The following is a 144179-nucleotide window of genomic DNA, read 5'->3' as shown; positions in this document are numbered from 1 at the left end:
GAGTCGAGAAGAAAGTGGAAGGACCATCAGAGCTTTATCCGAAAAAACCGACACCCGAGACGTGTGTGCTTCTCCGCAAAGTCTTATTGTACGAAACGGAAATTCAGTCAATTTCGAGCCTTTGAGGAAAAAGTAGCGAGGGGTTGTGAGGCTTTGCATCCGGTGGATCACAGCTGAATATTCAGCTTTTTGACAGGAAGACCATGAATGTGTCTGTGTACAACGTTCTGAAGCTTTACATTAAAAAAACATCTAAAGGAGCTGAAGTAGGGTAAGGTGGTGGTGGGGTAATTATGACCAGGGGAACACAGGGTTGTAATCTGTAAATCTATTCTTACCCTAAGTAAGAACTGGTACATTGGATTGATTTTATTGAGATCATACATTATAAATGAGGCATGGAGGAGCTTACAGCCTTGAGATGGTGGTGCTCACGTGCTTCATTAATTTTTACTTCATTAACTCTCTCCTTCAGACTCTTCATTGGAGAATTCATTGCTGGTCATGAATCCGGGCTACAGGCAAATGGACAAGCCCGGGATGACTTTCAGTGGAGTGGATACAGTGAGTAAGGCTGTCAAAACAAATCAGTAACACATGAAACATACATAATCTCAGATCAGTCTGTGGAACTTGTGTCTTTACATGTAAAAAACATGTTCATAGGGGATGTAACATTTTATTGCACACACAATAAGATGAAGTGCTGTATCAGTAACAGTCATTAGCTGCAGAAAACAGAAAGCAAAAAAACCCTAAAAAACATGGAAACAAAAACTTCTTTCTGGAGTGTTTCTTTATATCGAGGATGTAAAATTCTGTTATCGACAAAGGCATTAACCCTCAGGGATTTTCACACAATTATCCACGTCACTGTCACCGTTTTCTCAGAATGCATCAGTGACTGGTTAAAATCCAGCCTGATAATTACAGACCCTCATCCTCAGATAGCTGCTGTATTTTCACTGCAGTGTGTTTACTTACTCCCGTGGCTGCATGGTGCTTTTTGTTTCACAGTGAGGAATTCAAAATTTCCCTTGGGCCCTTTAGAATGGACCATTTGTTTAATATTATAGCCTTAAACCCAACAATATCAATCAGTCATGAAAGCACCTATGCATGCTGCTATGCCCTGCGTCACCATTAACTCCAGACAAGTGACGCTGGATTGCAAGGCGAGCGGAAGGAGGGTGTCGGGAGGTAAAGAGGGATAAATGGATGGTGTTGGTTTGCTTTTTTGCCCCCACCCTCTAAACCACCCTACCCTACCTAACTTTTTTTTTTTTTTTAAAGTGATTGACCATTTCTGTACACTTTGTGTGTGTTGTAATGGGGAAAAAATGAAGACTACATGCAGAACTCCTGAGAAAAGTTGGAGTACACCTTACTTTTTATTTGATGTTTGATGTGAGAAACTGTGAACTAGAGTTGGACAAGTTGTGGTAAACTTTGTTTGAGGTTTAAAAACAGAACTAATAATCTGGTTGGAATAATATGTGATTTAATACAATCCTAAAATGTTTTCCCTCCGTAAAATAATCCAGACTCCCTAGAGAGTATATCAGTCTTCTTTCTACGCGACACCTCCAAAACAAGACCGTTTGTGCACTGACGTTTAAGAATAGCAAACAATATATGCTTATAAGTGTGCAAATTAAGCTCTCAGTAGAGAAGTATATAAAAAGGCCTTCTTGTGCGAAGGTCTGCACATCATTCTGCACCGCAAGTGTCAATCATCCTGAAATGCAGCCCTATCCCTAACCCTAAACAAAAAAAGTGTTTTTAATAACATTATAGCTCCCAGTTTCAAAAGAAACTGATATTTTAACCATAATAAAATTTGCGGTTTTCCAAATATTGCATTTTTATGTGGTTGAGTGCATCACAGATTCTTGCTTGGAAGCAGTGAAGTTGTTCATGCCTTGGACTTGTTGTCAAACTCTTCCCTCGCTGAGCATGAGAACAACTCACATCAGTGAGCGGGCGCTAAGTGCTTCTCCTTTGAGGCAGTCTAAACTTCTTAACATTTCAAATCTGTCACGACAGCTGTCCCGGAGAACATTTGTGAGATCTGTTTCACCACACATGTTGAAATGATGATTCCCTCATTACATTTGCCATCAAATAATATCTCCAAAGCTAACAGTTGACAAAATCCAGTAAAAACATGCAGGGCGAGCTCTTAAAGGAAGAATTAATGGGAGCCAAAGAAAAACAGCTCTTAGACAATTAGCACCAGAGACCACTCTGTAATCTTAAGATTATTTTCACCACTTAAAAGCAGTACACATGGTTTGCATTGTGGCAGTGCAGAATGAACAACACTTGAGTGGATTTGATTTGGTCTCCCTAATCTGCATTTCCTTTAACATGCCTTTCTTCTGTTCCAAAATGTCAGCGTTGATCAACTCCAGCTGGAACAAGTCAGTGTCTGTCATCCCAGTTGCAAAATCTTTGAGATTTTTCCCAAGAGGACAGAATGAAGTGTTTTGGTTTGTAGCTGACGCTATGCAGATTCAACACTCAGTCAGTTGGTTTTGTTTATTCCTCGAGACGGAGACTCATTCCCAAATTTTTATTTAAATCAAAACTCCACAGTCTCCTACAGTCTGGCACAGGGATACCACAAATATCCTCATATATAGAGATGTCTTGTTGATGACCCAAAAACTGTTCTATTCTCTCTGTATGAAATTGTGAGTTAGAATAGAGTGAAATTAATCTACAATTCATTTTTCTGGAGAACAGCCCCCAAGGCGCTCCCAAGGACCCTCGGGGGTACCCAGACCTGACTTTCAGAACCAATACATTGGATCTGGTTAACAGAAACATCCCAAAGCTATGTTCATTTAAATAACACAATGTATTTTGCGGATAAAAAAAACCTGTAATTGCAAAATCAGAAATTTAACCCTGGGGGTGGTTGCTTAACCAAACATGCTTTGGCTGGTTAGGCTTAGTCACAGAGGAAATGTCTGGCACGCAGATTGAATTTGTTCTCTCTAAAGTCAAAGGCAGGAAAACAATTAAGTGTCTGCCGCACATTTCACAGTGTACCACTTGACACAGTTTTTCACATCACTGGGGCAATTGTCTGCAGAGAGCGCCGAGACAAAGCCATTACTTTCAATGTCTCAAAAAGATGGCATTGTTATTTTCTGATTTTGAAACATTTCAATTAAGCCACTGATGGATATAATAAACATAATGGCGTGAGACTTGAACTGTTTTCTCTTGTCCAGTCGTGTCCGGTTTTTAGAAGTTACTGCTATTAAACCTGAGGTACATCAGAGGGAGCTTTGGTCTCAGAGGTGGGTTTTGTGTGTGTGCGCGCGCGTGTGTGTGTGTCCCCTTCCCCTCCTCAAACCTCGTCTTTCATTCAACGTCTAGTCCTTTCAAAACAAGGTGAAGTTCAGCAAAGTTTCTCTGCAGAGATGATCAAACAGTCACATCACTAATGGCGATGGGTGACAGGGCCAGTGAATACAGATCAGCTTTAATTGTGGTGGGTCTTACTGCCACTGTCTGTCAATCTGAGCCTTTGAATTGGTGAAAATTTGCTCTGTTCATTCTGTTAAATGATGTATCCAATTAAATGCTTTAGAATTCATGATCTTCAGTCAAGGTTAAATGAAAGCAGTTACTCCTGTCAGTAAGGTGATTAAAAGCTGCCTACATCAGGCACATTTTGTGCAAAAATTTAAATTTGGGACTAAAGCATGAATCTTTATTCATTATGTGCAGTCCTGCTCTATAAATGTCCAGCACGGTCGCTCTTAATCACCTTGTTCATTTTAAATCTCACTTTAGTCCTTTTTTTTTTTCTATTAAAAGGCATCCTGGTATTCAAATCACAGTGTTTTACATATTCTGATTAAACTGAACTTTCTCAACAGCAAACACGCGTTTCAAAAAAGACCTTTCTGTTGTTTAGCCCGAACATTTGTGCTTGTTATGGCAAAAAAAGAGAGAGAAGGCTTTAACCTTTCAAAACAGTTTTTAATAGCCGGCCAGATTAACAATGCAGTAAAACATTTGTCCTATTACCTTTTTTAACTATGATTAAATGGATACTAGAAGTCCTGCTTGGCAAAACAAAGAAAAAGGATTTTTTGACAATTGACATTAAAATGAACAAGTGCACAAGAGCAAGGAAATTAATTTTCTTTCTGCAAGATGAATGTTGTACCAGGTTATTAATGAGCATATAATGTGCTTGTGCAAGTAAGTTTTCTGTGCCTTCGTGATAAATGCGATGATGAAGGTGAAGAGCATGTTGACTAATGAGTATTGTCCAGGGATCTGATCTCGGTGCCCTCTTGGGGGGATAGAAGCCACTGTCTGAATTTCACACATCACATGATGTTAATACCCCCAAGGTCCAGCAGTCAAGCTGCTTGTTAGAGAACTGGCTCTGTCGTTGCTACAGCCACCTAGGCTCGGGTTAGGGTGCAGGTCTTGAGATGCAATTAAAAGTCAGGTACTAACTGCTTCTTTTAGTAGTGTATTTGATTTGAAATAACATAAACTTAAACTGCGCCCGTGGCAACTAACGAGCAACATAACATTTGAACTGAAGTTTTGTGCAATGTTTGACTCATTCATCCAGTATTCAGGGTAATAAGTCAGTAAGTACTCACATATGTATTCGCAGACGTCCGAATAAACACGCAAATTAAAGAGACTTTAAAAAGAAATGCACATGACTCATTTAAATATAACAAAAAGATCTGAAACTTTTTCTGTTTTTTTGTTTGTTTTACATGTTGTGTCCGTAATGCACGTGCAATCTCAGTTCACATAAATCAAGAATTATTATAGGGTATCCTCATCTGTGCATAGCTGGTTTATGCATGAAAGAACCACAAGATGCTAAAATTGAAAGCCCCCAGAAAGATGTCAAGTTGGCAAAGAGTGGTTCAACTTTCTGTAAAAGTTACAAGCGAGAAAGAATGCCGCAGGGGCGGCAGATAAACTTTAAAGGGGAGCAAAATAAAACCTTCAGTGTATGCACTGAGTCCTATAGATGCATAATGGGACGTGGGCCTGAGGGCCAAGATGCACATTTGAATGGCTGCCAAATACATAAACCAGGCTCACTCAGGGGCTCGTGTTGAATAAAGAAGGCTGTGGATTACATCAAATCTCTTCTCAAACCTCTACTCCTGCACGCCACTCCCAGTGTAGAGACCATTTAAACTCTAGAAGGGGCCAAACATCAGCAGTTGGTCTCCTTTAAACAAGCCTGACTAAAGTAGAAAAATAAATAAAGCCTCCGGCGCTCTACTTTAATGTATTCAATTAACTGGGGTCCCTCTAGAGAGCTCCAGCGCACACTTGGATAAAGAGAGAGCATATCGCCTGGAGATGAATACGCTGAATGCACTCATTCTGAAGACCATGATTGGAAATCTTCCTCAACAGGTTCTTACTTAATTAAACTTCCCTTCATATGACTTTCTGTCGCTTTCGAGGGAAAATTGGGAGAGGCATATTCAAAGCCATGCAGGGAAACTTTGTTCACTATTGCATGTTGTTTACAGGGCAATTCGGGGGACTTGTAGAGCCCTGTGATAACCTCCACCATCTCTGTGGAAAGTCAACTCAGCCTGAAAGAACAGAGAAGTATATAAAATCTCCAGTTCAATCATAGACAATTATGTGGTGAAATGAAAGAAATTCAGCAGCCGTCAAGTCTGAGTGGGAGGGATAATTATCTGGCAGTCATTACTGCTCCCATTATAGCATTTACCGACATTCATATACTGTATGAACATACTGCACTTGTTGGAAACATGTAAGTTGAAAATAATCACACCAGCCTTTCCTTCAGACTATATGAAACCCTGGTGAGAAATAGGCTATAACATGTTCATCATGTCCTTGAGTGAATGATGTATGTTAGTGTGAAATTTATCTAATTATCTCAAATATGTCTCGTGAGAATCCATTCAGCATCCCTTTGTACCTTATTTTCCCTCTGCAGCCCCATTGTGCAGCAAAGCCCCAACAGTGTTCTCTATCTATTAAACTCAATCTCTCATCACATCGCCTACATCCACCATTTGCCGCACTTTTTCCATAACAAATCAACTTAATCAAGCTCATTAAGTGCCATTATTAGCTATTTATTGTTATCTCTCTCAATGTAGCGCTGACAGGTCCACCCCGCCCACGCGTGTCCCCCCTGATACCGGGACCTTTGCTTGTCACAGCGGCTCTGCACTCAGTTCTAATTGGCCTCAATTGTGTTGTTCTTGCAAGAAAAGAGGAAAAAAAAGAAGAGATGCGACATCAGTCGAATCCAAAAGTTTCACATTTATATAAGTATCTCTTCACTGCAACCTATTCTTCAATAAAAGAAAAAAAATCCTGTCAGGATTTGGGGAAATAAAAGCATTAAATTTGAAAGATATTTTCATTAAAGAGCTGCGTATTTGGGGCAAGGCTGTGTAAAATAGGCATGGAGAAGGTGCCCCAGATTTCTTTTGTGTTTAAGTGTGGTGTTAAACACTGTGGGTGCTCCTTAATGCAGCATGGCGAATGTATTTCCACAGCTGTCAGAGTGATGGACAGAGGGGCGAGTCTCTCCACTGCAACGGCATGCTCCTACCTGCACACAATAAACCTGCAGGATGGCAGAAAAAGAGAGAGAGAGAGAGGGGGGAGAGGGGATATACGTGTGTTATACTGTGGAGGAGGTGGAGGTTGCGGGGAAGTTCGTCCCATCGCAGGAGTTATTAAGTTTGTCTCTCGGACACACTTGGTTTCACCAGGGTGCTCGTCCCTCATTCATAATAGATGCTAATCTGTTCAGGGCTGACTGATGACAGAGCTTCCTGCCCTTCATAGAATTAGTCCCCAGCTTTATCAAAGGACCCAAACTGCCTGCTAATTAGACTCATTTCCTCCAGCATGAATTATTTATTTCCATTGTAACTGATCAGAGGCGATTGTGACGCATCACGCAGCCACCAGTTTTCACACAGATGCGCATGCCACCACAAGTTCTCAAACTCGCGGCGCAGTGTATGGGGTTTAATGTCAGGAGGGATTGGCTCAGCTGCTTTCTCGGTAAATAATGGGGGATTTTCAGAGGAGTTTAAACGACACAATACAAAGGAATGCCTTATTTACATCGACAAATAATGCACATCAGTGTTTCAGTATAAACTTCAGGAAAAAGTCTATCTTAGGAGAATACTTACATAGACACCAGTGTTGCTACAAAGTATACATTTTATACTGTACTTTAACACATTTTTGAGGTACTTGTAGTTGACTCATTTCTTTAAATTTAAGTTATAACTTCCCTCCAACATGCGTAGAAATTAAAGATACAAAATGCAATTCCAAATAAATGCATAATAATAAATGAAAATGTATTTCTATTGATTAAATGAAAACTTTAAGGATCCCCTGGGGGAAATTTAAAACATATACAGCAGCATCTAAAGTTGCCTTTACTCTTATAAATGTTACTGTTCATACATTCTTTCATTACATCTTTGGGTGATTCACTTTCTGAATTGTTTGTAATAAAAGTAAAAGATCTATGCACTTCTTACACCTTACATCTTCAAATGCCCCTTTAATGCTATTTCAGTATAAGTGATGAGGACCAAGTGCAGTCTGTGGAAAATTCTACCAAATGATAATAAATGTAACCAAATTAAATGGGTATATTCTGAAGAGCTGTGCCCTTAATTTAAGTTTAATTCTTATATTTAGTCTTTATGTGTCTCGGCAAGAAACCACTGTCCAGGGAGACAGAAATATGGACACAGATGGAAAATTACATGCTTCTAATCTTCATGTGGACTATGCGAAGACATCAGTCTGTATTTTAAATGAGAAACACAACACAATCTGCAAATGCACATTTTCTATAGCTACTCTATGTTTCTCCACAGTGAAGGCTTATAGATATATTCCATAAGTTCTATTCTCCTCATCAAAACATTCGCTCCCTAATTACATCTACTTAAGCAATTTTGCGAAGGGGAGGGGGGAGTGTTGTGCTTAATTGCATTACTATCTGGAAGGCAGAAATATGCAGAGCGAAAAAAACATATAGCAACGTGAGGGAGCTGCTAATTAGTCAGATATTTGTTATGCATTACCAAATAGCACATTACACCCCACACAGATAGAAGGCTAAAGAGAGTGAGGCTTCTGTTCTTCAGACTGTAATCAAAGAAAGACAGATGTACAGATAAACACTAGAGGGAAAGTTTGAGATGATTGTTCATCTGCTCGCTCTGTGCACGGAGCCGAATTCTTCTCGAGACGAAAAATCTCCAACCACAATACCTACTGATAAGGTTAATAAAAACAGTCCAGTATTACAATAGCACGGAAAGTGTAACAGCTGAAATATTCATGATGGAGCATTGTACTGCATTTGAAAAGCTTATATTTACAAATCAGCCCAATACAATGTGCTGCAGAAGGCTGCCATTTTCTCTCCCAGCGAGGGTCAATGCGCAATAAGGCTCAGTTTTATCTCACAATTTCAAAGTTTATTCAGACTTTGAAGCAGTCTTTAAAAAAATCCCTCTACAATAACACTTAAAATGCCCTTTTGGTTGCCATTTTCACACGAACAATAGGAAATTATGTCGAGGCAAGGGAGAAAAAAAATCGTTTTTCTAATGAACACCACCTTTAGTGATTGCAAATAATTGCGTTAAGTGGCTTATTTGCCTTAGGTCGGGGCTCCTGTATAACTAATATAAGGATCTGAACCCTCACCCTCACTGATGAGGTCTATTCACAGCTCGGCTGCCCTGTGCCCCCTCCCAGCTCCTTATGCTCCAACATGATGAGGGGTGTGATGTCAAAGTTTCAAATCAATGATTTTATAAAGCGATACTGTTATGTAGCTGTGAGCAACAGCTGTTTCTGTCCTCGGCATGGAGGGGGACAGTGGGAGTTAAAAGACACACCAGAAACCGCAACATATGGAGAGAATACTAAACTTACAGCGGCATAGACTTTAAATCGCTGATAGTGTTTGAAAAACGCGTGTGATACCTTAAAAGTAAGTATTTGAATACTTCAGTTTCACTTCATTAGATTTATCAGGTGGATGCAGCAGGCTTCTTTTAAGGTAACTTCTGTATGATAAATGCCTTTAATGCTTTTACATTTTCCTTACTTAAAGGTTAGATAAATCCTCAAATAACTTTCCCAATGCTGCAGTTTTACTTGTAACTCACCTCTTAAAGATACAGAGACATTTCACATCAAAGTAAACGCATTGTGGTAAAAAACACATGTGTAAAAGCTTATTTCCACCTGTGAACATTTTTTTGCGATGCCGTAAGTCAAAATTAGCATTATCATCTCAAATTTAAACTGAATAACTCAAAATTTTAATTTACTTTACGTTCAAATTTTGAGATTTTCAGTAGTAGAAACAAGCTAACATAGTAATGTATCTTTACAGGAATGAGCAGGTTACTCAAAACATTCACAAAACCTTCTAAATGTACATTTTTGTCCCTATGGTTTTCTTTCCTCTGAACTGCACCTGCCAACTGTGTATCTGGGCCGAAGGAAGTGTGCATCTAACCGTGAGATAGGATGTAAACACTTGTGGCATCCCTTTTGGCTACACGCTCCCTTTAGCATTCAGGTGTAATTTGGTACGCACAAAATACAACTTTCTCTTTTTCGGCGGAAGTTTTGGAAAGACAATGACAAAAATGTTATTTATCTCTTGTTACAGCGGTTGAAATGGATGATAATAATAATACTAACAATGATAATAATACTAATAACAATATAATCTGATAGATGGTTATCTGCCACGCAGGTGTATTGTATTACATAAAAGTGAAAAGCTTTGATATGAAAACTTTCTAGGGTCTGTCTTCTAGCTTTATTATGTTCCAGATGAGGCAGACATCACAATATTTCCAACTATTACACCAAAGCGTAGCAGACAGTTAAATAGGGCTATACACCAAAGGGAACACATTTAGACTAACACATGTACCTTAGATTTTGGTGTGAACTGTTGCTTTAAATATACATGTATATCCAACATGTTAAATGTTTTCATATAATAACCTTTAGTGAATTTGTTCTCACAATGGCAGTGTTAACCCCTCGTCTGCATTCTTGTGGGATTAAACTCATATATTTTCCACTCCGGCCTTTTGCCCAACTTGAAAATAGTTTTAAAAATTCGTAATAAAGAGGGGTGGATATTGTACCTCACAGAGAGACTATTACAACATAACCTTAAATTTTACATTTTTCTTCTACTATCATCTTATCTGAGCAATTTAAACCCGATCTTCAAGCAGTTCTTGGAAATAAATATGTTATTTACAGACATGCAAGGCTAAACAACAAAACGTAATGTGTTTTGTTTCAGCACTGACCCTTCCTGTTTGTCTGGGCCAGGTTACGGTTTACCTTTTAGGATAAAAAAAATGCCTTCATGGATTATTAGCAGTGTCTTGGCTGACAGTGGAAAGCAAAAATATAGAAATGACTGCACACATTGTCCTCCATTTGAAAAGAGATACCCAGGGAAATCATGAAGAGAACAAAAAAACCCAAAATAATTCAGGATGCCGCTATAATTACGTTAGGGTATCCAGAACTCTCTCATGGAATATATCAGTGGCCACCATGTCTGAGGTCTGACCCACAGTAGCTGCAGAAATCTCAAGCAAACAAGGGACAAGAAATGTTCCTCCCATCATGGACGGCTAAAACAATTCCTTCATAAGAAAAGAAAACCCTGCAGAAACTGACCACCTCGACAGGGACGACACAGAAGGCTTCCAGTCAACTAGTAAAAAGTAATCTATACTATTTATGATTTATAAACAAATACAGTGTAAAGTATCTGGCATTCTTTTGTGCTTAAATGTACTCTGTAAGTATGGCTTTGTTTTCACAGGCACAGAAAGTTTGACTTTCACCAAAACAGCACACAAAGAAAGACACAATTTAGCACTTTTAAAAATAAAAGTCATAATTATCAGAATTGGGGGGGGGGGGGGGGGGGGGTGTTTCCTGCACAACCATTTCTAGGGTTTTACAGAGAATGGTCCAGACACTTAAATAACCACTTGTTACGACCAAGATATGGAGAAGAGAATCTCTTAATGCAAAAAACCTGTTGAATCTTGAAGCAGATGGTCTACAGCAGCAGGAGACCACAGCAGGTGCCTCTCGAACTTAGGCTATGATTTGCATGAGCATCAAAAATAAATAAGACTAGAAGAAATGGTCGAGAATCAGGATAAAGTGCCGTGTCACAAAGCTCAGATCATCTCAAACTGGTTTTTTGAACATGACAGTGAGTTGACTGTACTTAAATGGCCTCCACAGTCACCAGAAATCAATACAATAGAGAACCTGTGGGATGTGCTGGAATCGGAGAGTCACATCATGCAAATTTGTGATGCTATCAAGTCAATATGGATGAAACTCTGAGGAATTTGATGAATTACGGCAGTTCTGAAGGAAAAAAAAGAGGTCCAACCCTAGTAGTAGCAGCAAGGTGTACGTCCACAAATATTTTTGGTTTTCTGCGTGTGGAGTGAAACTGTGGAGCAGATTTTATATAGTTGTTAAAACATGATAAGATGATAATAATTTGTATTTTATGTAGTGTAATACATACATATACATACATATGTAGTGCATGTGTTATGTATTATTAGAAATTTGCCCTATGTTGTTATTAAGGTTTATATAAGGAAGGAGGCCGGATAAATAATAACTGATAACTGATGGAGAAGGGTGTGACATGACACATTAAATAAGCGTGCACTTCAACCTATTCTTTTTAATATGTCAACTGAATGAGAATAAGTGGAGCGATACTGGAGTGCTTTATTTTGTATAGCATGACTTTCTGTATGTTGAAATACAATAAAAAAAATTAAGTAATTTAATATAATATTTAAATCAGTTAAAAGATGATCCACCCACAGTAGATCACTACAAATCCTGTGTGTGGGTGGGGGGTTCGCCTTAAAAGGCTTAAAATCCTGTATGCCTTCCCCCCCTGTTTGTTCATTATATTTAGTCTTGATTAATTTTTGTAGAAATGGAGAACAAAGTGCTTCCTGTAAGTAATTACATACAGCATATACATTTATGCATTTCTCTTGCTGCTCTCTGTGTGTATAAAATAAAATACTTTTAAAACTAAGGATCAAACAAGCAGAAGGTCATTACACTGAAAGCAAATAATACATTTTTAAACAGTGTTTCATTAGGCATGACATATCCATGATGAAAGATTAACCTTAGTGTTGAATAAACTTTATTGGTCTTTTTCAATATTCTGTTAGATTGGCCAAACCAAAACCTGCTGGAATATTTAATGGGAGCTTAAATATAAAGCACTATTAAGTTCTGCTGATCTTTACATTTATAGTGTAGCTGGATTATCCAAGATCTAAATAACACATTTTGGCCTCTGTGGTGCGATACTGGGCTCATCATGACTGGAATATATAAGAGAATATTTGCTTTCTTATACACACATGAGTGATTTTCAGCTTGACACAATTAAATTTCACATATTCCAGTGCTTTTGAATCCAATCTAGTGAGCAAACCTTTAAGCAATTATGTTTTTATTTTGGATTTAACTGATCTTAAATGGTTACAGAGCTTTGCAACCCATCAAATAACGCTTTAAAGGAATTCCTCGCAATGAAGGTTTTTATGATTATGTATTAGTTAATTGACACAAACTTACCATGATTAGACAACAAAGTAAGCTGTCTAAGTTGATTAATATAATGAATAGTGAAGGGTTTAGGAAGGAGGAAAGTTTTGCAGTTCATGCACAGTTCATATAGCCTCTGTAGGAGCCAACACTTAGCCTATTAGGTCTAACGCTTAAGCAGCACGCAATTAAATGTCTCCACGCAAAATGAGCACTCAGGCCATGTTTAATGGGCAGAGAGCTAATAAAGGTTGGACCGAGTGACAGGAGAGGTGACTCACCTTACAGTAGAAGCATAAATGTGTTGCAAAGACAAAGAGGAGGGCTGGTGGTCACCTGTATGGACTCAATCATCAACATCCTGCACGGAGCCATAGTGAAGAGGATAAAAATAAACAGCTTACATACTGAAAGCTGTAGAAAATACATGCACACAAGCTGCTCTGCTGTTATGAATGTCATATTTGCTTTACCTGTAGCTATTTCCTCGGTAATAATATAGGCAAAGAGACAACATGACACATGACACGTGAAGCTTTGAGTCGATGCCTCGCTTTTAATGGAGAAAGATGAAAATATCAATACCAGCTCATTTACAAATACATTTTCTTGCCCAGTTACTTATAGCTAATTGATTTTAACAGCTGCACAGGAGACGGAGCAAGAAATCAATTAAAGGGCCAAGTTAAGTGACTGCATGACAGCTCGTATTGAAGACAATTCAGCAAAGTGTAATCTGGAAAGACAATAATCCAGAGAGAACCGACAGGAGGAGTGAATATTACCTGCCCACCGCCACAACAGCAATACCAAGCTGTCTGGCGAGAAAACATGAGATGAGGTGGAATAAATTTTTCTGGTAAATGTTATTACAAACAATATGCCTGGGTGAAAAGGAAAGAGGGAAGAGCAATCTGCGCAGACTGACCATCCTGCGAACCGTTTATCAGCTTGAAATGCTATTTCATGCATTAATACTCCACGGACCGCATTCCCCCCAACACTTTCTGTACAAAAGCCTCCGATTTATGATTACCAGTCGACTAAGCAATAGGCTGCGGCCCCCGCCGATACACCACTTCCTTTTACTTCCCTCGCCGTGAGCTCGTCTCAGGGCCCCTGCAGGTTCAGAGACAAGGCTGTCAGGATAATGTGATCAAGGTGGATGCAGGCTGAGAGAAGCTAAATTGTGGCTGGGGGGGATGACATTCTTTGATTTTTAACCATTACAGAGTTTTCATAGAGCTGCAGTCAATTTATTTTATTTATTCTAATGAAGAGCATTAGGAGTGCCATAGTGTGCTGCACTGCACATTGATCGCCTCGTTAATCACACTTTGCAGACACTCGCAAATCAAGTTCTAACAGCAAGCACTGAATCAAGTGCAATGAAGCATAAGCTCCTTCACAATTTATGATCTTTCAAATTGCATCTTTTCAACCATTAAATTGCAAGATACCATAAATTTTTATCCCCTCTTCTTCAGTCCTGCTATCGATTCTGTCGTGTGAAAAATAGAAGAGTAGTAAATTCAGGCAGTTAGACAAAATTTAAGCCTTGTCTTCAGAAAGGAAACTGAATGGCACGAGGAAGGCTGTTAATTTGCCATTGAGAACAAATATCAGGAGTGATAAAAATTTAAAAGTCCAACAGGGGCTTCAGAGACGTGGCTCAGATGGGCTTCAGTCCTCTGCAACCTTGAGCTCTTTTACTTCACTACCTCTCAAATGCCAGTGCACCTTCAGGGTCTTTTACCGACCATTTTTTAAGATTAGGTACCTGATGTGGTGCAGAATTAGAATTAAAGCCTCACCATGAAAATGACCGGATCTCCTCTTTTTCTGTGGCAGACACTCACAGATCCTGAAGCTTTTAAAGAAAATGCAAGAAAGAGGATACGAGGATGGGCATTTTGTAAATGCTACAATATCGCATCCAGTACAGATAGTTGACTTTCTTTTCTCTTTCCTGCAGGAAGCAGTGAGGTTTGAATATATTTACAAAAAAAAAAATCCCCCCCCACAACTCTGAAATTCTGTACTTAAGAGTAGCCATTACATTTAACCTGCAAAAATCCCAAATGGTTCTTACCTGCCCCATACTGTTCTCAGAAAATGGCATAATTGTTCTCAGATTGCATTTCACTCACACCAAGCTGTAAGGAACACTTATCAAACAATACAGTCAAATTAGTTCTCTGTGATTGAGCATGTTGAGGATCTATCCAGTACATTATATTTCTAGGAAAAGAAACAGAAGTACTGTGAAAGAGTCTCAATTACTGTGATAAAGTAAAGGAGAGGCAAGAAAACCAGCCAGCGGCTTTCAAAAGTGAAGGGTTAACCTCGTCACATCTGTACAGGGACCAACTCTCAAGTTATGATTAGAACGAGTGCCTGCTGTTACATGTGGCATGAAAATAACAATGCCTGCATCACGAGGCTGTGTCTCGGAAAAGTTGTAAGTTAGATACGCGTGAACGTCTTATTTCTTTTCAAGTCTAAATCATGTTAAAGCGGAAAGGCAGCTTAATTATGGAAGTATGTAAATATCTTAATGCGGATGAGTGCTTCCACTAAAGATGACATGACATTTCTGTGACTCTTTAGTGGAAAAGAAAGTCTTCACTAACCTCCGTGCAGAGGAGAAAGCGGGGGCAGCGTTAATCACAAAGCACTGTAACAGACAACTGCTCTGAAAAGGTGACCAGTGAGACTGCAGCAGCATGGCAGACAGGCGTGGAAGATGATACTGCTCCAGTCGCTTCCACGGGAGGTGCTGCCCGACTCAGACAGCACACAAAATCCTGAGCAAAGTAGAGCTGGTCAGGCAGAGAGTGTTTTTGACACAGACACTCCCCAAGGGAAGGCAAATCAGCAGAGGAAATAGCACGTAAGGAAAACAAACCATAAGAAAAGGCATAAAAGCTCACAAACATTGGATTGATCAGACAATTACAACCCATCTGGCTTGTTAAACTCAATCTGCTATCGCACACAGGCTCGCAGTTTAGCTTTTTCCATTTGGACTGTTCCCAGATCTGCCGGCAAGTGAAATGTGAAGACATATGTCTGGTGATATTCTATACATGTATTTTTCTTCGTGCAAACAATTCCCCAAATCAAAAGTGACTTGGGCTTATTATGAGAGTGGAAGCAACAAAGACTGTACTTTATGTAGGCCGGAGATTTTCAGTGAGAAAGTGCTTTTTTTTTTTTTTTTTTTTTACAAATCTAGTCTTAGAGTGTTAAGCATTCTTTACACTTTTCAGTATGGAAATTTAAATGTGTGACAAACAAAACATAGTCAGAGTAGTTACTGAAGTCACCAGTAAACCAAACCCACCACAGAAAGGAAGATCTGTCACTACAGAGTCCAGACAGTTCTCCTGATGTCTGTTCACAATACATAAATCAATCAAAAGAAATTAAAAGTTTAGTCATATTTAAACAAAGTGGTAAAGAATGGGACTAAAAAATGAAGCCAACTTTGAAGCATCACAGGCCCAAAAGTGAATCAATCCCCATAGACTCCAACCTAGACCTTAAATAATCCTTTCTGATACAGCCTAGCACAAAAAAAGATTTTTACTGGGCACAGGTAAGGCAGAAGTTATCTGCTAAGCTTCTGCTCAGCTACTCTGAATTGCTAAACTGGACCATTTCACCTGCGTTGGTCAATTCTGAAGCATTATTAATGCAATTATCTAACAAATATTAGATCTAGCTTGGTTGTACAAACAAAAGTCACCACCAAAAAGGCTATTCTCTAGTTGTGGTCAAGTAAATCCTTATGTTTTATGTGCACGCTACTCCGTTTTTAGCAAGTATCTATGTCTGTGTAATGCACTGATACCATTTATGGATGCACCTTGCTAACTGTGACACGTGACTATATCCTTCTTTTGTTCACAATAGTTTTAAGAACATTTGCCAAAAGCTACAGAGCCCAGCCATCATCTCAAAAGTAAGGATGTACATTTGTTTTAAAGATCGACGGCTTAATTCTTACCAATTTTTCTCAATTTGATAAGGATGATAAAAATCTTTATTATTTCCAGACTCATTCTTCAGCCTACAAACACCCACATTTCAAATGTAAACCCGGCAAGTATGGCATGCTACGCATTTGAGCTAAAGTGTGACAAAACAAACGCCGCCATTGAGATCTAATTTGGAAACCCGTGACTAAGGGATCGCCTGACGTGCAGTGCTGCTCTGCAGTCACAGCTCAACTGTACAATATACCACATTACACATTCCTCTTGTGATGACTCGAATAGATTGCTGGACCAAAACACTATCTGACTCTATAGGCAAGCACACATCAACAAGCACACAATAGTGCACTCAAAAAGACACTTTCACCAGCCCAACAATGGGAGATGCTATGGGGTATGACAACTTCTTGTGAACAACAAAATGCTGCCTGACAAGCTTTCAAGGGATGGTTGAGCTCTGGCAGATTACAGAGATCTTTATCTTTTCATAAAATGGAGTGCAGCATTTAAGTGCCAATGACTGAGAAGACAATCTGAATTGTAAAGTGTGCCACAGCCATTACATGGAGATGTAGGGCCAGTAATGGTGAGCGTAATAGTGTGATGACAGTTTCACTGCACAGTGACATTCTCCAGGGCATTGTCATCATCCCTGACAGGTAATATGGTCCCACTGGGAATTGCGTATGCCTTACAGTTGGATTTTCTTCTTTCGTAAACACCCATCTTTACTTACAGCTTCATCAAACCCCAGAACTCGCACTGACTTTTCAATATAGCTGCGGGTCTGAGTGAGGTAATTAGATGTTAATGTGAAATAATGGAATCATAGCGGGCTGTTACATAGGGAGAAATGCAGACCTGGGCCATGATCTCGGAGTGAAAAGCACAATTGCTTAAAAATCAAAACATGCTGTCAGCGGCTCACCTAAGCAGCAGAAAATGCCCTGACTTTGGAATACATTACAATGGTAATTGCTCCGACAAAATTACCTTGTCTAAGATGAGCTCGACCAGACATCTGAGACATGCATGTCGATTGGCTCAATTTCATGATCATTGGGAGGCTGAAATCAAGGCCTTTATGTGCAAGAAATTCAACGAGGAAATTGACATAAACATCTCATCTGAGACATTAGGCTGAATGGGAGAGAGCGCTTCATTTTCACGAGGCATTGTCACAAATCTATTTAAGGTGAAGCTGTATTCTCCTGGTGTAAAGTGTCAACTTCATATAGAGATGCTGTGCATCCCTTATTAACTTGATATTCCTGTTTATATATCAGACACGTTGCTCCCTGTCGAGCTGAAACCACCCTTTTTTTGTATACATATAGAACGCCTTTAGTGCAACGTTTACTTTGCACAGCTGGATGTCAGCTTTCTCTTTTCACAGCTGCATTAGAAACCAAAACCTGTGCTTTTGTCTTTTTAAGAGTAACAACAAAGGAAGCTGAACAACAGAGATGACTTAATAAACAAAAACACAGCGTCATTCATGGACTTCACCTTTGATTGTTGGTTGTGTCTCCTTCCGTCTGGGCTTTTCCTCACACGTATCAGGACAGGGAGCGTTAAAATGTTCCCTGTGTCTGTGATCTGATGAGGATCACCTTCATCCATTTGAAAGGTGATTTCCGAGCAAAATTGTTTCTCCGAACACATGCTGCTTGAGACGAGAGCACATTTTTCCAGCATGTTAACAAACATGTAATTTCCATAAACACGTCCAGTAATTGACAGCTTGATTTGGGCTCTGCCAGGAAAGCTGACAGACACTTCTTGGCTGCTTTAATGCAGACAGCACAGGCTTAAGGCCTCACCAGGCTGTAATGAGCTTCTCAGGGCTTTGTCTGGATTAGACCCCCAAACACAAACAAAATGTCACCCAAATCCCATCCAAGATTCTTCATCTTGTTAGATTATGTCACGTGCTGCAATTTGAAATTAGCTTCAATTAATAAAAAAAAGTAAAAAAAATGATTATAAAAATAAGATTTTAACATGAAAAGTTAAGCCATAAGCAGGTTTCTGTAGATATCAGTGAGCTAAAGATGTTTTTCAGGTAGGAAGATTATGCAGGTAAGAGTTTATCTATAACAAAAACATATCATAGCAGGTAAGCATAAAAGATATACATGCTTATGTTAGGTTAGTGTGGTTTATAAGTCATCAAATCATGTAATTTTGATATGAAGATATAAAAAATATTGTCAAAAACAAATATAAAGTGTGCCAATATGTTACCACTTGAGTTACGGCTTACTTTAGGGAACAACAGAAGGCAGATTAGGGATTTTTAATCTAATTTTTAAATATTTTTATGCACGCAATGTTGCACAACACACCTCTTCTCACGCTTTTTGGTTATTTGGTGGAGTCAACATTAAACCCTGTAGGATCTCCAGACTGCTTGAACATCAGCAGCACATTCAGGTCTATTCTCCTCATAAAAAGCTGTGGTTCAAGAGCAGCACAGAGATGATGGTGAGCACAAGAGGAAAAATGGAGTCTGATAAATCTGTATTGAACAGTGTGTGAAGGATGTTAATACATATTAATGGTGACAGGAATATTTGCAAGTGAATACACTGGTAAAGGGGATTAAACATAACTCTCCATAGAAGGGGAGGTATCATCACTCCCATTCTGGCGTGGGACTCGGCCGTATCAGATTCCTCCCCATGCACATTGCCAGCAAACACTAAGCCCTTATCTCTCCACTGGGCCTCTCCGGAGAGTTTACAATTTCTCGCTTCGTTGGAGCCTGAGCTGAGCTTGTTACTGGCACAAAGGCTGAGAGGTGGCCTGGTTGAGAGCACAAAGCCGCCCCCACCTCTGGACAGACACATTTCCCTCAGATAACGGACGACTTGTTGGACAGCGGCACTACACTGTCCCTATACATTAGTATGACAGCCACACATCCTCCGCACACAGGGACTCACAACAAAGTTAAAGTTAAATAAATAACTAAATAAATGTCACTGAAAGCTCCTTATTAATGAGACGTGTCAGAGGTGGTAGAGGGACATGAACTCAGCAGATGTGGTCTCGGTCCCAGGGAGACACTTTACCTTCCCGCCATGGGCGCTATTCTCCGAGGGCATGAGCATCACAGACAACGTCCCATTTGCTACTCCGCTGATTACATTAGGTCCCGAGGGGATTGTTGAGCAGAACACAGGCTTGAAATTTAGGGCAAATGTGCCTTTTAACCACATCAAAATCCATGTTCAGTCATTTTTAGGCAAATGAATCTATTTCTACTCTTCTGGGTAATGTCCATATACATTTTCAGTCCTTTTCCAACCCTGGAAAAACCACATGCACTGCTACAAATGTCAAAAGATTTCTTTTTGGAAAAAACCCCCCAAACAAAAACAAAAAACAAGGTAATGACATCCTGGGTCGATCCTTTTGACAGTTTAAATACTGCACCAATAATACAAAGTTACCAAAAATAAACTAAACAAGATGTCGTAAAGAAAATTTGCTCAGCTAATCAAATTTAAAGAAGAAAAAACATATTAACTTGTGAGAAAAAAAACCTTTACAGTAGAACACAAAACAAAAACACATGAAAATAAATAAGTGCTGTTTTCTTGAAATATGTCATCTCTCTTTGAGAACAAGCCTCAGTGACACATGAAAAAAAAGGGAGAAATGGTGAATTATTCATGTGTAACTAAACCAGAAAATATTGCCATCGTCTGAGCATAAAAGTACACTCCAGTTTGCAGCTGATTAATAACCTGGAGATTCAAAGACAAAAAATATTCTGCACATAATCAGCCGATGAGGTAACCCAAATCTCCTCTTACTGATGACATCTCAAGTTCAAATGTTGATACTGTAATTTCACCATTTTTGTTTACAGATACTGATTACGCTGTTACATGCAAACAGAAAACCCCCGAGGTCGAGCGACAGTAAATGGAAGTGTTTACCCTCAACGGGATGCACAGAGACCCTCGAATCCAGTGTGGGTTATAAGACAACGCTAAATGTGTAGATAAGGCTCGGTGTAGCGCATTGCTAAATAAAGAACTGCATGCGGCCTTGCTTCACAGCTGAAGGGACGATGACAGCAGAAAAACTGCCAGTTATTTCACTGTATTCTGCAACACAAGAAAGTGCCAACACGGTTTCAGTAGATTTTACGTTGACAAGTAATATTGGATTGCTGCTTGTCTTACAGTAGGTCTCCCAGTCATGGCAATTTCAGCAGACATGTTGCTGAGACAGCTCCGGCATTGTTTTCTGGGACACAGTGAAATTCTATTTTCAGTTTTACTTGGTGCAGTAATTATCTGCATTGTTGGTGAGAATAAAGAAAATAAAGTGCATGAATATGTGCCGGTCAATTGGATTCTGTCAGTTCAAGCAGAATTGGGTACACAAGCGAGCAGCTTGCCAGCTTGTAATAACGATGGTGTTTGCGTGGAACAATTTCCCCTCTAAAACAGCTCATCAACAGTAGAGAGAGTCTGTCACCCAGGGTACGGAGTGACAAGTCTTCTGCATCTCCGTCTGTTATTAACATGTCTCTTACGACAAGCTCAATTATCTGACACTGCCCGCAATTTCCATTCCTTTTTCTGGCACAATGTAAAGTTCCTCTCCTTCATTTTCGAAGCTGGTCGTTTTGGATCCGGCAAATACTGATATAAGACATGTGTGGGAGGAGGAAGTGAAAACCGAGAGAAAAACATCTGCAAGTCAGAGCAAAGTTGCTGCAGGCTTTGAGGCCTTGATAATTTCGAATATTTGTCATTCAAAAAATGTGAAATATTTTTAATACGGTAAAGTGACTGGCTAGTTTCTATATAATAGTGACTTTTACATCTTTTCATGTCTTCTTACATCTTAGTTACCTGCCCAGAGAGCAGAAACAAAACCTTTTATAAAGTACAAACTACTGACTGAATTCATTTAACACAGTCAGACAGTGTAAATTTAATGGATACGTTGAAATCATGAATTTAGACGTGGCTCTTTCAGTATTGCTTTGTTTTTAGACTTTAATGATGTGTGTTCTTGTTTTCAGCATTCATGTGTTAAAGAACTGTGGACCATCATGTATGGGATTCCTGAAAATTTACCTTCAGGATGTCAAAATACTGAATGTAGCAAGATGCAGCGCAAGGAGTGAAAGGATATATTTGAAAAGAGAGGAAACTGAGTTCACGGTCAATACAATATTATGTTACATTATCTTTTTATGGCGATTACAGCATGAATACCAAAATAACTATGTAATGGCACTCGACAGTGATAAACTGTAAAACCTATATTCTGGACTTTCCCGTGATAGTTTTAACAGTAAGAAGCTACTGTTGTGGATTAGAGTGGTGACACTGTACAATTATAGCTTAATGGTGTCAAATGTAGCTGTCAGTACCTTACTGTAATTTATCAGACACATTTCTGAAAACAACCTGTGCGAGAGAATTCTCCAAATATTTAAACAGTAAGTGAATATTGCTGTTTTTATCTCAAAAGCTTTGTGAAATCGGGTGAATCTACTAAATCTTTTCAAAAGTCCTCAGAAGAAAAAAAGAAATTAAGAAAAAAATTGAAAACTTAAACATTTGCAATTCAGATGGAGAGAACTACCTGCTGATTAATATCACGATACAGGATGGAAAACACCTCTGCAGTCACTAAGTAGATCCTGCGGTGAGATCATTTTTCGACAAACCTGTGAGGAAAGACTTGCGTCTCTGCAGTTGTTTGTTCTGTCCACATTAGTCTTAATGTAACTACTGTTAAAGCACGAAGAAGTTGTCATAATTGTTGATTAGTCCCGATTTCAGACGGCGTTGTAATCAGTAAGCTGTACGTGCGTGGTGTCTGTGACCTCCACAGTTTTGATTCCTCCTCTGTCTGTAGTGTAGCTACATATTTAAATGCAGAACAATTTCAAAAGGATTGCACTAATGAAAAATACAAATTAAGTTAAAGGTGCTTTCTAACAGCAAGTCTTGATTAAGTAACTAATGCCGGAGCTTGTTCCGTTTCTGATTCACTTTAATGAACCATTCAAACAGCTTTTTTCTCAGAACTGCCTAATGATTATTTTCAGACTGTACAATCTCGCAATCACTTTGAATAACCCAACTAAAATAGAGGATGAATGCCATTCAAATGACTAACCTCATATTCTTCATATTTTGACACAGAGAGAATATGGGCAGACGTCTTTCACAACCTTTTTTTCCTTAAGATTTTTCCCTTTTGGAAAGCGTCTTCTTCAATCGAAAAAGTTCAAGTCAGATCACAGCTTGTAACTGGGGCCTGTTCTGGAAATGTTATGTTTTAGTGCGGACCCCAAAATGCCTGCCAGAGGTTACCGTACTGCTTCGAAACTAAAAGCTAGACTCTTTCACTCGCATACGGGGGGAAGCGTGTAAAAAAAAAAAGTGAAAATGTTCTACCAAAGTGAAATATCGCTGAAAGTGGGAGTGTCTGGGTTGCTGCGGGGGAACGTTAGAGGAAGTGGTAATGATGACAGCTCTAACTCAGTGCAGGTGCAGTAAAGCATGGCAGGTTGGTCAATTGCCCAGAACCCATTACTTCTCCCTGGAGACCAACCTTGTAATGTGCTAGGTACCTTCTGTAAAGGATTGACCTATTGTCAACAGAGAAATCTCTCAGGTTTTACATAAAGACACAAGAGTACCCCGCAAGGTTATTCAGGCAGGTTATGAGTGTATTACGTGTGCGAGCGCGCTGTTTGCAAACATGACATATTATGCAAGAAAATACCCCGAAATAATGGTTTGCTTCATGATTAGACCAGTTAAATGCCTTCTTTGTACAGAGAACAATAGAGCACTAAAAGCTACCGACAGCATGTTCTCTCTTTGTTGCTGGAAAGGTTTAATATTGGCCTGTTGAGCTCTAGGAGACACTTTGCATGTTGCCAGTGAATGTAACATTCATATTGCTCCGCTCTCTCGCTGTGAGTGCCTTTACAGGAGCTCTAAACATTTGTGACTGCGCTGGAGATGGGAATAGGATGACCTTGGGTGTCAGATACATCTCTGTTCCTGTGTCATCTTCAGACAGCCACTGTTTGACCACTATCTACTAGATGCATTCTATCCGACACTTGTAACAATGGTGTAAATGGGACGAAAATTGAGCTCACCTTAAAGGCGGACTTCAGTCCTCTTGAAGGCTGAAAGCCCTGGATGAGCCCAGTGCCCAGTGGCAGCTCAGAGTCCTTGTTTTGCTCCCTGAGACGTGTGTAATCAGAGAGAAAGTCCAGCACAGATTACAGTCTTCAATCAGTCAGTGAGGAAAATGATATGTACATCATTGTCTCTGCCGCACATCCCAGGCACTGTCAGCCTGCATGCATATTACCTGTGTCAAAGCTGCCAGGGACATGACGAGAGAAACTGAGAGCCATCACAGAGCCGCCACTCAGGGGGGGTGTCTGGTCTCTGAGCGCAGCAGCCAGATTCAGTCTCCATGGGGACTCTGCTCTGACCTCTGGGATGTTGTTGACACCATTTAATGTACATTTTCAGATACAAAACGTCTCCTTTCATGTCGGAAATTGTTTTCAATGGTCCTGAGGCCAGCTCTTGTCACAGAAAGAAAATACTCAGCGCACACTCGCAGTGTTTCTTTTTCTTTCTTTTTTTTCCTCCCCTCGACTCGGGAAAGTTGAAGCTGTTTGACCTTGAGGTTCACAATAAAGAGAGTTATTTCATACAGAGTGAAAACTATATGACTGCTGTGAGGAAAGGCTAAAAATCATCCCTGCTAATCTTCTCATAGATCTCTAACGTTATCTTATGCAATTGTCTCCACACTAAAAACAGACTCATACTGTGTATGAGTACAAAGAATGGCATAATGTGGGAAATTTCAAATGGAGGTTTTGCATTGTTGTTGATTCAATTTTCTCAGCTGGATTTGCAAAAGAAACCACCCAAAAACATACATTGAATAAATGCAAAACGGCAGGAGAGTGAAATTTCACAATAAAGATAGCAAAGACAGATCTGATCTGAACTCCACCCTCTTGAAACAGAACATAGCCAGACCATAATTTTCCCGAGACAAGAGTGTTAAATTTGTCGCTGTGAAGGGCACCTCTGCATAGAAGGATGATGGAAGACGATTTGCAGCTACATGCACAGACCTTACTCTTCTACTGGCTGTACATCTATAATGTTATTATCAGTAATGACCAAAAAACACACGCATACGCACGCAAACAAAATCAAATCCACAAGCATGCAACTACTAGTCTTGGCCACCAGGTTTACATAATAGCCCCCCTGTCCCACGCCAGGTATCTGTTCACCTTGACAAGTCCGGACCTTAAAGCAATGTCAGCACAAGCACTTTCTAGCTCGACGATTCTGTTTGTCTCTTCTGGTCCTGCTGGGGCTCTGGAGGGAGGTCACCAAATAGTCTCTGAAGTAAAAAAAAAAGAAGGCACTGACCTTCTGCTAAATTGGCCACATTCAGAAGACAGCGAATATCAGGTTATTGAGTTGATCCATGCTGTGTTTCCTTGCCTGGGGAAAATGATCTGCACTATTGTCTGCCTTCTGCAGTTGATCAAGGGCAAGAATGTGTCAGGAATGTTGAAGCGGGAGGAACTTTAAAAAAAAAAAACACATACTTTCAAATGTCTTCCTCATGGTTAAAGAGAAAAACAACATAAGTACCCGCTGTAAACAAAATATTAAGCAGCATGGTAAGTGCTTTTCACTTATGAAGAGGCTTGCAGCTCATATCTAAGCAAAAATTAGATAAAGGCTTTATGCTTTAAATTCTGTGAAATGTTTTGAGGGGGAAGGGGGGGGGGGGGGGGGGGCACATTGTAAATGAATGCAGCTGCAGAACCCCAACAATTCATTGCACTGTACTTTCAAGTTGTTGATTCCTTGAGAAAGGCAAATAATAGTCATTCTGCAAAATTGCAGGCCTATCCTTCAACAACTGGGGAAAACAGTTAAAATTGGGCACGGATAGGGAAGCAGCCCTCTCGCTGAAGTATTTCGTATATTTGGGACAGCATAATGAAATAAGTCATTTCTGCCAACAGTTCACATTACCTCCCAATGGTTAAGAACCATAATCCCAATATCATTTTGAATTCTATCACACATACAGTTGGAAATGTTATTGCATGATTACAGTGTTCCTTTCCCTCTGCACAGTTATTGTATTTATGCATTTTGCACATGAATTGGAGGAGAAGTTGAGCACCATGTACAATTACACCGCTGTTCAAAAACAGAGTTAGAAGAACCAAATCTATTTGGTACAATGGAGGCGTACAAGCAACTTGTAGTGTAAGCGCTGCTTGAAATGATACCTGTCTATCACAAAAACACAACACAGAAGTCATATGATGGAAATCTCTTTGCTTCTGCTCTCCAAAGCAGGACACAGGTTGAATTCTGATTCGTTGTTGTTCTGCGAAAATGTGCTCCACGTAGTCTTCAAACGGCATCACTTACAATTTGCAACTAAGTGCGTGCTGCGAAGACATCACCTGATCAAATCTAAGCCTTGCATGTAGCTGTGGCTCTTTTCTTTTCTTTTTTTTAAATGTAAGATGTATCTCAAAATTCATTAACTGGAATGCCGAAAGCTCTTGTCGTTATTATATGCTGCGGGGTGATGTTGACATAAGCGTCTCAGAACACAAAAAGAGGAGCTTGAACAAAGTTCGCCTCAAATCTAGGTGGCTAGTTGAAAAGTGAGTGTGGATAGTGTCACGCTTAGCAGCCACCCGATCTCTCTTTCCTCCCTTTAACCTGCCGAGCTGCCACGGAGGATCGCCCACTGATGGCCTCCTTTTATCTGCCACGGCCAGAAGAACCGCGGCTCTTCCTGTTACGAGGCAGTGGCACTTTGTCAAGCAAGACAAAGTTATCCTGGGGTCTGATACTGGTCTAGGAGTATGATTTGCATCATAAAAGCTTAAAGCAGATGACACAAAACCAGTGGTAAGCAATATTAAGCTGCACAGACCTAAAAAAAAAACAAACTAAAAGAAAATACCTTAAAGCACCTGAATTTTTCTCAAATCTGCAACACTGCACAACTGGAAAAACTACGATACTCGGCGCTGATCGTCCCTGAGGTCTGTGCATCACAGATTTCATTCCTGCAGGGGAGCAAAGATTATTACAATATTCAGATTACCGAGCAGAGGAAATTAATTGGACTAATTAACATACAAGTAAATGATGATACCGTTAACACATTTCATTAACTCTAACTGTCATTCTATGTTCCTGGTGCACTTGGTATTGCATTACAATGAATTGGATTCATTAAATTATGCAAATGAAAGGAACGACAAAATGAACGAGTCCTTTTGAACATTATGGACCACATTTTCAAACTCAAATTGACTAAGAGTCAAAAAGCATGTGCTTTCCACTCAGATTTACCAGATAAAGCTTTTCATAGACTACCACTTTATTTATGTTCACAGGCACTAAATCCAGGTAGGCTATAATACGTAACCAACTCCCTGATTCTGCAGACTTGAGTCTAATGTTATACAACAAAATAGAAACACTACCTAATTAGCAAAATGTCCCATTTAGTGGACGAGTTAAAGATAGTGATGCGGCATGTGTCAGATCCGAGGTTAATCAAAATATTAATAAATTAGCGTCAGGAAATGGCGTGCATATTTTGAAGTCGGAGGCAGAGCAGCTGTTACGTCTCGTGCCTCTCTGCAGGGTTTGTTCAAAGTCACGAGACAGCAGTTTGCTCTCCAGCAGCAGAATATGTTCCTGACATTTCTGTGTGACATTAACTTGCGGTTAATTGTGGGGTCTGCACTTCTCATTGGCCTCGGTGACTTCTGTCTTCATCTTAGCTGCAGCTACACGGGGAAGGTCAAGGGGTCAAATGTACCTCCCGTCCTCATCCCTTGGCTGTAGTGACATCTACTGGACTACTAACCCACAGTATGCGCTTTGCAAAGAGCTGATGCTCTTTGGGGGAAAAGATAAAAAAATCAAACTGGTCTCACGTTTAGTCGTTTTAGTATGAAATATCAAACTGCCCTCAGACAGCAGACATGGTACAACCAAGATACATTAAAAAAATGAAGAAATCAAAAAATAAAGAGCATTCAAGTATAACAGAAACATTTATATTGATGCTATATTGACATATTTATACAGAAGAGTGAGGATAAACCTTCAGTGTTTAGCACAGAATATGAAGATTCTTCTTCATGCATTTCTTGCTATTTGACTCAGATGGCATTTTAATATCTCTTGAAGAGGAAGGTCTCAAAATAGGGGAAAAAACTAAAGAATAAATATGCCACAAGTAAATTTAATGTTCAGTGTGTATGTGTATTCAATTTAATAGTTAAGCAGTTTGGGAGGTGGCAGTAGAAGAAAGAAATAAGAGACATAAATGGATAACCCACTACAGGGGAATGTAACATGCAGATAAAGAAATACAACACGAGAAGAAAAAGAAAAAAAAAAGCAATGCACATTTACTGACAGTGGGTATAACAGACAGTTTGCTGGGAAACATACAAAATATTTTTATACAAAATCTGAACAAGATTAAAGTGTTGAGAGCAGTGACGTTTAAAAGAGTACCACTTTTTAGTAATACAGACATTTTTCAAGTGCGCGATAGGACCGATAGAGCCAGATTCTGGTGAAAACTTCCTAACATGAACAGGTGGGTGCTATGAAAAGAGAAATTATAATATAAAGGACAGCTGACATGATAGGATCAAACAGGTAACATGATGACAGCTTCATTGGCCTCAGCTTTTCTATCCATCAAAAAAACAAATGTTCCCACAACATCCCGCTATGGCCCGAGAAGCTACAGGGGTAATTTAACTTTACTTACATCACACAGTCACGAGTCACCCTGAGTTTGGTTTTCAATTTGGCAATTACCTCCAGAAAAATGGCTTTTTTTTCTTAATATTACAACATATTTTCATTTGGAAATCCTCCAAAAAGGATTTTTTTTCTTTTTCTTTTTTACAAACCCCCCCCAAAAAACACATGAATTACATATAATGGAGCCATTTGAAATGTTCTGAACCTTCAATGGCGCAAACGCGTCGTTTATGTAAAGCCCAATATAAATGGCTCTTCAGTCAAAATATTTCATATGCAAATAATGTGTATCATATCAAGAGTAAATGTTAAGAGGAATTAAAATACAAAAAAAATTTGATTGTTTTTCCATTTTCACCTGCAAAATGTAGCAGGCTTGAGCAAACTCATTAAAAAGGGAGGAAGGAGGGCTTTGCAAGCAGACTGGAAGGAAATAAGAATGCATAATAATAACAATAATAATTTAAACAATGTAAAATTTGCATGGGCATAAACAATAACTTTGTTTCAGCCGGATAGAATTAGCTCTGCTGTGAGATTTAGTCTTTGCACACAGAAATATTGGGGGTGGGGGGTGGGGGGGGGGGTCTTGCCTATTATGAAGGACATCATCAAAATACACCATCAACAAAAGGCGAGGAGAAAAGAAACTGCTCAACTTACCAATCATTTTCATGAAAATCACATTATTAACAAATAAGTAAATTTTAAAAGAAAGTGGAATCCTACATTTTTCAACTACACAATATTGTACAAAATAAGGCATTTCCTTGTGTGTTTACTGCAATGTCTTTTTCCACCTTTGCTTGTTTTCTCTCAGTATGCGCTGAGGATGGACACGGACTGACTATTTCTGTGTTAAAATATATATATTTATATATTTATAATTTGAGTTTTTTCCTTCAAAACTTGAATAAAAATGCAGGTAGGAGTATACAGTATGAGGGAGGTCGCAGAAGTTCGTAAGCGGAGTGTAAATCACTCCATGACTTCGCTGGCCGCTACTGTGGTGACGAGCTGGAGTGGGATCTCTGCGTTGGCTAGGATGTCCTGGGCGTTGCTGGAGCCCTGCTGGATGTTGGTGAGGATGAGGGTGGCGCCTGCCGTGGTGATGATACTGTCTGAGGACCCTGCGGATTCCATCGAGGCCACCACGGCGCTGCCAGAGTTCACGCCTTTTTTGTTCTGATGAGTTTTAATGTGCTTCGCCAGGTGGTCGCTCCGCATGAAGCGCTTGGAACATTCTGGGCAGACAAACTTCTTCTCTCCTGCCAGAGAGACAGAGAGAGGAAACACAGTTTCAAAGATAGTTTGATGCTGAATTCATTTGGAGAGGGTTAAGCATGTCGTCTATCACCAGATCACAAGAAGTTAAAAAAAAAGTGCCAAGCAAAGTTCAAATTGATTGATCCATGAATAGATGGAACACACAAAAATAACAAAAGGCAGAACTGCCAGCGACATGCACATTCTTAATAGTTTTATTGTGTGCTGTTACTGAACGCTGTATGACCTGGGTCCAATGTTTAATCTGAATTAGTTTCCTAAAGCCAGTCTGTCACTGACAGAAATGACAAATTGACGCTATACAGCTGATTACAATTATTACCAATTAGAAGCCTACAATCATCGAACATCCTCTTGAAAAGTTAACTGTGAATGCTAACTGTTCATATCCTGCAGCTGACAGCGTAATAAAAGGCTACTTTAGCCCGTCTTGTCAGAGGCCTCGCTCTGCTAGCGATATGCAACGATAACAGTATGACCAAGTGGTGATATCGCCATCAAAGGTCTGTCCTGCCATTAACATTGTGGCAGTAGATTTATCTGGACTTCTCATACATAAACTCATACTTCCTGCATTTCATGAATCATGACTAAAAATCAAAACAATAAACATTCAGCTCACTGTTGTTGTAAAGTTTCACTGTTGTTAACAGATTCTTCAAATTCAACTGCAGGACAAACTGTTTAAAGCACATTTTAAGATTCCCTCCAAGCCTGTGAATCTAGCTATGTGTATTTTTCTCACAATGGTCTTCAATCCTAACCTGACATTTTAAATCCAGAGGGGGACAAACGCTGTTATTTCTTAGGTGACTCACGCTTTGCAGGGCACAAATTAACACATATTACTGATTTTATGGATGTTTTCCTGATGTGCAAACATCGAGGGAGCAAAAAAAAAAGGGCACCTGTGTGTGTTCTCCTGTGCCTCTGCAGCTCATCGCTGCGTGTGAACCTCTTCCCACAGAACATCCAGCTGCAAACAAAAGGTCGCTCCCCTGAATGCCAGCGCAGGTGTGCTCGCAGGTGCGATGTCTTTCCGTATACTTTCCCACAGCCTGCGATGTGGCAGATGTGCTGCTTCTTCTTCCCCATGCTAGATCCTCTGCGAAACACAGGCACTGACATTAAAGATACTGATACATAGATGAGAGAAACAAAAGAAACAAAGGTCAAGATTACTCACCTGCCACCCGACTCTCTGCAATTAGGGCAGGTACATGCCACTCTGCGCAGCCTCTTGCCCTCTTGGCCAAGCTGATCCTCCTCATCCACCAGTCTGACTCGGAGGTGGGACAGATCGCTCGTGTTCAGGGTAGAATCAGTGCTAAGCTGCCATTCTCCAGAGTCTGGCTCTTCCTTGATCTGAATATCTAAAAATTAATATTAAGTCTTCAGTTATAACTGGCCAAAAAGCCTGAACAGTGAGAGCTGCTTTGTAACTGTGTGTGATTGACAGCAAGGCAGCAGACTTAATGTATCAGTGAGAATTCTGATGACTAATTAAGCGTACCCTGTGGACTTTTTGGCCCACATGAGTGACAGAAAATGGGTGGATGGACTTTGCTACAATCAGAAATTTCATCACAATGTTATGACAGCAATAATTACATATAAAGTTGAAACACAAAGACGTTTCGAGGATGTAAACAATGAGTGTTGATGAGACTAAGCAGACTACGTTCACTGGCCACTTTATTAGGTACACCTGTTTAACTGCTCCTTAATGGAAACACATGGGGGCAAATCAGTGCATTTAGGCATGCAGACCGCCTTGTATTAAAAGTTCAGGCTGCTGCTGGTGGTGTAATGGTGTGGGCCGTATTTTCTTGGCACACTTTGGGCCACGTTGTACCAACTGAGCATTGTTTAAACAACACACCCTACAGGAGGATTTTTGCTGACTGTCCAGGATAATTTGCTAATCTCAAACCGGTTTCTTGAACATGACAATGAGCTCTTGGTACTCAAATGTCCTACACAAATCACCAGATCTCAGCCCAATACAGCACCTCTGGGAATGGAAAATTCACATTATGATGTGAAATCTGCCGAAACTGTTGGACGCTAGCATGTCAATATGGACCAGAGCGGTCATTGGAGAAAACTCACTGGTGTAATTGTTTAATGTTATTCCTGTGTCCCCATAAACACGACGATGTTTCACGTGCACAACTTTAGGATCTTGAAACAAAAGCATCTAAATGGAATCCAGCCATTACCAACGTTGATATTCCCATGTGTGCTTTTAAGCAACAACGCATAATCTAAAAGTTACATGGATTATTATACAAATATATTATGAATAAATAAGTAAACCAAATACAAAGACGTCACTGGATTGTCTACTTCGAGCACCAAGAACAAATTCCACTAACCTTTATTGCATTAGTATAATTAGTAATTGAATACATTATAGCAATTTACAAGTAATTTGCACATGGATGACCTTTCTGGAAGCCGCTAAACGGGCTAGATTTAAAAGTAAATATGCAAGAAACTTAAAGAGAATTAGAATATAATTATGGGATGTAAAATAATGAAAGAGCATTTTGACTTTAAAACCTTTAAAAAGTGCCCCGGACAGTCTAACATGTGTTTTAAGTTCCATTGCTGATTAGACCTTTACTCGTAGGTGGGTTCGGCTACATTAAAAATTGTCAAAGAGCAAAAACGTTCACGCACTAATAACAACAGCAAAGGTCTAATTTGTCCCACTCTGAAAAGATGCATCTAAGCCAGGGGTGTCAAACTCAAATACACAGTGGGCCAAAATTCAAAACTGGAACAAAGTCGCGAGCTAACATTAATCTTTATTGAAAAAAAAAACTTCCTCCAGATATAAGAATGAATCTTTTCTCATGGACTCAAATAAGTTTTGCTGGAAAACTGAATATGGAACGAGCAAAGCTTAATACTAAACAATATATATATATTAGCTGTATAATACCAGTAGGCCAGCTCTAATAGTAATTTGGTATGGCTTCGCGGGCCAAATGTAATTAGGCTGCGGGCCAGAGTTTGACACCTATGATCTAAGCTAACATAAAAAAGAGATAAATACCAATAAGGTACATGTACAGATGCCACAAAAGGACAAATTGGTCAAATTTTTCTTCTCCCGAGTGTATTGTGACAATATGAAGAGCTACTATACCTGCAGGGTGATCGGTGTCTCCTTCCTGCTGGGCCACTGAGTTGACTGTGACTGTCTGCAGGTTGGGGATCTGTCCTGTGCTGATGTTACCCAGGGACAGGGTCTGGACTGGAGCAAGAGTTATCTGCTGGGGCGGTGTGGTGGGCAGCTGGAGATTCTGGAGGTTCTGCACTCCTTGCACTTGAAAGGTCTGCCACTGTATCTGACCTGATGGCGTAACTGTCTGAGCTTGGATGATGAAGGTTCCCGGGTTGATCAGTTGCACATTTTGAAGACTCTGCCCACCTGCCGCCACTGACTGCACCACCTGTCCGTTGGTGGTCTGAACAGGAACCTGCTGAAGCTGGATGATTGGCTGAGCTGACGACACGTGGACATTTAGCTCCTGATTTTGCTGGACAAAGCCTTCTTGGAGACCAGAACTTGAGCTGGCTTGCTCCGTAGCCACTGATGGTAATGAAGTGTTCTGGGTTAGCAGACCTGCTTCGCTTGCTGTAACGTGTAGAGAGGAAGACGTTGGCACAAATATCTCAGGATTTGCATTCGAGTCATTTACTGGTAGTGTCTGTGAGAGGTGGTCATCTGTCTTAGCCAGACTCTCAGAGCCATCCACAGGCTGACTTGCCATAATTAGCTGGCCATCAGCAGTGACCCCTGTTGCTATAGTTTGAGCACCAGACAAGCCAAGGGAGTCCAAGTCTACGCTGTTAACAGGAACAAAGGTAATGTTCCCGGGCAAACCCACAGGCACATTAGTAACAACCTGGCCCTGGTTGTTGAAGGTGGAGCTGCCAATAGAAACCCCCTGGATCTGCTGGATGTTAGCAGTCTGTGAAATGAGGTTCTGGTTGTTGTTAAGGATGTTTGCAGTTGATGTCACACTGAGACTCTGGCTACCATCAGGCAAGATCTGAATGTGTCCCGTAGCATCCTGAGTCAGGGTTGGTCCTTCCACACTGGCCGTGGAGAAGCTCAGCTGTCCATCTGCTGTTTGAATCTGAGGAATTACTTGGTACTGAATGTTAGGCACTGAATTGGCAGAGGAGTCGTCCGTTCCTGAAGTCACAAAGATTGGCTGACCCTGTAAGTTCTGGATAGGAAGAACATACTGCCCATTTGACGTTAATATCCCTTGACTTTGGATCTGTACTATTCCAGACTCATCTTTTGCTGCTGTTGTGGGGGTTAACACCTCCCATTTCTCTGTCCCAGTAAGCTGCGTAGATGGATCTGAGATCTGAGAAAGAAAACAAATCACATAAAATAAAATACATTTAAAAAGTAGATTCAGAACTCTAGTTATATTCATCTTTTAAGGTACAGAGATGATTGTATGAAAATAAAAACCTGCATTTGCTAAATGACCAAAATATCTTTTGTTTGGCTGAAATTTAGAGGTCTGTCTGCCATTCCTATTCATGCTAATGTAACTAAGCTGATTCCCTTTGTCTTTTATTAGCACTGTAGCATTGACTCCAAAATTAGATTATACACTGGCTTTTAACTATTGCTTTTCTAGTCTTACTGACTACCAAAGCTCTTTACATTCATACAACACTTCAAGCACTTTATTTCCCTCACATCCACCGCCAATTTAGAATCACTGATTACCTAACAAGACTGAAGCTGACACATGTGTAGGAAACCCACACAGGCACAGGGAGAACACGCAAACGCCACAGCTGACTAGGAGAGTTGAACCACAAACCTCGAAGATCCAAGCGCTAGTCAGTCTACCCAATGTTATCAGCGTCCTGCATCAATGGTATATGGACAACACACCTAATTGTACTTGGTTGTCTTATTTCATTGTTCGATCCACGCTAGGTTTTTCCACTACAGTTCAATTGAGCGAATGGGCATGTCGCTGTTTGTGTTGACTGCATCAAACATATCTTACATAAAGTTTTCTCACTCTACTGTGCCTAGCTACCCGAGCTGTAATGAGCTGAGGTTGTATTTATAATAAATTGTCTCTTCTGGTTTTTGTTTTTAAAGTGAATGCATGGAATTGGTGCACGCCTTGCTTCAAGCAGACATGGCTGATTCTCAGCAGTGTTTTGGTCACATTTGTTTTTAATAAAAGAAATATTGAGCAATACTATGCATAATACATCAATAACCTTGGACAAGCTAGAAACAGAAACCAAACATAGCAAAAAAACTTTCTCTTATGGAAATATGAAAACCAAAAACTGCAAACTTACTTCACAGACACACAAATTTCAGAGCTCATACTGATATCATCAAAGAATAAATGAAATTGAGCAACAAAAATACATGCAGGTTTGTATGAAATGTCTATTTCAGTTAAGTCTTCAGTACTGAACCTAACAAAACAAGAACCTGAAATCCTGACCGAGTGATGGAAGTAAATTAAACAGACATTTACAGAAAAATTAAAACACTAAAGCTAATTAAAACTAATGTATATCAGCTCATCTTAAGGTGTTGGAGAGCTTTTTCTCTGATTGATTGATGTTGAAGTTTCATTAACAACAGATTAAAGTGTAAAACAACAGGCTAAGATGAGAGACTGAAAATTACATTGAAAAATGGACGGCCTGTCTTTATCCCGTTGTAAAACAGAAGCTGTAGTCAACCTTAGTTTAACACAGGAATAGTTAAAAAAAAAAAAAAATCCAAAAACAAACCTTGTTTCCTAAACACTTTAACTTGACCTTGGGCTGTGAAGGTGAATTTGCAATGACTTACAAAAAGACAACCATTATGCTAAATGTGATCAAACTACCCTTACATTAGGCTACAGTAACAGGGGAGGTATTAAAATAGCATTTCAGATAATCTGCCCACTCGGTTGGTTGTCATATTGACAACCACTGCTCGAGCTCATTTATGAATTAAAAATATTATCTAACTAAATACATCTCATGTCCCTTTTTTTTAATTTGTCATGTTGATCAATTGTTTTAATAAATGTGCAGATGTTGCCAGTGTATCTTATGTTTAAAATTATTAAGCAGATAATTATTTTGCCATTTAATACACCAAACCAACATCTTTTTCCCCAGTACCAGTTCTTATATCAAAACTCAGGAATCGTGGAATTTATTTTTCAGCTTGGAACAATAACAAAAGGCATGGATTGGAATAAAAACTGAGTTAGCATTAGTATAACTGATGGCTTACATGGAGCAGGAAAACCTGAAGGCAAAAGAGAGACTCTGTTCATCAAGGTAATGATAAGTAAAATCCTGATGTTGAATTCTCCCATGATGAATATGGGAATAAGATGTTTTTGTATCATTAACTTTGCGAATAAAAGACATTTGACACAGAATTGGTATCAGTTTCCTCTGTCTAACTGTGTACATTGCAATATTATACTATAGACTATGAACCTGCAATGATATATCAGTGAGCCATGGGTAAAATGGGTACAAATCCTTTCCAGGAATCAGGAAGGGCATAGGCCTAAATCAAACCAAAACAAATCCCTGTCAAATAAAACAAGTGGCGTGACCCATTGTGAATTAGGGAGCAACAAAAAGTAGTTCTGTTGACTGGTATTTAGTTTACTTAATTCAGTTTATAACTACAAATACATCAAACAAATGTCTGTTTATTGATTCAAAGCTGAACTTTGAAGCAAATGATGGAGCTGTTTGTAAAAAAAGGGCACCAGAGCCTGTCATGTTTGAGATGGCTTGCTTATTTCCACAATGATAAAACCATAATTTGATTGTGCTTTTATTGGCTCTGTTTTAGCCCCTACCTTGATGCTATGGTTTGGATATTGAGTCGTAAAGAACTCAATCAAATTGTTAAATGGTCTAAGAGCCTGATTGGTGAGCCACAGCTGAACCCAACATCCCAGTACACACGATGGTTACGCTGGTTGGTTGGTTCAGTTGTACTCAACGACTTGCACCCTTTGCATATTGTGTTTCAGTTTCTTTCTTCTAGACGAAAGTTTCAGGCCTAGTGCAGCTTTGTTCCGGCAGCTATTAGTCACATAACAAATCATAGCTTTGATACAAATTTTCCCCCCCTAATCTTTTCTACGATTATCTGTTGTTTGTATTGAAAATACGCATATAGGGATGGGTAACTGACTATCCATCCATCTTCATCCGCTTTATCCGAGGCCGGGTCGCGGGGGCAGCAGCCTAAGCAGCTGACTACTGCTGACCAAATCTACCTAAGTGGACAAATGAAGTAACCTGAACCTGCTTATTTACTGTCCAACCAACAGTTTTGCTCAGGTGTGACCGAAACCTTTCCTTCTGCTAAAATAGAATCAGATATAGCAGAGGTGCTGGTTCACTACATCAGACAGTACTGGTGTCCACCTCTGAATATAGTGACCCAACCTCAGTGTAGGTTGGGTCAGCAGGTCGAAGGGTGATGACCAAGTCTCCGGCTCAAAAGGGGCAGGTTTAAAAGGAATAAAGTGTGTTGACATCAGTCTGGACCGCACAGAAAATGTGACTGATGCTAAGAAGTGAATGTACTGGTTAAATGGCTGTCTTGTTCAGTGCCCCTCAGACAAAACCTTGGACACCACCTAAAAATAAGGCTTGGGTCTGAATGGAGTCTGTCCCATCAAATCTAGCAAAGGAGGCGGGATTTGGAAGCAGCTTGGGAGGAAGTGTTGCTTGAGAAGTTCAAATCAGGGTACAATAATAACCCCCACCAGGTTTCAAATATGTAATGCAAACTCTCTTGTTACTAAAACCGCAGGCAAGACCTATGACGAGAACCACGATACAGTATAAAAATCTTACCTGATTGCCCCTGCCTTCCTCCTGCTGCAAAAAGTCGCTCTTACTGCTGTCCACGTCTAAGGCAGCCATATCATCCGCTTTCATTGGCTGTTCTGGGGCTGTGAAGTGAAAAACATTTACTGTGGGAACAGCCGAAGCTAACGTTAGCTAAACAAACCTGTGACTCACACCCACGTTAAAGTACAGTTAGCCACTAAACCTAAAACTACATCCGCTGTTACTAATATCACAAACCTCCATTAAACGGGGCTGTAGCACTGATTAGTTAAATGAAGGCTAAACAGTGATGTGTCCTACACAAGCTAATCTAGACAGCTAAGCTATCGAGCCCTGCGTTAGCCGCTGCTGCCAACTTAGCCGGCGATGATTAGCACTATCACCATCGAGAATCCCCACTAGCCTGCTAGCGAGCTAATTTAGCCAGAGGATGCCCGAGATAGCTCGTTAGCATACGTGGGTGAAAAATAATGGATATTACGTACCAGTCATTGCGTGACTTGTCCTAAAACGGAGAGTCCTGATAGTCACAAGCCACCGGACATGATCAACAGATTACACTGATTGTATACGCGTGGAAATTAGTGATAAGTGTCTGATTTTTTTCTATTTTGATTGACGGGCGGTAGGTAACACAAAGGGTGGGGCCTCCGCTGTTGACTGGGAGCATTTGCGTCACATACAGGAAATCCCGCCGTTCTACATAAAATGATTGGCTGCTGGTTTGTTTTACCTTGTTATTATTTGTCAGCCGACACGTCAGTCATCCTTTGTTGGCTTCTTTTCCTGTTTGGTATGCATTTTCAGCTGGACTGTGTTGGTGGCACTGAGGGTTGTATTTACATTGTTGTTAGCAGTGAAAGAACCCTGTTTTAGTCCAAAGCATGGCAGTCACGCTCTCTGTATGATCCTAACTATAGTTAAAGAGCTCTGTCTGCCACCTACAGCTGTTCTCCACCAGATCACCTGTTCATCAGTGGTCAATAGTGAGTATTCATATCCTTTGCTTTAAGTACTTTGAGTAGTAGGCAAAAAGATCTCAAAAAAAGCAACACATCATGCCACAATCTAAAGAAAAAGCTGAGAAACAAAGTAATTGACATGTCTGTGAAGGTTCTCAGACTTAGGCTTTGCATAGATGTAATTTATGCAAAGCCTAAGACTTCGCGACTCTTGAGAACCACGGTTACAACCACTATCCACAAACTCAGAAACCTTGGAACAGTGGTGAACCTTTCCAGGAAATTACTCTAAAATCGCATTGGTGACTCATACAGGAGGTCACAAAAAAACCTAGAACAACATCTGAAGGACAGCAAACCTGACTTGCCTGAGTCAGGTCAACTTCAGTGTTCAACAATAAGAGGGAGACTGGGCAAAAATGGTATTTATCTGAAATTTTCAAGGAAAAAACCACGAAGACTTGTTTCACATTTGCCAAAAATGCAAGGCAATTTTGGGAACATATTCTAGGGACTGACATTACAAAAGTTGAAATTTTTGGAAGGTTTGTGTCCTGTTACACATGGCATAAATCTAACATAGCATTTGATAAAAGCTACGGAAGCGTAGAGCTGCCACCCAAGCAAAAGAAAAATAGAGCTATATCACGTTATAACGCGAAAAGTTTATTGTTCTAACCATATACTTTTCACGTTTGAACAACATAAAATCACGTTATTACAATTTACATAATTATCACATTCATGCAATGTTATATTTATATTGTAAGAACGTGAAAGGTTTTTTTTTGTTATAACGTGATAATTATGTACATTGTAATACGTGATATTATGTTGTTCAAATGTGAAAAGTATATTGTACTAACATGAAAAGTATATTGTTAGAACAATAAAGTTTTCAAGTTATAATGTGATATAGCTGTATTTTTCTATTGCCTGGGTGGCAGCTCTAGTCTTCCGTAAAAAGCAGTCACACATGGTGGTGGTAATACGATGGTCTGGGGCTGCTTTGCGGTTTCAGGACCTGGAACACTTGTCGTAATTGATGGAACCATGAATTCTTCTCTCTACCAGAAAATCCGGAAGGAGAATTTTCAACCATCAGTTTGTGCCATAAAGTACAATACACTTGGGTTATGCAACAGGACAATGACCTGAAACACACCAGCAAGTTCACCTCTTATTAAAAAGAAATGGGACACAAATAAAATATTACAAACTGTAATCTGAAAAGTAACTACAACTGTTTGACAAATGTAGTGAAGTGAAACTTGCAATATTCCTCTCCCTGTTAAAGAAGGAAGATTTTATAAAGTTGCTTAAGTTGTTACGTCCCAATGTGGCTAATGTTCTGTCATTTGTCACAGATCATGGGACCACAGGTCCTGCAGATCAGCCTACCATTTGCAAGAAAACATTAGAGATGGCTGCTGTGAAGTCACATATTTAGAAGCAATCGAGCTAAAGCAAATATCAGGTGTTTGGGTTTCTTTTCATTATTTTCAGCGACCATGTACAAAATACATGAATCGCATGGTTTGTATCCGATTTAGCTACCAGTTAATTTCCATCGGCAGTTTCCGGGCAGATAAAAAACAGTAAGATGCAGTTAAAATCAGTCAGTAAAGCACACAGACAAATATTTCCCTGCTCACACATTTATGCACATACACACATATAAGGACCCATGGAAGTAAAAGATGAACAACACAAGTATCAAAATGTTAATCACTCAAAAAGTGACTCTAATATAATCAACCAAACCACTATTATCTGCTGGTGCCATAACTTAGGAATATAATATTTTTGTGTGTACAAGGTTTTTAATTTCTCATCATGCAAAGTAACAAAAGGGTGGATTTTGACTAAAAACTCAGTTAGTGGCCTGCTGGGACTGAACTAATATAACTGATGGTTTGTACTGAGTCAGAATGCTAGATTAGCTTATACATATTTTAAAATTTAGGGAAGAGATTTACTCTACTCTTTAAGGCGATGATATGTAAAATTCCGATTCTGAATTCTCCCACGATGCATATGGAAATAGGAAGTTTTTGTGTCATTTACTTGGGGATAAAACACATTTGAGACAGAATCTGAGGTTGTATTTGACTGGATTTCTTCCCCTCCGTCTGATTGTGCGTATTACAACATTGTGAAAGTGCATTGAAATGAGAGTCTGCATGCTATTGTATCTGCTCTGTGGCTGTGATGCTATCAGGATCCCACTTCTCAGTATTATTTGTGGTGTGTCAGTTCCTCACAGTGCGCGACCGCAGTGAGGCTATTTCTCCCAACCTTCAATTCAAACTTGGCCCATTACAGCCAGACTACAAAAGCACTTTCCGTGCACTCAGGAGCTCACGGCAGTGAATGGTGGATATTTCCAATCACTCTGCTGTCAATCCAAATGTCAGGTAAACACAGGCCAATGGAAACAGCTTTAGAAAAACCTTGCAGCTACGTCTGTCTTACTCCAGGAGTCCTTGGAAACGTATCAACAATTTCTACAGACCTCGAAGTTAAAGGGAAGAGTCAAATATCCTAAAAACAACACAAATTCAACACTCTGGTGGATGCAGTGGCCTACAAGAGGCAGGTTACTGCTCTTGTGTTTGTCTTTAAACCTGTGAGTATTCTCTAGAGCCATAGCTACAAACAAAGGAAATTAGATTGTATTGACAAATCTTGTATGCACCTCATGAGAAATCTGCAGAGCAGTTACCCAGTGGACGTTTCAGTTTGTCTGTAAAAGTTCAGTGTAGCATGGGCATAAATGACCTTTTAACTACATGAGCGAGGACCTTTAAAATACTATGCAAATGCAATGTTTTATTAACAAACTCTATGAAATTATAGTTGAAAGTCTATAAAAGCAAAGCAGTCTGTTGCAATGCAAAAGCTTCTCTGCAGCAGCTTCTAGGAGTGGACATTGCTTATGTGGCACATAGTAGAAATAAGAAAGATAACTGAGTGAGTCCACAATGGCTCTGAGTGTTTCGTATTAACATATTGACAGTTGTTTTCATGAAGGCCAGTCCAAGAGAGAGTGACCCCACGGAGAGAAACGGCCCTACTGGGGGCACTGTAAATGGGTCCAGAGAGAGAAAATTGAAACTGGTGCAGCATGAAGAAGTGTGGATGGAATATCAAATGTGTGTCAGACACAACTATGAAGCACCCGAGACAGGAACAATCATACCGTTCTTTGTCAGAGGCGCTTTATACAATGAGGGCTGAGGTCAAACGTAGCTACTAGAAAACTTTTTATGATATTCTTATTGTGGAAGTTCAACATCCTGTCAACACAGAGGATGTGTGGATGCATTTCCCATTTGGGATCACAATCGAACCTATGAATTTTTTTTAAACATATAAGTATAGACGGTTCTTTGATAGTAGATTGCATGGCACAAAAGCAAAGGTTAAACAACGACAAGCAGGCACAAAGGTGGAAAGTATGAAAAGATATACATTTACAAACATAAACAGCAGCTAGACAACCAGCAGTGCGGTAAACAGTGGAGCAAGGGTGCAGCACAGAGTTCAGCAATGTGGTATAAGTTTCTCAGATACACATTATGTGTCATTGTGGAGTAGATTCAACCTGACAGCATAACCGAAAAGTCACCATTGTTTAACAGAGTAAAAACATTTTATTGAGAAGAATGAAGTATAAGTAGCAGAAAAGCCAAAATGCAGCGTTTCCATATGAGGACACAACGTCTCAGGAGGTTAAACTTGGTGGCCACTTAAACAGTTACAGCTACACAATTAAATGTAATGCAGTTCCACATTTTTGCATAGTAAATAATGCCTGGCATTATGTTCAGTAATAACAAAATAGAGGACACAAAACACCTAGTCCAGTGCAACACCTTTACTTGTCACCTTTATATATCAATTATAAGATTATGATTATGATTACGGATTTTAAACTATTATTAATTATAGTTTCAGAGCTGGTGCTCTGAATTGCAATAGATTTTGCAGGTTTGTGTAATTAAGAGGCCAGTATATATGCACAGCAGTTAAAGCAGCACGTAACAGTAAAGGTGGGAAGATGCACAGGAGTCGTTTCTTGGACATTACATAGGCGATGTAGCCGTTTATTGTTTAAATGATGGTTTGCTGCATTTTGTGTGATAGTTTAAACACCTTATTAAGACTGCGACCATGATGGCACAGAAAGGAGATTTGTGATGTGGCAACAATAAAGAAAAAGAGAAACTGAATTCCAGAGGTTATGATTTAAACACTCTTTTCTAAGTTTCCTCTCAGCTGTTTATGGCATTCTTTTCACTCAGCGCTGCGTTGGACAGTATTTTATCACCCTGACTGTGGGAGCAATAAATCAAAGCATGGTAGTTCAACATGAATGAGAGGAAACGTTTGCATGAAGTATCATATGTGAATGTAAACTTTTTTCCCCTCCTTAAAGTCCAATCCTGCTTCCGTATTACCTCGATTCAGCGTACGGCATTTGGCACACAGAGAAGTCACACAATAGCAGCAATTACAACATGGCAACATTTTTATTGTTATCCAAAATAGAGATAATTTCCTCACTGTAATAATATGATACAGCATGTTTATAATAACCATTGAATTTCCCAACACAATCCCTTGTGTGTAGTTACTGCTCTGAAAAATGCCATAGTTATTTATATGTTTATTTGTTATAAGTCACACATTCCGTTAAAAAAAAAAAAAAAAAATCTTCAAAGCTCTTTGGTGTCCGTGTGATTTACAGCAGCAGGCCGCAGTCTGTTTTGTTGGGTGTGTGTTTTAAAGTGAGCTTTCCACTCTGTGTCCTTCTTGGTTTGATGCCACTGTGGTTTGCCTCAGGGCAGAGTGGCACCACTTGATTGATGGTGCTGACGGCATATTTGTACCAGCAGAGATTCTGTCACATTTCTGGGCTCGTTTCATGAGCCCTGCTGGGCAGTTTTTACTGTCCTACCTATGTCACCCGATAATGTTTATGGATACTTAAACAAGCGTTTGTTTTTGCTATTAACTGTGAGGTTGCGCATATATATATATATATATATATATATATATATATATATATATATATATATATATATATATATATATATATATGTATATATTATAATGTGTTCCATGATGTCAGGACACCCAATAAGTTTATAATTTATGAATCCTTGCTTCTTCTGTGACAGCAAAATTATTGGTATCAAATCCTGAAACAGCATGTTGAGGACTTTTTCGCTCTGGTGTTTTGTTCCTATACTGCATCTGCATGATTCTAAATAGCTTTATTACTTGCCCTGAAAGGATTTATTGTCACTTTATGAAAAACAAAATACTCCATGACCCAGACCGCTGGGAACAACTCATCAATCCCCGAGCCTCAAAACTGCAGCAGATGAATAATCTTCTGTGTTGGGTTTAGGTTGGCCAACACCAATACCACCCCGAGAAGAATGCAAAAACAGTTTAGTCTCAAGCCCCCATTGTGCTCTCCAGAGGATTTGTATGGTTTCACTTAGAAACCAGTCAACTCAAAGCAGTCCATCGTAAAAGCATATACTGTACGCGAGAGCTCTAAGTGTTGGTAGCAATAACATTCTTGGTCTGCTGCAAGAAATTTCAGTGATTAAAACCACTGGTTAATGGTAAAGCTACCAAGAAAAATAAGCACAATGTTATTTGATACACATGTTGTCATCCGTCATTCTTTCTAAGTAACCACAATAAACACTATCCTATATTTTGCCACTGATCTCAAACTCTGAAAACTATAATCCACCTTATTTCCATGACAAACACTATGCTTTGTAGTGCGAGCACAGGCTCCACTCCATAAAACATCCCATCCAAAAAACTTGGATATGCAATACTCTTTCTGAAAAATGACCATTTTTATTCAATCTTTTTGTTCCCATCAAAAAGCCATTTTTTTCTCCGCAGTCTTAATGGTTACAAGATATTCAGCAAAGCACTGCTGATCTGCAGCTCTTTGTTCGGACTCCCACGGAGAATACAATCTTACTTTGGAGCACTGCGGCTGCAGCCATACAATTCCATCAGCATAAACGCTTCACAAACACTTACACACAAAGTATAGGGGGTGAGAAAAACACTACTTCAGACAACAGGAATCGTTTTCTGGTTGTGCTTGTGGATTGTATCAACTTCTATTTTCATACCATACAGAATATACTAAAAGCTGGAGTTTTTTTTGGGGTTTTTTTGTAAAAATATGGCTTGTATGAATATTTCTTGGATTTTTTTTTGTGTGTGTGCAGATGTGTATTTGTTGTTCAAGGATGGGAGTAGGAAACTTTAAACATAAAAAATGTGCTATTCTTATTTTTTTGTTTTTTGAGTCCAAAAGCTGGTGGCATAGTGAAAGAGAGCACATGTATAATATCATACAATAATGTCATAAAAATGATAAATGAAAGGTTAACTCAGTCTCTTTGCAAATAATCATTTAAAGTGACCACTTCTTTTGGCCAAGACACCTGCATCCAGCATGTGCCCTTCCAAAATCAGCCTCAGTTAACAGATTTAATTATAATTGTCCCCTCTATGCTACAGTCAGTGTCAGCTGTGTCTTTTAATTCTCTAATCAGTGGTCGGCAGGACCGCTATCACTATCCCCATGCAGCTTCCCACTCAATACAGACATCCCAAAACACACACAGACTGGTTTTGTCAAATGTTTTATTGAGTGTAGACATCTGGGCTACTGTAAAACATGCATTATCTGCAGAAGGGGGAGAGGAGCAGGTGGCATTGTCCCCGCTGTCAGCTGTGTCAGTGCTGGCACCCGTGATGGAGATTAATGAAGTATCTGGAGAGTAATATGCTCCTTCAAATGCTGCTACAATTTGGAGTGGGGGCCGATCCTGATCTTAAATAGCAAAGCTGTCAGAGTTTACTGAACCTGTGCCTTGGCACACGAGTGGGGGATTCAGTCCTACAGCACGGAAAACAAAAAGTGTAAAAGTGGCCAGATATAAGGCAACAATACAGTCAGTTGCGCAAACAAACGCATTGTTCTTGCGTCACTTTTTCTTTGGTGCGTTCGGCGCGTTGAATTTAAAAAAGATGATGTCTCCATCCTCGACGATGTAGTTTCTTCCCTGCTGTCTGTATTTACCAGCTGCCTGTGGGGTTAAAAAATAAAAAGAATCATTAAAATAATATAAAGGATTGTAAGCTGTATGCTAAGAAATAGCTAGTCTGTCATGTGGATGAACTCCAACAGATTAAAAACTCTTTATAATTTAAATAATATTAGAAAAGATGTAACTTGAACTAAAATTACACTTGCAAATGTTCATCTACACATGCATACACACACACACACGCCTGCACAGGCGCACGCACGCACACACAAGTGCACGCATGTTTTGTTTGAGGGGTGCCTGAATTCCCACTGAGTGATAATCCTCTCTTCTGCCCATTTCAGTTTCATGTGCACAAGCACAAAATGTTAATAAGTCTTTGATTACAGCACTATAAAACTTCTCAAGGAAACAAAATAAGTTCTAACATTTCTTTTGTGTACAGTAAGTGTTTGTTCTCCTTCCCGGCAAACTCAAAATAATTGACTTGAAGTGCTAATACGGACAGGTTTATGCATTCTGGTTCTGCACAGTGCACAATTAATTAGAAGAATCAATGTCCCTTTAAAGGCTCAGGAGACCATTTAATCCAAGCTCAATACCACCAGAAACACTGGATGGAGAGGGAGACAGGAAAAAAAATCAATGGCTATTTGTGATTCCTGAGTATGTATTAAACCAGACACGTCTAACTGGTTCATTTGCACTTGAAAGCAGCCATCTGGAGCAGCAAGCTTGGCTTAAGCAGATATGATTACTAATAATGTGATATCCCTGTACACTGGCCCTATTCAGACAGCCTATTCCCACAACTGGCATTAAATAGCATGGACCTTAATGCCACAGTCAGAAACGCTCCATGTTTTTCCGAGACTCAAAAAGGGATTAGTAAGAGAGCATGCAGTAAGGACCTGACACTGAGATCTCAACCTCTGATAACAATGGCGAAACCCCCCAGAGACTTACATATTTCGCTCTCTTTTTGCAGCTTATGGAGGGTGTGGACAATACACTGCCGATGCATTAAATATCAAATATTTATTAAAAAGGACTTGAATAGCAAGGAGATTTAAATGTTTTTTTTTTTTAGTGCTTCCTTTCCACACTGGTCCCCGTGGGCCCTTTGTGCCACCATAATTACATTAGTTGAGTCTGTAAGTGGGCACATGGAGTTGATGGTGGTGATAGGGGGATTGCGACAGCATGGCTTACAGCTGCTTCGCACAAGTGTTGCACATAAAATCAGAGTCACTTCTGCTTTAATTAACTGAGATTTAAAAGTAGATTTTTTTTTCTCGTTAAAGAAAATAAATGATTGAAAAAAAGTGCACCTTTAATTTAAAAGGCATCCTACAGTGTTGATGAACTCATTATTAATCGTGTGCATTCGATAAGTTGATTGCAGTTTGCAGATTTTAAACAAATTTTCAATGTCGAAGTACAACTTGGAGCAGGAAAGAAAAGTATTGTGTTGCCTTTAGCAGTGAAATGACTTAATACACTTGATAGGTGTGTCCACACGGTGCAGTTAAAAAGGTCAAAACAAACACTGCCCATAAAAACAGAAGACATGCAAGTCACATTTCTGTGCTGCAAACCATGAAACAGTCCTTATTTAAGGAATTTCACACTTTATTTAACTTGCCGCTTTATATCACTGTCACATGCCTACAGTGGCTTGGGGATTTGGTAACAGAGAGCTCTAAGCTAACAGCGCACTCTGTAGATCTGATAAATGCCTGGTGAGGTGAAGAAGTGCTTCCTTGGAGCGACTGCACTGAGCCACGAGCAAGAACTACCATCAGCCAGTTAAGACACATTGTGATAAAGATATGCACAGCTGGAGCAGAATGGCAGTGTTTAGAGCCAGAATCAGCTGGCTTGTCAGGAGTGGTGCTGGAGTGTGTGCAGTAATTTCTTCCCCTGAGTAAAGGTGAAGAGCAGTTTTCAGTAGGAGCTGTGTGGCGACTGTCAGCTCCACTGATCACAGGAGACTTCCCCTCATCTCCTCTGGCACCCTGACTGCTCACCTTGACAGCACTCTCGCTGCCTTCCTCTTTAAAATCCTGGAATTTCATTACTTCCGCCATAATGAAGCCCCTCTCAAAGTCTGTGTGGATCTTCCCCGCAGCCTGTGGAGCCTTAGTTCCTTTCTGTCACAAGGAAGGAAAAGAGAGGACAAATGAATTGTTTTGGAGAAGATGGATTACAGCATGCGAGCGACACGGTGTTTGATGGGGTGATAGCGTTGTGATCACTCTGGGGGTGATTTTCAGTCGGGGGTATTCTTGCCTCAGTCCTGATTTCTGGATAGCTTTCCACTCAGTTGTGACCTGCTAGGGTAGCCTGGACACCGATAAGGACCCAGCACTGCTATCAATGCCTCCTGATTCCCATTCCGTGGTGGTATTGATTTCTGTCCAAGCAATCTTGCCTCATTGTGGGTCGCTGCTCGGCTCTCTGGTCATGACAGCAAGAAGACCCAGCGTTGCAGTGAGAAGCAAGCGTGGTATAGACCCCACTGCATCAGGCCTTTACTATTGTGAGAGTTTGGTAATTCAAATTCAGCTCAACCCTTCAGTGATATTTCACTATGTTGAATGTACCCCTGTGACTTTTGGAGTATTATAACTTTTTACATTTACACAGCAGAGATTTTATATTAACTGGAGCTGTTTGAGATTTCAATTTACATGTAGCAGTTTAATAGATGTATAAAATATGTATATATATTTTATATATTGCACTTTGAGCCCTCTCTAACACTCCAAGACAAAACTGGTGACTGACAAAATGTGCAATTTATATGCGTTGAAATAATGCTGGGTGGAAATGACAAATGACCCAAATAAGTGACGTGGCTGCTGTGCATCATTATGACTCCTGCCTGTCGACCTGCTCGCTCCCTCTCTGCTCTGCAGCTCCGTGCTCAGAAACTGTTGAACAGTTTTAATTATGTATATAATCAGGTTGGGGTCAACATATTTCATGCCAAAAGAATGATGCGTATTTAATGACTCTAATACATTACCATCTACTTGCAATCTCATTGACGGAGTGCTTGTGAGTTTAACTACCATTAATCAGCATCAAGGTTTGTCTATCTGGAGAAAAATAGATTAAGGGAGGGATTTTTTTCATATGGTGCATTACAAGAGATCCACATTGTCCTAGTTAAGAGCTATGCAGAGCAGGCTGATAGATAATGGTCACCTCGAGGCTGCCTAATAAAGCATGTTAAAGGACTTAGGAACACGACATTACTGAGTGTAGTTTTTACAATGCAAGATGTATTGGCTTAATATAGTTACTCACTGATGCTTACCTGACTAAATGCCCCTCATACACAATCAAGGCTGGCTGTAATCAGTTATGCCGAGGAGGACAAGCGTGTTTTCGAGGATGCCTTTGAAGGGTTTTGGGATTTTGCTCTAAATAGCGAGGACATCAGTCATGCTGAGACGTGTGCATCTAAACACGGTGATGTCATCTGACTAAAATGTAACGTGTCTTGTGAGGATGAAGAGTGAGTGAGCTCATCTTCCCCTCTGGGTTGTGCTTAGTTTAAAAATGCTTAGAAAAGAAAAATAAAGGATGAAGCTTGATGTGTGGATGGGTGTCATATAATCTACAACAAAACATTTAACATTCACCCGAAATATGATTTTGGTGAATCGTTTGAAGGTGGCTAAATTTTGTTTCAACCACAATATAAAAGAATTAGGGAAAAAAAAGGAGACCCTGTCTAGTGGAGAGCAGAAATTCATATAGAGCCCATTAAAAAAAAAGTGTCAATTTTTCTCATGTAAAAAAATCAAGTGAACATTATGTTCCTTATAAGAAACATGCAATTTTATTATATATTTATATAAATATATTTAAATGGAGAAAAAGGAAAAATCTTGTGCTTTTTAAAAAAATGTCTTTCTTATTAGTTAAAAAAGAAACAGGACATTCATCACTGCAATTTGCTATAGTAGATATTACAAATGCATATTGGAGTCCTCTAGGGGATATTTGGAAACCTGTGTATTACTCATAATGTAACTGTCTGAAGCCATGTCTCTATCTAATAATAACAATAATAACATCAATAATAGTAATAATAATGAAGCACGAGATAGCATTTTAAATTAGTGTTTTGTTTGTGTGAAAAATCTATTCATCTTTTCGTGAAGAACAGTGCACTCGTAAATCTTATGCAAAATAATCCACCCATGCACTGAAAAGAAGATGTCTGAAAATAGGCTGAAGCCAATATGAGCTTATTCAAAGTCAAGGGAAAATGATCTTGGTAAAGCTGCATCACACGCAGAACAAACACCCCTATTTATGTGTGTTTTGTAAGTGGACAAGTAATGCCATCTTTGGGCAAGATAAAAATTTAAGCAGTATTTCCATCAGTGGTCAAATCTGTAACCCGCCCACACATGAGACTTTTTCTACCATTATTGCCTCCACCATCTATAGTGGGCTATTTCAAGATTTTGAACAAATTGAACAACAAAATGTGAACAGTGAACGGTCTCACACTCGGGGAACAAAACCATAATGATCTGCTTGGTGACAAGTTCTTTGAATAGATGCCATTGTGGAAAATTGCAATGCTTTTTTGAAAATGGGACTCCTTTTTCCAAACGGACAAGTTATGTTTATGAGATTGAAAGCATTCTGTATCGTAAAAAAAAAAACATTTAAATTACAATCCTTTGAAATATCTGACGGGATGAAAGAATGGATATGAATTTGTATGACTGAATACAACCCAAATCTTTAGTTGTTGAAGTTTCTCAAAAGTTACTTTGTTGTATTTTTAAACCACCGATATGAACTTATAAATGTTACTCAGACAAAATAGCTTATTATTTCTGCACTCGATACTTCTATCTGCTCAAGGAAAGAAAATATAAGTGCACACAATACCAACATGCAAAGCAAACATCTGTATTGATGTAAATGCTGTGATCCCATTGCACAAAGCTCTTGGCGGGCTGGGCTCAGTAAACTGAGACACACGAGGAGGAGGAGCCCCCAGCAAGGCCCACAAACAGTCGAATGAAAAGCGACATCAATTTTGGCACAGACAACCTCCGTCACACAGATTAGGCAGGCACAATGCACGGGCTCCTTATCTCCAGCGGCAGGAGGAGGGCAGGCAGATCTGCACAGGATGGAAACATTCTCATGGACGTAATGGGCAAAATCAATTGTTGCCCTCCTCAATCAATGTAGCCCCCACTTTCACTGTTCAGCAGCTCACCAGTAATTGAAGTTATCCTTGGTCTGTAATGACTAGCTAAAGCACAACCATGACAAAGTTGAAAGTGTGCGATATCAGTGAAGGTGCCAGCAGGGTGGAACATGGGATACTGTGTGTATTCGTGTGTGTGTGTGTGAGTCTGATGCACACGCTCACATGTACGTATGCGCACAGCAGGCAGCTGGCACTTACCCGAATGGTCCATGCACGGACCTCATCTGGTCCAGCAGTGAAGAAGTACTCCAGCTGCAGGGCTGCGTAGCCTGCCTTGATGATCTTGCTCACGGCACTGGTGGGGAGAGATTTCAGCTTGAATCGAGGGGTCTGAACTGTTTAAGTATTCTTTATCGCTGCTGATGCCTAGACAGAGTTCACCTCAATGGCAAGGCCCCATTCATTCCAATATAAACTCATTAAGTGAATAAGATGGGTCACTTCGTTTCGCAAAAGACATTCAACTCTCCAATGGTTTCTTTGATTAATTAGGAGGCTTGTAGACTCATTTAACATTTTTAAGAATTCAACCCAATGCCTCGATCTTTGCTGAGAGAAAGAAGGGGGAAAAAAATCTGCTGTCACAATTTTTCTCTCCATAGAGGTTTTCACACAAGAACAATAAACCCAAAATGCCCAAGTTATAATTATACCTAGAGATGACAGATGACAGTTAAAAACTTAATTTAGAGGAAAACCCTTTGACTGAGTTGTTCAGTAAGAAGAGGGATCCTTTGCTTTATAATGGTAATTACTCTGCCATTTATTATTCTATCAGCACATGCAATTAAAGGAGTGCATGGAGGACACAGCTGATAATAAAGTGTGGGGAGACTGAATGCTAATTAACCTCTGCGTCTTGTGCTCTGTGCAGTACTTCTGCCTCTCCTCTTCACTCTTGTCCTGCAGCAGGCTCTCTAGGCCGCCACTAAAGGGGATGACCAAGGCTCCGGGGTCATGACTGTCCACCCACTCCTTGATTTTCACCAACCTGATTAAAAAAGAAGAAAAAAAGAAAAACAGCATTCGCAAAACACGTTGGAGGACTTGATTAACATGAACGTATTTGTTATTCGCTGCATGCATGCATATTCATGAGAGCAGCTGAAAATATGAGTGTTTGTGGGAGACTGCACTCTAAAGGTGGCATTTCCTTTCAGAGTTTGACTTTCTTTCCGTTCAAGTTCTCAACTAAAAATCAGACTTAACTACACGTCCTTTAGCAAAGAGAAAGAAACATAATAAAAATACAAAAACTGGATTTAAATATATATATATATATATATATATATATATATATGTATAAAACAGGTCCTAATATTTTCATTGATCCTGAAATGATGCCAAAAGTAGGAGGGCATTCATTTCCACTTTAAGACATAAAGCAGTAAAAAGTGTCAAGAATATTTAATTTTGTTTGGGTTTTCATTCATTTTATTTTATTGTTAAATATGTTACCTGATTCGTTTTGTTTTCAGCGCCTTCTTTATGGTGTTAAATGTTGTGTTTTGTGTCATTAACCTAATTCAGACTTTTAAAGACATTTGTATGTCATTTCACGCTGTTTTGTCCTTGTTGTAATTTGAGGTATTCTTAAATTAATTGCACAGAAACACAGCTTGCACTGACCTAAGCCACTTTTAGGTGGATAAGTGGCTAAGGTCAGCAGTTTACCTCATGGCTTCTTTTCCAAAGAGTTCAAAAAACAAACAGATGATGCCACTGTGGTCACATTTTTTTTTATACGTAATCAATAGCTGCGACTTCCCTTTTTGCACTTCTCGAATAAATGTGACACCTTTGCTCCTGCAGCTAATAAATAAATGATTTAAATAGACATTAAAATAATTAGTTCAACAACAAGACTGTTCTTAATAAGTGCATTTTGAAATCGCTCAAGCAAAAAGTCACACATTTCTCTCTGAAATGTGGAAGTGAAATTCACGATACACTTTTTTAAACTACGAAAAAAGAAATCTTCCACCAGCCGAGTGTTTTTTTGAATGTTAGATAAACATTAACATTCAAGCAACAAGAAAGCACTGCAACTAACCACCTACTGTTATCTTTGGCACTTTCTTAACTGCATGATCTTTTTTTTCCTTTACGTGTTCTTGTCCAGCAGGACACCTGACATTGCAGGACAAAGATATCCTCACAGTTAATGGTAACCCTCAGTCAGAACAATACAAGGGGGTTAGAGCAATTATGAGATTATCCTCACAAGCTCCGAGGCTGGGATTGGACGGATCTCAAAGAGCAGCATCACACAAATCCATTTTCACACGGCGGCTCCTGGGCTGGATTGATTCTAAGGGGTCCCTGTCATTATCTGTAATCCTAGTTTCCTGTTTAAAGCCCATAAGAATCAAAGACTGGGAGGAACCACACCACCTCAATACCACATCTATTCCAATAACAATGTCACCGCTTTATCACCTGCAGCACCCTATCGCTGCTCCTACCTAATGATTATCAATATACAAAATATGACAAGGTAACGGGCAAAAGGAAGAGCACGGTTTTGCTTTGATTGAATGTTTTTCTCAACAAGTTAAAATAACACCACAGGCCGGCGCAGTAAATCTGAAATGCCTCATATGCCAGGTTGTCTGTCTGCCTTTTCAGATGCACATCTATTAAGAGGAATAACCTAATATTTCCCTTACTGTTCACACCATGTATGCAGATCTGACGCTTGACTGCCACCACAATAACACACAATAAGGTGGCATCCAACGTCTCGCCAATAAAGGACAGAAAAATAAAACACATTTAGCCAAAGCAGAAAACCTGAAAACATAGGAGATGGAGGGCGCTCCAAGAGGGGAAAAATCCAATCTGAGATAATAACAGCTGTAGTTTGTCACTTTTAGCAGCACAGCTGTCTATTTGGTGGCACGTTATTTGCATTCCTCAGGTATTGCGTTCTCTACAGGCGGCTGAATAATGATTCACAAATCACTCTCTCCACACCAGTCAAGGGCTGTGATCCTTTGAATAGACCATTGTACCTGAGACTGTAATTGGTGAAGACTTGACAGAGCTGAGCCAAGCCAGCCAAGTAACAAAGAGGCTCTTGGTAGAAGGCTGAGGGATGATTTTAATAATGTGAAGCCGAGACGGAGAACGTGAGCTGCAAATGAGCACGGGGGTCTCCGGGTCCTTGCACTGAGTGACACAGGACCAGACAAACACCTTGCCACAGGAACATGAAACACCTCCTTCCCACAACTCCAGAAACAAAGCGCTGTCAATTAAGAGCTTTGAAGTGCCGTCAACATGACTCCCAAAACCAATTCTGTCAACTTCACCACTGTCTACCCGTGCCACTTTGCAATTTGTATTTATGTCCCTTCCAATTATTTGTGTGAAATTTTATGTGGATGTGTAAATTTGGAAAAATGTTTATGTAAAACATGCTGCAGATTTCTTTGTGTCTTTATGGCTCTCAGTCATACTAAAGAATAAAGGGGTGTTCTTGTTCGTGGAGGCCCATTCACAGTGTGAAATGCCTATTTAACACAAGAAACAGGCCTGACTTTTGTTTTAGAGGAAGGTTTACTGCCTGATTAAACATAAGCAAGTGAAAAGATATGCAGTTTTGTTAAAATCAGTAATAAGATGTAAGTAAAATATTTTCCCTGTAGGTCTTCTTCATGAACCTCGTACTCTAAACTAATACAAGTGAGAAAGATGTGTGTGTGTGTGTGTGTGTGCATGTGTGAGAGAGAGCGTGTGCGAGTGCATGTGTCTTGTCAGTCTCTATTATGTCCCAGAACTGAGTGCCATCTCTCACTGCTCGGTTAATAGAAAGATTCAGCACTTTCTGCTCTTGATATCCCTCTCTGAACAAATGATGCCTGAAATTTTTATTCTTTTTATAATGGAATTCCAATGGCTTCTGCTGCAAATCAAGTGGAAATTTTTGCATATCAAGTGGGAAAAATTAAATGTTAACCACGTTTTAATGTGATTAAGGGTGACAGAGACATTATTTCTGCTAATCATTCACTGGCTTGAAGGCTCAAACAAGTCCAAGGAACAAGCTGTGTTTGTGCTCTCAGATCAAATAGAAAAAATATCGGGTTTTTTTTACCAGAAAAACTTCGGCAAAACTCAAACATTTATGCATTATTATTATTATTTTTTAATGGTAAAAAACAGTCAACATGAAACCAAGACCATGTGACACCTGTTTATCTTACGTCTAGAAAAAATAATAGGCATCACACCATTTGTTGCAAGCTTTGGATCTAATGCTTATTGTATTTAAAGTACATGTAATTTAAAACACAATATATTCTACAATTACAAGAAGAAAACCCCCCACAATTGGACCTTCTGCAATAGACTGGCTCTGAATAGAGATGTTCCCCAGGTGGGGCCACCCTCCGGAGCTTGCCTGTTTGTCTTTTTGTGTGAGAATCCTAAAGGGGGATAATTCCTGTGTTTCTGAATGCCTGGGGGCTTCCCTGGGCTTTGTCAGAGCTTTGATCTGCTTAAATGGCTCAAACAATAGGAACATCTAAAGTACAGGGGCAGCTACCTGAGACAATGACCTGGGCCTGCGTCTGACATACACTCAAACAGGTTGGCTTCATCACGAGTGCAGAGCCAGTTTAGCCTGTATAAGGTCGGCCACCACCTCCGGTTTGAGTGCTCTGTCCCGATGCAATTGAATGCTGACAGACCCGAAGAGTAATCCGCTACCTACATCCTCCACAGCTCGATCACTGACACACCCACAGGTGAGCTCCCAGCACCTGAGTCTGGGTAGCTCAGCTGAATGTGTTACTTACTCCCTTCACATGTCCTGACAGCTACTGGCTTAGATGCCAGGCACAGACTCATCAAGTAATAAACCCAGAGTCCCCCCTGTTTGTCTGGTCCCAGGTTACAAGGATGAGCAACCTAGGGGGCCAAGATGCTGCGGCACACAGCATATACTACCCCCTCCTCTTCCCTTCCTCTGTGGAGGGAGAGAGAAATGAGAGGTATGAGCTCATGGTGGCTTTTGAGGCTGGGAAGTCGGGGACTCTGTGGGAAGCTTTTCATCCTCCCAGTGGTGAGCTCCTGAGCGACAAGAGTGCAGACGCTCTCTGCTCCCTGTGGCCATAGCGGATGGAAAGGCATTACCCATCGCGTCTTTAAGAAAGGGAGGAGATCTGACACATACACACACATACGCGCGCGCACACACAGACACACTATCGGCAATATTACCAACTTCTTTCAATCTTCAAAGCAATCATGGGCTGGAGGAAACAGAACATGGCGCACGCACAATGGGAGCAGCTTTAATTAAGAGCATCATCTCACATCGTATCTCAAACAAACCTTGAGGGTGTGCTGGTAACAAGCTTTTTAAAACAACTTTGCTTTCTTTGATAACTACACCCATTAAATATTGTGACTTTAAACGTTTGCACATGATAGATGAAACCTTAACAACCCCATCCGCCATAGATTTGTCTTTAAGATGGTCGTTAAGGACACAATATCAAAGCCATAACTCATTAAAGATATTTCTGTGGGGTGGGGGTGCAAAAAAACAAAAACAAAAAACAGAAAACAGGCAAACATGAGAAATTCAAACAGTAACCCAGAGGAGTACATTCTACATCACCCAAAATAATTCTCTATATGGGGTATCCATGCTGTCATTCATGGCAGTTGACTGGGCGAGAGAAAATAAGGGGGCTGGGGTAGAGAGGGGGGAGTCATCAAGATGTGACAATTGTGACAAGAGCAGGCAAAGTGTAGCGCCGAAGAACACCACACGGATTTCTCCATCTCTTCTTTTTTTCCAGGATGACAGCTTAATGTCTACCACATGCAATATTTATTCTCATCGTGTGTCAGACTGTCTAGCTGTCCTAGGGAGTACAAAGAATGCCACTTATTAGAATAAAAGCAGAAGGAAGGTAATCAAGGACATATGTAACATCAGCCAATCATGCCCCCCCCCCCCCCCCCCTCCCCAACCCCGCTTACAATCCGACATCTTTTTTTTCTCCCCTCGTCCATTCATAACAGTTTCAACAATAATCCTGATAATAAGCGCTCAGGAGCTGTATGTGGCAACAGTAAAATTCATTTATTTGTCTCATTAAACTTGTCGAGGCTGCAGGCCATTCACTGCAGCATGTGTTCCTGGCCTTAAGCTTATTGCAAGAAGCTCAACTATCAAAATCTAGCGTTTTCACAGACGCGAAACTCGTAGACATTTATTTCTATGTCATCAAAATGCCTGGAGAACAATTCCCCCCCGTGTGTGTCTTCAGAATAAAGCAAGCTTGTTGTACTGATGCAGATGTGTGTAAGTGGATTGGGCAGACTGACTCAGCATTTATCAGATTTGGGGCTGAGGAATGAGGGAGAAATCTATACTGGGTTTTGGAGACCAAACTGAAGAATATAGAAAGAAAAACGAAAAACTTTTAGTCTCAATTTTTCTACAAGGTATTCATCACGAAACACATCAAAGACAATGGGGTCATGTGGTACACGACAACAGTGCCCTTTCATTACCTGGACAGGGGACAGTCAATAACTGGGCTAACAGAGTCGACAGGACTTTACATCTGTTTCAGTTTTACTGTACTTCCTCTCCTGTTGTTTTCACTCATTGAAAGCTAGCTGACGGCATCCATTAGGACCGACTGCGGATAGTAGGGTATGCATCCTACCATGGGAAAGTGTTTCTCAGGATCCCACACTGAACAAGGACAGAGTGGACAAATCAAACAGGAGTATGCGATCGTATATCTCCCACATGGCTTTGAAAAGTGAACTCTAACTCCCTAGATAGTAGTTCCTAAAAAAAAAACTTGGATGGAGCCAGTGGTTTTGCACTCAATAAAGTTTCACTTGTGTTTGTGTGAATTATGGTTTGGAGTAGCTGAAGTGGGTAGCAGTGATTTCTTTCATGGACTGGCTTTGTCTGTGGGTTTGACTTTTTTTTTCAGTCTTTAAATGTTGGTGTGGTTCCTGAAACGAGTGTTTGTTTGTCAAAATTATAAGACAACGAAAAAATAATGCATGATAAAGTTGTTACTGACATTCTTCAGGACCAAAAAGCAGAGGTAACAAAATACAAGTCAACCCTTAAGCTGAGCAGACATAGTATACCCCCCTTCTCCACCTCGAATTGTCTGCTGTGAGACAGAGTAGCACAATGCTGCAGCTCCTCTCGGGGCTTCCTTTACTTTAATTGTGAAAGCTCCTCCTACAGGCAGACCGGAGTATCAGACTCTGGGGAAATAACAACCTCTGTGGCTGGATTTCCTCAACCTACTCGGAGATATTACCTCATGTTTACACCGCATTTGCCTCAAAGGTTACGCCGGGGACGAATCTACATTCTTCTCATTGTCAACAAATCCAGTGCTGAGATTTAAACTGGTGCACCGACTCCTCTCAGTATTTTCTCATCCTCCTGCTCTGTCAGCCCAAAACCAATTTGCTCCTACTCAAAAAAAGATACATCTTGAAACAAATACATATCCATATGTAAGCTTTAATATAATTTTCCACCACAAAGAACTATAATTTGGTGTATTTTGGGGTTCATTTTTAGTCTATTTAAAATATATACATGGGGTATTTTTTATTTTCTGAAAACAGAATTTTATATAAGGACAGCTTCCACAATTTTGCACTGTTTCTATTTATTGTATTTAATTTATGTCACATTTCAACATTGTGGGCCATGTATATTTTTTTACTGCTTGGAAAATAAAAAACATTAATAGGATTGGTGTTCTTGGTTTTGGTCTTATTATTACTTTGGAATTAGTGAAATAAGAGATACTGAAAATATTGCTTTCTTATCTTTGAACACGCCAGCGTTAAACAAGGCCTTGTGCTGAAATCAGACTGATGACTTCTTAAATAAAGGTCTTCTGAAGCATCACCGTTGTCTGAAATGGCTAACGAGGGGAATCAGGATTGCAGAAGATTTTCTGAATTACATCACGACAAGAAAACATTAGCAAGTAGATTATAGATATGGATGCATTTGTGGTAGGAAAACACAATTAGGTAGAGACCGACAGAAAGAGCAGCTGTGGCATGTTAAAGTTGGCGCTTCCCGGCATAAAGAATAATGAGAGAGGTACCAAATGTAACACGCACTGGAGGCAAACAATGCTTAAGAGAGATAAAGTACGAATAAGTTTGGAAGAGTACAACAACAAAAAAGTATTTGGAGATTAAAGAGAAAAGTACACATCCTCAGACCTATGCCCACTTGTATACAGGCAGACAAACAGACCCAGACTAACATACACGCTCACACATGCAAACACATGCACGCAGACACGCACACACACACGCACAGAGTTAATAAAAGCTGCAAGCAGTGGTACCCTGCAGTTCTTACACTCACCAGGAGAGCCCACACGGCAGAGGCACTCACAGACAGGTCACGCTTGCCAGTTTCCTTAAAGGTCAACTCATCTACTTAAGAGGCACCAATTTACTTTAATGCACATTGTCCAAAAGAAGGAGAAGAAAAAGGCAGAAAAAGAAATGACAAGGGAGGAAAAAACATCACAGTATAGCTGAAGTGTCCTCTAATTGTGTCTTCTGTCATTAGAAAATATGAATACTCTTCGAAGATGAAGAAGAAGATTAAATAAATATCTGATATCAAATCTATTAAAAGAAATAAAGAGTCCTAAAACTGGCGAGGCCACGTGCTTGTAAAATACACAACGTCTTAGATGACAAGTAAAGATGCCAGCATTGGGCAGACTGCAGCCACCACATTATCAACAGCGCTCTCACAGACACACACATGCACACACACACACACACACACTGCGCTCTGTTGAATAGTCTTCCAGGCAGCTCACTGACGCCGGGGAAAGAGGAGAAAGCCTCTTGATAGACTCTTGTAGATGCCATTCCCTATCACGCAATGCCTCTCAGTCATAAACACATGACAAATGCAGCCTTAATCATTTTTTACGAGCGGGGATGTGCAGGGGGCAGTGCATGGCTAGAGGGGAGAGGGGAGCGGTGAGCAGCAGGCGGCCCCCTCTGCACAGAGGAGAGGGCTGTGTGGTAAAGTCTCCTCTGGAACATCACTCGGCCAGCGCGCCTTTGATCTCCACACCGCAATTACACCAGCATCCAAATGAGCATGGAGTCGCCTCTGAAACAGACTTCAAACATGCACATGTACGCATTCTCATACACATACACTGTATAGGATTGGAGCCATGTGCTCCTCTCAACAGTAAATGATGTACTGTCTCCAGCAGAGAACCTGGGGATGAAAGGAGGCCTTGCTCCTTGTCTGATCCCTCCATTAATGATGGCTTTCTAAAGCTAATACTCTGTATTCTTGTCTAAACAAGGCCAGCTTGGTATGTGGTTCCCATACTCCAAACAGGATGATCTTGGTTAACAACAGAATGTTTTTGGAGACTTACAATGCTAAATAAAACTATTGCAAACGATGGTGCAATTGCCATAACTATTTCGAGAAAATGCTATTAAAGTAATAAAATAGTAATAAAATAAAAACTCAATTAATATGCATACATTAAAAATATCAGGAGTGTGTAACTGAGATTAAATAACATGAACCTAAATCTTGCTTGGCAGCATCTCAGCAAAACACCTTAAATATAAAAGAGCTTAAAAAAAATAAAAAGAAGCAGGGAACTGAACCTGTGAAAAGGCCTGAATGGGTGTCCTGAGAGACGCAGATAAAATTGGCTTATTTGCCTCATTCTACGATTCGCCTTCTTTTCCTGAACACATTAAACCTGGGATTGCAATTTGTCTTGCTGTTTGCTTTGAATAGTCCTTAACCGTATCATCATCTCAACTGTGCTGGTGGAAAAACACGGGAGCATGGCGACAGCCAAATGGCAGTCTGGCGTCTCTGCAGCAGACTAGCTGCCATTAGGGCTGAGAGCAGCATTTATTGTACAATTAGGGACAGCTAGATCTACCTGTAATCATCTCCATACAGGTGTGAGCTCCTCTCTGGACAAGGGAAGTGACTCATCACTTGTCAAACATCAACACTTTGATGTCGGCATTGTTCATCGCGGAGCCCTCGGGACACCTGAGCACTACTGTTTGCTTGTTTAAAACACTGTGAGATTTATTGCATTTCAGACAGTTAAAAAAATGCACGCACACACACAACATGAGAAAAAAAAGGGGGGAGGGGGGACCTCTATTCCTACTGATGACGGATGTTCCACTTGCCATGAATCATTTGATTTATGAGTTCTCTTTCTCCTCCCTCCGTCTGACAGTCATACTTTCGTGTCAGGAACATTTTAACAAACAGTCATAGGTAAACAACTTCACTTGTAATACAATGCTGCCAAGTAAAGCACCAAAAACAAATTTTCTAAGAAGTGACACCACCAGCCTGGAGGGCAATTGGAAAAGTGTGATAACAATCCACAAGTTGGTATTATTGACAAAATGGCTGCAGTGTGGGAAAAGTAGCCCTTTCAGACATAATGGATGTCAAACACCAGCCTTCTGGATCAGCTCTCACTGAGGCCACATGACAACATTACTACAAAAAAAGTGCTTGTAAGGATCTGGAAGTTTATATTAGTGCCTTCAAGGTCATCTTTAGCCCTTTGACATCGTGACCAGTGTTGTACCTGAAAGCATGAGTCATGCAATTCCCTGTGCATACGCATTATTATGGAAAACAGTCAGTTAAACGCATCTAGGAAGCCTCGGCTGTCGTTCTGAACTGTGGGAATTTCATGCCTGTGAAGTGATGCTTGTAAAGCAAGAGCAACAACATGTGAAGACAAAACCAAATATTTGCAAAAACAATTTCAGATAATCTTTAAGGAGTCTTGCCCCTATGATTTATTGGCCCAGATGATTTTAATCAGCTGTTTGGCTTCAAAATGTACATACGCTTGTTTTGTTTTGTCATTTAAAGCCTTCACTCTCTTTGATATCATATGGAAATGAGAAATTTTGCTGGAAATGGAGACCATATGCTCGTATGTGCTTAATGAAGTGCAGAGTCTGGGGCTGGGTGTTGTGTTAGAGCTTACTTAGTGCCACCTCCAGGCAGATTCTCTCACAGAGATATGACTGTTGTTGTCAGCAGGAGACCACAGTAAGTCTCACACAACGGCAAATGTGCACACGTTTAGATTAAACTAAGTAAAAATGAACGCTATTCCTTACGTAAGTAGAAGGAAAGCTCTTTAGTGATGATTAGTGAGAGCGATGAATCTGCTCCCGCCCTTCTTCGAAGTACTCACCATTTGTTCTTTCTTCTTATGTAGTCTTTCTCAGAGAGATTAACGAGGTAGATCATTGGTTTGGATGTCAAAAACAAGTATTTGTTCAGCACTTCGATCTGTAGAAAAAGACAGACAAGGCAAGTACTGAGAATCCACAACTTTCCAAAGTAGCCTTTGAGGACAACACAGAGACAAGCGAAGCCAAATCAAATTAGAGTCTGGTGTATAGGCTCTGTGGGGCGCAACTAGGAAGCCTCTAAATCAAGATCAGCATGGCCAGATGTCATTAGCTTGTACAAAAGCAATGTCAAAAAATAACTGTGCATAATATTAACTTGCGATTTGCACAAAAAACATGTTGCTTGAAAAACAGAACACAAAAAACAAAAGAAGAGGAAACAGCAGTTGTACTTTTAGGTCAGATGAAAAGATTAGCACGATAAATCGCGCCAATAAATGTGACAACAACATCAAAGGCTTACCTCCTTGTCGTTCCAGTCGTGATAGTAGCGGATGTGTTTCTTTTCATCCACTACCCAGCTCTTGATTTTGCACATAATGTCCTGTATGGGGTTAAAATAGAATGAACAAGGAGCCATTAAAGGAGATGAAAAAGAATATAAACCCAGCAGGGTATGGGGTAATTATTTCCTAAATGCATGGCATCCTGATGCCAAAATGAACAATGGCCTTTGCTCGCATTCAAGCAGGAGTGGCCTATCTTTGACAGGGATGGCATGCACAAGACCCCCTTCCCTCCTTTAAATCATGACAAAATGCCTTCTGGGGTGTCTCTCTCAGAGTCTCAGCTTTATACATCAATATTCCATCGGGACTGTTTAATGAAAAGGATAGAGAGAGGAGACGAAATTGGAAAGAGCGGGGAACTAATTGGAAGTTGGTTAGTAAGGTGTAAATTATTGGTCCCTCCTCAGGCACTTTGCAGAATGTAGTCCTACTGAATAAGGACTAGTGAGGTACAGAGCTAATTATTCCGTGTTTCTTCTGGAGAAAATATTGAGCATTTCCAGCTATGTATGCCACATTCATTACTGAGGTACTTGTGGGTTGAGACCACAGGCAAGACTGGGTCTTGACAGGATCTGGAAGCGGAAAAGGGTGGGAAAATGGGAGGGAGGTAGTTATAAAATTTGTAATAAAGAAATTGAGCCTATTATTGTTGATCCAGCCCCACAGAAATTAGCGGAACACATTCTTTTTGTTCCTGTCAACTTGACCTCCCCCTTCATATAAAAACTCCCCCACCCCCTGCAACACTCCCCCTACCTCCTTTTCCCTCCCCAAACCCTTGCAGCACTTCACAATCATACTCCCTTTTGAAAGAACTGAGGAAAAAATCCTGCCAGAGCCTCAATTACACAATGGCAGAAAAAGCTCCACACACTGACCCCCAGCCAGCTGCATTCACTCTCTGCACATCTCTCTCCACAGGAATTCTAAAGGCCTTTTAGTCAGGCAGCCAGAGTGCAGCCAGCGGGAGAGAGCGCAGGAAGAGCTGCATACACTCCGCCCGCGCCGGCCCAAGTCTTCACAGAGAGATTAATCATCTGTGAAATGGAAACAGCAAACGGCCAGTGACACAGGCTGAACCCGCTCCAGGTTTCCCTCATCAGCTCGCAGCCGCCGTGCAGAGCTCCTCTAACAGGCAGGTGTTAATAAAAGGCATATAGGTCCCACAGGGGTCAAACACATACGCTTGCCACCATGAAGCGCCGCTGGTGGGCTGGTTTCCTATTATTGTTTTGCAGGGAGAGGGAATTTGAGGATTCACTTGGACAAAAGCAATGAAACATTGTTTTTGTAAACACAGCACCAGCAAACATGTTTACATTTTTTAACAATGCATAAATTTGAGCCTTGTAGTGGTGCGTGCACATAAATTTAGCACAACAAAATATTAGAACTTTTAGGAATTTGAACCTTACAGTAATTTCCATATATGTCTTTATTTTTCCTAAATAGTATAACATCATCCGTGTAGCAGTGTTTTTTTAACAGTTTAGATAAAACTGCATACTTCTTCACAACTCAAATCCTTTAATCTCATGATGTCAGTCTTGTCTTTAAGGATTTTGTCTTGTGCCGACATCCGGTTTCAGCAGGAAGTTAGGCTTTAAAAACAAGCAAGATTTGTGTCACAAACTACAATTATTCAGTGTTGTCCTTTTGGTGTTATCTTATACTGCATAATTATATGCTGCTTTGCACAGTAGTTTTCTTTCAGAGTAATACACTACGCTGACACTGTGCTTCTATATAACAGGGTAAAGGTCTGCATTTTTCTGCAAGACAACACTTTGCCCTTTCAATCCAACACTTGATGAGTGCAAACAGAAGCAAATTCACATGAACTCAATGCTGACCTTCTTCTTTTTTTTTTTTTTTTAAATTAAGCATATTTTCAGTTTTGTAACACAGCAACTTGTGGGCTTTGAGATGCTTGATTTTATTTAAAATACACTGCTGCTTTTCGTGCAAAAAACCCTCCCCTGATTTTTGAATTTTTAGGCCATGTTTTAACAAGAAACAGGGTGTATCATCCTGAATTATGTCATATTTACCACTGTGATAATCACCACAGACTTAAATAGTACAATAAGACACTCTCACATTTCAATCCCATTAAATGAATTCTTTAAATCTGTTAGGAACAGGATAAAATATGTTTTTATTCATGAATTTTTACACCACACGCAGACCTGTAGAGTCTATAGACAAATGAGTGCGACAAAGGAAATTAAATCCCATTTCAAAGGTCTTTCAAGCAATCACCTTTTAAAAGGCTGCACACAATATCCTTTTTAGTTCACATTATTTCGTGGCACTGCAAAAGAAAGAACGAGCACCATTGTTTCTACTAAACTGTACATTTTTAGACATAGTCTCGATGTTCTGCATATAGATGTTGAATTAGACGTGCGTACGTGTGCCTACACACAGCTGAGCATGTCACACGCTAGGCTCAGCCTGTGAGACAATCACACAATCCCTCCCATCTAAAAGCTTAGTGCAGCCTTTGATAAGCACCATTCTTTGCCATCTAAAGAGGTCTTCTATAGATTCTCACTTGCCGACGCGTGCACAACCTTTGACAAGTAATGTAGATCATTTTTATTCATTGCCTAAAATTGTTAGCAATTATGTGCGTAAGCGGCCACCTGCCTAGCCTGAATGGCTCCTGTCTGCGGGGCTACAGGGGTGTGGGGAAGTGCTGCTGGCTGTAAGGGGGTGGGGGGGTTTCGTCTGAGGGAAACCAACCAGTCACGGGGGCCTCTGCAGCAGGTGAAATAGCCCCTCTCGTTAGTGTAATGAGTGGTCAGAGCCTTGGTGTGTTGGGGCCTGAAATTGGGCATGCTGCTCCAAGTGAAAGGCCAGATCCCCCTTGCTTGCTGGCCCATCCTAACCTGCTCCAATGATGGAAGGGCATCATGTGACATTTGCAACCAAATCATTGCTAAAGTTAGCTGCTCAGCCTCATTACCGGAACAATATAACCACCTGAGTGTGTGCGAGCATCCATATGTATTTTGATCTAGCATCCAAGATGTGGATTCTTTTCTCATCTTGCCTTGCATTTTGCCCTGCACCACCGAGAACTGAGAATCTTCTGTCAAAGCATATTCTAAACATTTACTGTATTGATAGCAAGGTATAGGCATATGTGTCACCCACTATATGGCCTCACACAATTTCCCGAGCTGCTGTAGGTGTATAAGCATGAGACAGAGCTGTGCCATGATTTGAGTATTACTTTAGATGAAAAGAGCTGTGTGGAAACACTTTCATTAGCCCAGTGCTGTGACCCAGGGTCAGTAGCTGAATAAGTAACTCTCTATTAATGATTTCTACAGCAGAAAACCCCTGACCCCTGATCACTTTCAATCTCAGAAAGGGAAAAATGGGCCAGGGGGAGGGGTGAGACCTATTGGAGGGAGATTAAAAAAACATACTTTTTTTTTTTCCTTGGCCATGTGTGGGTGGGTTATTATTTGTGCCTTGCTGTGAGGGGGAGCAAAGGGCCTGCTGGGACATTGACTCACATATTCTGGTTTGAGTTTCTTGTCACTGCCTCTAATGGCTGTCTTCTCTAGCTTGTCAATAATAGGGCTGATCATCTCCTCATCCTTCAGCCTCAGCTCCTCGTGGATGATCTCCATGTCCCTCACTGGGTCCACTGTCCCCTCCACATGGATGATATCCTCGTCATCAAAAGCACCTGCAGGGATAAAATACAAACACACAGGGAGAGCATCAGTATAAAGGTTTTTTTCTTCTTCTTAGAAATAACAACAGCACTGCTTTAGATGAACACGTATAATCCAAACAGCAAATTGGGGTAACAGAATCAATGACATTGACTTTTTGGAAATCAAATGCAAAACAGTGATTAGATTCAGCCCAGGAAAATCATTAGTTTTTGCAGAGAATATGAAAAAAAGGCATCCACATAAAAAAGCACAATGTCAGTCATAGAAATGCAATATTCAGGAATATAGTTAATCTTTATTTTCAGTGTGTCAGAACAGTTAGAAACCAGCTCACAGTGTCAAGCCAAGTTCCACTAAAATTGGCTTTAAGTGCAACTAAAACAGGCCTGTCTGTCATTCTGCATGAAGGGGAGAGCATCTGGCCTTGCATTTCCTACTTCTCCGTTTTAAAACTATTAGCCATTTAGTGAAAAAAAAAACATAAAAACCAACAAAAAAAATGCAGAAAACTAAGCATGATTTAGGAGAAAATGTCAGCATTCTTATATGAAAGAGGACAGCCGTCTTCTAATCATTTGCATCTTAGCTGTGGCTATGCTGGTGATTAGGTAATGAGACTGTGAAGCAGACCATTTAGCCACCAGCGGCTCTTAGGACTCCTTCTGATTCTTCAGCAGTGCTCAAGGTTTGGAAGGGGGGTGGTGGCGGGTGGGGGTGGGGTTGGTGGGGTGGTGGTGGGTGGGTTGTACATCTGGCACATGAGAGTGACAAGCCTTTAACATTAACACTGGCAACTGTAGTGGACAATTCGCCCAAATGTCTTGCAAATAATTTCTTCAATTTACAAAGTACAGTTTGTGCAGAGCTTGTTTGACAACATGGCATTTTTGGGGGGTGGGGGGGGGGGGGGGGGGGACACACACCTCACTGGTGTATTAATCATTCTACAGCACTGGGAACACTGCAGCGTGAAAACAGACTTAGTTCCAAACGAAACTTCCGCAGTTAATATTTTACCTAACTAAAAGTGTTGTGTTCTAAAGTAAGACATCAAATGGTCACAATTTTACAAAACCCCCCGAAAAATGTCCATGTATATATAATAGTATTACATATCATATTTATATATGGCTCTTGCTAGATTATCATGAATGCTTAAAGTAGAATTTTACTCTTGCAGGCAAAAAAAACAGCAAACTATAAAAACAACAACAACATAACTTAACAATTTGAAACAAGTAAGCAAATTTATTTTTTTTTCAAGTGGCGATTGTCAGGAAGTCACAAAGGCTCAACTCTCTAGGCCTGTGTGTGAGGCCTTAACAACCATTCACTGATAATTACTGGAATTCTTTATAGCTGTGCTGAACACAAACAATGGAAACCATGTCAAATATCCACAACATGCACAAACAACTTTCTTTTGTTTTCCTTTTCACTCCAAGCCATCTATATTTGCTTTATTCAACAATAAATCAATTATCAGTTATTACATAATATGAATATGTTCAGTATTTTTACAGCCAGCCTTACATGAAAAGTGCTTCAAAATTGTAGGCTACTTGAATAATTGTACCCAAACGGATAGAGCGTCTTTATGAGACATTTTTGTAAACACTGTACACTCAAAAAAATGAAATTGGGTGGTTGTTACATGCATAAGATCCAAACTTGTAATTTGAACTAAATAATTCCATGTTTCTATGGTGAACATAACTAAATCATGTAGCATCTGCATGAAATTCAGCAACTTAATTTGTTCTTGTTGAGATGACATCATACAATCTAGTAAGAGCGGTTAGTTGCCTGGATCCAGCCACTCTTACTGGATTGTATCATGTCATCTCAACAAGAACAAATTAAGTTGCTGAATTTCATGCAGATGCTACATGATTTAGTTACGTTCACCATAGAAACATGGAATTATTTAGTTCAAATTACAAGTTTGGATCTTATGCATGTAACAACCACCCAATTTCATTTTTGTGAGTCGACTCACAAAATTCACAAGATCACATTAGATGTCAAACCACAGGAAAATCAGTGGGGTTACAAGAGGCAGACAACCGCACCACGTGTATGCTGTTACTATTTCTTATGGTTTAACTTGTCAAGGACAACAACATAAAGCATCATCAAGCATAGCTTTCCTACTTTTGTTACGTCTGTATTGACAGATTAATGCCATGGTGGTTCGTGCTGTTGCCTCAGAGCAAGAAGATCCTGGGTTCAAATCCACAATGTGGCGAAGTTTGCAGTGGGTTCTCTCTGCGTACCTCTCTCTGCGTTCCTCCACAGTTAAAAGTCATGCAGTTGTAAGGATAGCTGGTTATTCTAAATTACCCAAAGGTGTTAAAGTGCAAATGATTGTTTGTCTCTGTATGATAGACTGGCGACCTGTCCAGGATGTACCCTGTCTCTCTTGCCCTATCATTTCCGCAGCCCAGATAAAGATAAGAAGATGGGTGGATTGGAAGTTGCTGTAAATCCATTGATTTTTTTTGTTGAACATTACTTAATATGAATACAACATGTACTACAGACATAAATTACATTTCATTCATTCAACAAGATTATCCTTGGTGTAACAAACAAATATTTTACTAGTTCATGTAACAGGACTGATTTTTGATGTGCCAAAGTGTTTAAACAATATAAGATGGATTTAAATAAATTTAATTAGACTAATGTGGTGCGAACCTGTTGATTGAACAAAAGTCAAATTAATTAAATGTTAATGTTAATATTATGTTAAACCTACACACATATATCGTGTTGACACAACACAATCAAGATGGATTAATATAACATGATTTGTTTAGATGGAATATAAGTGGCAAGATAAAATTACGTTCATCCAATGAATTATTTTTTTGAGTGTATAGTTAGATTTGAAATATAGCTGCACACATTGTCATATATCAGTCAACAACAGCAACTCGTGAAGTTTCACTGAAGCATAATAGGAATCGGATCTCATTCAACAAGGAAGTGGCTGTCAGGTGAGTGATGTTTGGAATGTGTATATTTACCAAACGTTATCAACAATCAATATTCATATTTTGACACCTGAATGTGTGGAGAACTGTCGACAGGAAGGGCCCTTTGAGATAAAATCTCAACAAGTTCTAACAGTCACATATATGGGAAATATGGATGATTCATAGCTATGCACCACTGGCGTGATGAGCAACAGCATACCTGAGTTTCAGGTCTATCTTTACAATGAAACATCACCATATGTGACGCATGTAGATCACTTGAGAGGCTCCTAAAGAGAAGTTTGTTTAGTTTGAACTTTAAAATGAAAACAAATTGATGTCTTTGTTAAGTACACCAAGTAAATAGATGCATTATATCTGTTATTGCCACCCACGCATGGGCGTGTCCAGAGGAAGGGCATGGAGTGGCACCAACAGTCTAAATATTTTTTTCTAATATTTAATAAACAATTAAGAGTTAAAACTCTTGTGCGGCCGCTTTTTATGTTATAAGTCATTATAGGTAATAGGGCCAAACGTCATCTTGAAAACCCCCACCTACTTGGACTCGCCACGGATCGACTCGGATATTAATGTAATTAATATGCGACATGAACGCTTTAACAGTGGTTGAGAATATATCTGTGCTGCTCTGTAGCCTTTTGTCAGACTCAGGACCACGGTTTTATTATTTGTAGCCATTTCTCTTGTTGCCCAGTTTCAAAAATGTCGGTTTTGATTTTTGTGAACGAGACGCTCTCATGAGTCATCGAGTGACGCTACTGACTAGCCAATCGGTGGCACGCAGTCTGACCATGTCACATTTTAACACCTGCTTGGATCACTTGGGATCCCGGTCGAGCAGGTACCAGAAAGTACGTGACTATTACCTAATGGAAAACCTGAAAACTCTGGCGAACTGTGCCGAGTCGATCTGAGTAGGTAATAATAGAAAAGTAGCTAAAATGGTGCTCAGTAGGTTTTTTTTTTTAAAGTAAATGTTCTACATTGATTTTATTTTTGATGAAATATTCCGATTCTGAAAAACGTAGTAAAACATGATGAGGAAAATTAAGTTATATGCATATTAAGTATTTGTATTGGAAGGTTTTATGCTAGGTTGCATGCTCCAATGACCTTTTTGGAGAGCAAATGAAAGTTGGCAATTGAGCTTCTCTCCTGCCCCACAGGTTACATTGTTACAACTAGAAGGCTACACTGAAAACATCATACCTGTAAAGCATTCAAACTAGCATTACAACTGTTACGACTGTTAGCTTAGAGCAACATTATGTCAGAGTACAGCCTCACAATGCTGCTTTATAAACTTGACAAATAAGAACCAGTTCCTCTGATACCAGCAATGAGCTATTTCACATTTTATGCTGACTTTTACCAAAACCTCTGTACACCATGAATATTATATCTTTCACTGTGTTAAGGAGCCATAAATCCTTGGTTTTCCATAAAAGCAAACTTTTGCAATCAAGCTCTACAAGAAAATGATAGACAACAACAACAAAAAAGCTACATCTTATTAGCCATGCAAGTCAACAGAAGCTGTAGACTTTTGTGCAAGCTGTCATCCTGTGCGTTGTCCTCATGGTGAAATGAACTTATTCAATTACTCTTTGCCTAATCAGGCTGTTTTGGTTCCTCTCCTCTTGCAGAGGTACTCCACAGTATAAACAGTTCACTTACGCCACACAGAAAGGGGCTAATCAGTGGAATTATTGTTTTGCTGCTCCAATTTACCAGCTCCCTGTTCAGCACTGATTGAATGAAAATTTGCTATTGTGTCTGCATGAACTCAGAAAAAATAATGCAATGTAATCATTTTGTTAGCTGCAAGAATATACATACATTATAAACAATCATGATGTACAGTTTTGCACTGTGTTGCAGAGGGAAACTGTTCCTTAATTTTGCACATATTAATTAGAGCATAGAAGTTTACAAAGATACATCCAGTCTTGGCTGGTGAAGGTTTTAATTAAAGCATTAAAATGCATGTATGTTCCTATATGCCTAAAGTAAGCCCATTTTTTTAATGTCTTAAGTAATTAACAATGTTTAAACTATTGTTATATATGTTAATAAAAAAGTAAATTCAAACAAGCTTTCAAGGAAGGAGAGCAGCTGATCACTCACTATTTAGTCATCAACTGCCACTCTCTGCTGACTACCGCATATTCTAAAATAATTTGCTTTAATTAATCTCGCCTAATTTAACATTTGCATCTACTCTACTGCCTTCCCATTCAAGGCTTAGAGCCCGGCAACAAATGCACAAAGTGAAAGAAAGGAGGGAAATCTGATGGGGCAATCTCCACAATTAGCCTTTAAAAAAATGGGTCGGGGCAGGGCTCAGTGAAGACAGCCCTTATGAAACTGTGGCGCCACACAAAACCACATGCAAGACAGTAAAAACACACAAAAAAAGAAAGAAGAGGTTGGAAAGGCCAACTTTCAGGAGTCAGGTTTGTCTCGCAGTTCAGTTTTACTGCTTCTTTTTAAATGGTGTACATTATGAAGAGACCATTAACAGGTGCTCCTTTATTGACAGAACAAAAGGATTAGTCTCTAGAGGTTGTGCAGTGTTCAATGGCTTGATTAGGGATCAGGCTAAGCTCTGTAAAATTACAGCAGCACTGCAGGCAGGTGTAGCCTGAGAAGATAGAACTCAAAGTGACATTTATAAATGAAAAGTATTTAAGAAGACAAAACCAAAAAAAAAAACCAAAAACAGAAGAAACCTTTTTTTTTCTTCAAAACTTCACATCAACAAAATTCACAAATACCAAGTTTAACACAACACCAATACTTATCTGCCAGGTACACAGACGGGAAAGTCATCTGAGTCAAGTCAAGATCAATACTGATTGAGCTGCTTCCTCTGATGTTGCTACCTGGGAGGATATGTGGTCAACATAATTCAGTCAAATTACAGTATTCATTGACTTCTAACTTCCTGTGCATGTTTTCACATGCAAGATAGGTAAGAGCACATCTGAAGAACTTGCATTCCTCATGCTGCTCTTAAAATGTTCATGCAAACTCAGTGCCGCAATTCTCCTGGTATTCAGAGCAGTAAAAGCTATTTTATGAGTCTGTCAGGAAAAGCACATTATGGATGTCTTCCCGACATAAAAACACAGGCAATACACATACGGGTATTTATGTTCATTCAGGAGATATCTTCTTGACATTCTTTTTAAGATGCATGAAACTGACAGTCATATCTGTAGCACATGGCTTCAGTAACAGAGTTTGTGGAAGATTCAGCCTTGTTTCTCGGCCTATATCAATTACGGCAAATACATATACACTGGCTGCTAAAAAGCAGTTTGATTCCTGAAAATAGTGGGTTGTAGCCCTTCAGAGATATACTCATGTTTTCTACATGATTCCAGCTTAAAATAGATCATAGTGCTTAATAGTATGAATATCTGTACCTCACAGAGTGCCTCCAGTTCCTATGTAATCTACTGAGAGCTAAAAAATCTAATGGTAAACTGAGTTTTAAAAGTGCATCTTTCCACCAGGTTTCATATCACCGAGTGAAAAAGTATATATGTGTAGGGAAAAGTTCAGACATGTCTGATCCGTGTGCAGCTGAAAACTGAATGTTGTGGGTAGTCTGTTCTCCCGAACTGACTACAGACAGAAACAACGGTATTAATTCACTTATCATTAGCTTAACCTCTGTCATTTCATTCATTTTGTTAAACCGCTGAGCGTGAGAGCACCTTGATTGAAAGGAACTGTCATATGCAGACCACTGTTGTCCCACATCATTCAGAGAACAAACCTTTTTAGATCCCTAACTACTATAGTGCCGCTGATTGCACAGACACCAGCAATTTCCTAACCAACCGCCACCTGAACAATGATGTGTTCAGCTTTCAGGCCCTCCAGCCTTTCAAAGGTGAATCATTTCACAGTTTGGAACGAGATCTCCATAGCAACTCCCTTTTGAAGGGTTTAGAATCACCATCCAATAATTCTATGATCATCGGGCCTTGCCATTCCCAGTGGTTCTTTTCACAGCGGACAGGCAAGGGGGGCATGGGGAGGAAGCAGGAAGATTCTACAGTCTATTTCAGGCAATTCATCTTGCAGGCCCATTAGAATTCAAAATATTGCGACCTTCAATCACCGAGCATGTTATCTGGAGCTGTGGCGATCTCCAGTCAAGATGGGTAGACATTTTTCTCTAATCATCCATGATGAGTGGAGGCTGACAAAAACTCTTCATTCTCGCTGAAGCAAAATGCTCATTTAAATGCTGTGACAGCACCTCGACACAGCCTGAAAACACACAAAAGGAGGACGCTCTCACGGCAACTAAATGGTGGAGATTTTAAAGTTTGAGTATTGGTTAAAACAACAGCTTAGAAAAGCAAAGATTCGCATACATGTCAGGAAAGTTGTTTTTTTTATCACCAGTTTAAATGAACAATTATTACGTTTTACCAATAAATAGAAAGAATGGCTGGTGGCAGGACCCAGCAAGTCAGCCGTACAAGGTGAATCATTGCAAAAGAATGGAAAGTAGATCATTTTCTCCTTGTAAACTATTTAATCTGAATACAACACTGTGTAGACTTTGATTTTAATCCTATACGCAACTTGTTTTAATGTGCCAAAATTACATCTGATTTGTTTTTACTGTGTAGTTTTCTGCTTTAAATTGCTTTGTTTATCATCTACAATGACTAACAGGGAATGTATACTTCTGTGTAACATTACTCCCAAACTCAAGCTGTTGTGCACTTCCCTAGAAATCTAAGGAGGCCCTTACAGGTATAAATGCTGTTAAAGGCTTCTACCACTTGTACAGGCTGTGTCATAGGCTCTACATAAATTTACTGTAGAAAAATAATTCAGGCGTGAAGGGGCCTCCACACTGGAATCAATTCTCAGCGATGTGGTGACCAGAGAACACAGAAAGTCACTGACTTTTGGCCAGGTCCCCGGTTAGACTTTTGTCAACTCTGAGGGAAACCAATAAAGTGACAGTGATAGTAAAGGATACCCTGGATCAACATTTGACAAGATTGTAAATACAAAGTTGCCTAGGCAACTGGAGGTTGAAATTTTCCTCAGCAACCAACTTTCAGCTACAAAACAATGGTTTCTTTGTAGACGTCCCCTAAGTTTTACAATGATTTGTTTTTTATATTATATATTATAATAATATAATATAATGCATTATATAAATTGTATTTTTTTTTTTTATTATTTGTTAAATATTGCTACTACTGCTACTACTACTACTAATAACATTTATTATTACATGTTTTAACAGCATAGTGTTTTCACCCTTCCTTCTTGGTTTGGATATTTTTTAAGCTATTCAACAGTTTGGGAATACTTGTCATATGCGTTATTTTATAAATAACGCATATGACAAGTGTAGAGCGGGTCATCTACTAATCAGGAGGTCAGTGGTTCGATACCCGTCTTGTTCAGTCTGCACATTGAAGTATCCAAAATACGAAGCCTCAAGTTACACTTATTGGAGTATGAGGTGTGAATGGGCACTTTGAAGGCTCCATTAGAGTATAAAAGCACTGAATAAGTATCAGTCCATTTACCATGTTGCTATTTGAACAATCTATCATTCAGCATTAACGGTGCCTCTACAGATGTTACCCATGTGCACTAACATACCCATACCATCTGATGTTCCTTCCCTCTTTAGCAAGGAGGTGATTTATCAGACAACAGGACAGTTTGCCAATTCCACTTGCACTGGAGCTTATGCTCACTTATGGTAATTTCCACAAGCATTCTCGAGCCTGTGCAATGATTTCCAATAAAGAATATTATCTAATTTAATGCTTTTTAATATTGAGTGTTAGCACACTGAGATTGCTCCAGATTCTCTTAGTCTGTTTATAATATGCGCCATTGATGATTTGACATTTTCTAAGCTAGTGAGAACATGACTGGACTCATTACGCTCATTTTACTGTTTAGCATAGCTTATAGGAAAAAGGGGGGGGGGGGGGAAAAATCACTGAAAAAGACAAAAATATGTATTTTCTTTTCATGTTTATCTTTGTATCTTGTTATTACCTCTGCATTCACCTACGTTGGCCCACACACTGTTAACAGAGTTCCAAATGTTCATGATGCTACTGCTATAAATTAAAAATTCCCACCAAAATGCCATATGCTTATGTTTTTGTAATGTTTGCTAAAAGCTACAGTCCCTTGCTGTTTAATTGTTAATCAGGACTCAATGTTTCATAATAAATTTATGTGTTTTTTTTAAAATTTTCCATGGGAAAGGCAAGTCTGGAAGTATTAATTCACAAATGCTTTCAATATTAAAGCTGACTCACATATTGTTGCTTTACTTGTTCCGATAAGGGGGGAAAAATACACCTTGACATGAAAGAAAATAAAAGATATTACTCTAAAAACAAAGTAGTTTTACTGCATATGTTTACTATTAGCTAAATAAACTCAATTACATACCCTAGTTTGTGTACTTTTAGTTATTTTTTGGACAAGAGACCACATGTAACACATTAATGAGGACATTCAAAACACAACAGTTATCGTAGTGTATTTGTGCTGTAATGTTGCACGATGTGTACATGTTTTCACTGTGTTTTTCATTATTTTATTAACAAAAGGCTGCTAACAAAATTAAATTTGTTTTTGGAAAAACAACCAAAGCTTTTGAAAGTTAATTTAGTTCAACAGAAGATTTTGCAACTGAGCGGCTGACAACATCATACACGGTGAGCACGCTGGGCCAGGTGACGTCTATTGGACGTTAGTCAAGTTTAAAAATTTGTGAGCTGGTGAGTGATAGGGCTGAATTCTTGGAGAACAGCCATTACTGGCGTCTGTGGGGAGGCAAGTCAGCCATAAATCATCTCTGTCTGAATAGCTGATTCAGTTTGCTTGTAGCGCCTGTAGCTAAACAATTGGTTTGATTTTTTCACTGCGAGCGTTAAGCAAAGTGTGGGATGACGTCTGAACGATGCAATAAACAAACACAAACGTCTCACTAACTAACCTGCCATCGCCTGCCTTCATGTATTCATCAGGGTGACTCATGTGGAAGTCCGGTAAGGCAAAGAATGTCTTTAAATCATCAACTTTTTGTAGATCTTGTCACTTTTAAGGTATTTTGATTTGAATCCCAGAACCTCCACCACCCACAGCTGAAATAGATAAAAGCTCTCCCAAAGTTTTTGATGAATTCTTGATTCATTTAACTAACTTGCCCTTCATTTGTCTTTACCTTTTACCTTCACTTACAATAGGTTGGAATAATCCAACGTGCTCCTGCTTAAAATTCAAACTTGCAATATCATCTATATATGAATATACTTACACCTTACATTATAGTCCAATAAACGATGATTTGACCTGCACCTTCAAAGTCTACAAAACAAAAGAATTTAAGGAATTTAGTCTTACATCATGTATATTACATTTTTAATAGACTTAACAAAATTATTACATTCATGCAAGCTAGTTTGGAGTCCACCCAGTGCCTTTGTAATTATTATTATACAACAGCAGTATAAATTATGTTTTCCAGGTGTCTAAGACTTCAAACTAAGTACATGACTTATCCTCAGAATTAAAGAAGTTCAGCTGTTATTGGTCTCTAAGCTAATCTGTACATGTCTCAAACAGCACCAACTGTGTAAATATAAAGCAGCATAGCATATAGACTGGGAGCAAGGAAAAGCCATTTCCTGACTCTGCCATACGGAACCAAAATCTACTTTACCTGCTCAACTAAATCCTACAAATGAAAACATGGCATCTTGTGTTTTTAATCCAATCAAAAACATGAAATTCAGGGACATTAGTGCTGGATTATTTCTTGGCCGGGGAGTCCTAACTTTGGTTCTAACTTTGAGCTTGAAAAACACCCAGAAGAGGATAGATCAGAGCCAGGAAGCGCTGTTCCTTTAGCATAATGGCCAAACTGCAATTTCTTCATTCATTACATGATGCACACTGATCTGTAATGTAAGTTTTCCTCTTTAACATTTCTTACTGTTCAATTTCCTCCTTAGCAAATGTTAAGGAGGAAATTGAACAGTAAACGAGATTTTTCTAACCATCACAAACCTTAGAATTTCCTTTTTCATATAAGTGTCATATAATATTTTTTTAACCCATTTATATGTGCTGACTTATAAATGGCTGGCAGTCTTAACTGGAGAAGGGCAGTAATGTTCATGTTCATGTTTTAAGGTCAAAAACTCAAATGCCTGTGGAAGCCCATAGGAAAAAAAAGGTTTTCTTTATCATATGTTTTGTGAGCTATCCAGTTTTCTTCAATACTTCGAAGATGTTTTTCAAAACCTTCATGTTTATTTTTTAATGAATACATTTTTAGTTTTGTAACACCACAAAAAAAAAAACAGCTATGAATAGAACTGCTAAAATTGTTCTTCACAACTTCTCAATATACACGCTGATGTTATTGTATGTTTTGATTTGCCAACAACACTCTGCAGTTGCTAACTAATTACTACTAGGATGGCATCAAACGACAACTTACAAATTAATAGACAACATCAGCTCCACAAAGGCCACAGCTATGTAACATCTACACTGCTATCATAACTAAGATCTCATTTGATTGATCGACTTTATTTTTCTAAATGTTTAAACTGAACCTTCAGGCAGTAGGAAAACCTCAACTTAACCAGGAATTCGGGTGCTGAAAGCATCGCTGTCACAGTAAAAGAAAAGTCGCCAAAAATAACAGCTACTTTCCAGTCTGCTGCTCACAACCAAAGAAAGTCCCTGAAGATTAAATGCACACGGTATCTTTAGGCTAGATTCTTTCTGAGTGCCGTGCAACCATAAATAAGTCTTCATTAGAAGTGAACTAGAGGTTTCCTGCAGTGATGTGGGGCACTGTGTGAGCATTCAAACATCTAATTGCTGGAAACCAAACATCTGGGAATAAGGCCAGGTGGGCTGGCAGAGTTATAGCGGGGAACAGAGGAGTAGATGAAGTAGAACATGTTTGTGTCTTGTCACAGACAGTAACGATCCAAACACTTTCCAGTTAGTGCAAAAGGGCTGGGAACAGTTAGACTGCAAAGTATATTGTTGGGAGACCAGGAAACGCTGTGCATTCAGCAGAATCGGCTTTCAGGATGTCACAGTGTGCTCTAATAGATTTTGGAAGGCATTGTTGAAAGCAAATCCACTGTTTAAACAGCCTTTTCAAAGGTATTAGGGGAAGAAAAATATTCATAATGTGCAGACCCAAAATCAAAGGAAAATACGTTTTTATTACCGCCTGGAAAAAGTTACAGTTATAGCCCTTAACAGACAAGGAAATACGGCAAAATAAGACCAGACAGGTTGGAGGAAAATTGTTCTGATATTTAAAGTTTCATTAGGTTCAGGCTGTCGTTTGTGTGCTCCGTTTGCACTAACAATCATCCAACTGCACTGACCTTTTTTCTTGATTAATCTCTCTCTATAGTGTCTATATAAACTCTTGTGCTAATTCCAAAAAAACCCCAAAACATACCACTCCAGGCACAAAAAAGTGTGATTCCCCACAACCATATAATCAAGCTATATAAAAGCAGTGGCTTCAGCATTGCAGTCTGCTTAACACCAGATAGATATAATTACAAAACAAAAGCGGGTATGTTTAATGGTTAACTTGTGAAACAAACCACATTGTTTCCAGGGACTTCACAAGAGTGGGAAACAATGGTATGCCAGAACAGATAGTTGAAGACACACACACACAGACACACACAGAGAAGCTTTCGATTTCTATTTCCGATTGTCAGGAATGTTTGTCTTCTTTGTGCAACTAGAAACAAAAGAGTTGGTTTTGGGTGAGGATCTAGTTTTTACATTTGGCCCAACTTTGGGTCGTTTTAACCACATATAACCCATGAAAGTATTACTAATATACAGCTCACAAAAATGACAACAATCTGGTCACGCTGTTTAAAATAAGATGCAAAATATATGTTTTTTTATTGTTGTTTTTAAAGTGATATATCTTTGTGTAGGTTCACACTCATCCAGGTCATATATATATATATGTATTAAGGTGCTGGAAACATTCGTCAGAGATTTTAGTCCATGTTGTCATGACAGCATCACACAGTTTTGCAGATTTGTTGGCTGCACATACGTAATGAGAGGCCCCTGTTCTACCACATCCCAAAGGTAAGTGGACTCATTCCTATATAGCGCTTTTCTACTCTCCCTGAGCACTCAAAGTGCTTAAAAGGGTCTTTATTGGATTGAGATCTGGTGTCTGTGGAGGTCATCTGACTGCAGTGAATTTCTTTTCATGTTCAAGAAACCAGTTTGAAATGATCTGAGCTTTGTGACATTGCACGCTATCCTGCTGGAGGCAGCGATCAGTGAATGGGTACTCTGTGGTCATAACAAGATGGACATTATCGACAGGAATACTCAGGTAGGCTGTGACATTTAAGCAATGCTCAGTTGATACTGAGGGGCCCAAATATCCCATATACTATAAAACCACCACCAGGCTTAATCACTAATACAGGAAGGAGGAAGCATGAAGGGAGTGACTTTTTTAAGTGGGAGGTAATTTCAAATGTTCAATGTTTCTATCAGCTCAAAAAACATCAGCAAACACACAAACTGTTTGAGTGCAGTTTGTTGCACAGTGTGTTGATAGCTAAAGGCCCAACTGCTATATTTCACAGGAAGTGAAAAGTATGGAAACCCACAAAGGACACTGGAGAAAAAAAATCCCATGTTGCTTCTGTGTTTATTTTTTACCCAGTGTCCTTTCAGGTCTCCAAAGCAAAGAATGTGAGATAACTTCACTCAGAGATAAAGAAAGATGTCAGAAATGACAGGAAAGGAAGAAGACATTAAAAGGTAAGGACTGCTCAGTGATGCTTAATAAACTGCAAATTTAAAGCTTACATGTAATCTCATAATGTTATCACATATTGGATCTGTATGTGATGTCTTTTTTTCTGCAAAACAAACCACTTTGGACTGGCAAACAGTGGCTTTGGTGCATATGGTCAGAGTTAGGTTACATAGAGTGTAGCAGAGAATAATCTGCATTTAAAATGATGTCACTTTTACAGATTAATTCACTGAATTCCAACTTCATACCAACTTTGCACTGTCTAGTATAAAGATAGTATAAAAAATATATAGTGTCAGTGTCCGTGTGTGAGATGGAAATCAGCCAGGATAGCTCGTGAAGCTGCTGACATCTTGTTGAACTCAGTTGTGTAAATCCACAAAGAGCAGCAAGTCAGCTGATCGCAGCATTTAGACTAAGAAAATCTACTGAAGCTCACATTAGAAATTACTGTGAGCTGTGATTCTTCTCCCTATGCTCAGACACCATGTAACAACAACCATGCCACAACCAAATTCACTTAAATCGGCTTTCTTTCCCATTCTGATGCTCAGTTTGAACTTCAGCGGGTCATCTTGAACATGTCTACATGCCTAAATGCATTACACTGCTGCCATGTCATTGGATGATTAGATATTGCCATTAACGAGCATTTGAACAAAGCGGTCAGTGAGTGTAGATAGCAGAGTGTCTGATTTAACCTATGAGTCACAGCTATGCATTGAGTGACACCACTTTAGCTCTGCTAAACACTACATGAATAAATAAATGACTCCTGAACGGACATGAAAACAATCTCCAATAAAAGCACTATTTAAACTTGTTTGTGTAACATTTGCTAAGTACTACAGTTTTACCAGGATATGCCATATTGTTTATTAAAAATGAAACAGTCCTATTTTAGCTTATTTGCCTGTGGCCACTTAGCATGCTCATGAACACACAGCAGCTTGCACCGTAAACATTAGCTGCATCCTCAGTTCTGCTGCCAGTTTATGTTTTCACCAAGAAAAGTGTTCAACAATCTAGCCCTCAGCTATATTGGGAAACTGTAGCAGCTATAACATACACAAGCCATTTTAGCCTTCCCCATCTTTTAGCTCCTGCAGCATTGGCTCCAAAACATCCACTGCTTCATCTACACTTTGCCTCAGTTGGCACTGCAGAGCACTGACTGCAGCTGAACCCTCAAGCTTCTTGTAGTTCTGTTTGTGGTGATCAGTGCCTCGATATCAGATGATTGGATTGCATTATCATCTGTTGATTACTGTCGTCTCTGTCAGTATCTCTTTTCAGTGCTGTCTGTATCTTTTCTTTTCAATACCTTGTACATCTGATACTTTCATTTTGGGAGTTAGTAATGTTTTAATATTCACTGTACTGAACAAACTGCAGTTAGTTCAAAGAAATTCAGCCCAAAATCAGCAAGTTGTGGTAAGAACTCCAAAAACTTGTGAAGAGGTGTAAACAAAACTGAATATACACGCATGTGGAACGAACTACTTTCTAAGATGATAAAAGTGATTATCTATCATCTATATTATCTTTATATCAGTGCATAAGGTTGTTTGTAAATAGACTAGTATGGATTTTTTTGCATAATAAAGTAATATGTCCATGACTACAATGGTGTGGTTCAGTGATGTGTCTCTTACAGCAGCTGCAGTAAGTGGCATGGAGGAATATCCAAAAGAGTCCTTGGGAGCAGAATTAATTCTCTGTCTTTTTCATTTGATTTGCTAAATATAAAAGAAATACATATATATAAAAGAAACCAAAGGGTGAGTTCATCAGTAGCAGACCAACAGATTTATTGTAAGAGCAAAAAAAAAAGGATAATATGCCTGTGATTCCAGAAAAAGTCCATAAAAACTGAGCTGACAAAAGTTAACCTTACCTGACACGTCTCATCCATTTTGTAAATCATTACTAAGTTACAGCAGGTGGTCTGCTAGCTCCACATCTCATATACTACAGAGTCACCATGCAGCAATGCTGTTTGAAAACTGCACTGAAACAGAAGTAATATGTTTGCCAGTGATACACAGAGACAACTAGGAACAATAAAGAAAAATGGCCTTAATCTTAACCCTTTCTGTCCGTCTGCTCTGTGCCTGTCACAGCCGACTTTAATCAGAGCTCCTTTCACACAGTGGGAAAGTCAATAACAGCATACAATCAGCAAACAAATTCAGCTATTTTTAAATGGGGCCTCTGCATTCATTTCAGTTGCTGTAATTTGAATTATTCTAGCGTGTAACACTTTAATTGTCTAAGACAAAGACCATGTCAGAGACACAGAAGAACTGGAGGCAGGGGAAGACTTAGAAAGTGGTTTGAAGGCTGTCTCGCTGAGGGCCAGACTGGGAATAATTTGATGAGATAATTACATTTGCACTTTCACAGTAGCAGCAGGCAGCATTTAGAATCATAGCAAATAAACAACATCATTAGTAACATTAGATATAGGTGACAATAGATTAGAATAGATTTACTGGGTTTTTTTTTTTAACAAACAAAGAAAGGACAAAATTTCATAGATTTTATTTATTAATAACTTACTTACCTCTTCTGTAACCAAACCTAATCAAAAGTGGCATTAGGGATCATGTTACAATAATAAGCAGCGCTCCTTCTCAACAGTCCTGTGATGTTTCCAGCCCTCAGAATATGCTACTGATTGTCTGAAGTCGAAACCAGGCACTCCCCACTACAGTGATTCTCATTGAGGGAGCCTCCCAGTAGGAATGTGAGGTTTGGCCTGACTTCATTAATTCTGACTGGTATGTTCATCTTGGCACCAACCACACAAGATGCCCTGCTAGCAAAACTCCACTAAAACTGCGGCTGCTGCTTTCAGATGTCTGGTTTTGGAGTCCTGGTATTATCAAATGTTGTCCGTGCAACTGTTTTATCACTACTATGAAATATTATATATTAAGCATTTCATGATTTCCTAATGACGAAATCCCAAATATATTTATATGTATATGCACATATATACTCACGTGTCATGTGGAAGATGCCATCACAGGCGTTGATGTGGGACAGGAAGGCATTTCCCAGGCCTTGGCCAGCATGAGCACCTTTCACCAGACCAGCAATGTCAACAACATTAAGAAAAGCTGGGATTTTGCTGCAACCAAAGAAGCAATAAAATAAATAAAGGAGAAAAAAAAGGAAACAGTCAGATAATTCAGATGAAAATGGAAACAACATATTTTTGTGCTTCAGTCCAATACAATTCAATATGAAGTACACTCAGGTTAAGGGATCACAGTGAACTCGTGGGTGGGTGTCCTGGTTGATGTGTTGCTGTTTTCTACTACAATATAATATAAAGTGCTGTGAAATTTGAAAGCTGATGGTGTAGTACGAGGCAGACAAAGTATCAGATTATAATAATGTTACAATGACAATTAGTTATTCAGTTATTCAAGTCACAAGTCACTAAAAAGCAGGATCTACCCACATTTCAGAGTAAGAGTAAACTATTTTTCTATATTTTACTTTATTAATTTTTTACAGTGCTGTGCTAAAGTCTTGAGCCACCCCTGATTTTTCACGTGTTGCCTCAAACGAGTCAGACTTTCTTCTATTTTTTGTTACAGTTGACTTGAGTCATAGTTCTTCACTTTCTAAAGGTTTTTGGCTGCTTTTCACTCATTTTCAGTCCAGACTATATATCTGACCCTTTTGAGAGAAAAGATTTTTTTTTTTTTGTTTATAAAGCCACCTGACACTATTATTCATTCAAACATAAAAAAGCATCTGACTCAAGGGAGGAAGTAGTGTTGTGCTCATTCATTACAGACAACAGCAAATAACCAGTTTTAAATGGAATCTTTAGGCATTTTGTTACTCAAAAACTTCCAAAACTAAGCAATTTATTCCAATTTCTAAAAATTATTCCAAGGAGAACAAAGTTTTACATGCATAAAATATTATTTTCTGTACTAATAAGGTGGTTCTTAAAGAGATATTAGTGGGGAAACATGGTATAGTTAACCTATACCATGTTTACCCTGTTAATTAATCTATCTACTATCCAAAGAAGCCTCATCAGAAATGGTTTCAGAGGAAAGGCTATCAAGAAGCCACTTATAAGAAAGGGAGAAATTGTTGAGGTACATATTCAGCAGTACCAAACACGGTGGAGGCTCTGTGATAGAAAAACACACCGTCATAGATTGGCCTCCACAGACCACGGACCTCAACATTATTGAAGCAGTGTGTGAAAACACAACAAAACACAGCCAATATCCAAAGAGGAGATTTGAATCTTCAAGAAGCCTGGAACAGTACTTAAAGAAATTACAAGAAAGCTGTGCAGAAGAATAAAGCTGGCCATACCAAATATTGACTTTCAAGCTCATTAGAGTAACATAAACTCTGTTTTTATCTTATATGCTGCATTTGCACCTATTTCTCATTTTTATAACAAAAGATAAAGAAATGAGGGGTGGCCCAAGACCTTTGCACTGTACTGTAAATGACATTAATATAAAAGTGACAACAGATTCATTTTAAGGATCACACACGCGTATTAATGACAGCTTATTAAAGGTATGGTAGTCCAATGTTCACTGCCAATAGACACTTAAAGTAGTACTAAGACAAGACCAAATATAAGACATAATTAATAAATGGTATTTGGTTGATTGGAAGGTTATGACAGCAGAATGGCTTACTGATGTGTTTGTTATAATCTGAACAACACTGCAGGTCTATGGCACTTAAGAATAACATATATGAGGCTTTTAGATGCTCAGGTAATAATTTTCAGAATCAATTCAAAATGCTTATGGTTGTTTTTAAATTATATTCTTTAAATAAGAAACATGCAAAATATCATTTGCGTGACCTTGTGAGAGGTGGGGAGGTTTAATTGTGTGGTTAGAGGGATAATTAGTAATAAAAAGTGTCATCTATGCATATGGCTACGATATATCTAATATACAACATAGTGCAGGAAATCTGAATTGAACCTGCTTAAGCAGTTTCCATGAGTATGTATGATAACCAGGTGATGAAAGGTGCTTTGGCTCTTCTTTGAAAGAAGCAGAGAAGCAATCTAAAAGCTCACAGCTACATGTCAACAACATTGGTATATGTTTTCTCATACCTATAGCAAGGGGACTGTCAGAGACTACAGATCTGAAGTGTGAATAATACGGGAACGATGAGACCTCATACCTGGCAGGTTTATGGAATTGGCAGAGGAAATCATAGCGTTCATCTGGAATGGGCACTCTGCTTTCATTTGGGTCAATGGTGCAGAAGGGGAAATTTTCAGCCGCAGCCTGACTCTTTGTCAGCACGTTGAAAAAGGTTGACTTACTGAAAATAAAAACAGCAGTGAGGTCAAGGCATCTAAAAGTGCTGCTGTGTAGGGTCTGGCAGTTCAATAGCATGATCCTAAAACATGTCAGTTATTTATGCAAAATGAAGTTGTTGTTTTTTAATCTGCACATGAGGCAGAAAAGGTTGTGCTAACAGGCTGAATATTTGAGCTCTTGAATGTAAAATCCTGTGTCAATTACAAGGTTAGATAATCCCATAATAGATCTGTTGTAAATGGATTCGACTGGCTGTTGAACAGGACTCACAAAATGCAGCCTCATGTTGTGATCACACAGAGATTTATTTTCTATGGCACAAGCAGCTCGAGTGTACTTCAAAATCTACAGACAATGGTGAGTGTCTAAGAGTAATGATGGCATGGCAGTTACCTATAATCCAGGACTTTCCATCTTTATCCCCTCACTCAGTGCTTCACATTGAAATTATTGTTTGTTAAGTCCTATAGGCATGAAATTGCTTGAGACTGCCAAAGTGCATGTATTAATTCCTTATATAAAGCTAGATTGATTTTCTAACATACTTGAAGCTTTTCCCGGGTCACCTTGGGTAAAAAAGAAAAGTAACACTAAAACATCTCTCAGGTGTAGACTTTAATGCTTAATATAGAGAACAGCACAGCAATGCACACACTTGCTGCAGTGCAAATCTGAGGGTGATGTGACAGTAAGTAAAAGAAAAAACAAAAAGAAGATTAGTAGTTTGCAGCCAGGGTTTGGGTGTTTTTTCAGCTGGTGGGTTATGGAAACTAGGAAGTCAAGATTTGGAGCTATGAAATCAATCAATCTTTTTAATGAAAGACTAACACTTACATTTAAAGTGCAGTAACTCAAACAAATGTGTTAAACAGCTCTGCTACAGAGCTAAAGGTAAACATCTCATGATTAGCATAGGCTAGGATTCTCGCTGCTCGCTGGATTGTTATTATGAGACATCTTTTAATAAAGATAGCATGTGTCACTGGTGGTCAAATTAAAAAATGCCCAAATGTGAACTTGAACAAGGATATTAAGGGATGTTTATCATCTGGTAAATATAAAGTCAAAGCTACAGTTTGCAACTTTCACATCTAAATTTCATTTTCATTCAAGTTCGATTTTAGTCCAACAATGCTGGTGAAGCCCATCAGCGCAAGGTAAGGATCCTGGTAATTCACAGTATATTAGAGTTTTAAACCTGGAACTCATTTTCCAGGTTGAATGCTATGTTTCCTTGAAGTGATGCCAACTGTAGTGCGATGGGCTTTGAGGTATGTTTTCTCTCGCTTGGCAGGTGGTGTCAGAAGTGTCAAAAGGCGGTGCATCAGGCGCCATAGGTTCAGTGTTTATATAACATAAAAAGATGTTTCATACACTTCTGTTTTCCTTTAAATAAACTGTTTCCTAGACATCGCTGAGCCAACCAACAAGTGGTGGAAATGGAACAATGGAGATAAGGTAGGGTACACTAACTAGGACTGTGGGGGGGAAATCTAGCAAGTATCCAGGAAAAGTTTCTGATGGAAGAAGGATTCAAATTTAAAAGGAATATAACTAACATGACAAGCAGGCACCAACAGTGTTTCTGTAATTTCTTCACTGCCAGAAGGGGAGACAAAAGCACATGCACATGGTGACATACTAACTTTTTTTTTCTTTTGCAGGGAGGTTCCACCTTGATTGGCGCAAACATGTAACTTGGTGTATATCAAGGACATGCTTTGAGCAATGGATGCTTGTTTTAACAAGTCATATCAGAAGTTAGGATTCTCATGATAGTCTACTGGTCACTTCTTCTGTCTGAATGCCTTTTTAATCTTGATAATCTTGGCTAGCATCATGCAAACGGTCTTATTCATTGTCATAATGACACAGTTGGACAAATTTCTCCACTCACTATATAAAAACAGCTGAAAATGCATAGCTTATATAAGGCATACCAATCTGAGGTTATTATTCAGTTATTGTCTTGTTTTTACATTGCCTTCTAAGTCAAATGGAGCTGCGGAATAAGGCAAAAGGTAGATACTGTGTATTGGTAGCATAAGAGAAGTGAAGGAGATTTTATGCAGACCATATAGTGTGTTTCTCTAAGCCTTAACAGACAAGAATAAACTTTTTTCCAGCCTATGAGCAGGAGAATGGCAGTAAACACAGTGAGCATGTGCTGTGGTCTAAGTGTAGGAATAGCTGAAAGGCTGGCTGAATCACACTCTCGAGTTTCCCATGTGTGAAGAGTGGTCAGTTACGCCCAACTAACAGCTGGCTGGCATCTGAACATAGTTCATTCAGGAAGAAACCATAGGAGGGTTGACAAGTTGTACTTTGACATAAACGTGGTATGGCAGGCCGCAACCTCAGTGAGTTCTACTTCTTAACCCAGGAAGACATTGTGGTTTTGCTGGGGTAAGAAATGAAAACATTGGGCACTAGAGAGATGATGAGATGGTGTGCAATAATCTTCAAAACAGCTACCAATACACACCACATGTGAACAAATGGCTGCAGAAAACTGGCTTTGTATAAATATCTCCTCCCTCTAGTAATAAGTGTCTGCTAAAAAAAAAAAGAAGAAGAAAAGAACAGAAGAAGAAATCCAGCTTGTCCACAGTTTAACTAAAACAGTAAGACAAACTTTCATTTGACTAATTACAATACAGAGCATGGACAATGTTTCCAATGTCCTTCCAAAAGCCATTGGTTTTCCAAACTGCTCGAAAAAAGAACTGTTCTGTTGAAAATTACTGAAAAAAAAAAACGTTTCACGGAGGGGCAAAGTGATGAGAACATGACAGCTGAAAAAGAACATGATGTATCACCGTAGCCCTTCCTGTAACTCAAAGGGGCCTACAGGGAAGTCATGGTGGGGTCTGCACTGTTATTACTCTATGTCACGGATGTTGCTGAAGGTCTTAGATGTAGTAGATGCTGACAAAAAAGATTTGTCTGACCAGGTGTGACATGGAAACGTGATGTCAGCCTTTTGACTCACAGACTGCCTGAGATGTACACTGAGCTTTGACCAGCAATGGGCTTTGGAGAGCGATAAGTGAGCTTTCAAAACCAATCAAGAACCCCAGTCCCTCATTCATTAAAAGGACAGAAACAATAGTAGACAGTAAGAGGAATGCAGGGTTTTTGGGTTTTTTTTGCATGCTGTCATTCAGTTCAAATGCAGCACGCTCCCACATGTAAGGTGTTGCTCTTTTATTTTTTTCTACTTTTTCCACTGATTTAATAGTAATATTCAGCATTCATAAATCCAGACATTGAGGAAACAAAAGGCATGCAAACTTCACCCTTTATTTATTTTATTTTATTTTTTATCACTGTGGGTTTTTATGAGCTGCAGATGCTTGACGCCCCAGGTCTACCCTTATGACACTTTTCTGCTGTAACATTCAAAAAAGGAAACAACGGTAACATCTGAAACCTTTGTGAAAGGATGAGTAGCTGAGAGAGAGGGTTAAGATGCATGCAAGGGAAGACCTGGTTTGAAAACCTCTTGCGGAGTTTGAGCCCTGCTAGTAGGGACACATGTGGCTCGAGGAATTTAAGAGCTTTTCAAACATTGTTGTGGTTATTCAGGAACACAGAAACGTTTCCCACAGTTATCCAAGGAGCGGCTCTTTCTGGCACGCAGATTTAAAATTGTGCCATTTATTTATTTATTTTTATCACCATGTAGCAAGGCATGCAAAAGGTGTAACATGGAGAAACTCTCATGGAACAATGAAATAAAGGTAGAAGTTGTCTGCACTTGTCATGCAGCAGCTTACATCTTGTCTTACATACAGCAGGTCGGTGCAGTTCAACAGTAGACATGGGGCACATGAAATGTAGTGAGAAGCCCATCCTGTCTGTATAAATAAGGTTTTACTCACCCAACATTGGGCAGGCCAACAATCCCTATTTTCAGCGAGGTGCCAAACCTTCCAATCAATGGTGGTGACTTTGGTGCATCAGCTCCCTTGCCCTAATCAAGACAATGTGGAAATGCACGCAGTCAGAAAAGCACTTGTCATTGCATAATCTACAGGGTATGCTATAGTTTTTTCCTTTTTTTAAACAAATCTGTTCCTTAACAAAACACACCTTTTTTGGAGCCATTTCTCACACTATAAGATTCCGCTGAATTCCACTACAGCTATAAGAAAAGCTCATTCATTGAAGGAAAATGGGCTAAGCTAAGTCCTCAAATGCAACCAGTCGACTGCACTTTGAGCAGATCGCTCGCTGCGCTCAAAATAGAACCTGCAGCCCCTGGAAATGAAAGTTGACACTGTAAGCTGGCGAGCTGACCTGCACCTCCAAATTTAGCTGTCGATAATATTGATGCAGGTCGATGAGCTCCTATAAGATCAGCACTACAGTGCTGAAGAAAAGTGGCTACTAAAAGCAGAGTTTTTCCTTCTCAGAGGCTTGACTGTATTGTCTGATTTTATTTTTCTTCTTTTTCTAATGAACATTTCCATCGCCAGTCTTGGTGCTCGTCTAACTTGGGGCTTCCACAAGTTGGGTCTCAGTGCTCAAAGGTTTGTGCAAATTTGTCTTGTTCCCTTGTTTTATAGCTTGTTACCTTCCTATGGAAATAAAAGCTGATTGTCAAGTGGTTAATTTCCCAATGCTCTTCAGTTTATGCCATCTATTTTCTGACTGCGGTCTCTCTTTAGTTGTCACTAATATAACAATAAGAATTCATGGAAAACACACAACTGAAATCCATGCAAAATATATAACACGTTATCTATACATTTATTTTACCAAAAAGCCATAAAATAACAAAAAAAAAGAAGATAAAATTAACATATTTGTACCCATTTATTTTCTATTAACTGGGCTTCCTCTGATATTGTGATCCAAGTGGACTTGCCAGATAAAAAAATGTACAGCTTCAGCACCACAGAAGTAAAGTATAACATCCTTTTCACTCACAGTTTACACTTCAACCCCCTTTCGAGAGAAACAGGTGTAGCCACATGAGCACACGAAATTACAACAATTAGTTAAACATCCTCAAATAAACTTCCCGCTGCAGAAATACAAATTAAAGCACACAGGGGCACAACCAAAAACCATTGCCCCATCCAGCAGCCTGTCTAGTTTAACATGCAGAAAATGAGGCTCTAATAATCTGGATTTGAGGCAAGTGAGGCTGGCTTTGTAGAAAGAATTTAAATGAATAGGTCTGAATTAATCATTTATCTTTTGTTGATGGATGCACCCCCACTTAGACTCATCACAATAGATGCAGAGCGTTTTGTTCGACCAAATAAATCATTCCCATTGTTTAAGGTACATTGATCAATCTAATGGCTTGTAATAGGCTCCTAATTGCCACAGAGAAGTGCTCACGAATGGAGTCCAGAATTACAGATTCAACTCAGAATTTTCCTTTGAATGACAAGGAAAGATCATGTTCTCCCCTCTTGTCCCAAATAAACATGCTATGAAAAAAACACCCATATTTTATCAGCCTGGGTTAATGGAACTAACACAAACATTTCTGTACTAGTACATTTAAATAAAAAATATAGGTGGGTAACATTTATCAGTGCACAACGGTCTTGTGATTCCTACACACGTTTCTTTGTTAGGAGCAACGTGAACGGTCACATTGCTCATCATAATAATTATAATAGTAATACATTATTATTATTATAAAGAAGAAGAAATATTAATATAAGAACAACAATAGCAGATTTCATTTTAACTATATAATTCCTTACAAACATTATAGTAAACAAAACTAAGAAATAATGGTAATCTGAAATTAATTGCAGGGTGAAGATATTTTTCATGCAGGAAAAATAATAATAAACGCTTACATTAAATTTCATTTAATCCTCAGACTCATTTAACTTCTTTAGCAACAATAAACTGTGCTTATGTAGAATAAACGCTTAATACTGTTAACAGCACTCTGCCAAATTGTCATGATTGCAAAAAATGATTCCATTTTCTTGGCAGCGCCAAGTAGCCTGTTTGATGAGACTGATTTTTATTCACCCTTCTAAAGGTGGGGCTTTAAAGCAAAAAAAAAAAAAAGAGTATTTGAACAAATTGCGCCTGTGTTTACTGGCAGCATTCACACTCTATAATAGAGCATTATTTGCGCGTTTTGAATACAGTAATGCACATCTTTCGGTCAAGCCTTTCTCTGGAAAATTGCTTTAACTTTTAAAAGGATGATGATTCACATCAGAGCAGGTCAATTTTACATTATGCCATTATCCCTGAGCGTTTTTAACAAGCTATGAAATATGCGGCTTTATTGAATTGTTATATTCAAAGGGAGAAAAATAAAAGTCTCGAGTTGAGAGAAAGGAGAATAATAATAATAAAAAGAAGAAGAAGAAACTGGCGAAACGCGGCATCCTCTTTATTGTCCGCAATTTAATTAAATGTGGGATTGGGCTGGTGTTAAAAAAAAATATTTCTCAGCTACAATGAAGACATCGCGTTAATAAATCGGTTAAATGGAGATGACTGGCGGCCTTACAGCAGGAATCTCCTGGATACTGAAACTTCTCCCCCCCCGACTATAAAATACTTGTCTTTTAAAACAGATCTACTGCTTTCACTTATCAGGTGAGCTGTCATTTTTAATTAACCCCTCACCTGCGTCCCTCCACCCCCCAACAAGTGGGCAGGGAGGTACGCGTGTGGCACTGGCGCGCGCAAACACGAGCATAGGCACAAATAAGTGGAGATGCTGGCTGGAAAAAAAAGTTAACTGATTAATTGCGAGTCTTGGATGAATCTGCTTTCCTTCACCTATAAAGTCACTCGAATGCAGCAGGCTCGTAAATAATCTAACTGCGCTCGGGGAAGTGGAGATCTGCGCTGTCAGGCCTGTTTCTGGACTTCTTGGCTAAACTTTAATCCGTCTCTGATTTCCCAATATAAACACAACCACTTTAAAACCCCAGTCGTTTCCCACCGTGCCTAACACGCAGCAGCTTGCACTTGCCCTTGCACTTCTGCAGACCGCTCTGATAAAGCCATCTCCGAGTTATCTTTCACAAGCATACAGTCTGCGCTTAAATCAACAATTTCTCAATGACGTGTTGCGCATGATCTGAATATTTAAAAAAAAAATCAGAAGGGAAAACCTGGAGCTGCACCTTAGAAGCCGCAATCTACAAAAGCCTTAGAGAATTAGTGAAACGCTTACCTCTTGGAGAACTGACGTGTTAAAAAACTCAATTCTGCAATGAAAGGAGACATTGAGCCTTCGTGTGAGAATACATAAAAATAACTGTATGCATTTAAAAAAAAAGAAAAAACACCAAATCGTGTCTTGTATGACAGTCTGGCCGGAGGCTGCACAAACAGATGATTGACGGCGGGGTTTTTGGTGTTTCTGTCTGTGGTCGGCTCTCTCATTGGCCGACTTGAAACCCCGGCCATGAATGCAGCTATCAGATTGGCTGCGCGTCCTCGCCAGCTGTACTTCAAAGAACACGCTCGCTACAACTAGGTAGTGTTGGGAGCTGCGAGCCAAGAGAGAAACCGTGTGACCTGAGTCAACACGGTAAATCTGACACAAATTGGAGCCATACAGCACTGAAATCGCGAACCCTCTCATCACAGCACAGACCCTGGATATGGCTACGTCTATACTTGGGGTGAGTCTGACTTTGTGTCCAAGCACAGAAGTTGCGCGTAAAGTTGTCGCCGCTTACTTTGCTGTGCGGCGGGATGTGTTTGTTGCTTTTCAAAACACTCGTGTTTTCCACGGCTAGAATTTATAATTTTCTCAGTTACTACAATTAAAACTTTTAATCTTGGACAAAACGTATAAAACATGGAGATGAAACTTTGCAGTCGTTTAAAGATTTTCTTAATATGTTTAGAAACTCGATGAACACTTTTATTTCTTACCTTGCTTTGCTTATATGTTACACACTCTGTATACATGCACACATTTAAGAAGAAAATCTCGGGTTCATTCGCTTCCAAAGACGTTTCAGTAAAGTTATGAAATTTTGTCGTATTTAATTAATTTTAGTCATGTATGCTGAGTGCTCTCCAAGCCAAGCGAAATGATTTTTCCTCATTTTATCGTTTGTTATTCTCTGTTCTAAGCCCATGTGTGTGTGTCTGTGTGTTTGTGTGTTTCTTGTTTTTTTCCACCCAGGAAGAACCACGGTTTGGAACTACACCTCTAGCGATGCTGGCTGCAACTTGTAACAAAATTGGCAACACCAGTCCTCTTACAACTTTACCTGACTCCAGCGCTTTCTCGAAAGGTGGATTTCACCCGTGGAAAAGATCCTCCTCCAGCTGCAACTTGGGATCCAGTCTGCCCGGTTTCACGGTAGCGACGAGCCGCGCTTCGACAGGACTAACACAGACCAGTGGCACGAGCAACAGCGCCTTTTGCTTAGCCTCCACCTCCCCGACCTCGTCTGCGTTTTCCACAGAGTACAGCGGTCTGTTTTCCAACTCCGCCAGCGTCACGACCCAGGAATCTGGACAGTCAGCTTTTATCTCCAAAGTCCACACATCAGCAGAGACTCTGTACCCGCGCGTGGGGATGGCGCACCCCTACGAGTCGTGGTACAAGTCGGGGTTCCACTCAACCATCTCCGGTGACGTTACCAATGGTGCGTCCTCGTGGTGGGACGTTCACACAAATCCCGGGTCGTGGCTCGATGTCCAGAACCCCGCGAGCACCCTTCAGACCTCTCTGCACTCCGGCACCCCGCAGGCTATCCACTCCCAGCTCAGTGGCTACAACCCGGACTTCTCCTCGCTGACCCACTCGGCGTTTAGCTCCACTGGAATCAGCCCCTCTGCGTCTCACCTACTGTCCACCAGCCAGCACCTGTTAACGCAGGACGGTTTCAAAACAGTCATCCCCTCTTACACAGACGCTTCTGCCGCCAACGCCATGATTTCAGGGGGCAGTTCAGGAATAAGTAGCTCCTCGAGGTCGTCCAGGAGGTACTCTGGCAGAGCAACATGCGACTGCCCGAACTGCCAGGAGGCTGAGCGGCTGGGACCCGCCGGGGCCAGCCTGCGGAGAAAGGGACTCCACAGCTGCCACATTCCCGGCTGCGGTAAAGTGTACGGAAAGACGTCTCACCTCAAAGCGCATTTGAGATGGCACACCGGCGAGCGGCCTTTTGTCTGCAACTGGCTTTTCTGTGGCAAAAGGTTCACTCGGTCCGACGAGCTCCAGAGACATCTGCGCACCCACACCGGCGAGAAAAGGTTTGCTTGCCCGGTTTGTAACAAGCGCTTTATGCGGAGTGATCATTTGAGCAAGCACATCAAAACTCACACGGCAGGTGGAGGAGGCAAAAAGGGGAGCGACAGTGACACCGACACCAGTAACCTGGAGACCCCGAGGTCCGAGTCCCCAGAACTTATTTTGGAAGGGGTGAACCCCAGAATTACTGTTAAGGATCCGTCTCCTCACGACGAACCCTGAGGCATCTCCCAAAAATCAATCCAGATTAAAACAAAAAACACACACAAAAATAATAATAATAATAATAAAAAAAAACTGCACAGCAATGAAAACGGGTCTTATCTGACGGACAGTAAAGGGGAAAATGTTTCGAGAAGCGATAGCAAAATCTAAAAAAAATATATATTCTGCACAGGCGTGACGAGTATTTCATTCGTAAATTCATCTTTACAAAAAAAAAAGAAAGAAAGAAAAAAAGAGTGATTTACTGTAGGCCTTCGGAAAATTTGAGGGAGACAGCTTGAAAATGAAATGGATGTTTGCTAATGCGCGAAACCTGTTGAACTTTGGTTGGACAATGTGAGTTACACCTTGTATATTGACGACTAAACTATGTGTTATTTTCATGTAAATGTTAGGCTATGATTGTTTTATTCGTGTTGGTATCCTGGAAATCAGGGAGTTTACTTTCGACGCACTTTGTGGATATGTATGTAAACGGCTTTTTAAACTTTGGTTAACCATTTTATTTCTTTGCTAAAAAAATTTATCTATATATAAATGTTTACCTGTATAAAGTCACACGTATAAGGCTTTCATTTTATCGTAATTAAAACATCTTAAAAAAGGCTTTAAGTGTGTGATGTAGAGTTTATATATTTTTTGTTTATTTATTAGGTTTAAATCTAAATATATATATTTTTTTATTTTTTTACTTTTTAAAAGTGTGACAGCTCATCACAGGCTTTTTTTTTCCTTCTTAAAATCACCTACAATACGTCGACTTTAACTATTTCCTCTATGGAATAAATCAATGTTTAATGCCCCGGAAAAGACATTTCATGCCCAAATGAAAATCTTGTTAAATGGTATTAATTATGACTTGGAGCACATCGCAGCCCCATGTGTCTTGTATTTGCGATTAGGGATTCGTGTCTTATCAAATATCTAATTAATCTCCGAGACATCTTTTGTTCGGTTTCACTTTATCGAGGGGTTTCCAAGGGGGTTCGCTGACAAAGGTCCCCGAATATTTATTCTAATTGTCCAAATTAACTGCTTTCATTTGCATAGCAATCGATGGACTGAGAATAAGGATGTGGCTTCTTTCTCTTTGCCAGAAACACGTTATGGGAACAGTTTTTTAAACTTGAGAAAAAGATAGGGGGCAAAGAGTCACATGCAAATGTTGAATTTTAAAATGCTCTTTGCACGGCGCAGTCAAACGGTAGCTGCATGTTATTTGAATATCAGTGGCCCCGCACTGAAAGGGTTCAAGGATGCTCTCTGACTTCTTTGTGCTTACCCAGTGCAGCGTCCGACTCTCAAAGAAAAGGCCGGGGAATAATTACAGCATGAATCCAGGACTAGGAATACGTCACGGAAAAGCATCTCATCCAGACACCCTCTTTTTTCCCCTTTTCTTTTTAAGGAGGATGTTAAATTGACCAGAAGGCAATAGGAGGGAAATTATTTTCATTTCCTTTTGTGTAGCAGCGGCTTCAAGGAAACGGGCAGAAAGTGAAAACTATCAAATTACTACATTTCCAATCTGAATTTAATCAAAAAAGATATAAACAGCCTAAATAATAACGCTGAAATTTAATATTTTGTCGACACGTTCAGCAACTGTTTTTTTTCCCTTCATATTTTTATTATTATTATTATTATTTTTGGGGGGAGACAAAATGTGTTATTTTTTTATCGACATCAAAACAGTTTGCAAAATCTGCAATTTGTAACTCTAAATGTCAAAGAAAAATCGCTACAAAAATTCATTAAAACTCTACAGGTTATATATAATGTAAATGTAAATGTCTCATGTAAAAGTAGCCAATGAAATAACTGCAATTGTAACTGCCTTAATTTATACACATCTACTGCATGCCTTATTGTTATTATTGGGTGTTTCTATGCTCGCTGGCTATTTGTACACAAATTATTCTTTGTCTATTTTCATTTAACGCCCGGAAAAAGCCCAACGAGCGTTTTACAGAGATTCAGGGATAACGCACTTTAAAGGCCATTAAAATTCGGGGAAACTGGTCTTAAATGTTTGTGCCCATTACTAAAAAAATAAAATAATAATAATAATAATTTGTGGATTAAAAAAAAGTGTATGAAATTTCTATGAGGTGTCCAGAGCATAAAGAAAACACACGGGTATAAAGACTGACGGCTTATCAGTCCACGTCTTCACTTTCATGAAATTTGACATTAAACTTAAACATCACGATAAATAACTCCATAAACTAATTGATTTAAATATTTAATCAGAAAATAACAGTCCTGCTTTTAACAAAAAAAAAAAAAAAAAAAATTGAAACAATTTTCACAAACACAATCATAAAAGTAAGATTTAAAAATTGCATCAGATGAATTTTATTATTATTATTTTTTTTTGGTAGTGACCCTGAAAAGGAGTCCAACATTTTCCCATCAATGGATCAGATGCAAATTGCTTTTAATGGTAACCAATTCATTTAGACCCTTTCATACAGTACAAAACAGCATCAGTGTGCACTGACATTTTCTGTTGACTGCTTCCCTCTGCTGGAAGAAACGGAAATCCACACACAATTTCTTCTATTTAAATAAAGGGAATCTACATGCATAACAAAAATCACTACTTAATAGATAGTGCAAGAGACATGCATGAGATTTTCCTTTTCCTCTAGTTCTATATGCAGGAAAAACAAGCTTAAAAAAAGGAGGTCAGTGTCTTCTATTTGTTCTGTCCCCACTTCTGTCTCTTCTCTCCCTACTCTTACTCCTGCTTCTTCCTCTGCCCTCCCTTTCTCTTCTCCTTTCTCTGCTTCTGCTCCTCCCATCTGCTGTTCTGCCTTTCCTTCCTTCTGTGCTACTTCTGTTCCTCTCACCATCTCTACTGTGACGTCTGTCTTTACCTTCATCCTCCCTGCCTCTCTCGTGGCTTCTACTTCTGACCAAGCCAGACTTGGAGCTGCTAGGTCTCTGCCTGTCCCTGCTGTTGTGCCTCTTTCTCTCTTGACCTTCTTCCAGCGTGATCGCGTTCTTGGGGCTGCGATTCCGACTCCTGCTCCTTCCCCTCTCTATCCTTGTTTGTCTATAATCTCCAGACTCCTCTTTAGTCTGCTTCTGTCCAGTGCGAGGGCTCGGTGACCTGCTCCTGTGAGAAGAGGCCTTTCTCTGACTCTTGACTTGTCGCTCGCTCTCAGAGCTGTTATCCCGACAGGAATCTTTTTTCTTGTTCTTCTTTCTCTTCTGGCTCTTGGACTTGCTATGACTGTCTGAATCTGAGCCACTATCATCACTGCTGCTGCCACTGGAGGAGTCACTCGAGCTGTCGCTGCTTTCATGCTTTTTCTTGTGTTTTCTTTTGCTCTTCTTCTTCTGTTTTTTGCTCTTCTTTTTCTTTGCCTTCTGCTTTTCTAGCCGATCCAGTTTTCTGCAAAACAAAAAATAAAGGAAAACAAGCATTCAATTAAAATTCTTCAGTGACGCAGCGGACATTTAATTTGTGCATAATAAATTCTGATTAGGCACAAAGTTTGCAGAGATTGGAGTTAAACACTTCACCAGAAACGGAAAATGTAGTGATTGCATTATTTAAAAAAAAATGCATTAAGACACAAGACAAAAAACTAAATGTAATATAAACATAATAGGGAAACTGGGCCTACAATAGCTATAGACACTAAAATATAACAGACCATGTTTTAAATTTTGTCTAAATATTCACATTTTATTTAATGAAATAAAAGTGATCATATGTGCAGGTTTTTCACCTGAGGAGTTTCTGTTTTTGCTTGGTTGTTAGAGATTTCAGGAATTCCACTTCGGGGTCTTCCTCTTCCTCACTGGCCACATAATCCTGGAATATCACAAAGCACACATAACATTACAATTTATAAATAAATATAAGCCCTGACAATAAATCTACATTGATCGGCTTTGACAGTGACAACACTTCTTTATTAAATCTACTTATCTGATTTTTAGTTTACACTTTTCTACAAATCTATTCGATCAAAAGACAAACCGCATCTGTAGTTAGTTATTCTCTCTCCCGTTCAAGGGTATAGTTTACAGTACGTGTGTGTTCGTATATTGTCCTGTGTGCACGGAGATGACAGTGTGAGACACAATTACCTGCAATGGATCGCAAACAGTTGAATTCCTACCAAGGACAGATTTTTTCAGAGCAAACCCACTGTTTCGCATCTCCGCCATTAACTCCGAGGGGTGCATCGACGGACCTGTTGGCACAAATCACAGCCTCAGAGTCCCATTGATGTCAGAGCCATACCATCTACTATCTCCACAGTGGGAATTTCAGAGGCGGCTTTGTTAACAGAATGGGACATCAAATCAACTCACTCCACTTCCGGCTGAGCAAATCATACAATATCATTCTCTGCCAAAGCAGCAGTTAAGGGAATCAGAATACACAATAATTACATTTTTTCTCCCGGCACAGGAGGGGGACCATTACAGCACTCCACCATCAACACCACTGACTGGACTCTCCCAGGGTAAACATTATTACTTTACTACTCAACTGGCTGATTGCACAAGTCAGAATCAGCTCAAGGCCGGGAGCTCCAGCAGAAGCCAGAGAGGGACGATACAGTCGGTGTACCTGCTGCGAATCGTGTGACAGACAAAGCTTCCCAGTGCTCGCAAATTTTCTGGCGCTTTATTCTTTTGTAGTAATAATTATTCTAGTTTTTCCACTGCAAAAAGATTCTGTATATGTGCACTACAGCTAAACTCATTATTGACTATCCTGCCATAAAATAAAAAACTGTACCCAACAATAATAGTGGTGTCTTTATATAGATGTCAAAGCAGCGTTAACACAGAATTTCTCATTTAAAAGATTAAAACACAAACAAACAAACAAAAAAACTTATTTACCTGCGCCATCCTCTGAGGTCATAGAGCTGGCATTGATACCCGACAGTCCGAACAGAGGACACTCTCTGTCCGTGTTCACGTGGCCCCATTTGTGACACTTGATGCATCTCACGTTGCGCACCTTGGAAAGTTGGGCAATAACAGAAATTAGAATTGACCGAACACTGGAGGCACATGCAACCCTTTAATTAAAAGAAAAATACACTATAATTCACAGAGCATTACATAAGACGGTGTTTGCCATTTTCTCTTTAGCTTCTGATCCTCTAAAAAACAAAAACAAATAACTGTCTACAGCTGACTCTCTAGTCATAGGCTACAGAGAGGGATTTTTCTAAAAGGTTCATTTGTAGGATTTGAATGCATAAATTTAACATGGTTTCTTTTGTCATTTGCTTAACATGACTCTTAAGCCATTTTCCACATATAAACTGCAGCCCTGAACTTTTCAAGGACTTACCCGACACAGGCACATGTGAAAAGTGGTTGTCCTATGTCCTACCTCCTGCACGCTCTACCCATGCAGCTTCTTCACCTAAACCACACGGTTTATTTCCAGTAGTGCAAACGTGTCTAAAGCAGACCGTTTCCTGCTGTGCGCTACATGGGCAACTGTGGAAAACATCCCAACCTGACGCTCCTGAAATTCTCCCAAGTTCATGTGTGAAAGCAGCTTTACACATTAACTGCCAGGCTGGGGGATTATTTGTGCAATATAAATTTAAATAAATAGAACTCATTACACACCTGGATTCCAAAGGGCTGATCTCTAATATTCATGTCATCCTTTGCATACCTAAAAAGATACCATTTAAAAAGTAATGCAAATTCTGGCAGCAATGCAGAAAACTTCATTGTGTATGAAAATCAACCACTTACTTCTCTCTAGGAGCTCCTTTCTGCCACTCAAATTTGTACTCTTCCTCACCCTCCTGAAAGTCAGAAGTCTTTCATTACAAATTATAGTAACTTTTCTTATTATAAATGAATGAACCTATATAAGTTGTTTCCTATCAAACCATCATGCACATACAAGTAACTGAATATAAAGGTAAAAGCATTAGTTTATATTTATAGTTTTAGGGTCACCAGGAACATATAGTTTGCAATGCATTTATAAGATGTTTTTTTTCTGTAAACACAGTTTTTGATGTTTAACCATAAGGTTTTTTAAAATTTCTAATGTAGCTCTGTGAGTTACAGACAACAACACATTTGTGTTCACTTAAATTATCCCCACACCTGGTCTGAAACAATGATTACAGTAAAATTTTACTTTACCTCTTTCTTTTCCTCTTCAGGGAAGAAGACAGTTATGAGGAGAAAATAAAAAGGAACAAGCATTTAAATCACAGGGAATGTTTTTTTTCTTAGGAACCACATTTTCGGAATGGAGATCTTTATTACACATTACAGTTGTTTCATAAAATACCACCTACCTTTGGATGCTCCGGGTGGAGCCTCATACATGAAATTAAGGCCATTTTTAACACGATCATCACCCATCAACAACCTTTAGGTAAAAAAGCAATTATTATTTAAACAGTATTTATCAACATTTACAAATAAGACATTGGACGATGTTGCAAGACAATGTCTACTGTAGATTTTGTTCTTGCAAAAGAAAAGTTTTCAATTTACTGAGTAAAATATTCAATATTCAATTATAAGTATACAAAAACGCGCGTTGTACATGTTCTTTCAGGTATCTTCCTGGGTATTTATCTAACCTGTTGTTGTAAGTGTCTTGCTCTTTCAGATATGCCTGCATTAGGTCTTCTTGCTTCTTCTTCTCGAAGGTCAGCTTCTGTTCTGCTATCCATACCTACAACAGAAAGAAAGAAAGAGAAAAGTCATTGTGGGCGATCTGGAAACTCCAGAATGTTGTTCTATTTGGATTAGACTATTTGCTGATATTTTTATTTAGTTGTACAACTTGTCACATTTTTTTTCCATTTCTCCTTTATTTTTGTGACAAAGACTTTCATTTAAAAAAGTATTATATTTGTTTTATTTTTATTATTATTGTGAAATACAACTATATACCATTCAAAACTCATCACCAGCTGTCTTTTGCAATGTGAATCACTGTTTTTGTATGTACTCAATTGATACTGTACAGGACTGCTTTATTTATTTGTTTTTCGAATTTTAAGTAGCCAAATATCAGATGTTTTTGATGTATCTATCTCAAAATACAGATCCTGATTTACTTTCCCCTCTTTGTGGTAAGAACGGTTAGTGAAAGTTTCAGGAATTTTCAAGAAATTTTTCAGTATTTGATATATTGATGATTAAATTTTACAACAATCATTATAAATGTCCAAACTTTGGACCAGAAGAGAGACATAAGATAAGCCATAAGATAAACCTTTATTAGTCCTACTCGTGGGGAATTTGTTGTATCACAGCAGAAAGTGGACAGTGCAAAGTTACAGCAGCAAAAATAAAATTTGCCCTTCACCTCCAACCGGTCACGGCAGCCTCTCTGAGCCTGCTTCTACTTGCAATTTCTTCCTGTTTAAAGGGAGTTTTTGCTTCCCACTGTTACCAACGCGGTTGCTCTTGGGGGTCATATGACTGTTGGCGTTTTCTTTGGAATATTATAGCGTCTGTACCTTACAGTATAAAGTGCCTTGAGGCCACTGTTGTAATGTGGCACTATATAAATAAAACAGAATTGAATTGAAAGTTTTAAAGGCAAATCATATATATATACCTACTACCAATCCTTCAATCCATATTAAACTAAAGACGATTTTTTTTTTTTATATCACGAAACGGTTAGTTTGCTTAAAGACGTTGGATCAGCAACAATTTTGATTGCTTTTAAACACTTAAAAAAAGAATAAACACTAAATACCAATCTGCCCTCTGTGATAGTATCTCTAGTATCTCAAAGTAACCATTTTGGCTGTTAAACTACTGCATCAGAGGTGCACAATCAAACCCACTATGGATGGCAATACTATAAGTTTCAAACACTGACATTGAATCAAGTAGTCAAAAGTACATCCAACAGTAGGCAAATATGAAAAGAAACATCATAAAAGTAAATAAATGGTCACATCTGGCCAGACTTCAAATGAGCAGCATGTGACTGTAAGCTATATTAAAAAGTTCAGAGTATTAATATTCACTCTGTCGCTAAAGATCGCAGGGAAGCTAAAGCACTCACTCTTCCTAGCTTTAGAAAACATCTCTACCAGCTAACTTTGTTGGTTTATCCAACCTTATGGTTCACATAAAACAGACTAAATAAAATTACTCACTGAAGCCAACAATTAGCAGTCAGCTCATAAGGCAGTCAGCATAGTGTAAGCTTTTGAGACGTAGCGAGCTAGGCTAGTAGCAGTAGCTAGGAAGCTAAGCTTGCGTTCAGTAGTTTCAGCAGCGTCAACAGTTATCAAGCAGTTACCTTTTTGATATTTGACTTCGATGCAGGATGAAAATCCTTCTTACACATAAAATTAGCAAACGACTTCCCCATGGTGGCGAGCCAATAGCGTTAGCTGAGTGAAAAACGTTTAGCTAACGCAGGTAGTAGCGTAGCTTTCTCGGCATGTAAACAAAACCGCTGTTACGAAGATAGTTTTGTATTGGTGTCACGTGACGTATTCAGGCACGCAGCTTGATTGGTCTGTGGGATGGCAAAAATCACGTGACACAGTGTTGACTAAACTGCAGCCACAGTATTTGGAAAATGTAAATGACCGTCAATTGTAAAGATGGAGACTGAAATAAAGGCAGCTCTGCATTTATGCGTGTGCAGTTTTATGTATATAAAAACACAAATAAAAAATACATTATGGGTTTTGTACTATTCTTTGACATTGGACGTATTTGTCAGTGACCTCAAATTTGCTAATCATATTAGTAAGGTCACCAGAATTTATTTCTATCGCTAGAAAAATACATCAAAAGTTACATTCTTATCTGAAACTGCTTTTGGTCCATGCGTTCATATCAAGCAAGTTAGATTACTACAATGCTGGTTTTTTTTGTTGTTGTTGTTGTTGTTTGTAGGAACATTAGAAGAATGATTTCATCTTGCTCAGAAAGCAGCAGTCATAGTCCTTACACGGGAATGTGAAAATACTATTTACATTACTAATTATTAATTAATTAATAATTAATTAAAAAAAAAAACTCTCAATGGTTTGACCACCCAGTGCATTAGGACCAATGACTTGTTCAGTGCTTATAATCCAACTAGACTTCTCGGGTCATCAGGTGCAGATCTGTGGTCCTGGAACATGTGCCTGCTGACCTGAGTTCAATAAGAAAAGTGTCTGAATTCAAAAGAAAACTTAAAACCTTTTTATTCTCACAGGTTTAAACACAATAACTCTCTCTCTGTGTGTGTGTTAACTTTTTTAATCCCCTTGAGAAACTGGAAAACTAGTTTCTTATGTTTTTATCTCTTTTGATAAAGTGAAGTGAAACGTACATAAGAATAAAACTGACAGCAACGGTTGTGCGCAAATCTTTTAACTACGAAAACGAAACTGACTTCATCTCGGTCACGTGACTGCACTGTTTCCGCGTTTGTGAACTTTGACAGACGAAAGAAACGCACGAGAATAGAAACTGATGGTAACAACGCTGGGTAAGTCTGCTTATGTGCTATTCAGCGCTATACGCCATCAGTATATTAACATTACATGGCTTACAAGTGACTTTGTGTGTTTACGGTTTACTACATCTGCTAAATCTGACCACCAGTGAAAACTGTTTTGGATAACTAAGACCTTTCTTTTAGATAGTTTGGGAATAATATGCGCCCATCTTCGTGTGACACCTTTGTGGCTCTGCCCCCATCCACTGAGGGACACCGCATCATTTTTGGGAAAAACTCTGACAGGCCTTGCGATGAAGTCCAGGAGGTTGTGTATTTTCCTGCCACAGACTATGCTGCAGGGGAGAAAGTTGAGGTAGGTAATAAAGAGACCATATCATTGCCCTCCAACCTTCAGTCTACCACAGTGCTACTCCTTGCTGAGCATCCCAGCTGATAACCATTAATACCTTTTGCCCTTGTGTGTTCTTCTTTTTGTGAAAAGTGCACATATATAGAGATTGAGCAGGTCGCCCACACGTATGCAGTTGTATTGAGCAGACCAGCATGGCTGTGGGGGGCAGAGATGGGTGCAAATGAGCATCAAGTGTGCATTGGAAATGAAGCAGTGTGGGGCCGACAGAGCGCAGATGGCGAGGAGGCTCTCCTCGGCATGGATCTCGTCAGGTAAACCCGCCTGTATAGAAGTTGTCTGCTTTTTAAAGCTCCATCTATATACTTAGCTTAATGTATCCTGATGTGCAAAGGAAAATGTAATGGCATGGTCTCCGTTTAAAATTTTGTTTGTCAATTTCATAGGCTTGGACTTGAGAGAGCTGATACAGCTGAGAAAGCAGTGACCATTATCACCGAGCTGCTGGAGAGGTACGGTCAGGGAGGATCGTGCATGGAGGATGAAAGTAGCTTCACCTACCACAACAGCTTCCTCATCTCAGACAGGAAGGAAGCATGGCTCCTGGAAACGTCAGGAAAGTACTGGGCAGCAGAAAGAGTCGAAGGTAATTGGAAAGAAAAAGTTCACTCTGAACATAACACTTCTTTGGCCAATTCAGGGAATACTCTGGGAAAGTAGACACCCTAAATAGACCAGTAACTTTTATATAATGTTTGTGATAAGTAGTAGTAAAAAGAATAATGGATGGGAGCTGTTAAATTCAGAAGAGAAGATGATGAAATATTTTCAGTGTGTGCACATTTATGGGTATTAAAAGGCATAAAAAGCACAAAAGGACTGAATCACTCACTACTCTGCAGTCTGCAAATTTTGCAGGCCTCAAGAGGTGAGCCTCATAACAAAATGCACATTAGTTGGATACTTACACAGATAATTTAAGTAGATTAGATACATTAGTCTATACGTGGCATTAGAACAAATACAAAAATTACACACATTTTATGTCCTTTGGAATAAAATAGTGGTTGGTTACTACATTAAAGGGCAACGTCTCAGCTTTTAATTTCAGTATATCTGGAAAGAAAGAGGTGTGTTTGAGATCTAACAAGACCAAAACCTGTCCTAGATGTACCTACACATGTTGACCACCAGAGAGTGCTGGCTGTCCTATTCAGAATACTTTCTAACATTTAAAGGATTTTTTTTTTTTTTTACCTCAGTAAAGGAAAGTTAGAGTAAAATAGATTCACTAAATGAGAATAAATGCTTTTAGATTTGCTCTAATAAAAAATTATGCTGTTTGGATTGTGTTAAATGTGTATGGTTTAATTTTAGTGACTGCTCATGTTTTGCTCTTCTACAGGTGGATATCGCAACATCTCAAACCAGTATGGCATCACCACTAAGATAGACAAGGAGCATCCTGAAATGAGGGCGTATGCCCAAAGTAAGGGCTGGTGGGATGGGAAGACCGAGTTCAACTTTGCCACGGTCTACTCCTTTATGACTACAGCCAGAATAGAAGCCTCTGGGAGCCGATACTGTGAGGGGAAGAAGTTGCTGGAAAAGAGCAACGGTTAGTCAATGAACACACTCAGAAAAATTGGGGTCACAGGAGGACAAAGGTTACATAATCTGCACCACTGGTGTGATTTTATTCACTGAAGGTCATATCACAGCGGAGACAATGATGGATATCCTGAGGGATAAAGATAGTGGCATCAACATGGAAGGCATGTTCATGACCACAGGAAGTATGGTCTCTGTGATACCCACGGATCCCGATCTGCCAGGGGTTCACTATTTTACAGCAACTCCAGATCCTGAAAGGTATAGTACTTATTCTTATTTTAGCGCTTAAAGCACTCTTCCAATGCATTTCTACTGATGATCTGCTGGGTTCTTCTTTTGTAACAACAGGTCTGTATTCAAACCGTTCATTTTCGTGAAAAACCTCCATCCGTTAAAGGAGACGTCTTCCCCGAGTTACGGCCTAGATGACCCTGTGAAGAAGAAACCCCGCTTCCAGAGCAAGCCTGACCGCAAGCACGAGTTGTTTGTCAAACATGAACTGGTGGCTGCCATCATTGAGTCCCACAAGGTGTTACAGTTTAATTCAATTCAAGCCTGCCATTTATGTAAAATTATTATTATTTTGTCTTGTATGGGCCTTTTTTCTGAATGTGTGCAACTTGTGTTTTTTCCTTTCTCTGTAGGACAGAGGAAGGAAGATCACAGAAGGTATGAGACAGCTGGAGAAGGAGATGATAAAAGAGATGGAGGAACATCTTTTACATGGTGTTGAGAGCCCAGATTTTCTGGTGAACTTGTTTGCAAGTTCTATCCAGAGGGAGCTTTCTGTTTACTGCCAAAAATGAGGCCAGAGCCACAACGTAGTTCCACACTTTGACACTAGCAGAGGGCATTCTGCTTTTTACGTTTTAATCAAGTACAAAAATGCTCGTGCAATAAACCTGCAAAACAACAGGATACTGTTCAGAACTATTGCTTAGAAAGTTGAAGAGAGTGTAACGTTCTTAAATCCCATGACATTAAAGTCTTGACTCTTATTTAACGAATCATTGATGAGAAATGTTCCATAACAAATGCATTACATAATGCAAGAATGAAATCTTTTGTAATAAACTTTGGTTTTTAAACACGTTATAAATATACAGCCAAAGTGTGATGATGCATTTTTTTTGTTTTTAGAAATTAATTGCATGCATTTTATTAAAATTTGGTTTAATAAAACAAAATTTTGCCACAGAAAATGCGCCTTATATATTTTGTTACCTTGAGAGAAAAAAAGATCTGCAGCTGTTCCTAAAAGTGTTTTCCCATCACGCTCAGAAGATAAACATTTTCATTGTATATTGCTACCACATTATGTTTCAATATGATGACTGAAACATGACATTTTTTTAATTAAACTGGCCAGCAGTTGCTATGTTAACAATTATAGTTCTGGGTAAAACTTCATAAACAATATCCAGTAAAGGTTTCCAAAGAAATAACATCAAATAACATCATTTTCCCCCTTTATTAATTTGGTGAGTGGGTTTTAGTAAAAAACTAACAAAACATGTAAAAGAGCCTTAGTAGAAATTAGGATTGAAAAGGATTAAGTAGAGGAGCGACTTTTTGGACATACACCTCTGTGTGCTTCATCACTCACAGAATGGCATGAAACATAAAGTCAAATCAAATCTATGGTGTAAAAACAAAAACATTAAACTTTCGAAAGGTTCATTCCTTGAAATTTAGAATTCCCCTTTTATCCAGTGTGACACATACAGTATACACTGACACACTTTGAATACCAAGTCTCTGTTGTAAACATCCATCCATTTCAGGATGTGCCCACCTTTTCACCTTACAATAACAGGGATTTTCTTTAAGTTAAATGACTTGATGCATGCATGGTAAGGAAATCCCCAAAACTTGATTCTGTTCATCTGGACGTAGTGTTTTCAGTGGGAGAAACGTTTCATCACTCATACAAATGACTTCTTCAGTGTCTACTGACTGCAGGTTTCCCCAACATAAACAGTACATTTGATGTTGTGGCTTGTGAGTCACCAAGCATCAGCAAAGGTCTGCCTAGACATTAGCAGGAGGTAGCACAAGCTGATCACCAATCGGAAGGGTGGTGATTCAATCCCTGCACGTAAAGGTACCCTTGGGAAAAATACTGAACCCACAGTGTGTGCATGACAAAGTGCTTAGGAAATTTTAAAAAGCACTTGTATAATTGGGTGAATGTGGCTTTTTGTGTGCGTTGAGTGTCCATTAGAACAGAAAGACACTATAAATACCATGTTTATCATCAGTCTTTAACCAGAGCAGCGGTCAGTAAGACAATGTGCTCTCACCTTCTCTTTTTAACGATGTCATAAAAACACTGCTGCTTGTGGTATTTGGTGAACTGGGTGCAGGTCATCCTGATCTCCTCAAGTAAATCACTCTGTGGCTGCTCTTCTTGTTTTCCATACCACAGACTGTATAATCTAAAAACAAAACAAAGTTAAATCAGTGGATACCGTAATATATTGTAAAAACTGTGCAAAAACTCCTCAGAGTTCAGAGGAGAATGAACAGACTGCTTTGAGGTGATAGAAAGGGAACAACCAAGATATGCAGAAAAGCATCTTTGTATAAAAATGTCTGAATGTGCTTTATAATTTGGCAGTTTCATATAAAAGCCTTTTACTTCTTCTTAAACGGCAGTAAAATCAAATGTTTGTCCAGCCCAAAAAGAGCAAAGGAGAGAAGCCCCTGTCAACAGGAAAAGATAAGCATGACTTTAGTGCTGTGGGTGTGAGTATACAGTCATGAATAGGTAACAGGATATTTCTAACACAAACCTGTCCATAGTTGACCACAGCACAAAAGAAGAGCAGCTCCAAGTAGAGTCTACCAAGATTGTGGTTAAAGAGCAGCCACACGCAGCTGGACAAATTCTGTGAAAACAGGATGTAAGAAGACCTTTGAACTAGAAATAGTAACTAACGCTGCTCACTGAACCATCTTGTAGAACCAGCTGAGTGGGCATTTGTAAAAGAAAAATACATTTTTAAGTGTTTTCTATACATATGTTAATGTTTTTTTTTTCATAAATTCATCTTTTTTATCTGCGGGAATTCCAAGTATCTTTTTCATGTAAGTTCTTAAAAAAAATCTACATGCCCCTAATACACTATTTTAAGATTTCTTCGTACAGTAATAAAAATATATAAAATTCAATGTAACAGTAAATATAAAGCCAGACGCATGACTTTTCTAATGGGGTCTCTGGATGTGTTTCTTAAAGTCTTCCAGTGACAGCAGTTGGAAATTACACAGCTCAGCCATTTGTATCTGATTTGGTTCAAGATTCACTAAATATAATAATGCAGGCGGATGAAGGCTGACTTCATGTCACTGTAGAACTGAAAGGTGGTTGTTTACTCACAGCAAGCAGACTGACAGTCAGAAGCAGACACATGACGGGCCACTTTTCTGTCTGCAACCTGTTGGAGCTCCTCCACTTGGACAAGGAGGCAGTCTGTGGACTCGCACCCGCTCTCACACTGACCTGAGGGGGGCAGCAGCAGAACACAAATAGATAAATACAAACCCTTGTAAAATACAAAAGCATGCAGGTCAGTGACAGTATATACTATACAATATTACACATATACTATGACTTTTCCCGTGAAAATGTCTCAAGCCTCTGCTTTTCAGGCTTTCAGAAGTTTTTCTTTGGACATCGGTTGCTTTTTCCACTCCTTTTTTAGTCCCTGTACCTGGCCATTTTCAGAGAAATGTTTTGTGACCTAACACTCTACTATGAATCGGTAAAACACAAAAAAGGCACCAAATGGAAGGAATGACCCAGAGATGTGTCTATGCTTAAAAGACAACTTGGCAAAGAAGTAATTCTGAGGAAAGTTAAACACGGAGAAAAGGCTGAGGTAGGTCAAATTATGCAACAGATAGAGGGGTACAACTGTGACAGTCTACAAACCGTGTGTAAAACATGTTGGAGGTATGGGGTTTGGAGCTGCATTTCTGTCAGTGGTATGAGGGATCTTGTAAAAACTGAATTACGAATGCTCATGTTTCAATCAAATCATGGAGTCTGTTATTAAGCGATTCCAATAGTTTCTCCTCATTACTTGCAGAACTGGTTTACATATACTAGAGTTTGTTGTTTACAGTGGAACTATGACCATGACTCTCGCATTTAGTCAAAACAAAAGCACTGCATGTAATCTGTTCTTTTCTCACATTCCTTTCTTTGCCTGTACAAGCGAGTAATTTTGTGGGTGATATGGAATTTTAACAAATCTGAAACTTACTGTCATTCCTCTGAGGAATGATTTTGTGTGCATGTATATATTGTCCTTTGGTAACTGAAGACCGTTTCTACTTTAACTGAAATTGTTTTTGATGGGAATGAGTTGAATGCCACAGACAAGTTGAACTGTGTTGAACTTAAGTGTAGATGACCTGTAGATAAGGTCTTTATTTAGTGCCTCAGATATTCAATATTTTCCATTAATATGACAACGTCCTAACTGTTGACAATTTCAGACTATTGAAGCCAACAGTGTCTGTTAAAGGTTTCCTGACAGAACACACCTTGGTCTCTTGGTGGGGGGTCAGTCTCAAACAGAGTCTGGTTTTTGGGTTCATTTTCAATCAAAGGATCTTCTGGAGAGTCAAATGAGTTCACCTCTTCATTTTGGACATTTTGGGCCCAGCTTCCTCTGCTGAGACACACAAAAGAGCCTCCTCCCAGGAATATGCTGAAGGCAACTACGAATGTGGTGCAGATTATCTGAAAGAAAACATCCAAATTGTATACAGGTTTTATTTCATTATCTGTAATTTCATGGCAGAAAATAGGAAAATGACTTCCCCTGGTAATATTACCTGTGCTCTGCCATAGAAGAAAGCTGCATCAATGACTCCAAACATTTTTTCCCCACAAATGAGCAAAACTGCAGTTATTAAAGCTGGAATCCTGCAACCATAGATACAACAAATTCAATCACAGTATTAAAATATAAAAACCAGGTCAATGGGATTACCCTGAACAACGTGCATGACACTTGGTTGCAGATATACATTTTTTACTAATTAATTTCTATTGAAGTGGTATCATGCAAAATCACATCATATTATGATTTATTTAGTTCATTTACATTGTTGAATGCATCATGAATGCCAGTCTAAACGAAAGTGACATGTTTTCCACTCTGTGCACATTCCTCTTACCCCCAGCCCGCAATGACCAACGTGCCCGGTGAAACTTTCAGATCCTCAGACTTCAAGAGCACAAGTGAGAGTGCTATCAAACCTTAAAACAACAGAACATCAATTTCAAAATTTGTAGTCACACTACAGATACATCTCACCAGTATGAACCAACATGAATTAGTTCAATGTAGGTTTACTGTGGTAGATGGTAGTGTGCGTACCTGGCCATATAAAAGTGCTGTAGAGTGAGGTACATAATAAGGTGAAAGTCAGGACCTGACCAATGAAGTTATTTTCCTTCACTACGAAGTTCCACAAGATCATCCCAATGCAAGTCAGAACCTACAGAGAACAAAATAACAAATACAGGCACTTAGTCATTTTTGAATGCCCACAGGTGAGTTCCTTCATATAGATATGATTTATATGATTTACTTAATCATTAGACATATTAGACATTAATGGTGCTATTAGTTTTTCATGAATGCAGTACCATGCTTACCTGTGCACAGAAAAGGTTAACTGTAAACAAGTGAGGCAGCCTTTTGAATTTTTTACTTAAAAACATGACGGCAATAGTCCACACCTGTGAGAGAAAACATGGATTGGAACAATGCACTATTTTAACCACAGACTTTAGCAAGAATAGTACACAACAGTGTTAGTTGGTTGTTTTTCCTTTCCTGAGGAATGTAAATGGGAAATTACTGAGAACTATGAAATACATGACTCAACAATGTAAACACTGTGGGCGAACAGTTAAAGCAAAGAAAAAAAGTTCTATTTCATCACTGCAAATATTATGTCACTGCAGAAATGAGTTTCAAGTTCTTTTAAAGGGTTACTAATAGGCAAAGAATGAGGAAGTAAGTCTGCAAGTCGGTAAAACATCTGTGTAGTTAAAAATGCTGAAAACAGGACCTTTTAACATTCGTTTTCCAAGGTAGTTCAACCAGGTGTTTATCTTTTTACTTTTCCTTTATTTGTCCCAGGTGATAATATCAGATAAACATGAGATCTTGATATGGAAAATAAAGTAATTGAAAGTCCTGCGAGTTATTAAGTGGACTTAGTCTTGACTTCACAGAGACCTTAGTCAAGTTAAAATAAAAGCAAACAAACATAAAAATATAAAAATCAGATGAAAACAAATAAACAATTACCCAACAACTAGCTGTGGATGGATGTGAATCGTTAGCTGCTGAAATGAAAGCAAAACAACAAAAGATATTTTTGGAAACGTAACCATTGGATGATTAGGTCTTAAAAATCTCAAGCTCAGATCATCTGCCAGAGGCCTGAGTGCTTGTGTGTCCTAGCTTTGCTGTTCCTAGGACTGCACTATTCCGGACAGAGATTTTGGATTTATTTCATGGGATCTGCTGGAGCCACTCACCCAGATTGGGAGTCAGAGAAATGGCCAGATGACATTACCAAAGTCCAGCAGCACCATGTTCTTGAACAGCAGTGCTGTGAGAGCAAACTCGGAAACAAAACTCCCCAATCCTTTCGCCTGGGTGGAGGTGATAATGTTTGCCCTCCCTGCGATGTATCCGCACAAAATTATCCCAAAGCACTCCAGGAGAGCCGGGAAGAGCCTGTCGATGGACATGCTGGAGGAGAGGGCAGAGGAGTCCAGCTCCTCAGATGAAAAGTTGAAGCTGCGGCTTCTTTCCGGTGCCTCCATCATTATGTTGACCCTCCCTCTGCTGCCAGCTGTCATGTCTAACTTGCAGTGAAGTTAATGTAGTCTTCATCATTGTCAAACACTAAGAAAGAAAGCTGAGAACTTTTACTTTTTAAAATAACTAGGTTTGTACCAGGTTCATTCCCTGCTGTGCCAATCTTAATTAGTGGTACAGATCAACTCTACAATGACCAGCAAGAAAGAGATCCTTCTCACCTGGAAGACACCATTATACCTGCTCCTTCTCTCTTAGTTTTAAATAAAACTCACCATAAGGTACGGAACTGAAACACAGGCAGCTTTTGTGTAAATATGTGTGATAATACGACAGAATGTTAGTTCCCAGTGGAGAAGTTAGAGACCAGTTCAAAGGATCATAAAAACCTGAAAAGCTGTGAGATGACAAAAAAATATTGATAGTGAACTATTTCAATTTAAAGTCAATTCAAAGTAGCACAGAGTAGAAGAGCTTTGCTCATATGATATAATCAACAGATTACAAAAGAAGTTTGAATAATTCAATCCTTCATCAATAATTGTATTTTTTACTATTCTTGACCTCTTACAGACTCTAAAAGTTGTCAAATGAAAAAAAGAAAAACAGTTAAAGATCAAATAGGTTGCCATATATCTTTTTACCACAACTTACACTGTGTCCAAAAAACTTGAGTTGATTAAATGTTTACAGAGTAAGTTAGTGTAGAGGTACATCCTGTATTTTCACTATAACAAAAACTTCACTATGAAAAAGCATATCCTGCGTCATTCAAGCACAGAAAGACTGAAACCTGAAACCAGAAATGCAAATCCAGATTTAGCTGCACCAACATGTAAAGTTGATAAACTGTCACAAAGGGAAACTATTTCCATAGACCTTGTTTCTAAATTCCATCAGCTCACCAGGAATTCAGCTGGTATTGCAACATAATAGCTGGACTGTTCACCCAAATAAGCAAATTAAATTGGAAAAACTGACAGAGTTTTTGCAACATGTAGCCATTTTGTAGTGTGAAAGATCAAAAGGAATTGGACAAAGAATAAATGAAACATGTCATATAGCACTTGGACATTTTAGCCACAAGAGAGCGCTGGCTGTCCCGCTTACAGTACATGTAAGGGATGGATCTTTTTAAAAATGTATTTATTTGTTCTTCTGAGTTTATTAAACCTTTTTGGCTAAGTTAATGCCTTCAGTACAACCCTACTCTCAGTGTCTAAATCGTGTAAATATGCAAATGTATATGTGGTTGTTTGCAGTTCTTAAAGGAGATACATTGTAATTACATTGTACATACAATGGCAATAAACACATTCATTTATTCAATGTAGCTGAAGTGGTGCAGAACTAAATGAGAATCCCATGAACACAGTGTATCATCATGAGTTTTATAACAAAAACACTGTGCTACTTGGTTGATGGCTATTCACATTTTCCTCTTCTATCGGTGGATATCGCAACATCTCAAAGCAGTGTAGCATCACAATTAAGATGGGAACATCCAAAAATGAGGGCCTATGAATGAAGTAAGTGCTGGTGGGATGCAAAGACCCATTTCATCTTCTCACCTGCAGCCACAATGGACGATTGCAGGAGCTGGGAGAGGAAAAGGGTACTGGTTAATGAATAGCTGCACCGCGGGGAAACTAAGATAACATCAGGACAATGGTTTTATGGTCACCAACACTGTTTATGCATGTTATGATTTTATTTACAGAAGGTCATATCACTGCAGAGACAATGACTAATATCCTGAGGGATGCGGATATGGCATCAGGGCATGTTCATGACCACAGGAAGTGTGCCATCTGTGGTGCTCACAGAACTTCGATCTGCCTGAGGTGCAGTACTTGAGCTCAGTCCTAAAACTTGTAGCACTCTTTGACTCCAGCTACCAATATGTAACTCGGCCTTTGTGGTCACTAGTTGCTGAAAGTGTGCACCTGGATCACAAAAGGTATAAGGTAGCTTATGAAACATGGAAAAACAACTTCTATGTGGTGTCGTCAATCCAGATTTTCTGGTGAACTTGTTTTTAAGTTCTGTTCAGAAGGAGATGTCTGTTTACTGTAAAAACAGAGGCCCACATCTACATGCAACCACAAAACGATTCCACAGTTTGACACTAGACTCATTTTTAAATCAGGCATTTAAAAAACAAACAAAAAAAACCCACCCAAAACCTTCTTGTACAATGAACTAGTATGAAACAACTGAATAATATTCAAAACCATTGTTCATATAATTGATCAGAGTGAAAAATTCATAAATGCCACATTATAAAATGCAGGTTTTAATTTTTCGCTCAATTGTTCAATAACAAATTTATGAATACACGAGTTAAGGTTTGGTAATAAACCTTTTATTTTATTAGCCAATGTGTGATGATACACATTATATTACAGTAACTTAGATATTTACATACATTCTATTAATATCAGAGTTAGAAAATTAATTAATTTGCTTGTTTACCTGAGAGAGTGAAAAAAATAACTGCAGCATCTCCAACTTCTAAAACAAAACCCATTTTCAAGTGAAGACTTAGATTTCCTTGCTAATGTTTACTTTTTTATGTGGTTACTGAAATGGACAAACAAAAGCAAGTAAAAATGTTGATCGAACTGGACAGTTGCTGTTTGTTAAAGCTGTATAAATAATGTGCATCACTGTCAAGACCTGTTCAAGTACAGGTTTCCAAAGCAACGATACCTTTGCTTCATGCGAAATTAATAACTAACTGGGGAAATGTGACTCCTTTCCCTTTATTTATTTGGCAAATGATTCTTGATAAGAGTGAGGAAAAACAAAGGTGTCCTAGTAGATCAATGACTGGATTAAGTAGAGGAGACCTTTTTTCTCCCCTCACATGCACTTTTTTTAAAAAAATGAGAACACCTCTTTGTGCTTCATCACTCACAGAATGGCATAAAACATACAAATAAAGTGTCCCGCACTCCAAAACAAACAAAACAAAAAAGAAAAGAATCTACTTTTGAAAGCTTCTTCCCTTGAATCACAATCCCAGTGAAGTTCCAGTGTGACACATACAGTATACACCTACACACCTTAAAAAATACCTCTTCTCTGTAAACATCCATCACAATCTGAAGCCTGACCAGATTTTCCTGAAATGTGTTGTATTAAACAGTAGGCGAGTCACAGCTTTTTCACATAGTCAGGAATTATTCAGCTGCTTTTAAGGTGTATCTCCTTTTGATGTCGCCTCCAAACAATAGATTTGGATGAATAGGAATATATGTATGGCTCATGTTCAAGTTTTAGCAATGTGGCTTTGACACAGTGTCTCAGAAATAAACTTGACATGTTGGATATAGAGACTGAGGTGGTTATTATACACTTCTTCTTCCCTTTGAGACAAACTACACACAGCTGCCCTTTTTTTTTTGCATTAAAGGAAACAGTACATTGAGTCTTTTGCTGTACAGGAATTTCCTGTTTTGACTGAAATTTCTTTTAGGCTTAAAAAAAAAAAAGAAGCTCTTTTTTTAAGCAAGCATCTTATGCCATAAAGCGATAATACAGCGGACTATCTTGGAAGCTGTATTCCTGCTTGATGTGCTGGAACACACCACCCTCTTGTAATCGCGTCCCGTAGAGTACTGCCTCGCCACGGTCCTGAGCTAAACCAACCTGCAGAAGCCACTCAACAAGTTCACAGCCAAGAAAACAGTCCACCATAGTCTTCTTTCCACACCTGAAAGTCAAAAGAAGAAATCACCCAAAGGATAGTTGTCTGTAAAAAAAATCCACAAGAAACAGAGGAGCAGACAGAACCCACACACAGAAAAATTACTGAATCAGGAATAATTTTGTTTTGAAGGTATTGTGGTTTGTGAGTCACCGAGCATCAACAAAGGTTTGCCTAGACATTACTGGGAAACGCATTTGTCATCAGTCTTTAACCAGAGCAGCGGTCAGTAAGACAATGTGCTCTCACCTTCTCTTTTTAACAATGTCATGAAAACACTGCTGCTTGTGGTATTTGGTGAACTGGGTGCAGGTCATCCTGATCTCCTCAGGTAAATCACTCTGTGGCTGCTCTTCTTGTTTTCCATACCACAGACTGTATAATCTAAACACAGAACAAAATTAAATCAGCGGACACTGTAATATAATGTAAACATAGTCTATTGTACATTTGCTATATTCAATGTACACTCACTGGCTGCTTTGTTAGGTAAACCTGTTCAACTGCTCATTAACCCAAATGTCTAATCAGCCAATCACATGTCTGTAGCCTAGTGCATTTAGGCACATAGACATGGTCAAGACAACAAGCTGAAGTTCAAACTGAACATCAGAATGGGGAAAGAAAGGTGATTTAAGTGAATTTGAACGTGGCATGTTTGTTGGTGACAGACAGACTGGTCTGAGTATTTCAGAAACTGCTGACCTACAGGGATTTCCTTCACAATCATCTTTAAGGTCGGAATGGTCTGAAAAAAAAATCCAGTAAGCGGCAGTTCTTTGGGTAATAATGTCTTGCTGATGTCAAAGGTCAGAGGAGAATGGCTAGACTGACTCAAGCTCATAGGAAGGCAAAAGTTACTCAAATAACCACTCACAACACCAAGATTTGTGATAAAACATCACTGAATGCCCAACACATTGAACCCTGAAGCAGACAGGCACCATTCAGCTAAGAACAGGAAACTGAGGCTACAATAAACACAAACTCACCAAAATTGGACAATTGCGAATTAGAAAAATGTTGCTGAGTCTGATGGGTCAAAATATTTGCTGCCACATTAGGATGGCAGAGTCAGAATTAGACATAACCACCACGAAAGTATGAATCAATCCCACCTTGTATCAAAGGTTTATGGTGGTGCTGAAGTAATAGTGTGGGGGATATTTTTTGTCTTTCGGCTCCTTACTACCAGCTGAACATTGTTGCTGAACCTGGTGGAATGGGAGATTTGCGTCATGGATGTGCAGCTGACAAATCTGCAGCAACTGTTTGATGCTATTATTTCAGTTTGGATGAAATCTCTGAGGAATTTTTCCAGCACTTTGTTAAATCTATGCTATGAAAAATTAAGGCAGTTCTGAGGACAAAAATGAATCCAACCAAAGGCTAGTAAGATGTAACTAATAAAGTGGCCAGTAAGCATATTAAATAATTTTAAATTTGATTTACCTGCATAAGACGGAAAGCAGTTCTGAAGGGAAAAATAAAGTCCAACTTTTACTAGTAAGGTGTACCTAATGAAGTGGCCAGTAAGTGTCTAAAAATGTCTGAATGTGCTTAATATTTTTCATATAAAAGCCTTTTACCTCTTTTTAAACGGCAGTAAAATCAAATGTTTGTCCAGCCCAAAAAGAGCAAAGGAGAGAAGCCCCTGTCAACAGGAAAAGATAAGCATGACTTTAGTGCTGTGGGTGTGAGTATACAGTCATGAATAGGTAACAGGATATTTCTAACACAAACCTGTCCATAGTTGACCACAGCACAAAAGAAGAGCAGCTCCAAGTAGAGTCTACCAGGATTGTGGTTAAAGAGCAGCCACACGCAGCTGGACAAATTCTGTGAAAACAGGATGTAAGAAGACCTTTGAACTAGAAATAGTAACTAACGCTGCTCACTGAACCAGCTTGTAGAACCAGCTGAGTGGAAATTCATTAAAACAAAAAGAGTCCCTCCCTCGTATGCCTGCAGTGAATAAATGAGATCAAATTATATATTTTAAAACTGGCTTCAGCAATAAGTAAAAGCTTTTAATTTAAGCCCAGAATCACTAATTTCTCATAATATACGAAAAGGAACTACATCGCAGCTGACACATGAAAGTATACCAAAGCATCTACCAGCAATACCTAGTATCTTTTCTTGTACTTTCAGTTTTTTAATCTAGATGCCCCTAATACACTATTTTAAGATTTCTTCGTACAGTAATAAAAATATATAAAATTCAATGTAACAGTAATATAAAGCCAGACGCATGACTTTTCTAATGGGGTCTCTGGATGTGTTTCTTAAAGTCTTCCAGTGACAGCAGTTGGAAATTACACAGCTCAGCCATTTGTATCTGATTTGGTTCGAGATGCACTAAATATAATAATGCAGGCGGATGAAGGCTGACTTCATGTCACTGTAGAACTGAAAGGTGGTTGTTTACTCACAGCAAGCAGGCTGACAGTCAGAAGCAGACACATGAGCACATGGCGGGCCACTTGTCTGTCTGCAACCTGTTGGAGCTCCTCCACTTGGACAAGGAGGCAGTCTGTGGACTCGCACCTGCTGTCACACTGACCTGAGGGGGGCAGCGAAACAAATAAGGAAATAATTAAACCTGATAAATTACAAGAATATTAAGTTTGATGCTCATATACTATAAAATGAACTAAATCCTACTGCTTTTTGAAGTCTCACAATAAAAACACTAATGTCAGTTTCTTATCAGTGCAGTACCTGCTTGTGTGGTTGGTGTGCTGCTCATATCTGCACTGATGATCATGTCAGGCAGGGGTTGGGTTGGTGCACAGTCACATATGAGGCATGCTGATAAAGTAAAAAGAAATATTTGGAAGCAATTCTCAGCTTATCTCATTTTACACAGGATGCAGATATTCAATAAAATACAAGTTCCAGGAAAGTAAGTAAAGTACTTTCACTGACTATGAATAATGCATATGAAAATACAGCCCCCCAAAATACTAGTGACAAATATTTTTGCTGATACAACACAAGTACTTACAACACAAGATAATAAACTCTTGTATTGAATCATTCAAACAGTTTCTCTTCACTACTTGCAGAACTGGTTTGCAAGTTTGCAATCATGTGTCTTGCTTACTGGAACTATGACCATGAATCAGTTGTGGCATGTAGCGAAACAAAAGCACTGCATCTAACTTGTTCCTTTCTGACACTCCTTTCTCAGCATTAACCAGCTTCCTTGCTGTGGAGAATTGTGTCTTCAGTATGTCCTTGGGGAAAAAAGATTTTTTTGTGTGTGTGTACTTTGCTTTTTGGTAACTGCAGAGACTTTGTCTACGTGATTAACTGAAACCTTATCTGAGAAGAAGGGGTTGCACTGTGCAGCAGTATACTGTAGAAAACTAGTAGATAAGGGTTAATTTGAACTTTGGATTTCCAGTCCAACTTGGCTGTAAACAACTGACATCTCTATATGCACGCTCAAGTCTTGATCAGGAGATTTAAATTTTAACATCTCGCTTCAGACATCTGGCAAACCAGAACGCACCTTGATCTCTTGGTGGGGGGTCAGTCTCAAACAGGGTCTGGTTTTCGGGTTCATTTTCAATCAAACGATCTTCTGGAGAGTCAAATGAGTTCACCTCTTCAGTTTGGACATTTTGGGCCCAGCTTCCTCTGCTGAGACACACAAAAGAGCCTCCTCCCAGGAATATGCTGAAGGCAACTACGAATGTGGTGCAGATTATCTGAAAGAAAACATCCAAACAGCAGGTTTTATTTCATTATCTATAATTTCATGGCAGAAAACAGGAAAATGACTTCCCCTGGTATTATTACCTGTGCTCTGCCATAGAAGAAAGCTGCATCAATGACTCCAAACATTTTTTCCCCACAAATGAGCAAAACTGCAGTTATTAAAGCTGGAATCCTGCAACCATAGATACAACAAATTCAATCACAGTATTAAAATATAAAAAACAGGTCAATGGGATTACCCTGAACAACGTGCATGACACTTGGTTGCAGATATACATTTTTGACTATTTAATTTCAATTGAGTTGGTATCATGCAAAATCACATTATATTATGATTTATTTAGTTCATTTACATTGTTGAATGCATCATGAATGCCAGTCTAAACGAAAGTGACATGTTTTCCACTCTGTGCACATTCCTCTTACCCCCAGCCCGCAATGACCAACGTGCCCGGTGAAACTTTCAGATCCTCAGACTTCAAGAGCACAAGTGAGAGTGCTATCAAACCTTAAAACAACAGAACATCAATTTCAAAATTTGTAGTCACACTACAGATACATCTCACCAGTATGAACCAACATGAATTAGTTCAATGTAGGTTTACTGTGGTAGATGGTAGTGTGCGTACCTGGCCATATAAAAGTGCTGTAGAGTGAGGTACATAATAAGGTGAAAGTCAGGACCTGACCAATGAAGTTATTTTCCTTCACTACGAAGTTCCACAAGATCATCCCAATGCAAGTCAGAACCTACAGAGAACAAAATAACAAATACAGGCACTTAGTCATTTTTGAATGCCCACAGGTGAGTTCCTTCATATAGATATGATTTATATGATTTACTTAATCATTAGACATATTAGACATTAATGGTGCTATTAGTTTTTCATGAATGCAGTACCATGCTTACCTGTGCAAAGAAAAGGTTAACTGTAAACAAGTGAGGCAGCCTTTTGAATTTTTTACTTAAAAACATGACGGCAATAGTCCACACCTGTGAGAGAAAACATGGATTGTAAATGATCTATTATTGCAAAAACAAAGACTTTACCAGAAATAGTACACTAATGGTGACTGGTTGTTCATTTTCTGAAGAAAGTAAACGGGAAATTACTGAGAACTATGAAACACATGACTAAACAACAAGCACTCTGAGGGAGCAAACTTCCATCAAGACAGTTTATTCTCTGGGCAGTATCTACTTTTAAGCAGATAGTATTATATCCCGAATAAAAACATTTTTGTGAGAGTAAGTAATAGATACTAGGTAGTAGGTAATTTATAACCTGAGCTTATTATGTAACATTATACAAGAGTATATTTCTAACTTAATAGGCAGCGCATTCTCTTTTCTTTAAAGATACAAAGGTTTTATCTTTAAAACTTTTCTTTCAATGTGAAAAAAGGCAGATGCCAAGTAAAAAGTGAGATCAGAGGTCTAATGTGAAATTTGGATGCAAACTATAATTTGACATTTAGAATTCCCATATACCAGTATCATTTCCTGTTGCCAATACAAACAAAGGCAGCAGATTTGTAGGCATACTTTTAAAGATAAAGGGCATTTTTTGAAAGTTTGACTTTGGATAAGTGATCAGAGGTCCAAGATAACATGGTATTTAGAATCCCCATATGCCAATATGTAGTCAGTACAACATATTGGCATATAGGGGTTAAGGAGCAGAGATGAGTATATGGGTTACATGAAAAACTTCCAAATCTTCAAATGATTGTTCCATACAAATGTGGCACACTTTGACCATGTGACCCCACTCTACACTCCAACAACACTTCCAAAAATGTAATCTCCTTGGTGGATGTTAAAAAAAATGGAAACATTGAAGGGAAACAACAAAAAAGAAAACAATGTTGTTTAATCATTGCAAAAAGATAATCGTGGCAACAAGTTTCAGGTTCCTTAAAGGATATATCAACAGGCAAAGAATGAGGAAGCAACTCTGCAAGTCACTAAAACATCTGTCTACTTGCATATCCTGTTAGTGGCAGAGACTTTTAAGGTTAGTTTGCAAATGTGGTTTAAACATCTACAAAGACTGCCTGCATCTCTAATTTACTTGTCCTGAATGATAGAGCATCAGAGCAGATAAACAGGAGATGAGTATTAATAAAGCTGACCTTGACAAAGAAAATACAGTCAGTGAGCGCCCTGTGCGTTATTAAGTGGAGGCAACTCTGAGTTCACTATGACCTTAGTTCCCATCCACTGAGATACATTTAAACAGTGATCAGCTGATAAAGAATAGATGATTAGTCAACTAGCTGTGACTCACCAGTGCAACTAAGCTCACAATGCTTATGTTGAAACTGACATTCTGCAGTGAATTCATTAAACGCTGAGGATCCGTCCAACGGAACGTGAGTAACCAGGCAGAAACATACATTATTGGAGCTGAGAGGAAAGTGCTGATCACCATACCGGCAGTTACCTGTCACGAATCAGAACAAAGAAAGCATGCAAAGTAAGTTAGAGAGAGAAAGCATAAGGTAGATAGTATGTTGGCAGGAAGCTGTAAAGAACTCACAACTTCTAGCTCTGCGTTATAATAAACCGCATAGATGGCCACACTCGGTGCAGTGGGGAACACTCCATAAAGAAAGGCGTAATCAGAGAGGCTGGAGTGGTTCAAATCGCTGGTGTTGCGTTTGTCCAACAGATCCACCATGTCCTTACAGATCAGGGGCATTAGTAACCTGAAAGCCAAATCAAGTCATGTACCATTACCTGACGCTTTATTTAACACTGATGTGAAATGCAGTGTAACTATACAAACTTTACATGCACTGACTAGCATGCTGTGCCTGAGACTACTTAATATGTCATCTATTTGATAACAGCTTTTGGTCAGAGAAAGGTCTGACTCATCTAAAGCATCAGCACAAAACAACATGGTGGGAGCACTTTGAAAAGCCTGAACATGCTGACTCTCTCTAAACTTCCATAGTACACCTCATAAAAATAAGACAAGGTTGTCTGATAACACTAATATCACCCTGTTCTAGAAAATCAAGTGCAATAAAAATCTAAATTACTTCCACTCACAGTTTTGCTGTAGTAAGTAATATCAGTGTCACCACTGTAGATTTGGTTAATTTCCCCAACTGGCCCACCATGGACAGGCCCAGGTAGAACAGAGCTGCTCCCCCGAAAGAGTTAGCCAAGCCATCCACAAACTGAGCCATGAAGACGGGAACGGTTTGGTCCAGCACAAAGTGGGCAATGATGCCGATAACAACCATAAATACTATGGGGTTCTTTATGACCTGTAAAACTACAACTCCCACAATCACTACTTTTCTCTGTTGATGGTTTCCCTGATCCTTCCACTTCTGGATCTCACAGAGGGCAAAGCCGATGGGATTGAGAAACATCAGGGACACAGGTGCCACCAGATAGATATACTGGAGGTACTCTGGATATGTACTCTGGTACAGGGCTTCAACTGTGGATGAAGATAAAGCAAAAAAAAAAAATGATGAAGAAATGTGTAAAAGGTTTAAAACAAAACCGAGCTGGATACCTACAAAATGTTATACAGTAGTTTGTAGTAAAATAAAGAAATGCGAGTGTGCCTGCATCATGAACAGGTGATCATAACCCCTATCACTGCAATAGCTTGATTCTATTTCTGACTTTAAGCATAAAGCAGAAGATCAGGCTTAATCTGAAACATCTCAGAAGGAAGACAGTGGATGGAAGTGCTGAAGTGAGTGCAAAACAAAAAGCATCTCTGGCCACATAAACATTATATAATTAAATATTAAAAATATACAGTTAATGCTAGTCAGTTAATTTGAACTTAAATTGACTTTTTCAACTGGGTGTAGTTTTGGTTCACATTATATCTACCACTCTATTTATTTATTCATGGATGAACTTGATGTGAATAAAAGAAAAGCCGCAAAAGCAGTGATATCAAAATCTGTTTGCTAACAAATAATAAAATCCTGGGGAACTGAACTCTGAGTATGATGGATGGGCAAACAATGGGACAGCGTGTTTACACGTCACAGCTCTGAATGACAAGCTTTGTGTTTGCTGGGATTAAAAGTTACTTACCTATAGGATATCCCAAAGCAAAATCATTGCTTTGGGTAGCAAAAATTGAGAAGAGCCCAGCCTTACTGTAGCGACTGACGGGGCTGGCTACTATCAATGTGAGGATGCAGACGAGGAAGAACACGCACACTTTGGCGATGAGGATGCTCCAGAGAAATGGCCAGATGACATTACCAAAGTCCAGCAGCACCATGTTCTTGAACAGCAGTGCTGGGAGAGCAAACTTGGAAACAAAACTCCCCAATCCTTTCGCCTGGGTGGAGGTGATAATGTTTGCCCTCCCTGCGATGTATCCGCACAAAATTATCCCAAAGCACTCCAGGAGAGCCGGTAAGAGCCTGTCGATGGACATGCTGGAGGAGAGGGCAGAAGAGTCCAGCTCCTCAGATGAAAAGTTGAAGCTGCGGCTTCTTTCCGGTGCCTCCATCATTATGTTGACCCTCCCTCTGCCGCCAGCTGTCATGTCTAGTTTGCGGTAACGTTAATCCCCTCCTCCTCCTCACCGGTCAGCACTGTCAGTCACTAGGGACACCGAGGAAAACTTTCACTTATAACCTTTAAAATCACCGGTTCAGCTGTAATCCCATTACACACGTAGAGCTAACTACGTCAGTTAACCGAAATAATATCGTATCGTAACAAGACTGCTTTTAGATAGGTTTTAACGTTGTTTACACATAGTTAGAAAGCACTGCAACCGATATAACTTGTATATATCTTTTTAATAATGCAGTCTCACCTGTCTGACAGCGGTTGAGCACCCCTGCGCTAGTCATATTTAGGTAGCCGTCAGAGTTAGCCAGCGAGCTAACGTGAAGCTGGAGGCAGATACTAATCAGAGCTTCTTACAGATCCAAACTTCGCCTTTCACCTTTACTAACTTCTTAAAAATAACTCGGCACTAGCGCTCTTCTTACTGTTACGTGACCGCGTTGCTTAATATCCAACCCACAAGTTTCATTAGCCATGATTTGTCACCACATCTCAACCAATCACTTTTCAAGATAGTGAAAAGAGGCGTGGCGTAGCGCCTTCTTTCTATCCTTTTCGAAAACAACGTAAATACGTATCAGAGACAGTATAGAAAGATAGCATAACTATGACCACTTATTTCCGCAGTGCTGACAGACAGGCTTAAAGGGCGCATTTTAACCCAAACATAAACTTAGTAAAAGTTTAGTTTACCAGACGGCTACCTAAATTTAAACTGCTTTAAAAATTTAAAGTCTGGAAAGCCCCTGTACGGGGAAATTCAACCGCCACCTCACAACAGCCAAGTATGGTAGAGTATAGTCTACAAGTCACATGACCAATCATCGCTACGAAAGACTGAAGACTGTCTTAAATGACTAAAAAGCATTTAAATGCTAATTTTCAATTAAGCAAAAGTTTTGTGAAAAGGGTGTATCTGCATGTTATGCCAAATTATAGTTTTAAAAAAGCTTTAATCTAAAAATGACGAGAACCACAGTTATCATCATAAAAATGATGACAGTGATGGAAAATGTTAACATTCAGCCCTTCTCAAGTGCTGAATGGAAGGATCCTGTTTTGTCTCCATATAATCTTTTAATACAAGATATACTCGAGTTATCTTTTTCATGAAATCCCTTTATGATCCCTTTATGATCTTTTGCTGAGATCATAAATCTTTCTGTGTTTTTTGTCATTCTTGGTCAAGAGCCATGCAAACTGTTGTTGCAGTTGCATGTTAGTCAGAATGGTGAGTGTGGTTCAAACTGTCAGGAAGGCAGATATAACTAAAACTATCCCTTGTAACAACGAAGGTATATAGAAAAGCGTCTCTGAATCCACAATACATTGAACCCTGAACCAGATGAGAGGCATTCCTGTCAGCTAAAACACTGAAAAACATGCAGGTGAAAAATCTGCACCAACTGTGTGACGCTGTCATATCAACATGAACCAGAATCACTTAGGATTGTTTCCAGCACCTTGCTGTGGACCCAGTACTAGCAAATTGTAAAGCAAGGAACAAGGGAGAACAATTACATTCAAATGAGCACAAAGCATGGCAGTATCATTTATCTGGGATGTGGGAGTATATCAGGGAAATTAAAATGTTGATATACTCTCCCAAGTATCTTAACTGTGGAATGTGCATTTTATACAACCTATAAAACCCAGAAATACCATGAATTTAGACTCCTGTGTGCCCACAGAGTTAAGTAAAAAAGTTAGCTGATGCCTTTGTCGCATGCACTTGTCAAATAACTGCTGTCAACTGAGGAGCCAAGAGCTAAGTAAGCATGTAAAAGCACATTACAAGTAAAAGTGGGCAGGTACAGAATCTGCATTAATATTTGAATTTCAAATAGAGAGCCGACATAAGGTGCACAGTGTAAACAGTGACGTGGGAAACAAAAGGCAGGAGTGCTTCAGAAAAATAAGTCTGACTAATAATAGTGACACGATTATAATTCAGACCCTCACGCTTTAAACTTAGGCACAATTACCAGCTATAATTAGAGTATAGCTTTTATGATTCAAACATGTACCATTTGATATTAAAGACATTAAAATGTGCTCCAGAAGCTGTCAGTCTGCCGTGTGCTGCTACGCACATTAGCTAGAACTGGATTCTTTTTTCCTAATCTCTATGTTTACCTGGGAAGGTGTAGGTCAGAATGTTCATATTTTTAGTGGTATGAAGCACGTGCCAATGCTCTTGTATCAGGACAATAGAACAGAATAAAGCAAGGAGCTGCAGGAAGGAGGCTATCAATTTTCATCTGTTTTTCTGCTTATTGCGCTATAAAGTCTACCCTTCAGTCATATCTCACCTTGTAACAGGACAAAACGATTTTATTCAGCTGTACAGTATAAAGATGTCAAGCAAAGCTGCACAATATTACACAACATTAGATTTATGTCCGGTTGCACACATGTTCCTGTCCATACACACAAGGGAAAAAGTAACTCTGTCAAAATATGTTGAATATAAATATGAAAATACTGCAAATTACATATTCTTACAGGATACAATTGTTAACACTACAAAAACAAACAACAAGAGAAAGGCAGAACAAGCTGTAAATGCTGTCAAGCCTGTACAGGAGCTTCAAAAAACAAAGGTGAGTGTGACCACCTAAGAAGTGTAGCTGGTAGAATATAAAGGATGGGTCTTTAAAGCATACTCAGCTCAATGAGGCGGCCTGCGAACACTGCTAATGTGCCAATTAGACACACAGCCATAAAGACACAAAGCAGAATGTGATCCAACACCATGGCCACAAACTTCCACTCTTCAGCAGCCTGGAAAAAAAAAACAATAGAGAAAATGTATCAATTGCAGGACTCTAGATTGGAATTTAGCAATATATTAGCAAAATTTTTTATTATAAGGATGGTTACACTGCTGGATTCCTCATCTGATTTCATGGTTTCTGCGATGTATTTAACCCCATCAATGGCACTGCGCACATCAGGATTCTTTGTGATGGGTGAGTAGTAGGGAACAGCAGAGGCCTGGTTTCCAGAGATATCTGAGATATCAAAATCAGCACCATAGATGGTTTTTATCTGCTTCTCCTTTCCCGGGCGTTTCATTGTTGAGAAGAACATGATGTTGGGAATGGTTTCGATAAAAACCTATCATGAAGGAGACGACAAATGTGTCAGTGAGTGTACAATACCAGAAAAGATGGATAAAAAAGAAAAAAAAACATTTTAAGTCTGTTACCACTAGATGGCAATATAATGCAGGAGAAAAACTGAAGCTTGCCTCGCTTGAGCAAATCTACTCCTTTAGTTATTCAGCTCCACTATCAAAGTGTAGTCTTTTGTTTTCTTGTGCTCACCTTGCGGACCCAGTTTGGCATTGTGTGAGTGCTCGGGGAGCGGTGGTGGGTGTTGATAACAATGACGGTGATGATGATGGATGCAATGACAAACACCATGGTGAAGAGCATGTACTTCCCAATGAGTGGTACAGCGCTAGAGGTAGACGGGATCAGCTCCACAATGACCAGCAGGAACACAGTCAGAGACAACAAGACAGAGATGCTGAGGGTCATCTTCTCACCTGGAAGACACCATTATAACTTTCACTCTTTCTTAGTTTGTGTAAAAATCAGCATGAGGTATAGAAATTCAAACACAGTCAGCTGTTGTGTAAATATTTCTGGTCATGTGACAATAGGGACTTATTAATCAAAGAACATAAAATTGCCTATTAAATTATTTCAGTTCAAATTCCATTTCGCAATATGCAGTTTTTATCAGCACATGATACGTAGATGTTCATCAGATCTTTTTTTTCTCTTGTTTACCATTCTTGACCTCGTCAGTAGTCTAAAAATAATTCAAATAAAAAGAAAAAAGAAAGAAAATAATGTAATTACATTCTTAGGAACTAGGATGGTAAATGTAGGGACACCATGTTTATGCCATAACTAATCCCTGATACTCTGAAGGGTTGATAACATGTTTAGACCATAACTTGACCTGAAAAACATGAACGTATAGGTGCAAATGTCGTGCAGATTAAACTGCATGAACATGCAATCTTATTAAACTGCCACAAGGGAGGGCTGTTTCCTGAATCCCATCAACTAACTTTAATTTGAATTTATACAGCAGCACATTTGCACTGTTCACCCGAATAAGCAAATCAAATCCAAACGGTGATAGGCTACTTTTTTCCTCTTTCATAAAACCAGGAGTATAAAGAGATTTTGACACCATTTCACATGAGTAAAATGTGAGACATGTTATTTTTTTGGGGTTTGTTTTTGTTGTTGCTCAGTAAGAGCATTTATCCCAGGGAGGGCATCTTTTTTGGCACTAGCATCTCCTCCTCCTGTCAGCAGCCATATCAGAAACAGGGATCAAGTGATGTATTATACATTAAAGCAAAGGCCTGCTTTCAGACATGACAGCACAGAGGGACACTGGGTAATGAAGCAGACCGACACACTGGGAACATGGCCAGATGTGCACATAAGCTGTGCAGTTCCTGAAAAAGCCAGTGTAGAGACACTTTGGACTGACAGGCAGCATTTAAGGAGTTTTCCAACATGGTTTCAGTTGATATCATAATAGGAAAGCCAAATAGTGGCCCTGGTCTAATTTTGACAATTTAAATTGTTTGCATATACACATACACAGGAAACAGTAAAAGAGCTGGCTTTGTCTGAAGCTCAAGCAAATGTACTTAAACAGATTTGAAAAACGCGATTAAATAACATTTTAAATGTTTCCTTTTCTAAACAGATATTTTTTTAGTTGAAAATTGCAAGGTTAAGGTGTTAAAGTTACTGAGGTTTTACAAGTACTAGTAGATGGAGTTTGTTACATTTGGACATGTTATAAATAGCTTAGCTTGTAGACTTTATTCTAAGCTAGCTAACTTGCTGTTCCTTCCTTCCAGACATGAAAGTGGCATAAATCTTTCTGTCAGCCTCTTGAAAGGAAACAACATACCATTCTTCCAAAGAGGCTGAAGTATTGGCTCGCAGGTAATGATTCCCTTTGAAAATATTTGAAAACCATACAACAAAAGCAAAGCTCGAGATAAATCTAGTACTATATTTGTCAAGATTGTGAGAAACTTCCTCAAGTATATTAATGTATATTAGTATATCAAATTACTTATAAGAATTATGGTTTATATCCTTTTTAGTGAGAGGATGTGTTTAAAACTTTTTGTATATTATGATCTATGATAGATGTTTTATTGTTTGGTTTACATTTTTCAGTGTAAACATACCAGAATCCGTGGGAAGATAAAAGACAAGGCCAGTGAGGAAGGAAAAGAGCATGCACGGGATGATGACATTAACAATGAAGTACAGAGGAAGCCGCAGCATGAGGAAATGGTAGGTGATGTCCAGGTAGGGGGTGTCTTGGCAGCAGGCGTAGTACACCCAGTGCTTCCAGCCACGGAAATCCTTCATCACCCATTCTCCGCTTTCCATAAAGTGGCTCAGATCTGGGCGGTCACTGTCCTGTCAGGAAATATGAATATGATGATAAATATTCCTATTATGTAAATTTTCTAGAGAAATGTAAAGAAAGTTATAAAGAAAGTAAAATCAGTAAGCTTTAAATCTGCTTTCATTCTTTTCGTCTGGTTGCAAAGAAAGTCAGATTGTAACAGTTTTTTTTGAGAAAATAACCCTGCATTTGACTTGATAAATAATCTCATTAATTTATCATCCTGCTCGCTGGGTTTAAGTCTTTGGTGGTGATGTGGTTAGCCCTGCTGCCTCACAGCAAGAAAATACCTGGTTCAGACTCTCACTTGTGCTCTCTCTGTGGAGTTTGCATGCTCTTCTTGTACCTGAATGGGTTATTTCCAGGTTCTCCATCCAATCACAAGCATGCTTGGTTAATTAGAGATTCTAGATTAGCCATGGAAAAGAGGTTCTTTGGGGAGGTATTAAATAAAGAACCTTATGAATGCATGATTAAGTACATTTAACTGATTGCTTTGAGTGGTCAGTAGAAGCTGATAAAGCCTAGAAAAGCATTATATAAATGTCGATCCATTTCCAATTGAATTTGTAAAATATGGGTGCTAGATATAGCAAAGAGAGTGTATTTTAAGGCATGGCTCTGATTGATAAGTGGCTATAATGTGAGTATACAGAGTAAGCACCTTCTCAGTCTGTTGCATCTTAGCCTGTTCAGTACTTTGTTGTAGTAAAAAACTAACAGATTGATTGTTTCAGTTTGTTTTAATTTAAGCTTGTATTTGTATCATGTGCACTTTGCTAACCAAGCTAGTTAGCTAGTGCTAGCTGATTAACTACACACTCTTGTCCAAGTAGTACATCTGGTTTCTTAAGCAAAGCATGGTTAAAGTCAGAAATTGAGGCTTTAAAACAGCAGTTAATAAATGAATGGCTGATGTCATAGTCACTCTGTCGATCCTTTATATGCAATTCATGATTTTTCCTCAAATTTAGTTGGCTAAAACTGTAGTTGTCTAAAAGCTTATCAGAAAGACTAGAAGGGGAACTTCTTGCCTAGCCATTGCCAGTGTAAATAAAGGAAACTAAATTATTTACATGTTGCAACACCATTTTTGTGTATGTACAAATGACAGCTTGAGTTCTTAATTCATGCAAAACAGAAGTTGTCATTTGTCATTATTTTGTAGGTTTTGTGTACACTTTTGGGTTTTTTTTTTTTGGACTGAGGCAGACTAGTTGAGAGTGGCATAAATCTCCTCAACTAACTTTATGAAACAGACTGTGAATGGGGTAATATGTATTACGGGATTGATGACGACCAAGTTCCCATCGTAGGTCCAGGTACCCAGCTTCATGCTGCAGTTCTGGAGGTCGAAGGGGAAATGCAACACAATAATTTCACAGTAGCTTTTGAAGATGGCGGGTGGGTTCCATGTGATCATCCCAGTGTACTCCAGCAGCACTTTGGTCTCATGAACAATGGCAAAGTCACCGTCGGCACTGCGGGTATAGACAAGCACAGGCGGCATCAACATAGGCGATAATAAGTTAAATGTTCACGCAGGGGGACATCAGCACTTGAGGACAGGGTGCGGTTGGCACAAGTTGTTGTGGCAGCAGAGCTGGTTGTCAAGGGAAAAAAACAGCAGTGTGTCAATGCAGCATATGGCACGGGGGTGGGGGGTGGGGGGTCTGCTATACAGAGGCCAAATTTAGCACAATGAAATCCAAGCTATCACGCACTACATGCTGCAGTATAGAAATGTGTGATCCAAAATATCACTGATGAGTGTGCTGATTGTTTTCTTGCAGTCAGAATTTTCAGGTCAAGTATAATTTTATTAAGGAAATTATTTTAGGGAAAAAAAATTTATACATGGCATTGGTCAGTTATAGCTTGAATACGTACTTGTTGTAAAGAACCAGATCAGGACGCCAAATGTCCCTGGAAGGTACTCTGATCTTTTTGATGCCACCATAATCCTCTGGGTTCCACTGCAAGTTCACATCTTTCCATTTCTGAAATACAGAGAGGGACAGCCAGGACAATAGTTTATACTTCAAAAATAGCAGCCAGTATAAATGGTTCATTTAGTGGAAAAAACAGAAAACATCACAAAAGCTGTTAATGAGTGAAAATTATAATCATCATGCTGAAAGTGGACACAATGTCCACGTGTCCATGGTGAAGCAAGCCTGAAGTAATGAGGGACAAAGTATTTTGCACAATGCTTGGAGGACAACAAACTATCTTGAAATAATCCGTAATGAATCAATAGTTACTGTTCTGTGATTTTTGGTGTTTGGATCATAGTTCATCATAAACTCCTTAGAAAAGTGCGAGTTATTAATTATAGACCAAACATAATGATGATTTGTTATTTCTCAGGCAGTTCTCGTGGGAATGATTGCTGTCTATTTTTGAGGTTTTGCAGACATGTGATCACTAACCATATGATGTTAACCAGTCTTTTCGGATGTGTGACAATCAAACATTGTAGGAACAGGTGAATAAAGCTCTAGTCGCACAGGCCTGTAGACTGGTCATTGAACAGGCTATAGGGAACCTGTCCTGAGGGAAAAATTTGTATTCCCCAATTGGTTGTTAGTGGTCAGCAGCCCTACAGACCATCGGTGTCCCTGTGGCGACCATGTGTCGGTAGGGAAAAATCCCAGCCAGCTGGGAAAAACCTCCTTGTATTTGCTTTGGTAGCTAAAATATAGCTGTGGCCCTGGTTTGAAAGGAAGTGATGGAGAGCTACTAGAGGTAGATGGGTCTATCAAAATACCCATAGTATTGATACCAATGCTGGTTATGGTATTGCATCGATACTAGTCTGATACTTTGTTTCTTTTAAGGTCAGTATGTAGCCCATTGTCCTGGGTTAATTAATTATTTTTTGGAAACAAAAAATATAATGTACCCCAAACAAGTACCATAATTTAAACAATAGAAACTGATCCAAAGGGTTTTAGAGACAGGCACATTTATATTCCAACTCTCCAAAAGAATCAGATTGATACCAAAATTTGCAGTGTTGTAGAGGAGAACCAGCTACTCTGTGCTACTCTAGCATTGTGTTTCTTCAAGCTGACAGGATATAATAATTCGAATTCAGATTGCATGAAAACACTACTGCAATTTAGTGCATGAAAAACTGGTTAGTTTGCAGTATTGTGGTTAAGTTTACTTTCTGACCATATGAAATGCCACCAGTCTTTTTTTTTTTACTGTGACCTTTCAGAAAATTAAAAGGTCACAGTAATTTTTTTAAATAGATTCGTGTCTCTTTTTTCGTCCTCTTCCACACTGCTACAGCAGCTGTCAGGATCCCCCCCCCCCCCCCCCCCCACCACCACCACCACCACCACCACCACTTTAACTTTTTTTTTGGTTAATCTGTCTTTTTTGAACAATGCTAGAGGAAGTAATAGTATAAAATCTAAAATAGTATAAAACCCTGGGATTATTTGGCAAAAATCACCTATCAATGAATTAAAGGAATAATTTGTATCAAAAGAAAGTCAGTGCAGCCTATTATTTGACTGAGTTTGGCCTTTTTGTTGATGCCAGAAGTGACTATAGAGGAATACCTTCCTTCTCCTTCATACACGATAACACAACAAAAAAATTAACAAACCTGTTTCAGTCGCACATTGCTGGTGACAATCTGGTTAACCTCATCCTGTGGATCCAAAAAATGTGTTGTGTTACTCATACAGAGATTAGCATTGTGTGACAACAGTGAATCTTGTGACAGGTGATATACTGTGAACTAAGACCTCACCACACTGATGAGCTGAATGAGCTGAAGACCCACAGTAACGTTCACTTTGTCCTTGAAATGACTGACAGGACGGACAACCTTATTGTAACCAGTGAAAAGGGTTTTAAATAGAAGTGTTTCTTCCAAGGAGCCCCAGGCCGTGCCTGAAACAGACAACATAGTTCCTTTGTGATGAGTTACGTCTGGAGTCATTTAAACAGTGACACCACTCTTGGTAGCTCTCCTTGAGTGCTGGAAAATCAGATGGTTTTTAAGAACACCTGACACTTAGGGTGACCTAAATTAGTGTGACTGGAAAACAGACGTGATAATGTAGGTGCAACATGTTTGTAAAATTAGTACACAGCAATGTGAAAATAAACTCTTGTTTCCATGGTGTGTAGTATCTATAGTATGTGTGCTGCATAACTCTTAAAGTGCTGACATGAAATTTTACAATGTAAAATAGACTTTTACTTGATATATAAATAAAATGTATACATGCAGACTGTAAAAAGAAAGTATACCTTTTAGTTCGAAGGGTTTTTGTATGTGGACATTTTTTTTTCCTTAGCAGGTCTTGAAGTTATTTAAATATTACATCAGATGAACTACAGACATGAAAAAATATACTGTTCTGTTATTTATTTAACAAAAGTTGAATAAAAATGCAAAATTTGTGAGTAAAAAACGAATTATACCGTGACTTTCTTGTATTTTTGTATTTTGTTCCTTATGCCGTGGTTCCTAGGTTCTGTTAAAGATGTTCCTTATTTGATTACCCCCTGTGTGCCCCTCTGTGTATCTGTGAGCCCTCGTTTCCCCTCCTTGTGTTTCATTTAATGTTTTCCCTAGCCCGTTATGTCTGTGCTCTCTCTCCTTCTGTCTGAACCTCTGTGTACTTCCTGTTTTACTTTGACAGTCTCCCGTCAGTGTTGCATTTACTCCTGCCGTGTCTTGTTATGATTATCAGCGTCACCTGTGTTCCCTGTGTGCTCCCACTTCCCTCATTAACCCTCTGTGTATTTATGTCTGCGTCTCCCTCAGTTCTGTGTCGCGTTCTCCCTCATGACTGTGTGCCCCTCTGTGTGTTTCCTCGTGAGTCAGTTCCTTAGTACTTCCCAGTTTAGTTTCATATTATTTTGTATCGCCTTTATCCTCTGTCAACAATAAAGCTGTATTTTGAGTTCAGTCCTGTTTTCCCGTGAGTTTGCGTTTGGGTCCTCTCCTGCCTGCACACAGCCTGATCATGACACTTCGATATTACTTAATTTTTTTACGCACTGCTTCTGCATTTTGGCTTCGTTTTTGTCAATATATTTGTGTCCTGGAGACATAGGGACTGCCTGTAGTGTAAACACAACAAACGGTGTGTATGTGCAGAGAGTTTAATTTTAGCAACACTTCATTGAAACATGTGATGGCTCCACTGTGTGAGTTGTTAACAGAGATATTCTTTTTCCATTTTCCATTACGCATCTGTCACAAGCCAAAGCAGGACCTCCTTGTGTTTCCCTTGACCTTGAAATGAAGGCCATTTTACAGCAACATGTGGTTTGAATGCTTGAATGATTCTCGGGACATTCAACACAGTAAACTAAGGAATTGCCTGTCTATAATTATGTAGATGACTTCATGTGGTGACAGGCAGATGAAGGGTTGAAACGCAGAAGAAAAAGCCTCACTGTACTTGGCCTCGCAAGAGAGCCAGTTTGTACAAAGCTTAAATTTGCTCATTAGTTGTGTTCTGTGAATTGGATCAGATTACACTGACCTCTGAGAAGTTTCTGTAAATATAATTAATGAAGAATTTATTTGTATTTTTATTTATGTATAATTATAACTGATGTCTGAAACATTTAATTAATGTAAAAAAGGCGAGTACACTATGTCAAAAGTTATCAAGCACACATTTTCTTTAGTTTAGAACAATTTCTTACCTGTTAGGGTGACTAGATGAAAAATAAAAATCACAACATTCATTGTTGCGAGTAAACTCAGGCATCCAAACTAAGATCCATCTTCGACACGTTGCCTGTCGATGACTCGAGAATTAAAACGCGTTGAACCACGTAAAAGATTCTTTTAGCGCTGGCAAATGACTTACTGTACAACCTTCAAGCTCTCCACTGGCAGCCTGGTTGTTATTGTCGCACAGTGGATGTGAGAGACTGCCTGCCAACGCTTGTTATTTGAGAGGGACACAACATATAAGGTCAACATTCCACAGTAATCCACCCCTGAAATATCGTATCATGAACTTGGCCACACACAACCTCTAGGTGCAAAGACACGGAGCCTGCTTGCTCTGTGAGTTTTCTCTTTCTAATAATCTGTTATTGAAGCTTTGAAATCCTTATCTACAGACCTGTGTAAATCAAAATGATGTCTCCACATTGATAAATCTGTCTTTATGAGTTTGTGCCACAGGACAAAACAAAAATTCAAGTGTGACCGATGATTTTAATTGGTTCAACATTACATTCTTTTAATTTTTTAAAGTGATCTTTAGCAATCATTCTCCAGTTTTTCTTTTGGACATTGTTTGGTTTTTCGCTCATTTTTAATCCATTCCTTGCACGTGACCATTCTTAGAAGAATGCTTTTGTTTGGTTGTTAAGCCATTTAACACTGACCTGTGAATTAATCCAGCATATAAAAAGCACCTAACAAAACGGATGTTTTTGTGTCTACTCATCACAGAACCCATTTTAAATACTATCTTTAGCTACGTTATTTCAAGTAGCCTGTCACAAAACACACAATATGTTCCCATTTCTTTAACTGAATCTCCAAAAGGTAACGTCCAAAGAGCTGACAACTTGGCATATCTATTGTGAGCAGAATCAACTTTCTGGGATTTCCTTACCTGGATGATTGAACATGCATCAAGATACAATGGAACACCATTCATCATAGACTGGCCTCCCCAGAGCCCAAATGTCAACATTATTGAAGCAGTGTGGGATCATGTTGATAGTGAATGGAACAAAAGGCAGACAGCATCCAAAGAGGAGCTTTAAATGTCCTACAAGGAGCCGGGAGAACTATTCCTGAAGGCTACTTAAGGAAATTACAAGATGGCTTGCCTCAGAGAGTTCAGGCTATGTTGTGGTCATGCTATATGGTATGTTTCCATTTATGTTTGCATATTTTTCATACAACACCACTGTACATATTTTCTATTTTGATAGAAAAATATGAAGAAATTAGGGATAACTAATTATTATTTATTTATTATTTATTTATCAGATTACTGCTGATTCAGCTTGGAAAAATCATCCGTCAGAAGTTTCATGAACGATCGAGACTCCTGACCGATAATCTGTAAGAAAGAAATCAAAGACGGTCCTCTAAAAAGTTCTCAGTTTTGGCTGCAGGCACGCTCACCCTCCTGCCTCTCTGCTGATTCCTTGCTGTCGTCGTGGACGGGAAGCAACAGAAAGACGCTACATTTTTCAATGTTGCTTTTTTCTGAAGACTTGAGCAAAATGGTCATTGCAAGAAACCATTTAGTATGAGTAAAAGTTCCAGGACACATGAGGCAATGCTGAGTGGTGGCCAGGGGTGGCTAGTGCCACAAAAGACTAAATATGGCCACCACTCAGAATAAAGTGCTGCTGGAGGGGTTAAACTCATCAAACTTAGAAAAGTTACATCCAGTTACTTGTATTTTCCCCACAGAGCTTTTTTTTGCAGAGCCAGAGCTCTATTACTGTTGTTGCTATGCAGACACATTGTCATTGTCTTTATACTCTTTTGAGTAAAATGATTAGTCACAAAATATGTGGTGATCTCAGCTTGTCACCCCTATAGAAAAGCATTTTTGGACCTGCCCCTGCCAGAAACACCTTCAGAATGGATCATGTTGTGAGACTGCTTTGTTTAAAGCTTTGTCAATCCACACTGTGTCCTTTCTAGAGGGCAGGTGTTACACCCACGCATTTCTTTCTTGCTGTGCACTGCCCCATCCTGTCGGGCCAGTGGTGGGTCAAGCAACTCAATTTCCTCACATATCTACTCCGTTCAATCAGCCAACCACTGAACCACGAGCCTCATTCATCTCACTTAGGAACAAATGAGCATTTTGGCAATATCTGAATTAACAGAGATTCTTCTCAACCCTCCCCCTTTGCTCTCCCACTAGCCACTCAGGTCATTTGAATTTACACCGTGTTAGCACCGCTTTGCCTTTCTCCAAGTCTGTCATGTAATGCAGGACAAGCCTTCATTGTATCTGCTCAGTCAGCCTTGTCTCAGTCGGACACTTCTGGTGCACTGTCCAGCTTTGAAGCCTCACAGTGCGAGTTGTGTGTTTACATCTGCTCTGTGAGTGATTAAATATTCAGCGAATACAAATAAAAGCACCTATGTAATACCTGCAGGTGGTGGATGAACAGTGGACACCATATTGAATGGTTATGGTTTGATGAACATTAAGAGGATTAGAAATTACAAAGGAAACATTGTGCTTTGTTACAAATTGTGGCAATGTAAATGTAGAAACACTGACTCATATTTTGCATACACATGGTTTTTAATTCAATATGTACTACTCCTGTTTCCATATATTATTGTTATGTGTTAATATTTATGCTTTTACGAGTGAAAAATTGTGTGCATTTGGAAAGCGTATAAATTAAACCACAGAAACAGTCACTGTGCTATAATGTCAAGCATTAGCCTCTAATTAAAAGGATAAGCATTGCCATTTCAAATTCTGCACTTATATTTTAGCGCTTGTAAATGTATTCAGGTCAGCGTTCAGCAGGGAAGAAAGCGTTGCCATCCAGTTAAGAGAGAAAGGTCAGTTATCTCATGGATCACAGCCTTTCAGATTTCTCATGCTGTGAATAATGCACATCCAGCGCACAATACATTTGGCAGACGCTGCTCTTGCATGGTGTTATCACCGCATCTGACTGAGTGATAGAAAGCTTGATAGCTTTATTTGTGCGGCTTACCCTCATTCACAGTACTATGATATATTTAAAATGGCTGATAATGGTGGTGGTGGTGGTGGGGGGGGCACTAAACGGTTGGATGAAAATCCAATTTTGCCACACAATCACCGGAGACAAGTCTGAATTTAGCTTACATTAACTCAATGTGATGTGGCCACAACACCGGAGTGATTAAATGTCAAGCAGTGATTGCTTCTCAAATGCTTAGTGGTGAAATTTGAGGCACAAAGACCTAAATGGAGGGAAAGGCTGGAAATGAAGCTGCAGACAACATAGAAAACAATACTACAGTCTGAACGTTCACGTGTCCAAGGCTAGAGGGAAAACACTATTTAAAATCACGTGGAATAAACACGCTATCCAAACAACTTAAATTTATTCTCTGGGCCTCAGTAGTATGAAACCCTGGTCATGTAATGAGCCACTGGTGACGTGCATGACTGGTTCTTGGAAATTGCATGGAAGGACATAACCTATGGGTAATTAAACTCAAAATCCACAAATTTCATGTGACATTGTTTGCACATATATCCAGTAATTAACAACCTCCCCAGAGTGCAGTGGTGCTGCCGCAGGTAATGTGGGTTTGGTTTTAATTCCTCAGTGAATCTATGTGACTGATGGGATGTTACAGGGATTTCTGTAAAGTCATGTGACACGTGACATGTGCGCTTTTAGGCACAACCCGTCATCATGAATATGCAGAATGAAAGAGTGTCAGGGTCATCACTGCAGCCCCTCCATGTCTAGTATATATTTCCTCTTCTTTATTTAATGCACAAGACTAGCTATTGTATGTTTTTTTACTATGAACAACAAATCTCTTAATAAATCAAAAACAGCAACGTGTCTGTACTTAATAGTTTCCTTTCCATATCTATAGCACAGCCCCAGTCAAAGATGTAAAAAATGTAAAAAATAAATGTAGGATGAATAAATAATGCATTTTTGTGGGAATTTCCATGCTCTAGTGAGTTTTTACAACAAAGTAACAAAATATAACGTTCATGTTCAGAGTAATGATGAGACATGTCAAATGATGTGTTTTTAAAAATACATATATTTTTTTAAAAAAATGAACAGGAAAAAAAGAAAAAAACCTTACTAGTAAAATAAAGTTGTGCTTTGTCTTGACAGTGCAGCAACTGTAGAAGTATAACGTTCCCAGATTGAGGTAGATACTCGGGCCAAATATAACTCACATCTGCAGTTGTTCTAAGGGCCATATTAAGCCTTGGCTTACAGTGTTGACTAAGGATGAATGTTGCTGCCCCAACCTGAGCAACAAGTTCACTTTATATGAGCCAGATGTCAGGTGTGCTGTCACATATGTTCCCCATCTGGTCCACATAGCACTTCCTGTATCCCATATCAAAGCTGAGCCACTTCAAGGCACTTCATTTGCTGATGTTGTGCCACAACTACACAAAAATAGATCAAAATATGTAAGCTATGGAGACTGTACAAAAATTAAATTGTTCAGCGATGGACTATGGGGAGAGTCATAAGGAAGTATGGCTGAACAAAGTGATTTCACAGGCAGTACAGGCATTACACCAACATCACTTAAGAAATCAATAGTGTAAGTCACGGTGAAAAATGAAAGTAAATTCATACTTTTTTAAAAAAATCGTCAGTGAAATAAAGGAACTTCTAATGCGAAAAAGTGACAAATGGCTAAAAGAATGCCCAACCCCTGCTGCGGATCTCCTTTGTTCTGCAGGGTGAGAACTCAGACTTCTAGCCCTTTTTCACTAGTACCCACTTGGCTCGGCTCGGCTTGAGTCAGTTTTTAGGCTTTTAACTGCTCAGTTAGGGTTCCAAGAGGCTATAATGACTAGTTGGGACATTTCCCCTGAAAGACAGTATAAAGGCAGAGGTGAGCAGATATGAATCTATGTGGGTTGTAAAATTTTACCCATACATTTGCCCAGACAGTGGCGGTCCTAGCCTGTTTGGCACCCTGGGCGAACACTCCCTCTGCCCCCCCCCCCCCCCCCCCCCCCAACACATACACACACACACACACACACACATATGTAGAGAGAGAGAGTATACATAGTATGCAAATGGCTACCAAACAGCCATCATAATACATCATACAATGAGAACAGGACAAATCAACAATTGACAATGACTAATTAATATTAAAATCTGTAACATAACGTTTGGAGTTTAGTTATTTCCTTTTTTTTGCAAGCTCCAGCCAGCAAGAGAATCCCCCACCGCCCCGCCCTCTCCTCCCTGTGCCACAAGCAGCAGGCGCACCTCGCAAACAGAGGGCGCCCTTACTCCCAGCAAATGGGCAACAGAAAGCCGATCGGTGCCTATGCCATTCCCAATATGTGCTGGCATGATGTCGGGGCAGCATGAGTACAAGTAATTCGTTTTTTGGTTTTTTTTGCCGATGCCCGTGATGGCGCCCCCCACCACGATGGCGCCCCGGGCAACCGCCCGTGTCAAAAACCGCTACTATGCCCAGATTCTTGTTTTTACAGAGTTTCTGTAAGTTAAAAGAATGAAAATCACTTAATTGCATTTTTAACCAGATATTTATTGATTTTGATTTTTTATTATCTCAATTCAGATGACTCATTAAGCACTTAATTTATCAGAGTAAGGTTTAATAAATTAAAGTGACCATGCACAAGTTTTGTACAAAAAACATTACAGTAAAAAAAAAAAAAGAATCAAATTCACAAATAATGCTGCTTCTAACACAACAAAAATGTTAAGGTCAGGAAAATCCAGCAGTGTGTACACATTAAGAAGAAAGACTTATTCAAAGAACTGCAGGTGACGTAGAAACATTCGAGGAGATAAAAAAATACAGCATCATAAAAATTACCCCAGTAAAATTAGTAGCTTATTTTTATTTTTTTTTACATCCAACTATATAAAGTTTCACAGAAATAGCTGCACAGCAAGCAGCTGGGAATGTGGACAAAATCTACTGTGTTACAGACAAAAGCAGAAATCACAGCGCTACACATCTTAACACATGCTGGGTTACGACTACAAAGCAAACAAAGACCTTGCACCATGCATGCTGGTCTGTCAGCTTTTCAAAAAACCCCCGACAAAAATGGGGAGACAAAAGGTACGTACAAGTGTAAGGTTCCTCATCCACACCCAGTACAGGGGAGGACAGATGTTAGGTTAGCACTAGTCCATACACAAGGCATTAAAAAAAAGCATCAATCAGTGTAATAAAAAAAAGTCATTCAAGTCTTTACACAAAAAATGATTAGAGGGCTGTTCTATAAAAGTCCTATTTTTTGTTTAGAAGAGTACATCCTCTTTTTTAATGAGCACCTCCACCACCTGTCTCTGATAGCGGATGTCATTCAGTGCTGTTATGGCGTCCGTGTTGGGTGCACGCATGAGGGTGGGCCCAAAAATGATGGCAAGGTTTTCTGCGTTCATCAAGTTGAATTTCTCATTTTGTGTCACCCTGCAACGTTTATCAAAGTTAGAAGAATACTACATACACCCTCGCAAAGGAACAGTTTCAGCAACCGCATGCAAAGGTAACATGTAAGATACACACAGTCTAATATAAAATATATATGACAGCTTCAAATGATTTTCACAGTGCACAATCTAATTAGAAATATAAACTAAATTATGGAAAACATCAACAAATAGTATTTATCATAAATATTTCTGGCACCATCATATTTATATATAACACATTTAACTCTTTTTAATTTTTTTAATTTATTTTTTTTTCTACTTTCTGATAAGAAATAAAGGCAAAGGAGGGGCTGATGTTTGAAAAATGCCAATAACGTTTAGTCTACCCCTCCCGCAGCAGAAGCATTACACCCTTCACTAACCCCTCTTAATTATTTTTTTTACGGTTCTTTGGCTCTTGCAGAATTACCTTGGATTACTCACCTTTTTAAGTGAGCCATGAGGTACTTTAGAGTTTCAGCGTGTGGTGGTGGTAGGAGAGCAAGAGCCTCGCGGAAAGCTTCCAGCTTCTTCTCTGTGTCTGTGAGCTCTGCAAAAGACAAAGGAGCACGCCATTAGTGTAGCTAGAGCAGGCAGTCACAAATTACTGGAGGTACTTCCGGTGAAGTAAAAGTAAAACCCATTAGTTTCCATTAGGAAATCTGGTGGGGGAGCACTGAGTGTCCAAATGAACACTTAGTGCTCTTGACTGTATGCTTATTGAAAGCAGCTGTACATTTTCATAGCGCTCATCGCTGTGCTGCAATGAAATAACATTGCAGCTCATACTACATTTGAATATATATTAAAAAATAGGGGGAAAAAAACATCAGCTGCAGCTTGAGAACTCATATTGCACAATTACTCTAGATCAGGGATGTCAAGCTCATTTTACACTATGGCCGACATACATAAAACTCCCCTTTCTGTCAGTGTAAAGAACTTGAACTACTCATTTAATCCCTGAGATTTTTTAAGACAAGGAAAAATGTGTAATTTCTACATAATGAAGAAGTAGCAAATGTTCATC

The 144179-nt window shown here is 39.2% G+C and overlaps 8 protein-coding genes and 1 pseudogene across 11 annotated transcripts in view; 2 read left to right on the top strand and 7 right to left on the bottom strand.

Moving 5' to 3' along the window:
• Nucleotides 1-27741: 27741 nt before the first annotated feature.
• Nucleotides 27742-38443, bottom strand: sp3a (sp3a transcription factor). Its single transcript, XM_006788466.3, has 6 exons — nt 38260-38443; nt 37778-37875; nt 33030-34266; nt 31059-31245; nt 30781-30977; nt 27742-29853 (listed from the first exon to the last, which is right to left on the bottom strand). Exons 1-6 carry the CDS (start codon nt 38264-38266, stop codon nt 29564-29566), a joined length of 2016 nt encoding a protein of 671 aa, XP_006788529.2. The 5' UTR covers nt 38267-38443; the 3' UTR covers nt 27742-29563.
• A 6819-nt stretch (nt 38444-45262) lies between these two features.
• Nucleotides 45263-90012, bottom strand: LOC102797146 (obg-like ATPase 1). 2 transcript variants are annotated; one of them, XM_006788465.3, is made up of 11 exons: nt 89878-90012; nt 89667-89758; nt 85640-85783; nt 83452-83579; nt 66407-66582; nt 62828-62908; nt 62364-62461; nt 51944-52084; nt 51292-51388; nt 47870-47992; nt 45263-45878 (listed from the first exon to the last, which is right to left on the bottom strand). In XM_006788465.3, the coding sequence occupies exons 1-11, from the start codon at nt 89890-89892 to the stop codon at nt 45777-45779; spliced, it is 1197 nt and encodes a 398-aa protein (XP_006788528.1). In that variant the 5' UTR covers nt 89893-90012; the 3' UTR covers nt 45263-45776. The 2 variants fall into 2 exon arrangements, with proteins under 2 accessions (XP_006788528.1, XP_087685675.1); XM_087829549.1 differs by lacking the exon at nt 45263-45878 and having other exon boundaries at nt 47489-47992.
• A 3261-nt stretch (nt 90013-93273) lies between these two features.
• sp9 (sp9 transcription factor) lies at nt 93274-95828 on the top strand. The gene is made up of 2 exons (XM_006788464.3): nt 93274-93413; nt 93926-95828. Exons 1-2 carry the CDS (start codon nt 93393-93395, stop codon nt 95222-95224), a joined length of 1320 nt encoding a protein of 439 aa, XP_006788527.1. The 5' UTR covers nt 93274-93392; the 3' UTR covers nt 95225-95828.
• A 1642-nt stretch (nt 95829-97470) lies between these two features.
• cirsr (corepressor of RBPJ and splicing regulator) lies at nt 97471-103767 on the bottom strand. The gene is made up of 10 exons (XM_006788463.3): nt 103521-103767; nt 101833-101927; nt 101542-101615; nt 101384-101397; nt 100982-101034; nt 100850-100898; nt 100103-100223; nt 99335-99441; nt 98971-99056; nt 97471-98630 (listed from the first exon to the last, which is right to left on the bottom strand). The coding sequence occupies exons 1-10, from the start codon at nt 103590-103592 to the stop codon at nt 97919-97921; spliced, it is 1383 nt and encodes a 460-aa protein (XP_006788526.2). The 5' UTR covers nt 103593-103767; the 3' UTR covers nt 97471-97918.
• An 851-nt stretch (nt 103768-104618) lies between these two features.
• Nucleotides 104619-107849, top strand: scrn3 (secernin 3). Of its 2 annotated transcripts, none has more exons than XM_035906748.2 (8): nt 104619-104711; nt 104865-105036; nt 105166-105347; nt 105480-105679; nt 106439-106651; nt 106743-106905; nt 106996-107176; nt 107292-107849. In XM_035906748.2, exons 2-8 carry the CDS (start codon nt 104881-104883, stop codon nt 107451-107453), a joined length of 1257 nt encoding a protein of 418 aa, XP_035762641.2. In that variant the 5' UTR covers nt 104619-104711; nt 104865-104880; the 3' UTR covers nt 107454-107849. The 2 variants fall into 2 exon arrangements, with proteins under 2 accessions (XP_035762641.2, XP_006788525.2); XM_006788462.3 differs by having other exon boundaries at nt 104647-104711; nt 104869-105036.
• A 1097-nt stretch (nt 107850-108946) lies between these two features.
• Nucleotides 108947-112419, bottom strand: LOC148098272 (lysosomal cholesterol signaling protein-like; annotated as a pseudogene). Its single transcript, XR_015716603.1, has 9 exons — nt 112325-112419; nt 112044-112164; nt 111841-111922; nt 111496-111586; nt 111202-111400; nt 110030-110152; nt 109443-109538; nt 109289-109353; nt 108947-109085 (listed from the first exon to the last, which is right to left on the bottom strand). The product of XR_015716603.1 is annotated as a lysosomal cholesterol signaling protein-like (transcript).
• A 3428-nt stretch (nt 112420-115847) lies between these two features.
• Nucleotides 115848-126287, bottom strand: gpr155a (G protein-coupled receptor 155a). The gene is made up of 16 exons (XM_035906737.2): nt 125763-126287; nt 125024-125545; nt 124007-124406; nt 123489-123657; nt 123237-123392; nt 121856-121939; nt 121575-121695; nt 121372-121453; nt 121027-121117; nt 120737-120935; nt 119941-120030; nt 119652-119782; nt 118960-119055; nt 118806-118870; nt 117466-117600; nt 115848-117222 (listed from the first exon to the last, which is right to left on the bottom strand). Exons 2-16 carry the CDS (start codon nt 125484-125486, stop codon nt 117027-117029), a joined length of 2478 nt encoding a protein of 825 aa, XP_035762630.2. The 5' UTR covers nt 125487-125545; nt 125763-126287; the 3' UTR covers nt 115848-117026.
• A 1536-nt stretch (nt 126288-127823) lies between these two features.
• LOC102795456 (acetylcholine receptor subunit alpha) lies at nt 127824-136910 on the bottom strand. The gene is made up of 9 exons (XM_006788461.2): nt 136670-136910; nt 134751-134893; nt 134604-134648; nt 132872-132981; nt 132267-132462; nt 130755-130992; nt 128845-129068; nt 128399-128635; nt 127824-128299 (listed from the first exon to the last, which is right to left on the bottom strand). The coding sequence occupies exons 1-9, from the start codon at nt 136710-136712 to the stop codon at nt 128171-128173; spliced, it is 1365 nt and encodes a 454-aa protein (XP_006788524.1). The 5' UTR covers nt 136713-136910; the 3' UTR covers nt 127824-128170.
• Nucleotides 136911-142226: 5316 nt separating this feature from the next.
• The window catches only part of chn1 (chimerin 1), an 8968-nt gene continuing 7015 nt past the window's right edge, over nt 142227-144179 (bottom strand). Inside the window, exons 6-7 of the mRNA XM_006788460.3 lie at nt 143594-143699; nt 142227-143147 (exon numbers count right to left, since the gene is read on the bottom strand). Of these exons, the coding sequence (XP_006788523.1) occupies nt 142976-143147; nt 143594-143699 (278 nt within the window). The 3' untranslated portion in view covers nt 142227-142975. The remainder of the gene's footprint in view (nt 143148-143593; nt 143700-144179) is intronic.

This window comes from Neolamprologus brichardi, chromosome 16 (genome assembly GCF_056152115.1).
Source record: "Neolamprologus brichardi isolate AB-2024 chromosome 16, ASM5615211v1, whole genome shotgun sequence".
In the NCBI taxonomy this organism is placed as follows: domain Eukaryota; kingdom Metazoa; phylum Chordata; class Actinopteri; order Cichliformes; family Cichlidae; genus Neolamprologus; species Neolamprologus brichardi.
This window is presented reverse-complemented; position numbering and strand designations above follow the sequence as displayed.

Bases quoted from the DNA above. Each gene is read 5' to 3' on its own strand.
- sp3a (XM_006788466.3), bottom strand. The intron at 31,246-33,029 runs GTATAGTAGCTC...ATTAATTTTTAG, and splicing joins AGACACCGATCACCCTGCAG to ATATTCAGATCAAGGAAGAG. The intron at 30,978-31,058 runs GTGAGTAATCTT...TGTGTTTCGCAG, and splicing joins TGCAGAGAGTCGGGTGGCAG to AGGATCTAGCATGGGGAAGA.
- LOC102797146 (XM_087829549.1), bottom strand. The intron at 83,580-85,639 runs GTATGAGGTCTC...CTTTGGTTGCAG, and splicing joins CAATTCCATAAACCTGCCAG to CAAAATCCCAGCTTTTCTTA. The intron at 51,389-51,943 runs GTTAATTAGCAT...TCTCCCCACCAG, and splicing joins ACAGAGCACAAGACGCAGAG to TGCCGTGAGCAAGATCATCA.
- sp9 (XM_006788464.3), top strand. From the start codon at position 93,393: ATGGCTACGTCTATACTTGGG. The intron at 93,414-93,925 runs GTGAGTCTGACT...TTTTCCACCCAG, and splicing joins TGGCTACGTCTATACTTGGG to GAAGAACCACGGTTTGGAAC.
- cirsr (XM_006788463.3), bottom strand. From the start codon at position 103,592: ATGGGGAAGTCGTTTGCTAATTTTATGTGTAAGAAGGATTTTCATCCT. The intron at 101,616-101,832 runs GTTAGATAAATA...TTTTACCTAAAG, and splicing joins CAAGACACTTACAACAACAG to GTTGTTGATGGGTGATGATC. The intron at 99,442-100,102 runs GTAAATAAGTTT...TTGTGCCAACAG, and splicing joins GACCTCAGAGGATGGCGCAG to GTCCGTCGATGCACCCCTCG.
- scrn3 (XM_035906748.2), top strand. From the start codon at position 104,881: ATGCGCCCATCTTCGTGTGACACCTTTGTGGCTCTGCCCCCATCCACT. The intron at 105,348-105,479 runs GTAAACCCGCCT...TCAATTTCATAG, and splicing joins CTCGGCATGGATCTCGTCAG to GCTTGGACTTGAGAGAGCTG. The intron at 106,906-106,995 runs GTATAGTACTTA...TTGTAACAACAG, and splicing joins GCAACTCCAGATCCTGAAAG to GTCTGTATTCAAACCGTTCA.
- gpr155a (XM_035906737.2), bottom strand. From the start codon at position 125,486: ATGACAGCTGGCGGCAGAGGGAGGGTCAACATAATGATGGAGGCACCG. The intron at 120,936-121,026 runs GTAATAATACCA...GTTTTCTTTCAG, and splicing joins TCTTCTATGGCAGAGCACAG to ATAATCTGCACCACATTCGT. The intron at 118,871-118,959 runs GTTTGTGTTAGA...TCCTGTTGACAG, and splicing joins CTGTGGTCAACTATGGACAG to GGGCTTCTCTCCTTTGCTCT.
- LOC102795456 (XM_006788461.2), bottom strand. From the start codon at position 136,712: ATGAATGTTGTGATTTTTATTTTTCATCTAGTCACCCTAACAG. The intron at 134,649-134,750 runs GTGAGGTCTTAG...TTGGATCCACAG, and splicing joins TCATTCAGCTCATCAGTGTG to GATGAGGTTAACCAGATTGT. The intron at 132,463-132,871 runs GTACGTATTCAA...CTATACCCGCAG, and splicing joins GATCTGGTTCTTTACAACAA to TGCCGACGGTGACTTTGCCA.